At 42.5% G+C, this 144,179-nt stretch overlaps 1 protein-coding gene across 2 annotated transcripts; it reads left to right on the top strand.

Moving 5' to 3' along the window:
• The first annotated feature begins 48,489 nt into the window (after positions 1 to 48,489).
• On the top strand, positions 48,490 to 118,042 carry LOC109432222 (homeobox protein B-H2). 2 transcript variants are annotated; one of them, XM_019708546.3, is made up of 4 exons: positions 48,490 to 50,209; positions 108,639 to 108,817; positions 109,099 to 109,244; positions 116,013 to 116,152. In XM_019708546.3, exons 1-3 carry the CDS (start codon positions 49,432 to 49,434, stop codon positions 109,240 to 109,242), a joined length of 1,101 nt encoding a protein of 366 aa, XP_019564091.1. In that variant the 5' UTR covers positions 48,490 to 49,431; the 3' UTR covers positions 109,243 to 109,244; positions 116,013 to 116,152. The 2 variants fall into 2 exon arrangements, with proteins under 2 accessions (XP_019564091.1, XP_019564090.1); XM_019708545.3 differs by lacking the exon at positions 109,099 to 109,244 and having other exon boundaries at positions 116,013 to 118,042.
• The last annotated feature ends 26,137 nt before the right edge of the window (positions 118,043 to 144,179 follow it).

Genomic DNA, 144,179 nt, shown 5'->3' with positions numbered 1-144,179 from the left:
GATATATTTAGACGCCTGCCTTAATTGCTTCAAATGTTCTTGATATGATTCCTTCACGTGGTTTCTCAAGGGATTTCTGTAGGATTCCCCAAAGAGATTTGCTTTTCATGATTTATTCTGTCCAAGATTTTTCCAAGGCTTAATTCTGTCGTTCCTCTTAAAATTTCTACTAAGATTTCTCCAGTCACTCCTGCAAGGATCCTCCAAAAAGTTCCAATATTTCAACTATTCCTGTTTGAAGAGTCCCAAGTAACACATTTGTTGCAGAAGACTCACGGCTTCGCAGGTTTTGTTGCGCAGGAGCCATTGTGACTTACTTCTAACAAATGAATTCTTACTTGCTGGAAGTAAATCGCAGTGACTTCTGCGCCATGAAAACCTGCGCCGCTGTCACTCTTCTAAGACAAGTGTGTTACTTGGGGTATTCGCCAAGATTCACCCAGGTATTCTTGCTGCAACTCATCCAGCACAATGACGGAGTTTCCAAAAGATTTCTTCTTCAGATCCCGCTAGAAAAACTTCTGTGATTTTTCCAGAAGTTTCTCCAGTAATGCCTTGGAAATTTCCTTCTGAGATACAGAAGTAATTCTTGAAAAAAATAATGCAAGGATTTCTCCAAGAATAACAGATAGAATTCCACTAGAAATTTCTTCAAAGATTCCTCCAGATATTCCTTATTTGATTTTTCCAGGAATTCTTCCTGGAATGCAGCGCAGATTTTTTTTAAATAACTTCAGGAATCCAACCTGAGTTTTTTTTGTGATCCTTTTTAAAAATCCATCTAGGATTCCACCAGTGCACGAATTTCTCCAGAAGTTCCTGCTGAGATTAATACAGAAGTTCCTTATGTAATTAAGGACTGCCTCTGAATGTTACCAGGAATAACTGTGTTTATTGCGGTAGAAATTCCTCCGAGGATAAAGCACGATTTTTTTTAATCATTCCTCCAGGAGTTCCACCATTTATTCAGGAATGTCTTTAGAAATTCCTTCAAGAGTTCTTCTGAGGATTTCTTCGCGAATTTCTCCAGTGATTTCTCAAGAAGTTCCTCCAGAGATTTATCAGAGAATTTCTCTAGTGATTTTCTACAAAATTTACTCTAAGACAAAGCGGACCATTACTGGCGTTCTTACACCCAGTATCACACGAAATCGAGTTCACTACCAATGCTGTCTACTGTCATCTCGTTTGGAGTTTAAAGGCTATGTTCCAGTAGGGATGTAATGTCAATAATGAGTAGAAGATGTAATGCTTGTTCCGTGAAAAGCTATATAACATTTCTTATCAACAGTGACACCGAAAATTCTTATAAAACTTTGAAATTTGTCATATAACCCATAACTGGATAGCAGGCTTGGTTCCAGGAGGGGTGTAATATCATATAGAAAATTTTGTAAATCACTCTAATTATTTAAATAGTGAAAAGTTGGATCAGAAAAAAAGTTACGTTTTATCGAGGTAAAAGTTACGTTATATCGAGTTACGTTATATCGAGGTTACGTTATATCGAGGTATGACTGTACAATGAAAAATATATTTAAAAAAATGAATTAAGTAGTGTTTTGTTTTTTAAGTGTTGCTATTTCTAATGGTACGAAAATATGTTTTCAAATTTTGCCTGGACATGGTAAAGTCAATCGTTTCGCAATGTTTATTATAAGCAACCATCATGCGATTTATAGGCCCAAATTTGGCGTAGTTTGTTCGGTGGTGGTTACTTGCGAAAATATTCCGACTTCTTAATTGCCGAGTAGGTATATAAAAATTTAGTTTTGATAAGATTTCAGGCGAGTCTATACGATGCGAAACGATATCGTTTACGAATGAAATCATTGCGATTTCACGCCGCTCTTGCAGAGTTTGTATGTCAATAAGCATGCAGCGTGCTTTGTAAGACGGAAGTGGAAATGATGTCCAGCCTAATTTACGAAGAGCAAACAGTAGAAATTGTTTTTGCACTGATTCTAATCTTTCTTCGTGCGTGGTTGAAAAAGGAGACCATACAGTGCTGCAGTATTCTAAAATAGATCTAACATAGGCAATATAAAGTGTTTTAATTGTATATGGGTCATGAAAATTATAGCAGAAGCGCTTAATGAACCCTAGCATATTATTAGCCCTGTGAATGATTGTGTTGTAGTGGTCAACGAATGTAAGTTTAGAGTCTAATATTACTCCTAAATCCCTAACCCTTTCACATTTTTCCACATTCTTATTTCCTAATGCGATTGAGACATTCGGTGTTGTTCTTTTTCTGCTAAATGATATTAGATTGCATTTTTTAACATTCAGTTCTAATAGGCTTTTGTTGCACCATGTGTAGAATATGTCTATTTCATTGCGGAATACATTGATATCTTCATCATTTCTTACTTCCAAAAAGAGCTTCATGTCGTCGGCATAAATTAACACTTTTAATTTCTTGAGGATGAAGGAAATGTCGTTTACATAAATAATAAAAAGAAGAGGTCCCAAATGAGAACCTTGTGGTACACCGGAAGTGACTTGAATTGGTTTTGATTTGTATTCATCAAATTTTATTATTTGTTGGCGGTCAGTCAGGTATGATTCAACCCATTTCAGGTGACCTGGTTCAATTCCAATTTTCTGCAATTTGAAAAGCAGCATTGGTATGTCGATGCGATCAAATGTCTTACTAAAGTCCGTATAAAGAGCTTCCACGTGATTTCCATTATCCATTGCATTCAGTACATAGTCAACAAATTGAAGCAAATTTGTTGAAGTTGATCGGCCTTTAAAAAAGCCGTGCTGCATGTTAGTTATTCTGTTTTTGATTTGTAGAAATAACTTTTTGTTGACAATTGCCTCAAATAGTTTTGGAATGCAAGAGATAATGGCTATGCCGCGATAATTACGTACGTCTGATTTACGACCAGATTTAAAAATAGGCACTAAAAAGAGGTTTTCCATACTTTTGGGAAGTGTGCAGTATCGAGTGATATTTTAAAAAGCCAAAATAAAGGAGCAGTGAGCTCCTTAGCTAAATTTTTCAGAAATATTGGAGGAATTTTGTCAGGACCATGTCCTTTAGAGGCGTCCAAGTTTACACTACGTAGAATGGCAAAAACGATGATTAGGCAATTTTGAGATTATATGTGAAGTTAGCGAGAATTTAATCCACTGAAGTTAGACTTAAATAAGCTTGAAGTTTGTTTCTAGATTCGGAATTACAGCTCAGTGCACCCATAAAATCATGCAGCATAGTTGATTTGTAGTATTTTGCGATTATAAGTGAATTTCCTTATCCTAAATAGTACGGACTAAACACAAACATCTCATTTGGGGTACACGTTGAATTGAAAACAGGGATAGTAGACGAACAATAACTACAGTAAACCCTGTAACGAATACCGATTGAGGCGTGATACGATCCTCGAAATTGAAGTCACCAAAATTGTAAGTAGGACAGGAACTATAAATAAGAAGCACGAAATTTAACTTCAATATATTTGCAGCTTAAAGCTGACCACCAGTAAATCTGAGGTTTGCTAGTAGATTTGACAGACCCCACAACACAAGAATAAACTAATATTAACATTCATAATCGAAATGGGTTGAAAATCTATGCGAAAAGCTAGAATTAGACATGTTCATTTTGTCATACGACATTGATTTGACTCTTTCTTATGTTTATTGATCTTCGTTCTACCGCTCGTGTTGTGTGTAAGAGGTAACGGTAGCGCACGAATGTAACAAAGCAAGCTGACACACGAAATGAGGGTAGTGAAAAGTATCGAATGTTTACAAGACTGGCTGAAGGCCACGATTTCTCATATAAGTCTAAGATGAAAATATCAATAAAAATTGTCGTTATACCATGAATAGAACTATTCCTGATAAATCTTCTACAGGTCGGACTCGATTATCCGGGGATTCAATTAACCGGGGGCCCGATTATCCGGGGCTCGATTATCCGGCAAAAATGGCTCGATTATCCGGGGAAAAGTTTGTTTTTGCTTTGTTGACAAATTTTTAGATTACCATATGTCAAAAAACGTGATAAACATCAAATACAACACCTGTAAATAGGATTTAGCCTATTAGAAAATTGTTTTTATTTTTTCACATTTTCAGCTAAAATTTCATTTTCACAAAACATGGTTATAATAATACCAGACGTTGAGTTTAGGCACTACAACGTCATGTATGTTAGCTTCTATGTTTAACGAACAATTTTTGATTGAAGAATATCAAAAATAAAAGAAAAAAAAGCATGGCTCGATTATCCGGGTGATTCGATTATCCGGGGTGAAATAATTTTTGAGTCACCCGGATAATCGAGTCCGACCTGTATTTCATTCTATTTCACAATAAAACTAATATAACTAATGCGTTAACGGGTTTAATCGAAATAAGTAATTTGTTTTATTATCCAGCACACTTTTCAAAATGCTTTGTGTTCCACAATCTTGTACAATTTCATGTGATTAATGCCTCCGATAAGGCATTGTTCATCAGGGGACAATTTTAATATCGCAAAGTATCCTACAGTCAGTGGCACGTCGAATGTCAGAAAGCTAAATTAATTTACAGAAGATTTGTTCGCAACCATTATCAAATATTAACTCGCTCATGGATGCGCGTGACTCTATCGATAATTTCAATCTTGATGTGCCTACCCATCACGCAAGTCAGTCAGTGGCCGGACGGTCTACTCAACTCTACTCTAAATATAATGTAGCACAAATCGAACAGTGCATCGCGGAGCCACGAGCTACTGATGCTTTTATTCGATAATACAAATTGACAGCTGTCAAAATGGCCGCCGATTTTCTGCCCACAGGGTTGAACGACAAAAATTAATACGAATATAATTGCTCGTCCGGTTCAAATTATTCAAGCTGGTTTAATTGCCCCCCAACCCGGTAGTTGGGCTTTATTGCCGCCGCCGTGGATGTGCTGTAATATCCACTTTGTACCTTGTCGCAACGGCGCGAAAGCAGATTCTGTTTACCGAGCACAAATGGCATCTGTCAAAATAATGTGAGCTCGTAAAACCTCCTCGTAAACAAACACCTTCCAGGGAGAAGTGTTCCGAGTATCACCGGATAATTTTTACGACAGGCATTAAAGCACACAGACCTCGATCCGAATAGAAAGCCATGCTATCGTACCTATATGGGAGGTGAAATGATGTGGCACATTACTGTTGTTATGGGACTTGCAGAGGAACACCCCGATCCGGCAAAGGATGGTTCCCACTGTTTCAGGCGCGCACAAAACCATCAAAATAAACACATATGAATGTATACCGCCATGCCGGCCGACATGTACCGAAGTCGGCAATCAAAATAAATATGTTTATAAAGTTATTATAAAGTAATTTCCTTTCCCTTCCAATCGCTCGGTTCCGAGTATTTTTTGAATATGGGTTTTCCATGGATTGCTGCCTGCGGTTGATATCCATTCGTACATATATGTATATCTTTTTTTCCTTATTTTCGGTTGTGAGATTGTTAAATTGATTCTACCAGAATAAATAGTGTGTGATTGGGCATTACTCGTTTATTGTAATCTATGCCAAGCGAAAAACTACAAAACTTACAGTTAAAATATAAGCTTTATTGCCTTTCTGTCGTTACGCCCAAGCCCCACTTTCACAGTTATTAGTTTAGAGCTTTCCTTTCTAATTGCCTATTCTTAATTCGTAAATCGTTTGGCAGGTTCGATGTATGCTCAGAGAAGTCAAGAATAGTGCAATTATGAGAAGATCTTTGGCAGACCGAGAATTGAAACCGCCCTTCTACTAAATTGAATTGTTCTCCCATGTATACGTTCTCTGAGCCGGTCAACTGTTGATCGAAGTAGGTACTGCTTCTACCGTTCAATCATTTCGCGACCATCCGTTACGATATTCACCTCCATATCCCTAAGCATATTTTGATTTATGACTTCGAAGCCGTTGTGGGTTGCGTAGAGCCTTTGCCAAAACTGTTTTGTTTATTTGGCCATCAACGTAAAACAAAATATAGGTATTGCAACGCAATAAAATTGTGTTTTACTAAGGAAAATACTTTTTTTTCTAGTTTCTTTGTATTTGTGAATTTTAACTTAATGCTAATTCTTCACAAATGTAAAATACACCCTTTTCCATTAGGCTCCAGAAAATGTCCAAGTATCCGGGTCCGTTAGAGTTATTGGCTAAACAACTTTGCCGAAGACGCGAAATCTCTTGGGCGTAGAACTAAAAAGTTAGATAGTGGCGGTACCTGTAGTATCCAATGGTGTCAAATATTAAAAAGCGATATATGCACTTCAAAAATTCAAATTATTTGAATTGCTTTATCTTAGCGTATATGAGTACTTTTATATTACCGTGTTTGAATGGATTTATATTAACGTGTTCATAAATGAGGGCTAACTTGTCTTGAAATGTTTAAATACGTCAAGCATGTGTAAACACGTGCTTGATGTGAGATGAGAACTCAGTTTAGTGAACGTTGTTGTGACGGACGGACGTCCGTGTTGGTTTGTGATAAAAGTGATGGAAAAGAAATCAACTGATGGCGGATCAGCCGAAAAAGAGAGCTCGGATACCACAGTACCTATGCGGATAAGTTGCAACTACTAAATGCTTGGCAATTAATGTCCCTGATCATTACGTACTCCAGCTTCACTCTATCATACACCGCATGCACCATCAAGTAGAAGCAAGCGTCTTCGTGAGAACGATGGTGATGATGATGATTTAGTTCCACGGCGCCCAGCAAAAGCTATGTGCGGCGTTGGAACGAGTGCTGCTATCGCCGATCTGGTTGTCGCAGAAGCTGCTGAGCAAGATTCCGCCAAATTCTGGTTGTACCTGTCAGGTATTTTGCCTGAGGTGCCTGAGAGCAAAGTTGTCGAGCTTGTAGAATCCCAGTTGAAAACAAAAAATCTGCAGGTGACAAAACTAATCCCTCGTGGTAAAGACATTAGAACGTTAACATTTGTGTCGTTCAAAATTGGTGTGCCACTCGAACTCAAGTCTACTGCTCTAGCATCGGAAACCTGGCCACGCGGGATCCGTTTTCGAGAATTCGAAGATAGTAGGAGCAATAAGCAGTTTTTTTTGGAGACCTGCAACCGCGACACCCAACCTTGCGGTTTTGTCCGAGACACCGAAAGGACCATCAGTCCTCCATCGTTAGTTTCGGTGGAACTGGCTATTCCTGAGGAACCTGTTCACCTCGATAGTTCGCTCCCTTCAGAGATTGGAATCTCATCGCCCCACGTCGTCAACTCGCCTCCTCCATCGAATAGAGTGAACGTTCCATGTACCATCTACTACCAAAATGTTGGTGGGATGAGAACCAAAACCAATAAGTTTTTCCTGCAAACCGCTACTTGTGACTGGGACATTATCGTGCTGACCGAAACATGGCTGTGCAACGACGTGAATAACGCTGAGCTGTCATCTAACTACAATGTCTACCGCTGTGACCGAAACTGTGCGACAAGTCGTTTGCAAAGAGGAGGAGGTACGCTCGTTGCTGTTAAAAAGTCACTATCTAGCGCAGCTGTTGCCCTTGATAGGTCGGATTCTTTGGAGCAAGTCGTCGTAAAAGTATCGTTATCGTCTAATTCTCTCTTTGTATGCGGGATCTATTTAAGACCTAACAGCGAACCTGGTAAATATGCAGCTCATTCCGATTGCGTGGATCAAATTATCAACAAAGCGGCCAGCGGAGATTCCGTTGTAATTGTTGGTGATTACAATCTGCCCCGATTACTCTGGTCTTATGATGACGATATCGATGCTTACCTTCCAACTAACGCGTCTTCGGAGCAAGAGGTTGTATTCGTGGAAAGCATGGTAGCTAGTGGACTATATCAGATTTGCAACGTTCGCAATACTAACGATAGACTGCTTGACCTAGCATTTGTGAAGAATAGCAGAGAAGTTGAGCTAATTGAAGCGCCCTCCTGTATTTTACCCTCTGATCGTCACCACAAACCGTTTGTATTACGCTTGACCGCCCACAGTGCAAGTATGGACTACGACGCAGTTCCCATTAGCCAAGATTTTGACTTCAATCGATGTGATTATGAAGCACTTTGTGAGGATCTACGTTTGCTGAATTGGAACGATTTATTTGACGGAGCAAACGTCAACGAAGCTGTTGCCATTTTTTACGATCTGGTGTTCGCAGCTATTAGCAGACACACTCCTCTTCGCAGACCTAATTTGCACCACTCGTACAGCCAGCCTTGGTGGAATGCCGAGCTTCGACATCAACGAAACGTTCTTCGCAAGGCTCGCCGTCGATTTCTTCGCAGCCGTACTGACCAAAACAAGTATCATCTACGAAACCTCGAGGTTGAATATAACGAAAATGTGACGTCTGCTTTCCGTGAGTACATCAACCGAATTGAAGATGTGGTCAAGACCGATCCCTCGGCTTTTTGGCGTTTCTTCAAACGTAGAAAAGACACGCAGTTCATTCCTTCAGAACTGTCACTTGGCGATACAAAAAGCCATGACACAGAAGGATCAGTTGAGCTTCTCGCTGACTATTTCAAATCAGTTTACAATGTTGTTCCTCCGCCAAACTCTCCGGACCTGATAGAAACCTTGCCGTCGTTTAACATCCATCTGCCGTTGCCTACACTAACCGTAGAAGAAGTCACAAAAACACTGAAATGTATTGATTCGTCCAAGGGGCCCGGACCGGATAAACTTCCCCCTGCGTTAATTCAACGTTGCGCCGAATCATTTGGACCGCCTGTTTGCCGAATATTCAACATGTCACTCTCGGAAGCCGTTTTTCCGGAAGCATGGAAACTGTCCGCCGTCACGCCCATTCATAAAGCCGGCAACTCCCACGACGTTAGAAACTATAGACCAATCTCCATTCTTAGCTGTTTAGCCAAAACGCTCGAACTTTTGGTTCACAATCGTATGTACTCTGCGGCGAAGCCGATAATATCGCAAAATCAGCACGGTTTTGTGAAGAATAGGTCTACTACCACAAACCTGATGGTGTATGCTAGTGCACTAAACTCTGCTTTAGAAAAGCGTTCTCAAGTGGATAGTGTATACGTCGACTTTTCTAAAGCTTTCGATAAAGTTCCCCACGAGTTAGCGATGAAAAAGCTTGAGCGCTTAGGTTTCCCCGATTGGTTGATAATGTGGTTACGCTCATATCTTCGAGACAGATCCGCATTCCGCATACGTCAAACTGAGATCAGCAAAATCGGCGTCTTTTGAAACACCATCCGGCGTGCCGCAAGGAAGCCACCTCGGCCCACTAATTTTGTCAATGACTTGACTTACCGTTTGATGTCAAATCATCTTTTGTACGCAGATGATTTGAAGATATATCGAGTTGTCAGTTCAATGGTTGACTGTGCCGCCTTGCAGCAAGATGTCGACACTGTAGCAGAATGGTGTGTCGCAAATGGAATGGAGATGAACGTTCTGAAGTGCAAGGTAATAAGTTTCAACAAATCGCGGGGACGATTAAACTTTGAGTACACAGCCAACGGTGTCATATTGGAACGCGTTACAACGATTAAGGACTTGGGCGTGATAATGGATTGTAAGCTGAGCTTTAATGAACACATCACAACGACCACGGCAAAAGCTTTTGCTGTGTTAGGCTTTATTCGTCGAAATGCTTCCGAGTTCCGCGATGTGTATGCCCTAAAAGCTGTGTATTGCGCGCTTGTTCGCAGCTTGCTCGAATATGCTGTCCAGATCTGGGCGCCACATCATGAAGTGCATATCATGCATATCGAAAGAGTGCAACGTAGCTTCGTCCGTTTCGCTTTGCGGCGATTACCTTGGAATGATCCGCTAAGGCTGCCCCCGTATGAGCAGCGGCGCCAACTGATCAAACTTGAATCTCTCAAAGATCGACGAGTATTCCTGCAAAGAATGTTTGCTTACGATATTGTTACAAACCGGATCGACTGCCCTTCGCTACTGGAACAAGCTAACTTCTTAGTACCTGTACGCCGTACTCGTCAAAGGTTGTCGTTTTGGATCCCTGGACATCGGACGCTCTTTGGTCAGAACAATCCTTTAGAGAAATGTTTTAAATTGTTGAACACTGTTGAATCGTTTGATTTTGTAATAAGTAGAAATAGGTTTAAAGCTAGTATTAGGTAATAGGATAATTACTCAGTCTGTACAGCTACTGCTGAAGACATAGTCAAATAAATAAATAAATAAATAAAAACTTTGTCGAAGACACCATGTGTCGGAAATGCTTCGTTTCAGAGTAATTAATTTTGGCCCGCTGGATTGTGATCCTGGTCCATAGTGGATTGGCATCGGATCAAATTCTGCTATTTACGCTTTGTTCTACGAGGCAAACACGCTCCTCGTTACAATGATTTTTCGGTCAGCGCAGACTCTCACGCTGCGCTCTTGAAGTGGAAACCTTTTAATGAGAGGATTAATTAATAATAATAGCTGATTGTGGCCAAATTCAGTGGTGCAAATTTTCAACAGTTTGTCTTGAATGAGCAACCCAATTTCTCTCAATGCAAGAAATCAGAACTGAAACGCTGAAAAACTACGAAGATCCTACAAAATATCCGAAGTGGTCATCCAGGACCCTTATCTACGCAGACTGGCTCGAAACTTCTAAAAAAAGGAAGTGATCAAACCCTAACTGAAATAGACGGACAATTTGTCTACAGGGATGGACCAAAGGAGAAAAGTGCAATAGATTCCGGCAACGAACAAACTCTATAGGAACCTGGCAACATAATTCGTTATTTCCGAGCAAAGCAAGCGATAAAAGCCAGGCTGCTGAACGAAGATGGAACAGTTGTAAAGAAACCCCGAGTTGTGAAGAAGATACCAATTGCCATTATTTAATAAACAACTCTTTATTGATTCAACGATAAAGAAAATCACAAAGCATAGCTTATCCCTGGTAAGCTTAGAATGGGAGGTTTTCAGGCAGATTGACGACACCATTGCGGCGGGTTTCGGTATAACCATAAAACGACAGAACTTCAAGTCATTGCTGCATTCCGCATAAGAACTAATTCGAATCGTATTAGCTGAATAAATGAAGGGCACACTTATTAGTCTGAAAATCGACTCGGAATTAAAGCTCAAATAACCATGATCAATGAGCATTGGTGACCGTGGCTGCTCCTTGATTGACCTGAGCTAGCGAAATTGCATTGAGAACCAATAGGCTTGGGGCTTGGAATTTGCCACCATCCTCAATGTACACGTTTCGAGAGCTCAAACTTTATCGGGTCAATAACGGCGCTGGCCACGTCCTTACGGTCTACCGGGGAAGGAAAGAAGTGTTAGTTCTACAACCGTTGCTACTAGAGGTTGCATGTACCACTGAACCCTCCACGGTTGTCACGGGAAGGAGTTGTGTTAGTAGGAAGAGATTGATAGTTGCATCGATCAAGGATTCACTTTATACACACAAATGATTTTTTTTTTGAATGAAAAAGATTTTGCGTCACCTCGCAGTTGGGAGGACTGATGAACCAATATGCTATTGCCATGAAATTGATATATTGAAACAAAACTTTGTGCCGACACTAACAGTGACGGACCGCACACACATAGGCCAAATACTGACGCATAACTACGGATCAAATCAGTGTGGCCGGCACCGTAAGGATGCGGACTGTACAAAAATACAGAATTTAATTAAAATAAAACAAAATTAAAGAAAAATTTGGCCGACACTTGAAGTGACGAACTTTGCAGTTCCTGCTGAGTAAATATATGAAAGATGATTTTAAACTAATAGATACAATTACTCCCTTTTTGAAGGAAAATAAAACAAGATCACCGGGCATCAATCATTCACTAGAGCACCCGTCGACCTATTGCTAAAAACGATACAATCGAGCGACACTATTTTTCGACACTCGCATGCACAGTAAGGAACAACACGATACTAAAAAATAAACATCCACGCGTCTATTGGTTTTGTTTTCGTGCGAATAATAACGAACGTGATCGATTATGCTGAGATACTCACCCCTTACAGGAGCGATGCATGCAAGGCAAAGAAAAACACAATACTCTCCGGTCCTCTACATAAGTATAAGTGTAACTAAATGAGTATTATTATTCACCTATGGCAGATCCGCCTTTTCCGGGAGAAAAAGCGCCGCCTGGAAGAAGCGGAATGCAAGGAAATGAAACTGCTGTGCCGAAGAATGCACAATGCACAAGAAATACCGTAGTCTGGAGGGTAGTTGATCAGCGGGGTGAAGTTGATCTCTTTGGGATCCACGTCCCTGAACCGCTGAGGACGCAATTGAACAATTAAGTTTCAATGGAAGAACTTTTGACGTAAATCAATTGTTTGAATATATTTGAAAAATTTTAAGATTTTTATGCAAATTATGTCAGTTTTTAAATAAAAAACTTCTACATTTTGAATGTGTAACCCCAATGCGTGAACCCAAAAATAAACATTTCCCAACAACACTCCGACATCCGCATGAACTTGTGCAGGTGCAGAGCACTCAACGGCCTGTTGGCAACAAGCGAATGCAATCATCACTTTCCTCCCCTTTCCTACATTGACCTGCAACCTGACGCAGCAGGCGCCATTGTCACCTAAAAATACAAGACCACCAACGCTCACACACTGAAGATGCCTGTTCTGGACGAACATTTGAAAAGGGCCTATCTGCTTTGCGTAAACAAACATGTTTTTGTCTCTGTAGGGCCCATATGCATCCACCCACGCACATCAACACCCTTATCAGAAAGGGTGTTCTTCAAGCTATCTCTTAAGGGTGTTGATGTGCGTGGGTGGATGCAGTTGGGCCCTGCAGAGACAGAAACATGTTTGTTTACAAAAAGCAGATAGGCCCTTTTCAAATGTTCGTCTAGTGTTGATCCCAAGCAGCTATCTCATTGTTCCTTGAGTGAGTGTAGCTGATCTGGCGATACTGGAGTTGCAACTGCGGGCGGTCAATCAAATTTAAGTTTAAGTTATTGCTTACCTTTAGGCGTTAAATGTGGGACATTCTGTAACTTACTAAACTTTATTTGTTTTTAACATGCAAAATACTCTAGTTGTAAGGTTTTTGAACACTTATTCAGATTTATCAACATCAGATTTAGTTTGTTCAACAATTTTGCAATCTTAGAATACCATGTCATTGGTTGAACAACTTCACTCCGGATTGAAAGTTTTCAAATATGTCCATTTGAACATTTTTTACAAAATGTAGCAGTTTCTTGTAAGATTTTTGCTTACGGAATTTGATACAGGCCCACTGAGTACATGTTTTAATAGTAATTATACCTGATTTTATTGAAAAGAATCAAAGTGACCAGCTTCTCCCCAGATTACAGTACGAAAGTTCTACAAGAAGCTCAACGCATCTCGCAAAGGCTTCGTGCCGCAAGCCAAAATCTGCATGGATAAGGATGGGAGCCTCCTGACGGACAAACGTGAAGTGATCGAAAGATGGAGGCACTTCGACGAACACCTGAATGGCGAAGAAAATGTGGGCACGGCTGATCAAGGCAGCGGAGGAAATGACTATGTTGGTGCTGCAGAGTGTTACCGTCTTAGGTAACAATGAGCCCGACGCACGCGTATGGACTCAACTAATCGCAAATATAATGTGAGACTTTGCATGAAGTACGTTGAGCGTGTAATTACTAACGCTATTTTGGGCCCTTTGGGCCACGATCCCTCGGGCGAATTGTATTATGGCAATTCCATATCCGGGGCGAAAACAAGAAGGAGAGGGAAGGAATAGAGCGAAAAAGGAGATACTGGAGAAGGGACGAGCTGATTTGGGAGATGGGTCAGTTAGTAACAGAGCGTCGTTAAGGATAATCGCACACTGTAAACCCAACAAACGAAATCAACGTGGTCTTCGTTCCAACGCCGGGACGAACTTCTTTGCAAGCGCACCCGGCCCCGATTGGATCGTTGTCTCCTATCCGCCGTTCCCGGGAGCTTCCCGGACGAAACACCCACAAAACCACCGGGACGAACACCCTTGCCGGCGCACTCGGCCCCGATTGGATCGTGGTCGCCCATCCAGCTCTCCCCGGAAGCTTTCCGCGCGAGATCTCGAGAAACCGCCAGGACGAACTTCTCTGCTGGCGCACCCGGCCTCGATCAACGCATGCCCGGCCGAAACAACGAAATCTCGTCGGGACGAACCCTACACTAGCAGCCGCCTGGCTGGTTTGTATCCTAAAGCCCGATCATAGGAACAAGGTATGTCGTCAGGAGCCATGACTCCTTTTTGTATGTCCACCATGGGCCCCACCGTCAGCGATCGACCGTAACACATGTATTAACCCTAACCCACTAACCTTAATTTCATCGGAATGATCAAATAAAAAAAAGTATTAAAATGTACCGCATTGCTTATTTTCTCAATTCTGGACAAGTTTCTTCTACATGTGCGTCTTTCCACTACCAGTGTTCGTCTACTTCAGCTGCGTTTTCGTTCGTGTGGCCTTTGAGCAGGTAGGAAGCCGATCCTGAGAAATTGGAAATTGAGGTGAGCTAGTTAGGGACGTGCGGACGTCCACTGCCCAGACGTGTGGATGTCACTGGCAGTTCCAAGAGGACGGGAACGAGCCAACTCCCACGCTTAGGGAAATTAAGGATGCCATCCACCATCTCGAAAATAACAAAGCAGCTGGTAAGGACGGTATAGCAGTAGAACTCATCAAGATGTGCCCGGAAAAGTTGGCCACCTGTCTCCACCGGTTAGTAGTCAAAATCTGAAAACCGGAGGAGTGGAAGGAAGGGATAATCTGTCCCATCCATAAAAAAAGGCGACAAGTGAATCTTCGGGAACTTTCGAGCGATCACAACTTTGAATGCCGCCTATAAGGGGGCTATAAGTGTCAAAGCGAAAAAGTATGCAGTTTGACAAATATATACCCGACATGTTTCCGAACGAGAACAAAGGAAACAGCAGCGATATACGTCTTCTATAGTTTCTAACTCTATTATTTTTCCACAGCTGCAAGATCTTTTCGTAAAGGATATTTCCTTGACTTCATTGGGCATAAAATATCTTCTCGCCTGCCATGGCAAAATGGTCATTGGCAGTGGAAGCTCTCAGGTAATAGCTGTGGAAGTGCTCATTGAACATTGGGCTGAGGAGCAGGCTTTTCCCCAGTTTGGCCGAACGCCAAGAAGAAGTTTTAATAGTGATGCCGGCACTTAAGGTGATAGGGTAAATCGGGGTAATTTGGCCACCCTGAGCCAAAGTCTTTTGAAGATGCAGAAAACAACGTTGAATTTCTCACACATCGTATTGGTAGAATGATTCTGATAATTCGCCTTGACGGAGGCTCTCTGAGAGAATTGCGCTGTGCGTGAAAACATTTTTTTTAACATGGGAAAGGATAGGAGCTGCATTTTCAAATGCTTCTAATTCTTTATAGAATTTTTTTAAGCAAAACGTTCTTTATGTTATCGAATGAGATTTTGATGCGCATTGAGATTCAAAAACTTTTTGTCTAAAACCAGTTATAGTGTAGCTAATTGAAAGTATATTGCAAAATATTAACATTTTTTTTCAATCTGAAGTCCCTAAAATATTTTAGAAGCATGTGGAAATGCAGCTCCTATCCCATGTTAAAAAAAAATGTTTTCACGCACAGCGTAATAATTCTCTCAGAGAGCCTCCGTCAAGGCGAATACTGCACTGCCGCGTACAGCATAGTTGTCCCATGTTCTATGGGAGTCCCTAGTAAGATTGGACAACTATGCTGCACACGGCAATGCACTAGTTTCATAAAAATATCAGTCTAATCGTGTTTATATGCCAAAAAAGGATGATTGAAAAAAGTGTTGTTTTTGCGTCGATTTTGAACCATCCGGGTGAGCTCGTTTGCAAGAGTTATGCGAGAAGTGCTCGGTGTCGTGACCGGAGATGCCAGATATACAGATTTTTCTGCATTATACAGATTTTTGACCTTCTATACAGACAAGATACAGAGAGTACAGAAAAATACAGATTTTTAAAATGTGGTACAGATTTCTCCAGATAGCTTTACATTTGAAATTATTTTAATAAATTCAATGAAAATTTTATAAATTGCTGCTTAAACATTAACACTTATGTGGCCGGCAGGGTACCCGGGTACCTTTTTCAATTTCAAATCTCGATATTTTAATGGTTATTGAGACTAGGATGTTGGAACTCTGTTAGATCTTAGAACTCGTGAATATACATCTATTACTGGGGTTGACCAAATTTTAAAGTGAGGAGGGGCAGGAGGAGGGGCTCCTGCATTTTTTTATTACGTGGAAGGCCGGCAGGGTACCCGGGTACCCACGAAATTGAAATGATCATATCTCCGTCAATTTTTCATCGATTTTGGAAATTTTTAGCTCATTCAATTCAGAAACTCATCATCTATCGGGAAAATATTTGGTTAGACCGATCTAATCACCGTGGTTTTCGGAAAATCCATATTTTTGAGAGCATGTCCTTATACTATATTGAAACCCACATTGTTAAGGCTAGGATACCTTAAAGTGTTTATGGTCAACCATGGCCTCACGGGAAGCGTGTTCCGAAATCACAGTTTCAAAGTCAACACGTTTTATGATTCCCTGCCGGTCAGATACAATATGCCAAAGCAATTTTACGATGCCTGGTACCGAAATTGCTACTAACCTACCGAAAATCCCGTATATTCTATTGTATAAAAACACGGATCCGGAAATCCGGATTTTCCGGTACCTATGGTGATCGGACCGGTCTAACCAAATACGATCTCGATAGATAATGAGTTTCTGAGTTGAATGAGACAAAAACTTTTAAAATCGGTGGAAAAATCGCTGAGATATGATCATTTCCATTGCGTGGGTACCCGGGTACCCTGCCGGCCTTCTACGGGTGTTTTTTTTGCTGGCCACACTACGGTTAAAGAATTTATGAACATTTGTTCATTTTTACACATGTTATAGAAAAAATAAATACCAGTAAAAACTAAGAACAATATGTGTAAGTAGTACATTTTGCTTGGTTTCTAAAGAAATTTAGGACTCTTGGTATCTGCTCCACCTTCAAATACGATGATACAGAAATATCTGTATTGATACAGATTTTTGATAAAATAATCTGGCATCTCTGGTCGTGACCGCGAAAAGTCACGAGCCAAATCTCGACCAGACGACGCACGACAGGTGGTCACGACATTTGGCTCTTAATTTATGATCTTGAAATTAATCAATATGTACCAGAAAAAGTAGAATTTTATTGATAGAGCTCAAATCAATTCCCGTAACCATTTTCCAAAACTTCGTTGGCTTGCTTCACCATGTCCATGCAAAATTGCATTCCTTGTAAAAATGGCATTTGTCGCAGAATCTTATCCAATTCGATGTGAAACTCTTTTAATTTCAGGTTTGTTACATCATCTGATGAGGGACGCTCATCAGACTTCGCTTAACCAGCTTCGATAGCGATGTCGCCACTGAAGACAAAGCTTCGTCTAACTGCTCATAAATGTGACCGTTTATATGGGAGCGATTCCGACCTCGATTCCGACGGTTCGTAGGAGCCTCAGGAACTGTGAAGCTCTGAAATGTAATTCAAAAATCGATTAGATATGTGTATTCTACTTTACAGTTAATCTGTTCCATGTACCTTCCAAAAAAATCATAAATCACAAAGTTCGATTATCGCGAAGTGTAATGAGAACTTACTTCCTCAAATAAAATATCGTGCCATGCCGGGCCAATGAACCAGAGTTTCGATTTCCAGGAACGATAAACAGGACGATACTAACGTGCTTAGAATCGCGCAGTAGGATCAATCGGGATCATTATAATAACCTAGTTTTCTTCAGTTCTATCCCAGTAAATTCTTCTTCAGACTCTGCCGGTTTCTTCAAAACTGCCCTTGAAGAACGATCTACAATCGAAACCGTGTATGCATTTCGCGCACAAGAAGGCAAGAAAAAGCTCATCGCCTCTGCCAATGGCCATCGCTCCTGGTAGATGTCGAAATGTTTGGAACCGTCCGCCTGGTATAGATCAAACAAATCGGCGGGAGCTCCGGATTTGTCGCATATTTTATGGACCTTCGCTTTGTCCAGATAGAGTCTGAAATTAAATGAAGTAATATTTGATGAATATTGCTAATTTAGAGAGAAATTTCCACTTTACGGAAGATTGAAAAGCTACTGCAGCTGTCAGACTGATGATTTTCACCAATGTTTGAGTTTGTTTTGGTCCGTTTATCCTTACCTGGTCGATTCCCTCAGCGCATCCCAGTACTTCCTACACTCAGGGACGCTCACTGGCTTCTTAAGTACAGAGGAAATGGATGCACTAATTTAATGCCAAATTGCGTCCTTGGCAACTTTATTTGAGTACTCCGTGCTTGCAATTTGGTACAAGCAAGGATACTGACGAATCTCCTGGCAAAGCGTGAGTTTGACCTCAAGTTCAAGATCGCGCTTTGTTGTTTTGCCCTTGGTTTTGCCCATGCGCTTACGTTTTTTGACGTAAACTACGTCTATGGGGAAGGTACGGTACTGTACCACGGCACCGGGTGTACAATGAAAATCTAAATTTTGCGACCGTCACGAAATTATGAAAGATTTTGCACGCTAATAACTCAGCCATTTATTGACCGATTTTTCAAATTTTGCCATCAAACAATCGCAAAACTATGTCCCTTTCATGTCAAATAGAGAAAACTATTGATTTTCAACAGCAAACTATTGAAAATTGCGGAAAAGTGAACCTATGTTTTAATTTTATCCAGCCAATCACGAGCGAGCACATTTTTTGGGTTTTCTCGCTTGGTATATAAGTTATTGTCTTCTTCTCATCTTCCATCATTCTTCCGCGACACCTCGAGGGGAACGCATCGGAGGACTGCTAGCCAGTTTCTCCGCTTGCTTCTCCCTTCAGTATGCTTTGGCTAGCCGAGCGCGGTGGTCGTCGGCTGTTGCCACTTGCTTTACCAGTCGTCGTCGCGTCGCCGTGCGCGGTACCAGTGGGACCGCCAACCAGACCGGATCGGATTTGCGAAAACTTTCTTCATTCTGGCTTCATCGGGCATCCGGACAGCACAAGCCAACATCGGAATCAACAAAATTATGGAACGCGCTGGCAGAAATACTGCAAGTAAATCAAAACAGCCCTTGAAAGGGCTACGAAAATGTCCCACGGGTGTGAACCGAATAATTTCAGTATGTTTTGTCTAGCCGTGCGCGGTGGTCGTCGGCTGGCTGATGCTAGTCGTCATGGCAACACCGTGCGCGGTACCAGTGGGGCCACCAGCCAGTTCACACCGGATCGGATCTCTGCTAAAATTTTCTTCATCGGGCGTCCGGGCAGCACAAGCCAACATTGGAATTAACATAATCATTGAACGTGCTTGCAGTAATACTGCAGCCATTGTAAGGGGCTGTCCATAAACCACGTGGTCATGAGGGGGGGGGGGGGTTCTGCCGATGACCATTTTGTATGGACGAATAAAAATTTTTGTATGGACTAATGACCACGCGGGGGGGGGGGGGGGGGGTGGGGTTGATGAGTCCCAAAAAAATGACCACGTGGTTTATGGACAGCCCCTAAAGGCTACGAAAATGTCCCACGGGAGTGAACCAAATAATTTACTCAGGAGGAAAGCCCGGGACACATAAGTGTCAATCACTATGAGCGCTGTGTGAAAATTGAACTGCGCTTTGTCGCAACAATGAGATATTCAATTCAAAATTTAATGTGCGAAAACTGTGCTAGTTGTTTGGCAATTGGAAAACATTTTCTTCAACTCAGATGATGAAGAAATTTTCATTTTGATGAAATGTATTACTCAGTGTTGCCATATTTCAATGTATGTTGGTCTTCGCAAAATTCTTATGTTCTTTACAATTTTGCCGAAAAATTTGCATGATTTATAGAAATTATTTGTTAATCATTATAATTGTGCTGATCGATTTGCAAAAGTTCAATGAGATAATTATAATTCGAAAGAAATTGGTATGCATTGTTCAAAAATCTGTATGGCATCACTAATTTTCACCCCTCTTTCATCTAACCAATCACGTGCGAGAGGGGAATTTGAACTTCTTTGCCGTACAGCCGCCTAGTATATAAGTTATTGTCTTCTTCTCATCTTCCATCATTCTTTCGTGACACCTCGAGGGGAACGCATCGGAGGACAGCTAGCTAGTTTCTCCGATTGCTTTTCCCTTCAGTATGCTTTGGTAAGCCAAGCGCGGTGGTTGCGCTCTCGTGTGTTCAACTTCGCATCGTCGTCGTGCGCGGTGCTACTGGAGCCACCACCAACCGGTTCACAATCGTGCACGGCAAAACTGACACGACACGGCAGCAGCGAGGGCTTGCTGTCGCGTCACGCAAAGCAAACGCTGCCGTTCTGGATTTGATTGTCATAACTACCGGATATTACCTCATGTACGCAATAATTGAACATATTATTGTTCAGCATAAGCATATAGATTTAAACAGCCCTTCTAAGGGCTTCGAAAATGTTTTCCACAAGAGAGAGCCGAATTATTTTCCAAGAAAGACGGCGGGTCACACAAACTTCTTCTTATCTTTCATCATTCTTTCACACCTCGAGGGGAACGCATCGGAAGACTTCTCCGTTTGCTTCTCTCTTCAGCAGGGTTGCCATTATGCCAGATTTATCTGGCACTGCCAGATTTTCAGTTGGCAAAAAGACAAAAAGAGAAATCGATTTTGCCAGATTTTTTATTTCAAGCCAGATATTTATCAACAAAATTCCTCCTTGGTGTTTTGAAAATTTATCTTATCGATCTAACAATTTATACACAACACAACATGTTGCGTCTTTTATCTCAATCTGATTGCCGAAAACTCGTTTACTTTCTTGCATATTTAAATCGATTGTCGATACTCATTTTCCAGTTTAATAAAGTTTATTGGAGCCATTTTGCAATGTTTTGGTAATTAAGTTATCTTAGTACAAAATTACATTTGCGTTATCGTTAAGTACATTTAAAGAAAGATGTGTTACACAGCTAGTATATATTTTTTATTACTGTTTAGATATTTTGGTGTAAATTGTAGCTATAATCGTGAATAAATCTTTATCAACTTCATATTCTTGACTAAAATGAATGAGTCGGCAATGAGGAGAAACGACAATTTCTTTTTTGTTTTGAATATTCAATGCAGAAATAGTCCAGTTAGCATAGCTGTGAACATTTTGCACCTTGAACACAATACTAACATTGGAGATATTTTGATAAACTACTGATAATGATTTTTTTATCATTTTATATTTGAAGTTGCTTTAAAAGGAATTCTAATCTAATAAAACAAATATTATTGAAAAACAACAATGTTTTATTATTCAAATTATAAATTCAGTAAAAAATTGATCAAAGTTGAGGAATTTCAAAGCTACGTGTAGTGCCAGATTTTGCCAGATTTTTAATTACGGACTTGCCAGATAAGTTCAAAAATATAATGGCAACCCTGCTCTTCAGTATGCTTTGGCTAGTGATGTCGCAAAATTTTAAATAATCGATTAATCGGTAATCGATTATGTTTTGCCATGGCGATTACCGATGTCGATTAATCGGATATAATTAATCGATTATTCCTGGTAATCGATTATTTTTATTATACTAGCTGACCCGACGTGGCTAGCCCAGGGGACTGTTATGGTCTTCTTGTTTTCTTACCCCGCATTAAAATTATGCTGCTGTGTTGAAAGATAGGTTGTCAGCTTGAGCCCTACGCTTGAGCCGTTGTTATGCTGGCTACGAAAACATTGCATTGGTGGGATAGGGATGCCAATTCCTTGGGCTAGCCACGTTATCTAGAAAAAGATTGTTTTTAAAATTCCAGTTACACTTCTTCAATGAAACTGTTTTCTAGAACATTCCAGAATCTCTCTCCAGAATGCTTCTCTCTTGAACGTTTAGTAATCTCCAGAAAGTTCTCAAAATTTAATGAATTCTGACTTTCCAGAACTTTGCAAAAGGTCCATTTGACATTTTTTTTTCTTGAACGTTAACAAACTCCCCGAACATAATCGGCATTAAAAAAATTGTTCCAGAAAATTCCAGAAGGTTAGTTTTCTTGTTCTTTCTGAAACATTCAGTTACTTCTGGAAAGTATCTGGGAAGTTTAATGCTCTAGAATATTTAAGAGATTTTTTTTCTGTTTTCATTTGGAATGCTCAGTTGCTTCCAGAAATTTCTCAAACATTTTATGAATTTGGTTGTTCCAGAACCTTCTTAAAGGGTATTTTTCATTCTTTCTGGAACGTTCACAAACTCTCTAGACACTTTTCGTAAATTTAAAAAAGTTTGCAGAAGGTTTTTGTCTTGTTTTTGTCCAGTAACTTCTCGAAAGTTCTAAGAATTTTGATTATCTAAAACATTTTCGTGGATTATTATTCTTCCTTCTGAAACATTCAGAAAGGTCTCGAAATTTAATGAATTTTGGTGTTCCAGAACATTTTAGAAGGCCCTTTACTTCTTTCTTGGACTTTCATTAACTTCCAGAAAGTTCTTGAAATTAAGAATGAAAAGCGTACAGAACATTCCAGAAGGTTCTTCTCCTTTCTCTGATTGAAACGTTTAGTAACGCACAGAAAGTTTTCGGTATTTGAGGAAGTGCGATATTAATGTCGTTTTCGTTTTTGTGGCGGTGCTACACCGCTTCCAGAGAAAATAGGTAGAGAAGCGAAGAGTGAACAGCCGTCTGAACGGCAACACTTTTTCTGTTTTGATTTCGTAACTCGGATGTTGGCAACTACCGAAAAACAGATTAATCCACCTATCGAGGGTAGTGTCTTTCTCGTGTACTGCATTAGAAAATGATTTATGCTGTTGATTTATTAACAAGAAATCATCTAAAATGTATACCAAAAAGGATCAATTTTCGTCAATTTAAGGAATCAATGTTATTTACAGTAATATCCTTGATATTTATAAATATTGGTAAAAAATTTTTTCGAATGATCGCAATACTTATCATGAATTATGCGGCAATCGTCAAGGTTTGTTGATTTTGTTCGATAGGATACCAGTTTGACGGTTCGATAAGGTTTTTTTGGCTTCACACTCTTCGCTTCTCTACCTATTTTCTCTGACCGCTTCGTGCTACACTTTTCACTGCAAAAACGAACATTTTCGGTGCAGTTGCATTGGTGTGCGTGAATAAAAACCAAAATATTTACAACTTTGCAATCGTTGATTGGTGGACACGGTGTACACCCGCTACACTCTCGAATTTTTGAGTGCTGCACTATCTTGAGCGGTGCAGAAAAAGTGCTACACCGGTGCAGCACGAAAATCAAAAACGAACACTTTCGGTGCAAAGTGCTGCACTGGTGTAGATCCACCGCAAAAACGAAAACGACATAAGAATGTCTCAGGTGATTGTTTTACTTTTGTAACGTTCAGTATCTGTCAGGAGGTTTCTGGAAATTTTATGGATTTTTATTTTCCAGAACATTCTAGAAGGTTCTTTTTTGGTTCCTTGCTCGTTCCCTAACGTCCATAACCTTTTCCCAATATAATAAAGTTTCATGCTCTCTAGAACATTCTAGAAGGTTCTTTTCTAAAACGTTTATCAACTTAGAAGTGGTTATTAGATGCCGAAGTTCTCAGTTAATAACTGAGCTCATAGACACTGCTGAGAAGCAGGGTTTGTCCCAGTTGGGACGTTACGCCGAAAAAAAAAGATGTTCCATAATGCTGCCGAAGGTTCTTCTTCTTCTTCTTTCTGAAGCGTCCAGAAACTTCAAGGGGATTCTCGAAAATTTAAGAAGTTCCATATTTTGGAGCATTCCAGAACGTTACTTATTTTCTGGAACTTCCAGAAAGTTCTTAGAATTTTTAGAATATTGATGTTCCAGAACATTCCAGAAGGTTCTTCTTTATTTCTGGAAAGTCAAAAAACATTCAGAATGTTCTCGTACCTTTTAGAAATTTGATACAACTATTGGGAAACATTTCAACGAAACATTTCAAAGCGTTACGGACAGACAGACAGACAACGCTGGGATTTTATATGTATGATGTACCGTAAAACGGGGTATCTTTGATAATTCGGGTAACTTTGATAGTGCGGCAGGCATTGTGTAATTTATCTTATTACTATGATTCCTTCAACCAGTTAGGAAAAAGGTAAACGTAAATCAAAGTTCATCTTAGACGTATTTTCATTGAAATCTAGTTTATATACAACTTGTTGGGCAGGACCTGGGATCGAATCCCACTCCCGACAAACTCGCAAAATGTGAGTTCTTCCTTCGGAAGGGAAGTAAAGCGTGGGTCCCGAGATGAACTAGCCTAGGGCTAAAAATCTCGTTAATACAGATAAAAAAAAAAAAAAAAAAAAAAAAAGCTTGTTGGGCAAAAATAAAAATTGTTGATATTTTTGTCATTTATCAGCCCCTTCAAACAATCTGCTATACGACTTCGTTACAACTATTTTTTCAATGATTGGGTCTTGTTCTCGATAGATTCATCATATTAGATTCCAAATCTGGCCTTGAATCTCTTAACGAAGTGTGTTTCTACGAAATGGAAGCAATTTTGTAAATTGGGATATTAATCCCCATACATTGATAAACGCCTAAAAGTATGCAATGCCCTTGTAATTTCATATAGATAAATGTGTGTTGTTCAAAATTTGTTAATAAAACATTAAAAAACTACCCAAAAAAAGAAAACTAAACACGAATAGCATAGAATCATATGTTGATGTACCGTTAAGCATTTAGTATTACAAAGATAATGATTTTTGATAGCTAAATTTGTTGTGTTTTGCACTCAATACTCCACAAACTCATTTTTATATGTAGAATTTAGTAAAAAAACCTATGTTATGCTATAAAAATTCTATCTAATATATTCCACAAACCTTCTCTCATCATGTTCATACTCCTAAGATTTCAGTCTGTGATTATTATTTGAGATTTGATGTGTTTTTAGGGCATTATCAAAGTTACCCCAAAATGAAAATCTGATTTTCGGTTATATGAAAAACTTAAAGTTATCCAAAATATTTCAGATTATCGAATCTTTTAATTGCAATTGATTACTGATGCCCCAGTACTTGTTTTAAAAATATAAAATTCGGGGAAATACTGTTACATGTAAACATATTGAGAAAATTCGCTGAAAAACTATCAAAGTTACCCCATTTTACGGTAGTATTTTCTTAAACATTTGCACGGTGTATCGCTTGTAATGCAGGTAATTAATTGTGTTTCGTAACGCATTGAGATACATTCTGAAGCATTCATGTTCTGTCATAAAAAATCTAGATACATTTGAGGTTCGAAATCATTGTATTAACTAAACATGACATGTCAGAGTTAAATTTCATCAACAAAACTTTTATGAAAGTGCTCCTTTTCGACGAAAACGACGATTTATTAAGATTAGTCTTCCTAAGTAATTGCCTACCTTTAGGCGTAATTCTTGGTTTATAGGATTTTAATCCTAGAATAACTTAAAAAGTAGGTAAGCTGTAAGAATTTGGACAACATATTCGAAATCAGGGACCCCTCTCTCTCTCTCTCTTCTTGGCGTAACGTCCTCGCTGGGACAAAGCCTGCTTCTCAGCTTAGTGTTCTATGAGCACTTCCACAGTTATTAACTGAGAGCTTCCTGTGCCAATGACCATTTTGCATGTGTATATCGTGTGGCAGGCACGAAGATACTCTATGCCCAAGGAAGTCAAGGAAATTTCCTCTAAGAAAAGATCCTGGACCGACCGGGAATCGAACCCGTCACCCTCAGCATGGTCATGCTGAATACCCGCGCGTTTACCGCCTCGGCTATATGGGCCCCCGAATTTAGTTAATAAGGGTGTTTTCAACACAAACGAACATTCACGCTAACGCCGCTCAGCACAGAAGTGCATAATTTCCAGACTACACCAAAAATGTGTAACCCTTGCACATTCACAAAATCAGCTCCTGTGTCCGCAAAATCGTTAAATTCGCAAAAATTTTTGTACAGCAATCTAGCTAGGTTTACTAGTGACCTTGGAAAACAAAAAAAATCGACATTTCGCATCTAGACGAGTGTACGAGCTGTTTTTTTGAGAATGTGTAACTGTAACACATTTTTGTGTGGTCTGGAAATTATGCACTTATGAGTAGGGCTTACACATTTTAGTGCTGAGCGGTTTTACTGTGTTATTTACTGCCATGATCAATGTTACCCCATGTCATCAAAATCAAAAATTTTGAACATACCGTAAAACGGGGTATCATTGATCAGCGGGGTAACATTGATCGGCTTGACCGACCTCATGAAATGTTCAAACAAGCATTTTACATTGAATCAGTTTCTGCTATCGAATGGTATACCGCAATCTGCTATTATTTAGCTATTAAATGACATTGAATAAATCGATTTTTCCATAACTGTGTTTCGTAACGCAATGAGATACATTGTCAAACATTCATGCATGGCATGAATATTAGATATAATATGAGTTTCGAAATCACTGTATTACTTCAACATGATATCCTAGAGTTTGATTTAATGAACGAAATGTAAATGTGTAATTATGTAAATGCTCTTTTTCAATAAAATATACGATTTATTTAAAGTAAGCTATCAATTCCTTAAGCCGTTGCCTATCTTTAGGCGTTATTCGCGGTTTGGAGGATTTTAATCTTAAAATAACTCAAAAAGTACATAACTTGTAAGAATTTGGACAACATATTCGAAATCAGTGACCCCGAATTTAGTAAGGGTATTTTCAACACAAACGAACATTGATCACTGACATGATCAATGTTACCCCAAATCAACAAAATCAAAAATTAGATTAAAAAACCTATTTAAACATGTTTTAAAGTTTTACAATACTTTTTCGAGTAGCTTAACACATAATCAGAGGGCCAGTACTTGTTTTAAAATATAAAACATGCAACATTTGCTTTAACAAGAGAATTATTCAAGAAAGATTGAAAATTCTGATCAATGTTACCCCGGATTACGGTACTTTTTAAAGTAGTCTAACAAAAACAAAGAGTGCCAGTGCTTCTTTTAAAAGTATAAAACATGTAACGTTTGCTTCTACAAGAGAACTACTAAAGAAAGATCGTAAATTTTGATCAATGTTACCCCGAAAACGGTATTTATGAAAAAATATATATTTTTACGGTACATATGATACATATGATTATATACTACGCATAATAAGTTTCCTATATTTAAGTTGTTTTCGAAGTTTTTTATACAAATTTTGAACACAACAGTTCTATCTTTCTATTTGAAATTACATGCGCATTGCTTACTTTAAGGCATTTATCGGTGTATGGAGATTTCTGTCTCAATTTACAAAAATGATTCCAATTCATAAAAACACGCTTCATTAAGAGATTCAAGGCCAGATTTGGAATCTACTATGATCGATTTACCGAAAATAAGTGACCATTTATTGAAAAAATAGTCAGAACGTTGCTGTAGAGCAGATTGTTTACGGGAGATGTTTCTGCAATGGAATTACATACATTTAGGCGTTTATTGGTGTAGTCCTGTTCCAATTTACAGAATTGATTCCATTTGGTAAACCTACGCTTTGTTAAGAGGTTCAAAACCAGATTTAGATTCTATTTTGATTGATTTACCCAGAACAAGTGGCAATGCATTGGAAAAAAACATAATCAGAACTTTGGCTCTGCCTGATCCAGACAACATTGAGAATTGTAAGAAAACCCTACAAATGTTATTTTAGAAAGCTGAGAGCATTCGAAAGCGCCTAAATATATGCACGTTCTTATCAACATATCAATTGAACACCCCAAGTTTCCCATGCAAGCGTTGGTCATAAACTGTGAAGCCCCGTTTCAATATTTATCAAAAATTCCTTCACTATGGCACTTCTAGGGTTCCAAACCCCTGTTCTTTTTTATCCCATAACACAAACTAGTGTAGAAAAGATGATCGATGGGAAGCGAGCAGAGTATGACCATAGACTAATTTCAAGACCTCAATAAGGCAATCCATGACGACATATCGCGATGGGGGTGACAGCTGAAATTGTAAACACAGTGTACGTGCAACTTACCAAATTTTCGTCGAGTGTTCTCAGTGCTTAACAAATTCCTTTGTGATCAACTGTCACCCCGATCGACGAATGTCAAAAATACATGGTAAACAAAGAAAATCAGCTGATCGCATCTGTCTCATGGATTGCCTTATGTACCAAAGAAAACGATCAAATTTTCGGTGACCAGTCCGGTACCCAATAAATATTCATAACCGTGTATTTTTTTCCGTGTAAATAGCCTTTTGTGTAAATTTTATTTAGCGTGTTACACTGATCTGACAGCTCTGACAGTAAGGGACTAAACATAAATTACGTAAAGTGAGTACCGAGGATTGTTCACAATCTGCGAACTTGACTGCGGAAAAAATTGCGACCATGACGCCGCTGGTATGACGACTGTTTCTCTGTACCACGTTTTTTTTAATAATCGATGAAATAATCGAAACAAATAATCGATTATCGGAATAATCGAGTAAGGCGCTACTCGATTAAAATTTAATCGATTAGTTGAACGATTAATCGATTAGTTGCGATAATCGATTAATTTGCGACATCACTAGCTTTGGCTTGCCGGGCGCGGTGGTCGTTGGCTGTTGCTAGTCGTCTTCGCGTCGCTGTACGCTGTACCAGTGGGGCTGCTAACCAGTTCACACCGGATCAGATCTCTGGTGCGGCAGGAGCGGAAGCTTTCTTCATTCTGGCTTCATCGGGCGTCCGGCCGTCCCGTTCAGCTTTGCAGAAGCCAACAAAATTACACCGCTGAATCGCGCTTGTAGTAAAACAGCCCTTGTAAGGGCTACGAAAATGTCCCACAAGAGTGAAAGAATAATTTTCTTAGGACGAAATCCCGGGACACAAGTGTCAATCACTATGAGCGCTGTGTGAAAATTGAATAGCGCTCCGTCGCAACCATGAGATATTCAATACAAATTTGTTTAAACTGTGCTAGTTGATTGGCAATTTTGACAACATTTTCTTCTTTTCAGATGATGAAGAAAATTTCATTTTGATGAAATGTATTACTTAGTGTTGCCATATTTCAATGTGTGTAAGTTTTCGCAAAATTCGTAAATATTTACAATTTTGCCTAAACATTTGCATGATTTATCGAAATTATACAAATATTCTATGAGATAATTATTCGAAAGCATTTGGTGTTTTGTCGTATAGGAGCTCAATTTTCTGTAAATTGGGTCGAACAGTTCTTTAGAGGGCCAACAATTTTCTGAAAGTACGGTGAATTTTCCGAGAAAGTTGCTACCGCCAAGAATTTGAAACCAACTACATCAAAAGCACTCTGTGGAAATCAAACCGCATCTTGTCGCAGAAAAGGCAACATTTCTTTAGTGCGCCCTTTGCACTATTGCATTCCTTTTCATCATAACAAGTGTTTGAAAATTGAGACTATCAAACCAATTATTCTTACAAAGCCTATCAATGTCGCTGTTCTGACGTTTGCTGGCAGAACAACGAAATTATTGATGACACATGCAATATTTTTAATAAATTCTTGTTCAAACAGCCCTTTTGAGAGCAGTTTTAAGAAAGAGTAAACGGTAGATTTTCTGACAAAGTGACGCTGGTCACATAAGTGTCAAAACCGCCGAATTTTGAAACCTACTCCTAAACTAAATGCAATAGCTTGTCTTATCATCTGGCCGTGTCACCGAATCTGGTGTGCATGCTTCCTTCTTAAGTGTACAGTGTATAGTTAGAAAGGAATTTCTTCAGGCTTTGCTTATGCTTCAAACTTTGTTATTAATATTCCCAACACAAATCCTTAAAATCCCCCAGAATCTTGCAGAATATACCTTGTTAAAATGAAAGATTTTCAAAACTATTAGCCACTACAAATTCTATTATTGATTCAAATAAATTGCACAGTAGTCCTTTGTCGTTCATCAAACTGCTTTACGTAGTTTACGTCATGCGGTTGTGTCTTGTACATACCCCTCTGATTTTTGGCTGGTATTCCGGCTCAGTTTCCGGTTCCAGCAGTTCCTCCACAAGCTCATCTTCCACATTAAGATCCTCAAGCGATTGTATGTCTAAAAACAACGTTTGTGAATTTTCTGCCATTTTTGCACACTTGAATTTTGTAGCCTCGGTAGCGACTCGAACAAACTAAAATGCGCGCGGAAACAATTTGAAGTGAATTCTTTCCGCCTGGAAAAGGGTGTGTAGAGATTATTTTCCTTTCCGCGCCAAAATCCGCGGTCGGGTTTACACTTCGGGAAAATTGTCGCTCATGATTTCCGTCGCGGGATTTCAAATTCCGTGCTACATTTAAAATACACAGGCGTGAAAATTCCAAGGCGCATTTTCCGAACTGTAAACCAGCCTTAATCATTTTTTGCGCCGGAATCTAAATATTTCCGCAACGGGGAATAATGAAGTTCTCGTATTGCAAAAAAGTCTCGAATTTCACCTGAGTTGAGGTTTTTTTATGATCTCCACAAACCCAAGGTTTATATCCAGAGAACACAAGAAAAAAACTTAATTGGGCCAAGAATTTATTCTAGCCCGAACTACTTCCATCACGATCATTGCATAGGGCGGCCAGCTTTATACAATTTACATATCTTACTTTCCATCAATGATGTTAACATATAAACCGAAAGCAACGGTTCATTTTATCGAGTGATTGACAATTAATTGCAAGAGAGATGTTAAGTAACGACTTCGTATTTATTATGTCATCAAATAAACTCATCATCCATCATTAGACGAAACTTCCACCACAAGCGCAGCTGTAACCGTACCTACATCAATTGTGGCCTCCCAGTTAATGATGACGAGGAAAATGCGTGAATCTTTGGTCTGCTACCTTTTCGGTGACATTTTTTTCTCTCTCGGCTCCGGCTAGTTTCACCATGTGATAACGTGAGTTGAATATCGTCTTAATTACGGCCCTCGAGAGGGCTTTCTTTTGTGGTTATGATTGGTCACGCTCAGTTTTCATGCCCCTATCGGAACCAAAAGTGTCAACCCACTGTATGGAACTGCATGTCTAAATTTTTCTTTTGTGACGTGCTGTGGAACTATATGATCGATTTGTATGCTGCTTTATACAGTTTGTAGATCAATGTGACGCCATTTGGTCATGGTTTTCAATATGTGACATGGGATGCATGAGCAATACTCACTTTAAGTGATGGTGATCGGTACATAAGCGTTATTTGCTGAATTACACTTAAATTAGAATCGAAGCTGAACGAGAATTATTATTCTTCATTAGTTATTATTATTCGAAAATCGCCAAGCAGTCTATAATAGAGATATGAGATCCACTCAACGATTCAAATAAAGCAGATTGATAACAGGTTTTGTTATCATTTAGTTATCATTCAGGGCTGTTTTATCGACCAAAATAGTAAAAATCTACTTTACCGACACGGTTAGCAGCTGAAAAAGTTTCTTATAATTATAATCTTTGTTTTCAACTATTGCGCTCAGTGGGTCTCGAACCCTGATAGAGTGATAACCGGTCGCATCCAAAAGCCCCTATACCAACGGCACTCATTGAGAGAGAGAGTAGTTGAAGGCTACGCTTTCGTACTGCAGTCGCATTGAAGATGGAAAGCGGAATCTATTTTTAGATGCGAAGTCCACCATACCCTCAGTTTTGGGAAAACTTTGAAATGTGCGTTTGGAAAGTGTTAACATATTTTGTTATCATTTAGTATTTTTATGTTATCGCGACAGACCAAAATTATTGATAACTAAAATTGTTATCATCTGATGGAAAAGATGATAACAAAAATAACAAAATGATAATACCGATAACATAGTTTATTATCAAAGTGATATCACTTAGTTATCCGCCTTTGCTCGGGAAATGTAATATTGAATAAAATAGTGTATAACACAATTAGTTATCAACTTGATCTCAATGGTAACTCAACTGCTTATCGTTTTTGGTATTGGTGGAGTAAATTTGAGTTATCATTTCTGTTATGTTGGCTCTTAATTCAACCTAAATGATTACAAACTCAATTATCAAACGAATGATAACCAGGTAACAGAACTTGTTATCATTCTGATGTCCGCCTTTGCTCGGGAACTGCCTACCTCTTGGCCGTCCAAGTAACCATGCTGTTGAAGCTGTACGTATTGCATATTTAGAGCGCATATATTGACATGCATTGCCCAACATTAACATTAAAGTTGAATAAAAGTGGCAAGTGGCGCCACTATTGCTGGTTTATATAGAGTAATGCATGTCAATACTTACTTGATACAATTGATGGGCTACAACTCGTAACGGTGAGTCTACGCCGAATGATGTATCTGCCTCCACTGGCCTCGGTCCTGGGCCAATCGCTTCCAGTCACCCTGAACGTTTAGAGTCCTTAGGTCTTCCTCAACTGCAAAAAGCCAACGTGTGCGCGGCCTTCCACGAAGCCGACGACCCCTTCCTGGTTCTCTGCTGAATATAATTTTAGCTTGTCGTTCCTCCGGCATACGAGCTACGTGTACAGCCCACCGCAGCCTGCCGTGTTGTATTAGCTTCACTATATCCATTTTTTATATGCCTGGTACAACTCGTAGTTCATGCGACGCCGCCAGATGCCGTCCTCCAGTTTACTGCCGAGTATTGTTCGCAGCACTTTACGTTCGAAGACTCCAAAAGCTCTCCGATCAACTTCTTTCAGCGTCCACGTTTCATGACCGCATAAAGTGACCGGAAGAATCAGAGTGTTGTACAACGCGAGTTTTGTCTTCGTTTGCAGCCTGCGGAACTTCAGCTGGTTTCGCAGACCGAAAAAGGCCCGATTCGCAGCCGCAATCCGTCTTTTCAGCTCGCGGGTAACATCGTTATCGCACGTCACTGGAGTACCAAGGCAAACACATCCATCCACAGCTTCAAACTTTTCACCACCTAGCACCACTTCGTCACCACTACCACGTCCGGGCCGACGCGGACCACCAGCAATCATGAACTTAGTCTTTGTGATGTTAATCGTAAGTTCAATCCTCGCACTCTCCCTCTTAAAAGGTACGAACGCCTCTTCCACGGCCCGACGGTCGATTCCGATGATGTCGATATCGTCCGCGAAGCCCAGGAGCATATGCGACTTCGTGACAATGATTGCGCTCCTGTGCACACCAGCTTATCCTTATCGTTACGTTGAACAGAAAGTTCGAAAGAGCATCGCCCTGATTCAGTCCGTCAATGGTTACGAACGATGACGAAATTTCATCCGCAACCTGTACACTTGATTTCGATCCGTCAAGCGTCGCACAAATCAGTCTAATCAGCTTCGCCGGAAATCCATGTTCGAGCAACTGCAAAACATGCCCATCCGTTGCACCTTCTCTCAACACTTAATTTCCCTTTTCGTTACATGTGCCAGACGAGGGCGAGCTCGATGTGGCCCCTCTACAGTACTTCTGGAGTAAAGCAAAGGCACCCAAGAGCACCGTCTGGTAGATGGAATAATGGACAGAGCAATTTTGGAGGAGAAGGACGTAACACGATGAGAAATGCTGTAGCATTAAACCCGGCAAACGTGGAATGAAACAAATAGAAGCGAAAACTGCAAACTCGCCTCTTTCGGGAGAAAAACGCCGTCCGGAAGAAACGGAGTACGAGAAAAGGGAATTGCTGACCTGGTTGAAATTAAATGCTCAACGCATCCCGCAACGGCTTCGTGTGCGAGCTAAACTGGACATGGAAAAGAGTGGGATCCTTTGCACAGACGGACATGAGGTGACTGAAAGGTAGAAGCGGCACTTCGATGAGCACCTGAACGGCGTGGAGAGAGTAGGCACGGGATGAAGACAAAACAGGGAACAACTACGTCAGCGCATCACCCCTAAAACGAATGAGTTCGTAGAAAGCTTTCAAGCTGATTCAAGTACGAGACACCAAAAGTTAGATCAAAATACATATCTGTCATATTGCATCCAAAAGTGAGAAAATTCATGAAGGATGTTAACTCGATTTTATATCGCTAACACGCCAAGGTTTATCAACAGCCGGTGGATAACGGACTAGATCTCAACCGTAAGGCAAGTCCTTCAGAAATGCCGTGAATGTCAGTTCTCATCGCATCAACTTGTCAGATCCAATCCAGGTCGTTGCAGGAGTAAGGCAAGGATGTATACTATCATCGCTACTGTTTCTCATCGCAATCAACGAGATATTGGTAGGATCGTGAACCAAATCGTGGGTTGCTGTGACAGCCCATTACCATGGAGCACCTAAATTACTTCGAATTGGCTGATGACGTTGCTCTTCTAGCTCAACGGCGCTCTGATATACAGAGTAAGTTCGATGATCTTGCCAATCGCTCCTTGACGGTAGGTTTTACCATTAACGTCAACAAGACCTAATCATTTGATGTGAACACGGTCAACCCTTCCAGTTTTACGTTAACTGGGCAAGCAGTGGAAAAGGTTGAAAGCTTCCAATATCTTGCCCAGCTAATATGAAGTCTTATATAATGTTGAATACGATGCTAAAGTTGAGGCCATATGCGTACTTGCTTCCATTTAACCGCGTGTAATGTGTACGCATATCGCCTCCAATTTGGCATCCTATTCAACTTCTTATACGATCGTGTGTTGACTGGGTGGTAGCCAAATGGCGGCGAGTTGCGAGTTCAAGAAATGTTTGGAAAAAACCAGGTTAGCCGACGCTCCAAAATCCGAATTTTCAACTCGAACGTGAAATCTGTGCTGCTGAACGCCCGTGAAACTTGGTGTGTATCACTGGAGAACAATCAACAGCAAGCTCAACGGCTGCAGGTCCTCATCAATAGATGTCTGCGGTAAATAATTCGTATATGGTGACCTCACAATGAGATTTTCTACGTGGAGCTCCATCTTCAATGTCATCAAAAGCCGACAGTGACAGAAATTCTGAGATGAAAGTGGAGGTGGGTCGGCCACACTCTACGCAGGGGCGGAAACGAAATCTGCAAACAAGCGTTAGATTGGAACCCGACAGAACATCGCAGCAGAGGCAGACCCAGAGGCCCATGGCGGTGCAGCCTCAACAACGAAATCAAGCAAGTAGACAGAAATTTGACCTGGTCACAGGTCAATGCGATGCCTGGCAATCGCCCAGGATGGAGATCTTTCAATTCAGCCCTCTGCGCCACCATGGTAGCTGATAGTAAGTAAGTTTCACTGCGATTAAAGAAAAAATCGCGTGTAAATTGAGACTGATACAAATACAGTTAATACATGTATTTTACTCTACGACATTTTCCGACGGTTGACATAGAACAAAGTTCAGTGACTTCGATAGTCTGAATAATCAGAGCAAAAGTTTTTATCCGACGGCAAATTGATCACATGAAAAGCATGCATCTTATTATACTGAAGTAAGCTTTTGCTTTACTCAAAGATGACGCAATCTGTGCTCGTTCAGCATAAGGGCATTCAATCTGATCAGATCTGGATAGACGTAGCAATCCATTTGACTATTTGCTTCAAGTTGAATTAGAATCAAAATCCACCATTAGTGCCAGGATGTGTAGTCAAATTAGTACCCAAACGCGAATCAAACCGGTTGAAAATCCTACAGGCAACGACAAGACGGTGGCGGTCGCCGATTATTGCAATCGAACTAAATTACACGATAATTAATTAATGCCTTCTCACACGACGAAGAGTCGCCTTTCCGAGCGGATGGATTTTAAACTAATTTCAATACACTCAACTTGAGTGAAGTAGCAGCATGCGGCAAGAACGGGAGGTCGGTACGGTTCCAGACGAAGCGATGGATGGACCAAGAGGAGAAAAAAAATCCAACCCTATCCAACCAACGACGATGACGGCTCGTTCAACCATTGCTAATTCGTGTTCGTGTTTTAAAAGTGAGTGACACCCACATTGATTTATATTAATGGTACCACGCCGCCGCCACCACACCACCGTCAGGGTAGGTGGGTAGGTAGGTGCTCTGCTTCACGAGAGAAGCGCTAAAAACGTTAAAAGAGCATAGTCATACTCACAGGACAACGACGCACACAACGATGATGGTAGCACGATCTTGGGGCAGTGTTGCCACGTTTTGGTATTATAGAAATACATTTGCATGGTTCGGTTTTATTCGATCTAGACTTTCATTTTTGTGCGTCTGGTATAGCGTAACCACTGCACTAAGGGGATTCAGGTGGCCAAAAATCAAAAATCGTCTTTATTCAATTTGAGATTTAGGTTCGGTAGTTGAAAGTAGACCACTTGGACCAGTAAACCCCAGAATATTAGTTTGCTAATCCCTAAACTTATCGAGATATTGGCAGCTGAATGAGACCATTGGCATTTTTTGACAAAATGAATGAAAAGTTCAACTTCGCATATCTTCGGCTGTAATGAAAAAGGTGAACTTTTAAAGCAGATTCTTGAAGGTTGTTTAAAACCTGTCGAATGATATATCAGACGTTGAAATGTTGATTGTAAAAGTATTAAATGGTGCTACATTAAAAAAAATCAAATTTTCCCCATACATACACCGTTCCATTCAAAAAAAAGTTTCGCAAAGTTTCGCTTCGGGACTACTTCTATGTCTTTTTTTTGGATCCCTGGGAGATGTTGAAATCAAATTTGGCTGCTACTAGCTGCTATTCTGCAATTCCAATCAAGTTGTCGGCGATAATTGAGATATTTGCTATATAAAATCTCCAAATTGGCCATCAAAAACCTCTGAGCAAACATTTGGTTGTCATGGCCACTTTTCTCGGTAGATCAATCATAATGCAGTCTAATTCTAGTCTTGGATCTCTTAGCGAAGCATGTTTTAACGAATTGGAATGCATTTTGTAAATAGTAACAGAAATCCTTAAACGCCTAATAGTATGCAATGCCCTTATAAGTTTATGCTGTTTGAAACTGTCGTGTTCAACACATTATGAAATTGACGCAAACATATTTTTGGCCACCTGTTTGTATTGAGCCGCCCCATAGTGCACTGTAGTTGTAATACGCACCCTCGGGTCAAAATGTCCTCATGCTATTTCATTATTTATATGAAGCTTTCTTCAGATACGATCAAACTGAATATAAAACTGAGCTTGATAAACCAATGACTTGAAGGATGCGGTTCCGGATCATTTGTCCGAACGCCATTTGGCCGAACGCCATTTGGCCGAACGCCATTTGGCCGAACGCCATTTGGCCGAACGCCATTTGGCCGAACACCATTTGGCCGAACGCCATTCGGCCGAACGCCATTTGGCCGAACGCCATTTGGCCGAACGCCATTTGGCCGAACGCCATTTGGCCGAACGCCATTTGGCCGAACGCCATTTGGCCGAACGCCATTTGGCCGAACGCCATTTGGCCGAACGCCATTTGGCCGAACGCCATTTGGCCGAACGCCATTTGGCCGAACGCCATTTGGCCGAACGCCATTTGGCCGAACGCCATTTGGCCGAACGCCATTTAGCCGAATGCCGTTCGGCCGAAAAATAAATGATGAACATATTGGGCCATGTCAATGTTTTCCGTATCAGTGTAACTCGAAGGAACAACCTATGGTTCAAAGAAGGAAAACTCTTTGATAAACTATTGGCTGTTTCAATGACAGCTAATGCCTGAATGGCAAAACTAGAAAGAATAGCCTATGATTAAAAGAAGGAAATGTTTCTAAGAATCATATTGGCAGTTAGGAAGTCAAAAACTGCCCCTCAATTATTTTGATCACAATTCGACCAAACAACCCATTCGGCCAGATGGCAATCGGCCGAATGGCATTCGCCCATACGGCAATCGGCCAAATGACCGGACACCGAAAGATGAGTTTTACGAATGTCTCTTGACAAAACCTATGGAGAATGTCCAAAACACGACGTTGAGATTATCTTCGGTCGCAGGTCGCAGGTCACAAGAGAGGACCTTTCCCGTCCAATCTTCATTACGGAGAGCTTTCACTTCGTCACTAGCGACAACGGCCTGAGATTAGTCATTCTCTGGACGAGCGAATAAGTGAGATCAACAAGAGTCATAATCTCAACGCGATAAGGAGCGGAGCGATAAGTACGGCAGCACGGGCGGTGATAGGCATTGTTGAAAGCCAACCTAAAAACGAGTAGGAATCGAGAAGAATGTTACCAGAAGCCGGATGCTGGTGTCGGGGACCCAGCAGGGCAGGGAGCGATATAGGGAAGCAAGAGTAGCCGAAAAACGAATTCACCCAAGAAAAAAAATGACCATGAGGAAAATGTGATTACTCAGGCGCAGGAGGGTATGGAACAGAATGATATGTGGAGGTTTTACGGAACTGTCAGTGACGTGCGAAGAAAAACGGCGCCTTCTCCTGTCATGTGCAACGACCGCGACTGAAACTCGCGGACAGATTAAACAATGGTGGTTTCCAGGTGGAGAGAGCGACAGCCAGAATTGGAATCGGCGATGACGGGCAAGCTGTGAAAGTGGAACCATCATCGCTAGACGAGCTGATGACAGCCATAAGGGAACTGAAGAACGACAAGGCTGTTGAGAAGAACGAACTTCCTACCGAAGTTACCGAAGTAATTTGTGAAAATCAGAAGAATTCACTTCTTGATTCATCGTACAAGATTCCGTGATTCTGTTCAACAGGCTGAGAACTGTGAAGTCCTGCTGATCGGGGAGCCCTGCTTCATTCGGCATAGACTTACCGCTACAAGTTGAGCCCATCAAGTATCATAAATTAGGATGTCGCTTACCTGCTGAGCTGGTGCGTGGTGAGCGATGTTCCTGCCTCGGATCTTCTGAACGGGGTGGTAGCTCCCGAATTTAGGATCGTGTAGTGACTTTCTTCCAAGTATTGTTGTAGGAAGATGCCGTTACGATTTCGTGGTGGGTTTCCCCAGGCTTCATGTTTGGCGTGGAGGTCGCCAGCTACGATGAGTTCTGCCGCCGAGTCAGCTTGGCGATTTCGATTGTTTGAGCCGTCGATGAACCTGTTTGGGGCAGTAGGCCGTGATGACGCTTTTTGAGCCAGGTGTTTTCACATCGATGACTTTTAACCGAAAACTCGGCAGCAGGCGGTAGCTAGGGGTTTATGTTGAGGTGTAAGGCAATGGCGATTCCTCCTGGTCTAGAGCCGGTGCGATCGAGCCTCAAAACTTGGAATCCGGATCCTGTTGCCTAGTTTGAGATGCGTCTCCATAATTACGGCGATAGCAAAGTCCTAGTCCTATGCTGGTAGGTGGGACTGAGCAAAACAGGACAAGCCTTGGCAGCAATGTTACGATAGACGGGGATACTTTCGAGGTATTCATGTTTGTAAAGTAATGGTCGTCCAATAGTGAAAAGACGACTAGAAGATTAGTCCGCAGAAGATGGTCGAAGGCCAGTAAAATCGACCGAAACGTCCAGACAATCTGGCAAAACAACAGTTTTATTATTTTTTCGCCGAAAACAATCGATGAACCACCAACACATCAATTCGCGGCGATTGAACCATCAATATCATTATTTCGAGGTGTTAGAAGAATTCGTCTACCTCGGTTCCTTGCTAACGGCTGACAATAACGTGAGCCGTGAAATACGAAGGCGCATCATCAGTGGAAGTCGTGCCTACTATGGGCTCCAGAAGAAACTGCGGTCAAAAAAGATTCACCCCCGCACCAAATGTACCATGTACAAGACGTTAATAAGACCGGTGGTTCTCTACGGACACGAGACATGGACGATGCTCGAGGAGGACCTGCAAGCACTCGGAGTTTTCGAGCGACGGGTGCTAAGGACGATCTTCGGCGGTGTGCAGGAGAACGGTGTGTGGCGGAGAAGGATGAACCACGAGCTCGCTGCACTTTACGGCGAACACAGTATCCAGAAAGTGGCCAAAGCTGGAAGGATACGGTGGGCAGGGCATGTTGCAAGAATGCCGGACAACAACCCTGCAAAGTTGGTGTTTGCTAACCATCCGGTTGGTACAAGAAGGCGTGGAGCACAGAGAACACGATGGGCGGACCAGGTGGAGCGTGATCTGGCGAGTGTTGGGTGTGACCGAGGATGGAGAGCTGCAGCTGCAAATCGAGTATTATGGCGGCAAATTGTTGATTCAGTATTATCATGAATTTGATGTGAACTAAATAAATGAAATGAAATCAAAGTCCTTTGTGCCAAGAAAATGGGCAAGCTCGAGGGATTTGTTCAGAATTAATTGAAGGCTCCAATGATCGATGATGGTGTCTTCACGGCCTATGTTTGGTCAGGAAGGACATGACTCTACGGCAGCGGCATTGATCTGTACCTTTTTGAACGGCATGTATTCAGTCGCTCTTACAGGTCTCGCTTGAATTCGGTGACGATCAACGGGGAGTACATGAAACCCTAATTGGAGGACATCAGGGTTAGTACTTTGTAGGCAGAATGCAAAACGGTGATCACTCTGAGGTAGTCATATTCTAATTCATTGTCTTTCTTATGAATGACGAATATAACCATCCCCCTCCCTTCCACTCATCCGGTAGCTTCACAGAGATCTGAGTAAAGAGTATTTACTCAGCTTTATTCATACGGCCTATTGTGTCTGAAAAGTTTCGTCGGAGAACCAAGTTACGGTATGCACTATTAGTGAAACAGAAAACAATCTGCCTATTGACCTCCTAGAAACAATTTAGCCTGATTTACAAACTAAACAAGTATTATCCGTTACTAATTGATACCGCTTATCAGTAGCGGAGCCAGGATCCTGATAATGGGGGGGCAGCGATTATTTGGCGTATCCAGTGTTATAGTAATTTGGCGGCAAGGGACATATTAAAAGAGCTTAAATCATGGGAAAGTTAGTTAGTTAGGTAATTTATTTTCGACATTTTACACATTAGTGTGCAAAGGAATTCGGTTCATAATTTGGCGGTGGCACTATGTTGGTCATAGTCATTAGTTGGTACAAATTGTGCTTTTTAAATACTATCGCATCATGGCGGCGCTTACTTAAGACGTTTAACATTCCGACTTGTTTTTTTTTTTACATATCCAAAAATTAATCTCTGTGTGCTATAATGTTGATCAAAAGTTTTATAGACTATTTTGCGCAAACAGTAAACTTTTTGCAATATCATATTTTTGCGTTTTGAACGTAATTTTATTGAGTTCCAATACCTTTGTTTTGATGGTTATATTAACAAAACAATTTTAATTTCTGTGGATAGAATGACAGTTCAATCAATAAAATGATAGTTCAGCCCGAACAAAATATTCTCCATGCAAACGTTAAATGCATTTTAAAAATACTTCCCAGACTCCGAAAATTAAAATTTTGGATTTCAACTATTTTTGGGCGGAGATTCCAATTCTAAAATAATCCGGATACCCCTGAGGTACACAATTTAGTATATAAGAAACAAACATGGTTTGCATTACCAGTGGTGTTATAGAGTTTACACCAAGCTAATCACTGAGTAACCAGCTCTTAAGAAAAATAAAGAAAAATAGCCAAGAATGAAAATATGCTTCTTGTAAAAAGTTAACCAATCCTGTCGTCCAAACATAATTTAACTCAAGATTTATTTAGTTTGTTCTCTTATAAACATAAAAAGCCTTTGTGGAGCAACTTCTCCATTTATTATTATCAATATTATCACTATACCTTACCTACTTCCTATTTAATGTTAGAAAGCCGCCTATACTTTTTTTAAAGAATGTTTCTTCCCTTCTTGTTGCTGCAAGAAAATCGCCTATTTGATTGATAATTCTGTGTCCACATGAGAAAAATTTCCTTTTTGATATTTTTTTTTTGCGCCCCCATTGGGGAAAGAAAAAAATCCTTTGTGATTTTGGAAGAGCTGTGAATTTTCTCGAAATTTTGAGCGCCCTCATAAATTTAGGAAAAGTTACACGGTCATTTTTCAAAATATTTTGCTTTATTTTGCCCATATTGAAAGAAAAATCTTTTTTCCAGTATGAAGAAACATTTTATTGCGCCTTCTTGAATTTAATAAAATGATTTTTCGAACTATTCTGCGCCCTCACACACTTTGAGTAATTATTGATGTGAATAAATATTACAACTTTTGTGCCTCCATACGTTAAAGTATATTCTTTATGATATTGGAAATTGCTTCTCCTGAATATAAGAAAATCGCCTATTTGATAATTGATAATTTTTGCGCCCTCATATTTGCAAAACAAAAATCTCTGTGATATTGGGACTACTCCCTGGGTTTATTTCAAAAATTCGTCCTCCGATGTCTTCAGAAATTCTTCTAGTAATTTCTTCAGAAATTCCCTCACGAATTCCTTTGAAAATGCTTTCAGGGATTCCTTCAATAATGGTTCCATGAAATCTATTAAGCAATCATTCGGGAATTTCTTTGGAAATTCAAATAGAAACTACAAAAGTTTCTTAACGGTTTATTTTAGAAAAAAATCCTCCATAAACTTCATCAGAATTCCTTCAGAAATTTTTCGAGAGCTTTCTCCAGAAATTTCTCGAAGGATTCATTTAGAAAACCATTCATGAATTTCTTCAAAAATTTCTTCTTTGATTCCTTCTGAAAATTTTACATGGTTTTCTTCAGAAATTCCTCCAGTGATTCCTTTAGAAAGTATTCCATGAAATCATAGGAAATTATGCCAGGGATTCCTTCTGAGATTTCTCTGAGAATTTCTTTAAGAATTATTTCAGGAATTCCTTTAGTAAATGCATAAATTCATTCAGAAATTTCTCTGAAATTCCCAAAAGATTCATCCTAAAATTAAGAACTAAAAAAAACAAAGAATTCTGCCATAAATTCTACCATGGATTCCATTCGAAATTTTTCCATGGATTGCTCTAGAAAATCCTCTAATGATTTCTTTCAAAAAATCTTGCACGGATTCCTTCAGAAGGTTCTCCGGGGATTCTTTTAAAAAATCATCCATGAACTGCTACAGAAATTCCTCCAGAGCTCCATAAGCTTCCAAAAAAAATGCTCCATGGATTCTTTCAAAAATCTCTCCTGAGATTTCTTCGGACAATCATCCACGGATTACTTCAAACATAGTTCAAGTAATTTCTTTCAGAATTTCCAAAGTTCAGAATTCCTCCAGAAATTTCACGAAGAATTTCTTCAGAACATCCTTCTGAGTTCCCTTTATTTTTTTCTCGAGATTCATAATACATTTCCACCAAAGTTTCTTTTAGATTTTTTTCCAGGGATTCTTTCAGAAATCTCTCCAGAGATTTTTTTAGAACACCTTCTATGGATTCCTTACAAAATTGCACTATGGATATCTTCAGAAATTACTCCAGGATTAATTCATAAAAAATCAAAGGACCCTTTCAAAAATTGTTCTAGCTGAATGGAATCATTAAGAAATTTCTCCAGATATGCCCTTCAGATATGCCCTTAAAAATTTCTTCATAAATTTATCCAAGAATTTGTTTAGGAAATTTCCCATGGATTCCTTCTGAAACTTCGCCTGGGATTACTTCAGATAGAAGACTTTAGAAAATCCTTTAGAAAATCCCTCTGAAGCAATCAGAAGTTTGTCCAGCAAATCCAGAAGTTTTTTTTTTATTATTGAGATATCCAGCCCTATGCTGGATCATCTTCGCATTCTGAAGTTCTTTTAAAGATCAGAAAATATTCCGGTGATTCCTACAGGAACTCATACAGGATTTCTTCACGAACTCCTCCAGAGATTTCCTCGGGAATTTCCCTAAGGATTCCATTGGAAACATCCGCAGTAAAGTCTCCAGAAATTACTTCAGGGGTTCATCCAGAAAAACGAACAAGAATTCCCGCAGAGATTCTTGCATTATTAACTCCGGTGATTCTAGCGGGAATTGATCCAGGGATTCCTGCAGAAATTCATACAGAGATTCTTGCGTTCCAGTATTCCTCTGTATATTTCTTCTGAAATTCTTCCAGCGATACCTTTAGAAAATTTTCCACGGATTCAGAAAATTTCCAGAAATATTTACTTACAGTGACCCCACAATTTATGAATCGGAAAAAAATGACCACAGTTTATGGATCACTCATTTGATTAGCATGGTGATTCATGAATAGTGTACAAAATTAAGGTGATTCATCGGTGTGGGGTCACTGTACTTGCCATTTCAACAGAAATTCAATTGGAAATTTTTCATGAGATTTTTCGGCTTTCTCCAGGAATATTAAAAAAATCCTCCTGGTACTCTATTGAAGGATTTCTTCACGAACTCTTCTAGAGTTTCTCAATAAATTCTTCTTGGAGTTCCACCAAGCGTTTTCCAGGAAGTTTCCTTGTTATTCCTTCAGAAATTTCCCTCAGATATTCCTCCAGAGATTCATTCAGGACTTTTCCTGGAATTCCTTCAAATATACCTTCAGGAGTTTTTACTGGAATTAGACTGGACGTTTTTTCAAAAATTAGTTCATGCATTCTCTTAGTAATTCCTCCATGGATTCCTTTTGAAATTTTTTCAGGGATTTTTTTCGGAAATATCTCCAGAGACTCTTTCAGTTTTTTAAGGATTTCTTTAGGAATATCAGTAAAAGTTGTTCCTTGGATTTTTCTTCGTAAAATTCTCCTAGAAATACCTCCTAGAAATACCTTTAAAAATCCTGCGGAAATTCCTCCAAGAGTTCCTTTAGCATATCCTTGAGAAATTCCTTCAGGGATTCTTGTAGAAACCCCTACAATGGTTCTTTCTAAAACTGTTCCTGCGATTCCATCAGAAATATCTCCTGTGACTGAATATCTGTGAATATCTGTGTGACTCACAAAAAAATACTGGAGGAATTCTAGAATTTCTTAAGGAATCCCGCTTAAGGATTTTCTGAATCCATGAAAGAACTCCAGAAGATACCTGTGGAGATTCCTAGAAGAAGTTTTAGAAAAAAATATGAAAGGACAAAAATTCCTGAAGTAATCATCGGGGGACCTGAAGAAATTCCCTGAGATATCTTTAAAGGAATTCCTAAAAAAAGTCATGATAAACTTCTGGATGGATTCTGGAAATAATTCCAAGGAAACACTCTTGGTGGAGTTTATGAAGAAATTTCTGAAGATATTTCTTAAGGAATTTCTGGAGGAGTTTCCTCCAAAATGACATTTTTTTATGGATTTCTGAAGAAATCCCTGGAGAAATTTCTGAAGTAAATCCTGAAAGAACTTGTGGAAATACCTCAGGAGAAATGCTTTGAAGAATTTTTTGTACAATTTCTCTAGATATGTGTGAAAATCTTGCTGAAATTTTTGAACACAAAAGCTCTAGTGAAATTCTTCAAGGAATCGCTATGAACATTTCTGAAGGTAAAGAATATTTTAAAGGAAACTCTAAAAAATGCCTGGAAGAACTGAAGAACCCTCTGCAGCTACTCCTAGAAATATTCCTTGAACAAATGCCAAGAAATAAAGTCCTGTAAAAAATCCTGAAGATTTCCTGAAGAAAGGTCTGAATGAATTCTAAAATGAATTTTTGAAGCAGTCTTTGTATGAATACCTAAAGAAACTTTGGAGAAATCCCTCGAGGAACTGCTAGAAAAATAACTCGTGGAGGAATTTTGGAAGAAATGCCTGAGGGAATCTCTGGAGCAATTCTTGATGGTATCAATCCATTTTTGAGAAATCTCTGGAGGAATAACTGAAGGAATTCCTTGAGAAACCCCTTGAGGAATTCCAACACGAATTAATCGAAATAATCCTGGAGAAAAATTGCTGAAGGAAACTTTAATAGAATCCCTGAAAGAATTCCTTCAGAAATTTCTGAAGTAATACATGTACTAATTTCTGAAGCAATCTTTGAAAGAATTTCTTAAAAATTCCAGGAGGAATTCTTGGAGGAATAGGGTAAAAAATATAATTTTGACAATGGACATGTATGTAATTTGGACAGGCACTGTGCTTTATGTCTTGTTCCGAAGAACTAAAAAGAACACATTCTTCTAAAAATCGATAATTGGATCAATCAGATCCTTTCTATTGATTTAAGTTGAAGACACGATTAAAAATTAAGAATTTACTTCAAAATCTTCCCAACCTTTTTGAGGTGGCGACCCTTTAAGAATTGTCAAAACATCTGCGGCCCAATCAAATTTTTTTGAAGTAAAACAATATGATTTAAATGAACGAAACCGAGTTTTTTTCGTACAGTGACGTAGCCAGAAATTAAGGGATTGAGGGATTTTCGACGATCAATGATACTCACATTTCGTAAAAATTATGTCATGAATATTCAATTTGAGTTGAAGCTGAAAAATAGCGGCGCAGCCGAAAATTTTTTCTTCTGAAGGCGTTTTATACTGAATATTTGTTGTTCAAGTTGTGGCTTTTGAGGATGGCGGTATACAAAATTAAAAATTGGTATAATTTACACAAAATAGAATAAAAATTTAATAGTTTTTTGGTAACATCGCGGCCCCCCTAGACTAGCTTCACGACCCCCCCCCCAGGGGGCCGCGGACCACCGGTTGGGAACCCGTGGACTAGATGATCAACTTACAGTACAAATTTGTGATTTTTTGATGCACTTAATGAAAAGTTACAAATAGTTGACCATTTTTTTTTAATGAGAAAATGTTGTCTGTCCAGATAATTTCATTTTTCGCTGTATACTTATGTACGTTTGCGAAGTACTCATTAAAACTCGGGGAATTTAGCTATCAACCATTATCTGAGAAACAATATAATGTTTACAGTTCATAAACATTTGATCATGCTACGCATAGTAAGTTCTGATTGATTGGATTTTGTAACATATTTCGAACACAACAGTTTAAACTAGATGAAAATCCAAGGGCATTGCATACTTTTAGGCATTTATCGGTGTATGGGGGTTTCTGTTCCAAATCACAAAATTGCTTTCAATTCGAAAAACACGCTTCGCTAAGAGATTCAGGGACGTATTTGGATTTTACTATGATTGATCTACCGAGAATAAGCGGCCATTCTTTGAAAAAATACTCAAAAAGCAGTTTTAGAGCAGATTGTTTAAAGGCGTTGATAAATGACAAAAATATCTACAATTTTGTTGTCTAAAAAGTTTCATATAAACTTGATTTGCATCAAAATACCTCTGAGACGGCTCGCCATATGTATTATTTTGAGCTACGTATGCTTTTTGCTTAACTGATAGACATAATCTATGTTATAAGATTCGAAATACAATACCTCCCGCACAATCAACGTTTTCCGCATTATCAAAGATATCCTGTTTTACGGTAGCCAAATGTTAGATGCAAGTTACGTGATTTTGGACATCGATTTGTTTTTAATGTTGCCCCAGGCTTGATAATCCTCCTCGAAATCAAAAGAGTTTTGCAACATGCTCTAGAGCAGTTTTTTGCTTTTGCCTCGTCGCGTGGGAGCGAACGAACCCCTAACTTAGAGGCAATAAAAACTGAGCGAGGAAGAGGGGAACGAAAAAAGAGTCGATGTTTATTTCGGGTTTTTGAGTGCGATTTTCGCTTCGAGAGTCTTTCTTTGTATGGGAGTGGAACTCGCGAGAGTTTTTTGAGTGTGAGTTGACGTGAGAAACACAACAAGCGATTATGAGTGTTGGACGAACTCCTCGCTGCGTGGCAAGCACGCGCTCGGTGCTGTTGAGGATTTGCGTTGTGATTTCTGAGTTTTATTTTCACTACTCAGAAAATCGCCGAAATCGCTTCCTCATTTTCTCGCGAGGGAGTTTCTGTCAAGCCTGTGTTGCCCTATCGGCGAAGTAATTGTTAACCAATTAAAAGAAATTTCCTAATTCACAACTGGAATTTTTCTTCTCTTATTATTCAAGTGAAATGGTATTAACAATGCATTGAATAGTGAAAGAAATACAGTAGCATGATCGGTTTTATGATTTTGAGCAAAAAATCATTTTTATTTTTTGCACAATGCTGGTGAATGCTTCATCTGAAATGCAGCATGGCCTAGAGTGCAGCAAAAACCTGATAAGAAAACGCCAAATAGTAGGCAAAGTTCAACTCAAAAGAAATCATACTTAAAACGTCTGTTATAGTGTTCTCAATCAAATGCCAACGCGAAAGAGTGAAACTGCTATTACCCTATGCAAAAGCGATCATGCTATCGCTAGAGAAACATACCTTACCAGAATAAGCTCAAAGAACGTCTGAGTCCCTATATATAAATATCTTCAGTTCAGTTCAGTGAAGTGAAGTGAGTTTTTCTGAAACATTTTTTGGCGTATCTAGTGAAATTTAAACGGAAATTTAGAGTTAGGGGGGTCAAGTGCCCCCCCTTGCCCCCCTTTGCCTCCGCCAATGCCGCTTATCAACTACGTTGTAGTTGCTTCTGTTCCCATTTCTAATTTTACACAAGTATAACTTGAGTACGGAGCCTTTTAAAAAATTTGCACCAATCCAGCGATAAATGATGTGGCATCACTGATCACGCGCTAAAAACACAAACAGCGAACATCGTGTTTGGCCACGGACAAGCGGTTGAGTTGGTGGACGGCGTCGATGCCGACGACGACGGTGAAATGTGTTAATGGAGAAACAAGAAACGACGGCTCCTCAAGCAATAAATAATACATTTAACTCTAAATACTTTTACACTTAGCCTAACTATATGCGCTCAAAAGTCAATTAACTAACCTAACAAATTAGCCTTCTCGGCGAAGCAAGCGAATCTTGATTTATTTCCCTGTGTTGGTGCTCGCTATCTTGACAGCGCCGACATTTTTGCTTTCATGATGCCGCCACCACAGTAACCGAGCCGTCATTGGCTCGAACGCCGCCTAGGCTCCTCCCCTTTGGACAATTGCTTTTGCGCCCATCTTCCTGCAAGCGGACTGCTAAACGGGCACGCTTGCTGCACTGCTCACTCTCGCACACCACACCGCGGTTGAGACTGCTCGGATTTCTTTTCACACCGTTCGCATCCAAAGCAAAAGCAGCGCAAACAGGCAAGAGAGCAGGAGAGTTTCGAGCCCGCTGTCAGTTTGTCAGTGCCCGCCGTCTTCGTGTGCCGTGTGCGTGTTTTTCAAGCAGAGCCCGCTCGAAGCGTTGTTGAACCCGGTTTTTAACCTGCCAGCCTACCGATAGTTGAGAAAGGTGTTTCTCGTTTGTAGCAGGCAGATCGACACTAGCGTGTGTAGTGAGTGCGCGGGTGAAGAGACGACGGCTGACTTGCCATTAGCGGCTTGATTGATTGATTGATTTGAGCATACAGACCGCCGCCACTACTGCCGCCGTCGAATGCTTTTGTTTGCTATGGAGTGGAGCAGTAAAGAGTGAAGTCGATCGACCCCGTCAGTTTCGAAATTTGCGTTTGTCGGTGCGTTTCGCGTTGCGTTTTCTGTTCGTTATTGTTTGCTGCTCGACAAGTGTTAAGATACTTCGATTTTTTTGTTTTGAAAATGATGGAACAAACTCGGTTTCGACGAAGGATTATTAGCAGTGTTTTGGTGTGTTGATAAATGACACGTGAAGAAAACGGTTGAGAAGTTTGTTTCCACCTTGACAAGTTGGATTGTGGAATCGGTGCGTACTTGACGAAACAGTGAAAAACAAAAAAGCGTGAATCAACGCGCAAAATCTGTGATTTAGTAGCAAGTATAAGGTGTAGTGATAAAATGTTGTGCAGAAGTCCACCTCCAGCGAGTCCGGCCGGGTCGGAAATCTCCGTCGGATCACCCAGCCCGCCTCCTGTAGACCACCATCACCACCACCTGCAGAACCATCACAGTCGAAGTGACGAATATTTCAGCCCACTGAAGCGGTTACGGATGGTTGAGCACCATAGTACGAGCCCGAAGGAGCCTAGTCCAAAACCAGAACCTCCGAGCCCTCCACCGACTGTTGCTGCATCCGCGTCGACCGTAAAATCGTTTTCGATAGCGGACATTCTCGGCCGGGACACAGAATCCAGCAATCGTGATAGTGCACTAGCCCTACATCACCACCACAGTACGCTGCAGGCAGCGGCAACAAAAATCGTACGACCATGGGACCACCTTCGAGGTCCGATCCCTGTCCGGCCGTTTCTGCCCCCTGCATTGCTTCACTACGAACACAGGTTGGCGTTAGACTACCACCAGCAGCTGCAGGAACATTTCCGAGCACAAGCCCAATTACTGCGGCACATGAGCATGGACATAATTCCCTCGGAAAGTGGCTCGGAGCGATCCAGCTCGGCGGCCAGTGGAGATTGTTGTTCGCCGGAAATCGGGCGAAGTTCTGAACACCAGTCCTCGCAATCGTCATCCTCGGGCTCGAACAACAATAATGGTGGTGCCAACGGAGGCGGCAGTGGGAAGGTCTCCGGCCAGAAAACTACCCCCAATGGAACCCCCCTGGATGCGCTGTTCCAGATGACGAACAAGAACTTCGACGAGGGCAATGAAGATGGGGGTAAGTTTGGATGAATTAATACTATTTATTTACAAGTGGATTATGGCTGCAATATTTACCTATTATGAAAATATAATTGCAACAAATGCACGCTATGTAGCGGTTGATATGTTCAATTAAATCAGCAAGACCAAGTTAAAAGTAATTGGGTTCCAATCCCAGGTTGACTGAGGATTGGTTTTTGTGCAGGATAATATTGATTCCTGAACATGTAACCAGACTGCATCGGCCAGTGTTTGGAAACAACGCTCATGTGACAAATTCTCAGAAGAGCACCATACTAAATTTTTTTTCAGAGAAGTTTTATTTATGGCGAAGCTACTGAAGAGAAACCTATACATACAACAAGGCTTTGCAATAATTGTCCAGCTGCATATTAGCGCTGAAACTCAAAATTGTAATTGCAATAATTGAAATGATGCAAGGAAATCTAAATTCGACAGTAAAATTGCAGAGATTAGTGCCTATACATATACAGTCATTTCACTGCCAATTGCTGCATAACACGGCAAACTTCCAAGTAATATCAGTGACGCACTTGCAACAATTAACGCATTTCCAATAATTACTGCAGCAGTGTGTAACTGTGAGTGATTATTGCAAGAGATCGTCGGTACCAGACAATAATGACAAGAGCAGCATTGACGCATGTTCCTTTTCGTTGAAAAATAAAATGAATTGCTTAATTAGGAGTTTCCCTGTGATCGTTCTCATTCAACTCCAAATTGTAACTTTTTTCATGGAACACAATTGCGATAAGTATCCTATCACAAATCTATGCTGTTTGGCAAAACGCCATTTGGCTTAAAGATATTTGCGATTACTCTTACAACATCCAAGTTGTAAAAATGCCAAACGAGGCACAGCTTTCTACATCATGCAATGACAACCATGGAAGCCCATAACACATAATAAAATCATGTGCGGCTTTATAGGTCGTTCGAATCCCACTGAAGTTCAAGAGATATAAGATTAACATCAAATTCAGGTCCTTCTTTCGCTATGATGAATTACGTTACATGATCATTATTATCCTTAGTAGCCCATGGAAGATCGATGGACACGTTTTATATTTCTGTTATTAAAGTTCAATTTTAATTTCAATTTACTTTCTCTATATTCCAAGTCTCTATATTTCAAGATTTCAAGATAATCAAGATAATATTGTTCTGAAATGTAAAAGAAATTACCTATTACGATGAGAAATTGCAAAAAAGTTTGTTGCTTGGGCCAGTGCAATTGACAAATGACAAAATGACATGCGCATGACATTTTGCATCCCTGATTTTAGATCTCTGCTTTCAAAACCTAGCTAATATGGAGCAGAAATCGTGAATTGTATTACAAACTTTCCCAACAATTCAATAAACATTTCCGATGAATTCAGTTAAAAACTTAAAAAAATCTTGGATGCCAAATGAAATTGAGAGACATTTTATTGGGCCTTGTTCTTCCTGAAACCTAATAATGAGCTCTCATGGACTTCTGTTGGATTTACTCTGTTTTGAAATATGTCAGAAATGCGGACCAAATCTCGTGATGTTTCCAGATATTCAACTAAGATGGCGTCAAGTTTAATTAAATATCCTTTAAACACCTCATACATACACAGATAAAATTAATGAGATTTACACGTCATGTAAACTGTATATTAGTCATGTAAATTTAGTATTATGATGGTTTACATGATATATCATGTAAATTTGTGTTATAAAGGGTGTCCCGCATCAAATTGCTCCAAGGAAAATAGTGTATACACAGATAAAAATAATGAGATTTACACGTCAGGTAAACTTCATTTTAGTCATGTAAACTTAATGGTATGATGGTTTACATGATATGTCATGTAAATTTGTGTTATATGTCATGTAAAAACTCAGAGTCATGCTGAATAACATGACATATAACGGAAGTTTACATGATATTTTATGACTTTTACATGATATGTCATGTAAACTTCTGTGATATCCCATTCTCCAATCATGTGCATCATATGTAACAGAATTTTACACTCTTTTTTGATCTGTGTAACTTTTGATTGCATGCATCAAAATGGCTGATTTTTCAACCATCAACAGTTTATTATGTGTAGATGATGTCATCAAAATTTCATCCGAATCGGTTTAATATTAATAGAGATATTTCTGACGCGAGGAATTTAGGTTTTAAGAATCTTGTACAAACAAAGAAAAAAAATAACAAATATTCTACATAGGAACACAGATAAAAATAATGACATTTACACGTCATGTAAACTTAATTTTAGTAATGTAAACTTAGTATTATGGTGGTTTACATGATATATCATATAAATTTACGTTATATGTCATATAAAAACTCAGTCATGCTGAATGACATGACATAAAATGGAAGTTTACATGATATTTCATGAATTTTACATTATATGTCATGTAAACTTCTGTGATTCATTTATGTGCATCATATATCACAGAACTTTACACTCCTTTTTCGATCTGTGTAATACCAGTTATTCCTGCACTAATCTAGTTTAAGGAGTTCCATGTTTGTTGGCACATTATTCGTCGGTTTTCTTTTTCATTTATAATGTTTTTACATTGAGGGAGCAAATGTCTATTACAAACAAGTTTATGCAATTGAATTTACCATTATTCTTGTATCTCATTCATAGAAACAATTTTGAATCATTCTACCGTTGGAAAAATGCTATAGTTTAATATTTGTTAAAATAGTTCTTGAATTAGATTTAAAAGGAGCTCTTGTTAAGACAACAAATTAGTTCACACTTTGGGGCATCCTAATATTGAATTCACCTCCACCATAAGGTTCATAGTTTCTCTAGGTATGAAAACCACACTATCAAACATATCATTCTTGTAAATATAGCTCTAAATCCACAAACAAAAAAGAATGGATCAAATACGATTCAAGGAGGGTGAGTCGCTAGGAGAGTGAAAACTGACGTCATTCTGGGTTCCATGGGAGTTTTAAGATGGGTTCAGAGACGTTCCAAAGTCTCTCGAGTGAGTTTCAGGGGGCTTCAGATGCGTTTCAATGCGTTAGAAGCCGTTTCCGAAGGATTCAAGCGCCTTTAGAACACCCATCCCCCTCCCTCCAATTTTCAGAAACACACCTGAGTGCCTGCGAAGCCAATAGGCTTCGCAGGCACTCAGGTGTGTTTCTGAAAATTGGAGGGAGGGGGATGGGTGTTCTAAAGGCGCTTCGAGGCGTGTTCCACGGCATTCCAGGGAGATTCAGCAGGTTTTAGAGGTATTTTAGAGGACTACGCAAACTTTTAGCCGAGCTACAGGTGGTTAGAGGTTCCAAATGACGTTTAACGACGTTTCGAAGCATTTCAGTACGAGTCAAGACGCTTCAGTAGGTTTCATAGACATAGGTACATAGACTCGCAAATGATCTTCAGAGGAGTTTCAGGGGAGTTCCATAGACGTTTCAAGGCGTTCAGAAGCGTTTTAGAGGAGTAATTAAGAGCATTTCAGGAGTTTCCAGATGCGTTTTAAGGAGCTTCACAGTTTCTCATGTGGGTTTCAGGGGGTTTCAGAGGTGTTTCAAAGCGTTTCAGTATGTTCCAGAGCTAAGGAGGCTTCACAGACTGTCAGGACGATTCCGATGCACTTCAAATTATTTCAAAGCATCAAAAAGGCGTTTCAGGCAGTTTGAGGAGGGATTTAAGACGATTTAGACTGATTACGCGTATCGATCCAATGAACTATACTCACGGGAGTTCTTGGAGATTCTCAAACAGACATTGAACTCATCACTTGATTGCATATGCCTGATGCAAGCTGTGTCAACATGTATTTCATGTATAATGCTCCAGTAGACACTGATTACGCTTGTAGATTCGATGGCTTATACTCCAGGGTGATCTGACTTTGGCATACTCAAGAAAGTTTTTGGGGTCCTTTAAAATAGTCATAACCATCCCCCAATCATCCCTCGCCCTTCAAAGCACCCCAAACTCCCCTTAACAATAGGGATCATACAGCCGAGGTGGTAAACGCATATATGTACCGCAGACCATGCCAAGGGAAACGGGTTCAACTCCCGATCAGCTAAGAACCGAATGGTAGGCTTCGTCTCAGTGATAACGTTACAGCACAGCGCAGTGATAAAGTTACGAGGGCAGAGAAGAATACAAAATAATGATTAAACTCGAAAACAATATGCGGTAAACAGCACGAATTTGACGTTTGGGGACATCTTCAGCATAACTTAAACGGGCATAAATCCTGGCAGTCACTTCAAACTAAAATTCAGATAAAATTTCTCTGCCGTGCATTACGAAATTCTGCAAAAAATCAACTGGGCATCGAAATTGTTACTACCACACATGCACTGCAGAAAATTTATCTAGTCGGGGTCACGCAACATAAGCTGACACTACACAAGTAATAATACATATTCCATCAATTCTTTTTGTAGGGATATTTGTCAAACCTTCACCTGAATCAAACAATGTTTGAAGAATCTTATGAGTCATACAAAAATAATTTGGGTTTTCCATACAAATAAAATCTCACAAGGGGAAATAGAGCATATGTCAAAAAGTCGAAAAAATGGCCTTACGTATTAAATAAACAATAGCGTACGGCTTATTTTTCCAAAAGTTCTTGAAAAATGGAATTCATATGATCTTCTCGATTCAAATCACATCAAAAGAGAAACATCTGAGTTATATTGTGATTTAGGGGTGGCGCAAACGACGACTCAACGTTAAATTTCCGAGTAATAAAAGATACCTTCATTATAACTTTGAATTTATAACCGATTTTCAATCTTTGTGCATGAATTTCTTTGAAATTGATTATCGAATAATCTTGTGGAGGATGAGATTTTTCTAACATCTCGCAACATATTAATTTTCCAAGATTTACTTTATTTTTGCTTTTTACTAAACTTCTTGGCCAATTTTGAATCATTTACCTTGTTTTTGCAGATATTTTTGTTGCCTAAAAGTGTTGTGAATAAACTGTACGTTTAGAAATTTGTTTCAACATGAATAGGGGGATTAGGGGCATAATGGACACCCTAAGCAAAAGAGTACGTTAGGCCTGTATAATAGAGAAAAACTTAACATATTATCAGTTGGCTTACTCCTTTAATTTGTTGCCTACGTATTTCAATCGTTTACAGCAGGTAGAATGGCTTTAATGTGAAGAAATGATGAATTGTAGTCCGTGTGAATTTAGGGCTGGCAGGAAAGGTAGGGGGCGAAATGGACACCCCTGCATATTTTATGCTGTATCTCACGGGTTCCCAACACATTTTGTAACTCGAAAATCTAAAAATCTATTGAAAAGTATTTAATCGATTTGATATTGATATTTGATATTTGATTTTAGAATACTTTAGAGGTATTGGTTAGAATACTCTATTTTTGGTAAAATTCATCATCCTAAAACAGAAAAAAATCATGAATTCTGTTGTAGTTCGTCAAACTGTCTTTGTGGATATTTCATAATATTTCATTCTCCCACAAAACAAAGAGAAATTACAAAAATCTCCCAAAATTCTCCATTACCACTCCCACAAACACCAGTATTCAGTGTCTAGACGCCATGTTAGTGTTCGGCGCAGTGGTTAATCCAAGTTTAGAAAAGCAAACCCTCACCATATACCCACACATAGCCAACGCAAGGTAAAAACACGCTGTTAAGTATTAAGAACTCCCACACATCAACCGATGATCACCTTCCAGACTAAATCTACCAAATCCGACAACGCTACGCCAAGCAACCGGCGACAAAAAAAAGCGGTACTTAGTAAGATTTTTTCTAAAATTTGTGAACCCAAAGAAAAATGTGAATTTAGGTAATAAAACGCTCTTATTTTAGACCTCCCTAAAGAAGGCCCAAACCAAGGACCGAAACGTCGGATGTAATGGAATCACCCCGCTCATAATTTTCCGTACCGAAGAGTCAATTGTAGAGGAATAAATTCTGCCTATCAGTCGGTCGTCTCCACAATTAGCTTAATTTCAATGATATTTAGGTTATTTTGAAGGAATACAAATGATACTTTTGAAAAATAGAACAATGACTTGTTCCTTCACACGTATGCATTAAAAGTTTAACATAAAAGTCAGCCGTTTCGGCAAAAACAGGGGTGTCCATTTCGCTCCGAGTGTCCATTATGCCCCGATCTCTCCTATGGGGCTGTCCATTTATTACGTAACGGATTTTTTACGATTTTTCAACACCCTCTTCCCCCCTTGTAAGATTTTTTGTATGAGAACCTAAATGTTTTTGAAAGGTACGTAAGATTTTGCAAACCCCCTCCCCCATAAACCCTTACGTATATAATGGGCAGGCCCTATGTACTATATTTTCTGTAATTAAGGCTACTTCAAAATCAGAATTCAAGTTTCGAGGAGTAAATCCCGAGATGACTCACGCGGCCAACCGTGACTCGCGTATGTACCTACCTATCTACATTCGCGCTTCGAACGGTTTGCGTCAAGCGTTACCGCGAGCGCCGTGCCGTTACCGTCGCGTCGTCATCGTGTTGGTACCTACTCAGCAGCCATCAGAAGACGCCTAAAGATTATTAGTCAGAAATTATGATGATTTATTACACCCAACCGTGGCGAGCCAATTAGGGCCACTACTGCGAGAGGCGAGCGCATTGCCGCTGTTCTCAGCCGGGTGCTTTGATTCACTGTTGCACAGTACCTACCAGGGCAGCCCCGATCACATTTCGCAATGCGATGAATTTTCAACAGCAGCAGCCAGCGGCAGCAGAAGCCTCACAGCAACATCTCTAACCAATCAACGCGCGCTTTTATTACCACGCCAAGTGACAGTTCGGAGTCACACAGCCAGTCAGTGTGGTCATTGTGTGGCCCAACCATTTATGACAGGTGATAATCATTTCGACCTTGTCCGGACGGACGTGCGGTGGACGCGCACAAAGTTCAACCAACTGGTCAAAGCCGAGGGGTCCACCAATTGGAGTCGGATGGGCCGGGTGGAAATGCGGGAACTTTTCTGCTGACATCACTGAAATAAAATGCGAACTTTTAAGAGCGTTTAGATCGGTGTCAAAGTTTTGGGCGTTTGCTTGGTGGGGTAACAGACAACCAGATTAGATTGGTGATTCTTCCATGGAACGTGCTTTGTAACTTTTGGTGAGCTCGTTCCATGTCTCAGGTGTAATGAGTAAGCTGTTTCAAGCGGAGACAAAAAAGAATTCAAAAGTAAGTTCAAAACACCTCAATTTGAGGTTTCTTTGTTATCCAGTTTGTGGCTCAACCACGCATTTCGCTTAGCGCAGCCGATATTGCTGGCATTACAAATATCAAGGATATTAACACAGGAGAGTCACATCCGATTGTCTGTGGTACAAGATGCGCAAAACTTGGAGATTTCTACTCACGACGAGCAAATCAATAAAGCTCATCTCCGGAGCGCGCTTGATGAACCCCGTTTTTTTCCTTCCTATCGTAAAGAAAGAAGGGTAAAACCCGCTCCGATAGCTTCACGCCTGTCATTTTATCGCTTGTTGTGTGCCGGTGTGGTGCGCTTGTTTCGGAAAAGGCGGTGACGACGGCGCAGCCGCGGCGGTGTCGATTCGCACACAAAAAGCGCAAAAGATCAAAAGGATTCGAGTTGCCGGTTGCCGAAATGCATATTGAGGACGAGAAACGGAGTGAGAGACCCCGGCAAGAAGGAGAACCCACGAACGGTTTTGGTGTTAATATTCATGTAAGGCTGGGTTCCCGGTGGAGATGGGTGTGGGGGGCACGGGAACGATCGCCCGGTAATTACCTTATTAATGCAGTCATATTTATGCACGCCACACAAACTCTTTAGGGAACTGATGGTTAAAAGGAACCGCCGCCGCTACGCGAGAATGAGCAGCAGAAAAAAAAAAAAAAACGCTTGAGATCAAAACGCTTCTCTTATCCCGAATCTTGGATTAGTGTTCGCGCAAATGCCGGTTTCGATTTGTGCTGCTTTGTTCTCGTTTAGTAATTATGACGTTTGTCGGATTTCAGGGACAGACATAATGATTATGAACCCCTCAATATTGTATGCCTACGCACGTCCGTGGTGCTCTCAAGTGCTACTCGAAGGGGCAAGCGCAATTACAAGCCTTGTTCGTATATGCAAAACAACAGCAAATGAAGAGAGCGATTTTATCGCATTTTGCCAGTTCTTTGACGGAACGCAAACATGCAGAAATGTCATTCTTTGTTTATGATGTGCAGTCGAAGCGTGTTAATTAAGACAGTTCAGCCAAGCAGCAGCTGGATTTCCTCACTCACTGCCGTAAGCCCCTAGGGTGGTCCGATTAGCAGACAGCGCGAACAGTAGACAGCCAGTTAATTAAATTCAATACGAGTGAGAATAATTCCACATTTTCTCTGGCTAGACGCCAGCTCATCAGCGCAACAGAAACAGGCTTGCGAAATTCTGATCCAAGATAATGAGCAAAATCTCGCTTAACTAGAATCTAGTTAAACCTCCGCTAATGCTCGGGTTGCTAATGAAAATCTTCATCTATACAAATTTTACACGTAGCACACACACTGAACAGCAAAATGATTTCAGATTTTCACACCTCTTGCTCCGCTGCACTACCACCAACCGAGTGAGATTTAACCGAGATATTAAAGCCAGCGAATCGGACAACGAAGCAGCCACAAATAAGTTTACATTTTTAATTACAAACCGACGAAGTCTGCTCCGTTTGTACACCAACCAGAGCGATCGAATCAGATTCCTTCGTGTCTATGTTTCATTAGGCTTTTCCGCATGGTTTTCCATTTTAAATAAGCTCGGGCCTCGAGCGAGTAACGAACGCGAAGCTTCCATCTTGCCTGCTCTTTCATATGGAACTAAGTCGGGGCGCAAAGTACCGCTCCGTTGCCGTTGATAATCATATCTCATTTGTAAATCACTAATCTAATTTGAATTCACGCGTCCGAATGCGCGTGAGCACTTAGCGGCTGTTCAAGGTACCTACTGCTGATTCGCAAAAACAGATGGAGGAGAGACGGCAGCACCGAAGGAGGAGTGTTGCATGAGTGAAGTCAATAAATTGTACTCAAGGAGGAGGTAGTAGCACTGTCGTTCGATTGGAGGAGATTGAGGCTCACATTACTAACGGCAGAGGGTCTCAAACTCTTGTACCGGTGGCTTATTCGATGGTGTGAGGCTTCCAATCTTAGACATTCCTTATAGCTTCAACATCGTAGAACCTAAGCGGATTGCGACCAGCTCCCTCGAACGTCTGGACTCTGGTAGAATATCCAAGTCATCGACTACAGCGAATAGCTGGAATGTATAAAATCTCCGCGCACTGTTCTAACCCATACTTTTATAAGCTCTCTCACACTCTGAATGTTGCCAATTCTTTTGATTTGTTGGCACTGCTTCCTGCTTCACGTCTTTTAGTCACGCTTTCTTGTTTAGGTCTGGAATGTTTCATTAAGCCATTGGTTTCATTATCTTTGCAGACCAATATTAGCATTCCACGCCGTTAAGGTAACAGCTTTGTTGGGCGGTAGGGTTTGGTTGATTTTGTGAAGAATTTATTAATTACAAAATACCTGATGGAAAAAGTTACATTAGAATGTGTTTATAACTGGATTATTTTGGTCCTTACTGTAGTCTTACTACCGCTCAACAGAAGTTGTTAACACTTGGTGTTGATAACACCCGATTACGGTCCACTATTCGCAGTTTTTACTGTATGATCTATTAATGAGTGCGGTAAAGCTAAATCTGATGTGGCTGAACATGAAAATAGGACCTCTTACCCTAAACTGCCTTAATCGGATTCAGACGGAACTCAATAGCCTACTACTGATGATATATATCATGGAATTCATGCTGTAGGTTTATGAACGATCAATTATTTAATGGAAAGTATTTCATTCATAGTCTTACCATTCAGGTTCAAATTAACAGATAAAGGTCTAATTCAACGGCATATGCCTTCTAATTGTCGTGTCCAGCTAATCCAAGGGACACTTTTTTCAACTATGCTGTAACATATGGCGTATGATTAGCACAATATTTACACATTATTGCATTCATTTTCCCATTACCTGGACTACAATAACAACACTAGATAAGTGCAAAAATATTCAAGCTATCGTAGTCCAAATTCATTTAAGATCTTCAACTTAAATTCATAGGTTTTTATCACAAGCTGACACAGTCATTACCGAGCGAACGTAATTTCTTCGATCTATTGTCATTTAGACACATTGTAGGTACGGTGTGTACTTCTCTGCTTGCGATCGATCCTCTCCGTAGGTACTGGGTGTGGCAAATCATCCGTAGGTGGAGTGGGGCATATGGTGTCTGACGGGCGCTGGTGTAGCGTACCCAACAAGCTTCTTGAATAGATCTCATTGCAATTCAATTCCACTTCTTCGATCGATTCACCGCAGATCTCCAGCGTAATGTTTCCCACCGGGAGCTTTAACCTCAACACCTCGTAGTACGTGGCATTCCATAACTCCGATCCCAGGATGGAACCTTGCGGGACTCCTGAGGTTATGTGAAAGCACTTCCGACCCACTTATGTGCCGTAAAATAGTACTAGGTTCTGGAAGTAATTTCCGAGAATCATGTACAGGTACCCGGGAATCCCCAGACGCAGGAACGCATCGGAAGTAGCAGTCCACCTGACGCTATTGAACGCGTTCTTTACATCTAGAGTCACAGTACAGTAGCGAACCCCCCTCCTCTTACGCTGTAGCGATATCTCGGCGGTCTTTGTGACCGACAATGTAGCATCTACGGTCGACTTCCTCTTCCGGAAACCGAGCTGGTTGCTCGAGAGACCATTTACACCCTCGGTCACCTTTTCGAGAGCCTTCCCACCATGTCAATCAAGCATATTGATCTATATGCCGACGGGTCTCCAGGTGGTTTTCTCGCCTTTGGCAATAGAACCAGGCTCTGCAGCTTCCAAATCTCTGGAAAAACTTCTCTGTCCAGGCATTTCTGCAAAGCAGACATGCGCATCTCGGGAGCCTCTGCAATAGCTGCTTTTAAGGCTAGGTTCGGAACTCCGTCCGGACCTGGGGCCTTGCCTACACTAAGGGACTTTTCTATCCCCGCAAGTTCCTCATCCGTGACCTTCCCTTACCGCCAGCCCCAGTACCCAGTTGTCCTACGATAGGAGGCCAGGGACTAGGATCATGACGCGGAAAAAGCCCCTCGATGATCCCCTCCTACATCTCTAGAGACTGCTCTAAAGGAGCCATTACACCCCACGGATACGCATTAGTACTCTGTCAGAGACCCTCAAAGTAGGATTTTTTGTTTGTCCTTCAGTGCGACTTTTGCGGCGATGAACACCACTCGCCGTTCGTTTCGCTCTTCCGCAGGTTGTGCTCGCTGCATCCGACGCCTAGCTTGTGGGCAGGCGCGGCGCAGGTCCGCAATCGCGTCGGTCCGCCGGTAAGCCGGTGGTTTTCCATTTCTAGAGTGGACTCTCCTAGGCATAGTCGTATCGCACGCACGCGATAGTACCGCTACCAGCTCGTCACCGCTTAAACCGAGTAGGTCTTGCTCGCGGTGGAACACCTCCGTAAATACCTCGTCGTTGAAGAAGGATGTCTTCCACCTACGATGGCTTGGCTTTGCCGCCTCTTCCGCTACCCGCTGTCTGTTGTTGTTGTAGTTGATATTGTAGCGATCCGCCAAGTGATAGCTGTGAGTGTAGCCATCGTCTAGCATCCAGTTCAAACTATGTTCTAGGCCAGGACTACACAAAGTAACGTCGATAATCGACTCAGCTTCGTTCCAACTAAAGGTACTCTTGGTACCGTCATTAACCAGATCGACATGACTAGCATGACTCAAGCAGGATCTGATCCTGCTGGTTCGTATAATGGCTTCCCCATTCCACGATCCAGGCATTGAAGTCACCCGCTATTACCACCGGCCTCCGACCTGTCAGCACGGTCGTCATACAGTCCAACATCTGCGTAAACTGCTCGTGGTCGATTGCGGAGGTGCATAACAGCTACAGAAGAAGATCCCGTTCACGTGTTAAGTATTAGTGATAGTCGAAGTGTATAAGAGTTGGTGTGGCTTGGACAACGCGAAATGGAAGTAATGAAGTTCTTTCTGTGGAAAGAAATCCCTCGCTTGAGGCACTGCGATGTCCAAAACATTGTGTTCATTCGAGCCGAATACCATTATACGACGAGTGAAACCGGCTTACATTCTCCGGTCACCATCAAAGGCATTCTGCTGGTCTAGGAGAGATCAGTGGAAGTGAGACTATCTCCTCTGGAGGATTAACGCCGACCAACGAGGCGATCGGTCAAAGTGCGTTATTCCCCTGGTCAACAAGGCGATCAGCCGAGGGTCACTACTGAAAGAGATCGATCAATCGTCGCATCAGTCGTCGAAGTTCCACATTGACTGTAGTCCGTGTGACAAAAGCAGATAGCGTCTTTGAACAACACACTGAAGTTAGAGAATAAGACGAACAAGAAGGAAGAAGAGAAAGAAGAATGACTTGCCGACCCTCATTCATCAGAGTGGCCAAATCAAGCGGATGGTCACCGTGATCAATAACAGCTTTCAGGAAAGCAAAGGATGATGTGACGCCATCTCTGCTAGAAGCTGAAATTGCACTACCAAAAGTACGCCGCAGCACACCGAGAAGTTCTGGAAGCAACACCGCCAACCGCCACGGATTGATTGGATGGATCGGCTCTCACAAAGTTGGCTATCGCTGGATTTGCAATTTGGATCGGCAGCCCTCAGAGATTCAGAGATCCAGCAATAACCGTTGCGGGTTCCAATTCCCAACTTCGATGGGAAGGTTGAAAACTGACCGAAGTTTCGGGCGGTGTTTGAGGGACATCGTCGTCCGCAGCAACGAATCCGACGCCATGAAGCATCACCATCTCGATAAGATCCCTATCGGTGCCGAATTCCGGTTAACAGATCCTGCTTGGATCATCCACAAGAACAATTTCCAACAGAACCCTCGTGTGATCGTCGACACCCATCTCGCAGGTCTACTGGAGCTCAAACGAGTGGCAAAATGGAATCACAAGGACCACAAGAAGAAGGTGAAGATGGTCAACCGACATGTCGGTGGTCTGGAGTATCAAAACCCGACTGAATGGCCAGACACTTTTGTTTTTGGGAAAGGCCTCAGCCACACGGAAAGCTTGTCTGTTTTCGACCAAACACTGAAGTTCCTTCAGAGCGAATGCCAGATGCCATCGTGAAGTCAGTTAGCCAAATGATGCATGGTGCAACCCCAACAAATTTTATTCTGTGCACTTCCTGTCCTACATTCCTGGGTTACTACTGCTTGAGACCCGAACACAGATCCAGCTAATGCTCATAGCTTGTTCAGAATGCCAGCAGAAACACCAGACGTTTTTGTATGAGGAAGCAAAGACAGTGCAGGAGAAGCCTGCTCAACCGATGCAGGAGGCAAACATAACTCCAGAGAACCGGCAGGCTTCACCAGAACAAGAACCTTCTCGGCTATCATCGAACATGGCTGTTCCGAGCGGAAGAATCTGATTAACCTGTGGGAAGGTATCCTACCGTGTGCTTCTGGATTCAAGCTCCGGGTATGTTTCATTTCGAAGCATGTGGCAGACCGTATTGAGATGCAAAGGGCTCCATCGCTTGTGCCAGCTACGGGAGAAGGTACACTGCCTTCTCAACGATGGCCAAACGCCTCGTGATCTCCAAGGTAAACGAAATAATCTCCACTACCTAGTTGGCTATTTCGAAGTGGCCGATTCCGATATCCTTACGATTGCTCAAATTGAGAAGAATCTAGCTGCGAGGGGGATTTGTCTGATCTACATGAGACGCAGTTTGACTAGATGGTCGCTGGTGACTTCGAAGAGTAAAAGGGCTACCAGCAGTATCATCTCCACTGCAGGTATGCTTTCCGAGACCTTTTAGGAAGTTGAGGAAGTTAACAATGCTGATCAACCGTAGCACCAGGAACAATGTTAACGTTTCTGGCTACCCACCGTCGAGATGGCTTCGGCAGATACGTCGAGTCGCTGCCTTTCCGTGAGTATCCTCCCCAGCTCTGAAACTCCAGTACAGCAAGTTCATCGAAGCCTACGAAAATGCTGATGTTTCAATCCAAATCCGATACTACACATGCCCCACAATGCAATACTGCGTCCGTCCAGCGTAAAACTCAGCGTGGTGTTCGATGCAGACCGATTCCTTCCCGATCGCGGCAATCATCATCTGAGAACAGTGCTGTGTCGACGACATCTCTTCGTAGCTAGTATAGTAGCTGAAGCCATCGTGTGCTAGACCCAGCACATGAATGCTATTGTTCGTGCAGTTGAAAATCGGAAATTTTGACACGCGAAAATCGATTTTTCTCCTAAACCGTGTGTCGGACGTACGTCGGGCACAGTGCGCTGGATAGAGGGCCAGGTCCGCTGTCCAGCGCACTACGTCCGACGTTAGGTTTCACGTATGGATTTTGAGAAAATTCGATTGTCGGGTGTGCGGAAACTTCGGGTTTCAACCGCGACGACAATAAAACCTGCTGGGATCCCTGTCCATAAGTGGAGGTTTAACTCTCCGAGTAGCAACTTGTGTGTCGCATGGCTGAAGCTGGTCGTGAAGAGCTGGAGAGTTTCAGTGACGGTTGCGAGGGTGTCATGAAAACTCTAGGTATGATCTGGATTCTGCAGCAAGATGAGCCTGGGGATAAGTTTTGCATTCGTTAATTGAGGCACAGCGAGGTCCCAAACATCAATCTTGATGGTATTCCCGTATACTATAATAATATGGTAACGCTGTATTCGTATTCTTCACAACCTCCGCCAGTGCAGCATTTTTGCTTGCGTGTGTGTACAGTATGGTACTCAGGTGCTAATGTAAATTAATCTTCCACCTTCAAATTATCCCACTTCCGCTCGTCAAAAAGTTCCTGTCCTTATTCCTGTACGTTTCTGACCACGCACGAAGCCGTTGCGGAATGCGTTGAGATGTTCTGTCGGGTTCCATGCTGCGCATCGCTCCTGCACTTCTCGTTGAACCATTCGTTGCGTCGTTCGTTCCACGAACCCGAGGGTGCTCTCGGTTGCATCGTTGATGTCTTCTTCCACTGTCCTTCAGCAGCAGTCCTCTAGAAGGGGCGCATGCAGCTCAACGTCGTCTGGTAAGGCTGCTATAAAATTTGTATGCTGAAGCGATATCCGTCGTTCTTGGTTGTACCGTGGCGATCGCGGAATGTTTCTGTTATTCTTATTTGCTGTTTTGTTTTGATTTTGCGTTCCATTTCACCCCGTTCCATGGAATGACGTCTGAACGAACAGATTTTAATATGAGGGATATACAGATTCGGCAAGTGGACAAATTAGAAAGCGTTATTATTCGGGTAGTTGGGAACCACAGAGCTATCGATTCGACGATGTAGCAGGAACGAACGATGTAACAGTTAGACTCGATCAATGATGTAAAAATGCCAGCGAATGCCCATTACCGTCGATAAAAAGATACATGCTAGGCAATTTACTCGTCCACCATTTTTTTCTGTTTCACTATCAAACCCAGCGCAACAAAAGCGCACAAAAAGACAGAGAAAACAAATTGATTTGGTAAACGACAACAGTGTAGTGTAAATGGCTGACATGACATAGCTGGCATGACGGTAGTCAAATCGGAAGGTGGTTCGCTACTTTGTAAAAACAATTATCGAACCAGTGACTTCGTGCAGTGACAATTTAAGAGGTAGGTAATCGTGTGACGTAACCAGCTGGCAACAATAATGGCTGGAAGTGAAAAGCGTCGTCAAACCATGAATGATTGACAGGTGCCGTGTGAATTTCGTGGGACCGACAACATTGTTGCAACAGATGGAAGGAAAATTGGCGAAAGTTGACAAGCAGTTGAAGAAATGGGGTTTAGTGTGAAAGTAGACATTCGAAGACATAACGATGAATGGAAGTGATGTTTCAACCTTTAAGATGCCTTAATGAAGAACGGACATCTTCTTGAGAACGCTATATCATCAAATGAAGTACTTTACATAGACCGCTTCAAATCAAACAAATGAACGAACTTCTAAACAGCAGGTTCCAGAGAGCCCTAAAAAGCCCAACGATACATTTTCACGCACACCGGAAATTCACCATAGCCTTATTCACACACCGTTTTCTGAACAACGAACGCCACAAATCGGCCCCTAAAAGTGCTCACACCTTTCATCGGCCCAAGTATCAAAAGTAACCGCCAACCAGCGAGCGGCCCAATTCAACGCTCTTTTAGCGCTACAATTAACAAATTTACATTCACATTACCTAATTTAGCCTCAGTGGAGAGAATCATAGTACAAAAGATTTCCAAACTTCCCGAAAATGCTCTTTATTCACACACACCGGTCGACCGCCGTCGCCAGCTGGGAAGCCAAGGGCCGAAGAAGCCGAGGTAAACCTGTTAATAGCTATTAGTCCATTGATAATTCCATTGAAATCTAAATCATCGCCTTTTTATTCTCGGTGATCTAGCCGGTCTGGCAGCCGCTCGTTGAGAGCGGGAGAATGGAGATTCGCTTCAATAGTTTAGCGGCGGACACTGACAACGCTCACTCACTCATACAGTGACGCGCGATCAGAAGACTTGACCGCGGTCGTCGTCCATCGTCTGTCGACCGTCGCCGTCGCCTACAATAACTCATTCAGCTATTAGACACCGACAATGAACGTCATAATAGCACCACAAAAAGATCCCGCGGGACCCGGGAGCTCTACGGTTCCTCTATTCTGGAGCTTCGGGCCCGTTTGGGAGCGAGCGCGGAAAAAAGGATTTCGGCTCGGTTTGAAGATTATTGCCGCCTGGATGTTGGGGGGTACTGAGCGTGCGGTGAAGGGTCCAGGAAGAGAAGGAGAGATGACGGCAAAAAGCAGCGTGAAAGAATGAGTATTATGATTGAAGGCACAAAGCGGAGGTGCAAAAGCGTCTCGAATGGAGCTTTGAAATGAGCAGCCTCCGAGTGTGGTCCATCGCAACGTCGGTCCAGACTCTCCTGGATCTGCGTGCGTGCGCGCGAGAGCCCCATGGGTTTGTGTTTGTACGCGCGCTCGCACGAGGAAGAGAGCGAGACCAGGGAGCTTGCGCACTGATCAAAGGCCATTGCCGCCAAAGCCTAAGGTGTCGGCTGAGCTAATTGGAAGGAGATCAAAGAAGGCCGCCACACCATATAACGCAAAACGAGCCTCATTGGGTTGCTCTTCGTCTTCCAGTCCCGAGGCTTCGCTGTGTGAGAGTGTGTAAGTGGCGACCTGCGAGGTAAAGCCCGATGCTTTTTGCCTTCTCATCATCATCTTTCGCGCCGGGCGCGCGGGTTGAAGATCAATGCAGGAGTAATAACTCTATCGCACCGCACGGCCACAGCATTCGCGCCGTTGCAGCCTGGGAGGCCTTCAGACATACTTAGGTACAGTCAAGCCCAACGCGGGTCGTACTTGGCGATGACCTGGCAGAAATTTTGGGTCACCTGGACCGGTTTCAATTAATTTCCTATTTTAAGCGGGTGCAAGTAATGCCGGTTACAAGTAGCTTCCGGCGAGCACTTGGATGGGTCCGGCCGGCTTCGGGGTGGTCCCACTGTGCAAGCAAATTATAAGCCCATTTTTGTTCGTTGATGGCCACTCTTTCACATCCATCGGCCGCGGCGAGAAAAGAGGAGGCAAATGGGAGGAAGCCTTCGCTTTCAAATCTAATTTGTTGCTAGCGTTAATTAGTTTTCTGAGAAGCCGCGGCGGCGCGGCAGTTGCTGCCGAGCCGCCGATGCAACCAGGCGGCCGCCACTACCCATTGATCCGCGGTGGGTTGTTGTCCAAGAGAGCAGGTGATTAATCGCCAAAGCCGGAGGTAGGATTTATGGGGTTTTGCTTGGTGCTGGCCGGCGTGGCGGTAACCAGCAGCCAGTCCGACACCGAGTTCGATTCCCCGGAAGTGTGAGGGAGGATGGTCTGTGTGGGTTCGTTTGCGTACGTTGGCACGGAAGATTTATGGGTTCACGTGAAACCAGAAGCCAATCGGGGGAGTTCCATGAGAGGGATTTTAGTGGAAGACCCCGGTATTGCGCGAAGGTCGGAGTGGTTGGAAGGGTAACAAAATGGAAACTTATTCAGACAATAAATGCTGTACCCTTGGAAGTTAGATGAACTAGCTCTGATTCTGTATTATAGCTCTATGTTGGCTCATTGTTATAAGTCCTTACTGTGTTAATCCATTGGTCGCACTTCATAGACTACATAGATTGTTACTTTAACAAATTCTATGAGGCTTTTATTTGTCCTTTTGGACATGGCATTTGATGACATTCTTTCACGGAGACCTGCAAGAAGAACTGAAAACATAACCATCCCCGATAGTGTGACAGCATCCCTAATACAGTATATTGCTTGTTCAAGTCGCTGTACGGACTCAAACAATCCACGAGATGCTAGAACCATTAGATCATCAATCGATTACAAAGCCTGGGATTCAACCGAGCAATACGCAATTGCTGCCTCTAAGAGCGAATAGTACCAGGAGATGAGGTGTACATTATCCTCTATGTGGACGACTTGCTTTAACCTTTCTTTAGAAGCAAGCATCGACAAGCTACTGGTACACTCATTGCACAATTATGGGTCACTCAAGGAACAACCATTTCATAATATGAATCGTTTTTCATACAAAAATAACACTTTCATTATTTTTATTTTATATTCTCTTCATTGAAACCCCTTTTTATCGTTTTAAATAAAAATCTGCGTGTAAAATTCACTTTAGGCGGTGAAAATTACTAAAATGTTGGTGAATAATGAAAACCACAATAATGGGTCAAAATTGGCTGTGTAACAATTATGGGTCAATTTGTTGCCTATTATGGGTCACCCAAGAGAAATCGGCTCAAAAATAATGTTTTGTCTATTTTTTCAATGAATGATCACTTATTCTCGATAGATCAACTATAGTAGAATCCAAAACTGGTCTCAAACTTCTTAACGAAGCGTGTTTTCACGATTTGAAGTCAATTTTTCAAAATAGGGACAAATTCTTCAACACAACCACCGATAAACGCCTAAAAGTATGCAATGCCCATGTACGCAGAACTGTCAATATTATGCTGCACAAAAGGTGACCCATAATTGTGTGATTTTCGGTGTTCCTTGGCACAATAATGAGTCACTTAAATTTTGCCTGAAATAAGCTTTAATTAGCTGCAGTCACATGAATTTCTACATTTAGAACGTAAATTATACCTTTGTTCTGGTGACGATACTATTTCGCACTTGAAAATCACTAAATCTCGCTTTTACAGAGCTTACGAAAGAATCGCACGCACTGTCCGATATTCACAATCGAAGCGTTACTTTGACAGCTAGTTTTGCGCCGAACAAAACAATATTGAAAATATGTATGTTTTGATGTATAAGCCCGTGTGCGATACGTATAGTGACACAAAACAAATCAACTTATGTGCGAAAAATAATAATAGCTATCAAAAGCTTGCAATTAATTAGTATTTATCTATTAAAGGGGAAAGTGACTAATAATTGTGTGTGACCCATAATTGTGCAATGAGTGTACGCTTTACAATGACGGATTGCAACCCTTCCAATACACCTATGACGAAGCGCCTTGCTGTTTTCCGCAATTGTGTAGCAACCCAGAAGTATGTCGCGAGCTTCTAGGTACAATCCTGTAAGTTATGCGTCTGTTCTCCATGTTAGGAGCGGCTTATCGACGTCCAAGCGTCAGGAAAAGACGCTAAATACAACTGTGCACTATGGTCCTCCTGAAAGTAGGAAGGAGGTGCCGTAGAATCTCGAGGTAGCGTTGCTAGACGAACGTGAGCTCGATGTGGCTCCTTTGGAGGACTACTGGAGTACAGTAAAAGCAACCATTACCGACGCAGCCGAAAGCTCCTTCGGATATGTGGAACGGAGTTGACGGAACGAGTTGTTCGACGAGAAGTGCAGATCGATTTTTAAGGAAAAGAACGCAGCGCGTTCGGTAATGCTGCAGCAACGAACCCGGCAGAACATGAAACGATACAAACAGAAGCGAGAACTGTCTCTCGCGTCTTATGATGTAGTTTCGATGCAATGGTGAAATTTCGGACGGTTCACCCTTTGCTATGAAAAACTCTTTGAATTGTCTCGAAGGCATAAAATCACAGCAGAGGAGCTAACTTATAGCCGATTTCATCATCTTTGTTTCTCCGAGCATGTTCTCGTAAAAAATCTCAAAAAGACACTTCTTCTAACTTTTCCGATCTTTCCGAAATGCGGTAGCTCATCAATCGGAGCGGTTCGTTTGATTGAATCCAATTAAGGCCAATTTTCACTTACGCACACCGCTTTATGGAGATTATTGCTGATCCAAATGGCGCCTCTAATTCCGTAACCTGGGAACAAGCCAGGGCCGAAGTTATAAACTTATTATTTAATAGGTATCGCGCCGCGCTGCCGCCAAAGAGAAGCCGAGCAAACCTAAGCCGCTCTAGCTTTCAGCTTCTTCGGATTACACCAGCGGATACGGCCTGGCACGGTGAATGAATCATAAATAATACATGGAAATATTTTGGGGCAGCCGAGAGCCCAACAACCATCGCCAGAGCGGATAGGCAAAAAATTATTAAAATATATCATCGTAATTAACCCGATCCCGGTTTCGGTGCGGATCGCAGACCGGGGGCTTTTTTACAACCCTATCAAAGCTTATTAGCAGCGCGAGTATGGTGGAGGAGAGACCCCCGAAAAGCGGCGAGAAAACCACGGCAGCACGGTGCAACAATAAGAAACGACCGTGGAACGAACGGACGACGCGCGGGAGCCACCGAGAAGAGCGGCAACATCAAAGAGCAAGCCGACAGATCATCAATTTTTCATTGATTGACTTAATCACTTTAGTACCGGTTGATTATATTCCTCCGAGCCGGTTTCTTTGGCATCTCTTTACGGAGTCGCCTCGTTTTTCTCTGATTTTTTTTCTTCTTCTGCGTGGTGCGAATGAGAGACGCGAAACCACTCTGGAGAACGCTATGAGAGAGGGAGAATATGACACCGAGCTGTGTATAGGTGTGAAGAACTTAGCTTTATTCTATTTTCGTTCGGCAAGTGAACATGCAGAAATGCCTCGCAGTTTATTCATCATAGAACAGATCACTGACAATCCCTCCGTGGAACCTCCCTCTGGAACAATTGAATCAATCTCCACGCCATGCCAGATTCAGCGGGATTGAAACCTGACGGTTGGACACTAAAATGTCAGTGATGTGCTCATTAGACCATGCGGCTTGAAAGATTCCCGCTGCATCCACTGACATCCGTTACATGCTAATTTGAAGGAACCCGAAAAAGCAAACCGACTGACGTGAGCACTGACAGCAGCAGTGTTCCCAAACCGCGCGGTCGGTGCACAATTCGTTTCGGCAAGGTGTAATTTTCGGTGGGGACCTGTTGCATTTTGTGTGGCGAATCCGTGTGTGCGGCATACGGCAACTGCATTCGTCACAAGGTCTTCGTCAAGGATCTCACCTGATTAGCCGTGCCTGCCGATGATCGCTCGGATACTCGCACACGTTGTCCGCGCGGAGAATGGAATTTGTATTTAACACGGTGGAAAATAACAAAAAAGATGCCGAATGAAGCCGACAATAACATAATTGTTGGATCAATCTAAATCGGGTGTATCAAATTGGATACAACATGTTATTTTCCTGTTCGCTTTGGGTTCTCTTCCTTGCCGCAGTCCATCCGCACTGACTGGGTTCAAGTCAAGTCAGCAGCCAGGAATTCGGCGTTAGATTTACAATCGGCCAATAACTTACTGACTTATGGCCGTCGACGTTTCAGCCGTTGGTTGTTCGCACCGAGCTGAGCGGCATCGACAATCGCAAATTTATGCGTTTCTGATTGCGTTTCTCACGCGCGGTGTCGGCTCGGTCGGCGATAACCGCATCGGAGACGCCACCAATTTGCAATCATGCGGTTGGTGATTTATTCACTAATCAAAACTTTGGCAACCAGTGCTCGCTCGGCGCGGCCTTGCCAACCGATAAGCTGCTTGCCGTTTTCAATCCCTGAAAAATCATATTTTTGGTAATTGGATTTTGATTTATTACCTCCTGCTGATGCTGCCACCGCCACCGATTTTCCCAGAAAGGGGTGCCAAATGCAAATTTCCCTTGGCTTCTGGAAGTGGAAACTTAATCTCGATTAAAAGACCGGTGCGCCGACCGATGGGAACCTCCAACTCCGAAGAACGCTGGCCGCCGCCACAGCCACCGCATCGACAATAATGATCCCTGGTTGTACGTGATTTCGCTTCTGGTTTTGTTGCCCGGACCCGGAGTGTTGCCTTGGCGATCGATCCCCGGCAAGGTAGCCGGCCAACCAGCAGTCAGTCAGTCAGTAGGGTGAAACACCAAACCAAACGATGCGGAGAGAAAGGATTCAGGTTTCCGACGAGCCGACGTCGCTGCCGCCGCCGCCGCCGCCGTAAGTGGACGAGGTTCTCATTATCGGTGAACGAGATTGAAGGCCGTCGAGGAAAATTGGATCGCTTGTTTACGTTTTCAATTACTCCGATAAATGGTGGTCTGGGGATGGGTGTGAAAGCCGTCGGCCGTTCGTTCCCAAGTTGTGGGATTGTGGCGTGGTGGGTTTCTCTGGGTAGGGACGATACGTTGCTTTCGGCGTGGATGCTTGGTTGATTACAAAATACCAGCTGCTTTTTGTATCAAGAAGCTAGAATTATAAGGAGTAGACAATTACAATTACAAATAGGCATTTTGATTGCCACCGTACAGCCACCATTTCAGACACAAAAGGACTAATTCTGCCTCAGTCTCTGATTGCAACCATGTTTATCGTTTTGATAAAGCTTATTAGTAGACCAGTTAACGGACGCTGCAGTGAAAAACCGTTTATTTCTACCAGTCTACCTTCCAGGTCATGTTGACGCGATACATGCTGTACGGAAGACCAAAGCTTCTCATCTAAAAGTAGTGGTAGTAGACGTCGACCACCTTGAGAGTCATGACCTCGTTCCTCAATTTCTCAGGTGAGCCCATTACGCCACCACTCATGACCTCCCAGTAGATGGTGAACCCGTCTCTCTGGTGGCGAGTTTCTGAACTACGGTGTATAGTGTAGCTTGTAGAACTCGTCCAATCTGCGTCGCTGTATCCAGAATGCACTGGATCCTCGGCTATGATTGGCAGTTGTTCAGTATGGCAGACCTAATTCATTACTAAATGAACTGAACACACACACAGCATGAATGACGACTGGCCTCGTGAACTGCGAAATAAACTGAAGTCCTTCAATCAGGTTGCGAAATGGAACTTGATTTATCATCTCTCTTTTCAACCCATTTCGAGGGCTCATTGTTCGCTGGTTTGCGTCCAACGGGCTTGATGCCGGATCGCAGTCCACCATTTGCAATTTCAGGACTTACTTCAACCTACATACCTTCATGGATGCCGCACCATTTCGGAATCTCTCCTGCAGTTCCAAATCATCGTCCAGAGCCCCTGAGAGAAGCTCCGCCACATAACCCATCTGGTACGCGGGGAGATCTAACTGCGCGATCAGCGCATGTCAATGTCGTATAGTGGCGTAACGGGCAACATGAACATATGTTTTGCTGTAGTCTTGTGAGAATCCTTTTATCACAAGCCTATCCTTGTAGAACTTGGTAGTGCCATCCGGATCGGTTTCGATCCTGAAAATCTATCTGATCTTCAGAGTTTTACGTACATGCGGAAGATAATCAGACGCCACATCTCGTTGACACACAGCGCATCGAATTCCGACAGCTTCGCCAGAGCCCAATGGTCACCATCGTTTCGGCTTAGCGTTGCCTGCTATCAGGACCATTGAGTGTGACGAGATCTCAGTGCTATACACGATCCCGTGCTGCTGAAAGCGTTGTACTGGTGTTCGTTGATTCTGTGGAGTTGTAAACTTTTGAGGCAAAACACTGAACGTAACTTTGAAATCTTCATGCTTGCCTAGGAATCTGCGCCCCCTCGTAGGAATCAAAGTGAATTGCGAGAGCAGCGCAAGCGGTTGCTGTAGATCTAAGTAGCTCGTCTAGCGCACTTCCCGATGCTGTCCTCGCCTCGTACTGTAACTCTCCCTCTCTGCACCGCTAGAATCTGCTTCGAAGTCAGCAATGTCCTGTTGCTCGCCGCCCACGGTGACATCTTGACCTCCGTCTTCGATTTCTTGCTGATCATCTCTTGTGAAAATCATTGAATCGACGGCTGAATTGGTCTCTTCCTCTACCAAAACCTTTGCTATCTTAATGTTATCGTCTCTCTTCTTTCTGAAAGTTTGACCATTCTTCGGGTTTAACATGCACTAGGTTTTGAACCTCCAAATAACCGATTAGGATCCCTTTTTTCGCTTTTCACCTTCGATACACAGGTAACTGCTCTTGCTCCGAAGACTCGTAAACTGAACATATGCGTTTTTCTTCTCGTAAATTTCTCGAAAGTGGTGTTAGGAATGTTCTTCGGCGGCGACCGGTTGATTTGGTAGACCGCTGTCCACATCGCTTCGTTCGTCCTGATTGCCGTCAAACATCAAACTTCTTGCTCGCTCCTGAATCGTCTACGTCTGGTTCATTCACACATCCAACCCGTTTTGCTCCGGATTGTGAAGTACCGTTCGAATTCCGTTTGATTAAAAAAAACATCAAAATGCTTATCGACATTCTCACCGCTGTTGTCAGTACACAGACACTTCATCTTCTTTCCGGTCTGTGTTTCTAAGTAAACCTTGAACGTCTAGAATGCCTTGAATGTATTATTCGTGGGCTTCAGGAAGCCAGAGGCGCGTTATCCTCCGTTTGAGACATTTGCAATCCACGCTAAGACATCCCAGTCGCCAATGTCAAAACTCCAAACTGGGGGCTGAACGCGCCACGCACACACTCGAATAACCAAGCTTGTTCAGTTGTTAATGGCCGTGCTTCTCACGGTCCGTGGCGATGACTTCTTCCGTCGTATCGTTGTTGACCACACAAGATTCCAGCGTGGAATTCACACAATAGCCTTTCTTGAATATACGACTTACAAACAGAAGATTTACGGCAAGATATATAACGCACAAAGTATTAGAGATATTAAGACTACATCACTGATTGATTATCTACATCAGTGTCCAGTTCAACATTGCCAATGGCAACAACTAGAGTATCTCGTATGCGTTTTTCACGAAAATGAGCTGTGACACCTGTTTTTCGTCAACCAGTATACTCTTAAGTTTGATCTGCTTCCTACAAAAAGGCACTACTTTTCCATGCTTCTTTTCTCCATTGTTTGTGGTCTTCTATGTATTTACCGACGCATATTGCTTAAACATTTTACACTTGAAGCACTTCATTGCCGACATATTGATTTTTTTTCTGATTCATAGCCGCGAACAATCAGTGAGTGCCCCGCTTGACCCACCAACCCTGGTACCGAGCTCGATTGTTATGTCCTATAGAATCTTGGATTTGACACAGTCTTTTGGCTGCTCTTCGTCCATGTACTTCTCGAAGGAGGTATAGTCTTAATTCTAGGTTGCAATTGTACCTTTTGATGCTCAAAAAAATCATCGCTTGGGCACGACCCGACAAGACCTCACTGATCTGCTCGTCGTTCGCGAAAGTAGTAGCTCGCAAGGCTTCTTCTTTGATCATTATCATTCTTTATCCGAACGCCCACGCCATGCAGTCCTCACGGCCTTTCAGCTTCTCCATGGCTTGATCCCCGCTGCCGAATGGAACTCGCTAGTCGAACACTCTTGCGCCGAGATCCATAGCTTGAGTTGGATCGTTCCCGAGCGGAAGTAGATCTTGAACTCCTGCTGACTGGGACATCCCTTCTACAGATCTTCTGACGGACATACTTCCAAACTTGCTTGTTATCGGACGGTTGCTAGGCTACACCAGTTTCACAGTGCTATCTTGGGCCTATAACTTGATAGAATGAAAAGCGTCTGAACAGGTATAGATACTAGCGAAGAATCTCGTTTACCTGAAGACTACAAATATTGCACTAACTATCGAGCTCTTCCCAGTACCGAGTTTCTTCGCAACCGAGCTACTTTCACTACCAAGCTCCTCCCAAGTCTGAGCTCCTTCCGCTACCAAACACCTTCTGTCATCCAGCTCCTAACGACTGTTGATCAGCCAGTAATCATCTAGTTTCATCCATTCCAGCCAATCCATCTGTACCAGTACCCATTGGCGGAGCCAGCATTTTCTTTTTTCTTGCTCACTCTCCTAAACATGCACGAGAGGGAGAGCGATGGAAGAGGAGGCAGCCTACCCCCTCTTTCATCCCGCTCTTTCTCTCGCATGTTTAGGGGAGTGAGTAAGAAAAAAGAAAAAGTTGGCTCCGCGAATGCCAGTACCCCATGCTGGGATTCCGCGACTATTGCGACCGATTCTTCTCCAAGTCGATACGTACTATGGAACACACTCCTGGACCCTTAATTGTTGGAAGTAGTTCGCCACGATCGCGCAGTCCATAGCGCGGTTAGCCCTAACAGTCCTCTGTACTCCACTTGATCCACCCATCGTGATCCCTGCGCTTCCTGTGTCAACTGGATCAGTAGCGAACACCAACTTTAGAGGGTTGTTTTATGTAATTCTCGCAACATGCCCTGCTCACTGTATCCGTCCAGTTTTAGCCAGGCAGGCCTTAGCGAGGCGAGCACTAACAGCCTGTTAGTGTTACCTGTTAGTCTCTGTGCTGTTAGTAACAGGTCATGGGCCCAGGAAAGCGTTTCACAGCACGTATTGACAACGAGAAAGATCGGCCACTGCCTCACTCTTTATTCACTCCAAGTATCTACAATCAACAACAATCTACTCTCATAACAATATACACCTGTCAGCAATTCTACTTCGCTACTACTGACGCTTCTCGTACCTGGATGTTTGACGCTACATGAGCGTTCGACGTTACCTATACTTCAACAGTATTCCCAGCAATCCCGGAGAAGCTTGTTTGATAACTTTCCACAGACCCAATCGCTTTGGTTTCGGTCGAATTTTACTTGCAGCATAGCTTAAACTGTTTCAACGGCTGACAGTGAAAATCCTCCCCGTCACTCCATCATCAAAGTAATGAAAGATCAGTCCTACTAGCACCGGGTGATTCCTCCGGGAGCACTCACGGAAACAGCTTTTACTGTCTCTCGCAACGCCAACAGCAATAACAACCAACAAAATGTCAACGATGAGTGAGCGAATGAATGAAGAATAATCACCATGAGTATAAATCAACGTTGCGTGCCGCTGTGGGTGCTCCCTGCTTCCTCCACCTCCCTCATTTACTCAATGTTCTTGCTTTTCTTGTTGTCGCTCTTCGCTCGCTAGAACAGGAGAAACGGTTCGATCGTAACAACAAAACGAACTACACACGTTATTCGACCGAAGCCAAGAAAAATGACTACAACACGACAACTTCGGTCGAAATTGTTCTTCCACCAACGACCGACCAGTACAACCAAAGCACCTATGTTTTATGTTTACATTGGGGATTTATTAAATGGAAACAAATATAACAATAAAGGAGCGCACACACACACAAACGCTTTGGCAAGCGCCGGATTCGGTCAAACTGAGCCGCTTTTTCGCTTGACTGGCTACCAATTGAGCAAGTGTTTCGGTGGGAGAAGGAGGTGGCGAAGCAGTCAGCAGAAGCCAGGCAGAAGTGGCAAGAAGATTGATTTATGACTCCCTTTTTGGGTTCTACACCATCGAATAGGAAGGAACTCGGTACAGCCGTGCCGAGCCGGGTTGACTGACTGGCCTGACTGTTTGGAAACACGCGCTTTATCCAACGAGGAGGGGATCGATTACAACCAGGCAATCGTTTAAGCTGGACCGGGAATGCTGAAAATTAATTAGCCAATAATCGAACGGCATTAATTTATTGACTCGGGAGCGCGGGAAATCCATCGAGGGGTGATAAATGAAAATTAATCGCATTTTACATGACAGCTTGTCAGCGTGGGAGGTGATTTGCTTGCTGACAACCGCAGCAGCTACAGGTGACAGTGGAGGAGCGTCATCTTCCCAACGCGGGGACGGTGAACCGATTCGGAAGATTGATCGTCGTGGAAGGCAGGAAATTAAATTCTTTCAACCGAGACGCTGGGAACAATGGAGGACGATGACATTTTTTTTATTTGAAGGGAAAGCGTCTAACCTAAACTAGCAGGTGACGATGCGATGGTGTGTTCGTCCGGCCGCGGTAGCCATCGCCGAAGAAGTGTGCAACGAAAGCAGAGGATCGAATTTTGTCGTGGGTAAGAGAGGGAGAAAAACAAACAAATGCCATTAATAAAATTAATGAGAAGCAACGAGATACCGCGGATGCGATAAGGAAACCGCCGTGCTGCCCCGTGTAGTAACCGCCGCGTCGCCGCTTCAAAATGGCGTCCGCGCCCGATGGGCATTGGTTCTTCGGTGCGTGACGGCTCAACGTTTCGGCGATAAATCAGCCAATGAATTGGAAAATGTTTCCATTTTCAGGTCGCTGCGGACCACACACACACGGGTCCAGACCACGGGCCAAGCCCTGTTGTGAGCTGGACATCAAAATGAGCGAGAAATTAGCCTTGGTTGAACGCGAAGCTGAGCCGTTAGGTTCGTTTAGTGGCTTGATTGAAATTTTCAGCTCGATAATTAATTACTGCATGCGGGGTGTGAAGCGTTAATTGAGTTAGTAGCCAAAGGATTAGCGGACGGAGCGTTTGGAATGGGAAATCGCCGCGGTTGGTTTTCAGCGGCGATCCGAAATCTGGGCCAATCAACGGCGAAATAATATGTAGTTTCTGGGTGGGCATTTTCTCCAAAAAAAAACCGCACTGTGCCGAAGTTTTACCTGAAGTCTAACGGTTCACCTTGAGCGAATCCCATCTGCTGCTTACGGTCTGTCCGTGGAACTCGCGGTTGCTTTTGTTTTCAATTTGACAACCTTAGCGAAACAGAAGAACGTATTCACCGTTGGGTTTATTGTGGTTTTCTTTAGAGGTATTCTCTTTATTTCAACCTTTAATTTATTTAGTACAGCATCCAGTTCATGATAACTCCGAGTCGGTTGGCAGCTGCAGCTCTCCAACGGTAATCACGGCCAACCCTCGCCAGATCACGCTGTAGCTGGTCCACTCATCGTGCTCTATGTGCTTCATGCCTTCTTGTGTCAACTGGATCAGTAATGAACACAGGGTTGTTTTCATGCATTCTCGCAACATGCCCTGCCTATGCCCTCCGTATCCGTCCTTCTTCAGCCACTTTCAAAAGTTTGGGGTTCGCCAAAGTGCAGCGAGCTTGTGACCCATCTTTCGCCGCCACACACCGTTCTTCTGCAGGCCACCAAAGATCGTCCTTAGAACTCGTCGCTCCAAAATCTTGTAAGTCCTTCTCGAGTCATATGCGTAAGGACGGTCCTTAAATAGTTCAATTGGTGCAAGGTTGAAGCTTTTTTGACCTCAGACGTGCGTCTAGACCACATCGGACATCAAACTCTGAAACCTTCAAATCGCTGTACTGTCCAGCTGCGCGTTATCATTGTGATCTAGGGCCGAACTCGATACCTATCTGAAGATCTGAAAAACAATGGTAAAATTTGCTCGAAACCGTTCAGTCCCGTCCGGTTATCCAACTGCTGGTGTTGTTGCATCCGCTTTGCATTTTTCAATGCATCAGAAATGCCGACCACCACACTGCAGTCGCCGTCTGGTTTCGGCTCGATTTGTTCAGCTCACTGTCATCGCCAAGCACGCATTGGGAGACCGAGTATTCAAGGCATTGACTGAGTTCGGCCTTTCACAGTGACCTTCCAGTCCTTTTCTTGTTCCCTTTGGTGTATCGTCCCAACTGGAACAAAGCCTACTTCTCAGCTTTGTATTCCATGGACACATCCACATTTATTAAATGAGAGCTTCCTCTGCCCAAGGAAATCAAGGAAACTTCCATTAGGAAATGCTCCTGGACCTACCTGGAATCGAAGCCGTCACACGGCCTTACTAAATACTTGCCCATTTAACGGTTCGTCTGTATAGGCTTTAACTTAACGGCTTTATTCCGTTGAAAAACTATTGTCTACAACTAGCCCGTGAGCAGATCAAGCAGCAAGGGAGGGGCTATGCGTCATTTCGACGGGTAATGGGAGGGGTTTGACCCCCAAAAGCCCTTCCTTGAGCACGGACTTGACCTACAATGGAATCAGCCTTTATATCACGTGACTTCCCATTTGAGAACTACTATCGATAACCAAAACCTATAATGCAAGGAATCACATCAGCACTAGCTGCTCATCGATTATTTAATCCTCTTCAATCATCAAACTTTCCAATCCCCGCTTAAGCTCGTTTGTCAATCCATCCGCCGACAGTCAACAGTCACAACACTCCAATGCCCTGCTACTCGCTCTCTTTCTCGCTCTACCTGCCCCTCTCCAAGCCTTGCCATCACATCAAATAGCTGGCATCTAACTGTCACCGGAACGGCCACCCGTCATTCCAAAACGCCATCAAGCAACGATTCTCGCGCAGTGCCGCCAGCAGAGTGGGCTTCACACTTTAACAAGATTACGACGATACACTACTCACCTGTCACCGCGTAGCGTGCTATGTTGCACCAGAGTTGTTGTCAGTCGTTTTTCTGTCACCTGTCCCGGTTTCCTGTCGTCGTGACCGGGCGGGCTATCCAGCTCTCCGATTACCGGTTTTCTGGTAATGCGTGAAGTGTTTTTTGTTTCACACCACCTCCACCTCCGTGGCACGCTCATCAACTTCTCATTAGCGAAGAGCACACATAGACCGCGCGGATGTGAGGCTGAGGTGGCTTAAAGACCAGGGTCCTCCGTGACACACACACACCTCACCCAATTCGCCTTCACCAACACCTATCGAGTTAATCTTATCGGCAGATAAAAGCGTTATCCGATCCTCTTCAGAAGGTTTTCTTTCCCATCTCATACGTCATCGTCATCATCAACAGGCACCGTCATAGGCTGACCAGATAGTAACAAGATAAAAACGGGACATATGGGCATAAAATACGGGACATGCAAACTGTTTAAGGCTGAAATTAATAAATTGTTTCATATACACATTAGGGAACGATTATGTTCCAAAAGTTCTCAGATATACAAATTCGTGTACTCTAATAAAAGAAAAATACATAAGAAAACCCGCGAGTGTAAACAAAGTTTTGAGACCACCAAAGTTATCTTTGAAATTATGGTAAAAGATAACGCAACCAACATTATTGCTGTACTACGGATGAATAAGCCGCTCTTAAACTTGATTTTAAAAACTTTGGTTGAATAAGCTGTTATTCAGCTGTTATTGTTACTTGAGAAGGAATCAATTGAACAATTAAAAAGTTAAAGCGTTCAAAAGTTAAAAAATTATAAAACAAAGATATTAGATATTTTTCCGCAGCATTAAAAAGTCATTTTCAACAAACTTCTCAGAAATTTAATTTTGAAGACAATTGAAGATAGTATGATTCATAACTGGTTAGAAAATAAGAGTTGTTTTAGTTCAAGTCCAAATCACATTTTATTCATTTTTATTCATCATTTTGTTCGTCTCTTTATTTTATTATTTTTGGCTAAAAGTTGGAGAAGCCATTTTCGTGTGATTTAGAATCATAAGAGTATACAAATCTGAAAAACTTTCGAAATTTAAGTCGCACCAAAACAATCATAAGAGTATGTCTCGAAGTTATAATATTTTATTGTTTTATTATTTTTTTTTGCAATTGAAGAATGACAAAAAATGCTAAAAACTCAGTACATATGTTTATTTTTGAATGTAATTATTCTAGATTAGTTGTAGTTAGGTATATTTTTATTTTTTCTTCATATTTATGGGCAACTATTTTAGGGGACATGTATGAGATTCTTTCAACAAATATTTTCATTTTTCGTATTTAAAGTCAGAAATCTCTAATCATGTAAAAAGTGTTGATGTCATCAAAGCTTCCGATAAATCACATTATTGGAATAATTATGTTGTTTATCTTCAACTCCTTTCTGCATGACTTAATAATTTCAATTAAAAATGATTTGTTGATTTAACATTTTATTCTAGTATATTTCTGTAGAATTTCTGAATAATCTAAAGGGTATATTCTAATGTAATTTGTAGCTTGACACTTCACAATCTACATTTTAAACTTGCTGAGAATTTGAATAAAAGCACGAAAAACCTGTGAATTTCAGTAAACTCTTAGGAAACATTTCTGTTTCTTTAAAAAGAATAATTATAGGAAAATATTTCGAAACATTAACTTCATAATTCAAACTTAACTTTTTTCTGTTAACAGTAAGATGCTCGTTTTCCGAAAAATACGGGACATTTTGACCTTTTTCCTTTTTACGACGGGACAATCCTAAAAGGTCATAAAAACGGTACTGTACCGTTGAATATGGGACGTATGGTCAGCCTACACCGTCATCGAGATCGTGCTCAGTCCAGTCGCGCTTGGATGTGATTTTCCCTTAGCTGATTGAATATCAATTATTGATTTGTTAATTGATTTCTTTCTTCGCAGTTGGTCGAGCAGCCTTTGTGGGTCCGCGAGAGGGTTCTTCTGATCGGATCGGATCAATTCCGCTCGAAGTGCGCGAGGCAATCAATGTTATGAATTGTTTCTGCGGGTAGCAGCAGCAGCCAGACAGACAGCTAGAGGAAACTCTTAACCCGAAGTATCATTATTATCACACTCCTCAAGTGCGAAGCTAGGTTTTTTGTCCATCCATTGCGGGAGACACAGATAGCCGGGAGAAAGAGTACCCGCGTGCGCGGCTTCCTTTGATCTGCCGAAGATTGGCCACCGCGCCGCAGTCGGTCAGCGAGAGTTCTGATTGCGTGAGAGCGAAGTTCAGCTCCTCCGATGTGTGAGAGATCGTCGGTAAACATGTATGGTATAATGATATGCGTTCATGGTTACTTTTGTCGATATCGACGAGGCCGAGGTTTGGCCGAGCCTCACCTGGAAATATGAGCGATTCGGAGAGAAAGAGAGAATTCATTCGTGGTCCGTGGTGGTGCTCGCTCACCGCGGACACCACACGCTCGGCTTGCTTTGGTTTTTTTCGGGTGTTCGGAAGATTGTTATAAATCCATTTAATGCGATAGCGGCAAACCGGGGGTCTGTAATTATAAGCCCTGCCCCGGGCTATACTCTAACACCCTGAAAGATTAATTTGGTTCTGGGGTCGTTATGCGGTGAATGTGGTCTGAATTTTTAAAATTGATTCTAACGATGATGCTAAGTACGCGTCTCTGGTGAGAGTAGCAATGGAAAGGCTCTTTCTCTTGAGATGAAAATTAGGCTGCTGAGTTCAACCCTGATCCCGGAGTCTGGTTAGGTGCCGCGGAAACGCCGAAAGAGGAAGATACCACAACAACAAGAGGCCCACTCGAAGCCATAAGCTGCTCGTGTTGACGTTTATAACGATAATTGAAGCCCACGTTTTGCCGACGCGGATGTTTTTCTTTCTGCTCGATGAACGCAACTGCTCCACCCAGAGCGGCAGTTAAATTAGAGCAATTTGCACTGCTCGCAAAAATTTGCATTCGGTTTTCGTTTGCAGTTCGGTATTGGAAACTCACAATTGAACGCTTTGGGCTTTTCCTCGGAGTTGCTTTTCGCGTTTATTCCTATTCGAATGGGCCTCGCCGAAGAATGGAATTAGAGAAGGATACCGAACCATAATTATGTTTATTTATGAACACTTATCATTAACATTGTTATGTAAATATGCTTCGTAAACCCACAATGAGAAACTTTACATTGATGGGTCACTCGTGCAGGAGTGTTTGAACAGGTAAACAAAACCAGATTTGGGAAACAGTTGTTTGAAGGAATCGTAAAGTTTCGACCAGTGATTCTCAAACTATTTTGTGTATTATTATAGATCGATTTCACTATAGCAATAATTGCTATACATATATTGATTTGCTTCTTTTCACAATCTACATCTCCTTCGGATGTGATTAGATTAACATCTTTTAGGGGATTGCGAGAGTGCTTTAGAGTTTCACAAGGGTATCAAGGTGTTGAATGATGCTTTAGGTGATTTCAGGAGGCTAGTTACGCTTATGTTTGTGAGGTGTTTGAAACGTATGCAGTGGATTTCAGGGACTTTTAGGAGGTTTCCGTAGAATTTAACTCTGGTCGTGCATTGGGTTATTGTGGCCCAGGTATACACGCTGAGCGTATACTACGTCAACGGGATGAGCCTTAGCTAATGCACGAAGAAGGTTAAGAGATGTTTACGGAAGTCTCTGGGGGTTTTAAGAAGGATTATTCTTAATGGCTCGAGGTTCGCATTGGAACTTGGCCTGCCTCTCTTCAAGTGTTCTTAGAGCACTTCCACAGTTATTAATTGAAGGGCTTCCTTTGCCTGCCATTGCATGAATTTCGAGAAAATTTTCCAGACCGAAATGGGAATCGAACCCGCCGTCTCCAGATTGGGGATCCATACCCTAAACCACTAGGCTACCTGGAAACCCCGTTTAAATGCGTTTCCAGGCGTTTCGGAATGTTCCTGAAGATTTCAGGGAGCTCTATAGGCTTCCATGAGAGCTCCAGGAATTTCAAGATATTAAGTGGATTATAGAGCCTAATGAAATTCCACGGAGGTCAAAGAGGGTTTCCTGGAGGATGCAAGGTGTTTGGAGCGTTTAGGGGGTTTTAGGGAGATTTAGGAGTCTTCATCAGTATAGTTTAAGGGAAAACTACGGGGCTCTGAGATGGGGTTTCTAAGGGGTTTCAATGCATTTCAAGGCGTTTTAGCGAATTTCAGAAGGTTTCAGGGGTTTCGGTAGAGTTTGAGAGAAGTCTACATGGGTATTAGGAAGTTTTCAGAAGGACTTCATTTCATTGGATTTTAGGGGTTAGTGGATACTCAGTTTATTTGTAATATGGCAAAAGATCATTATTAAGGCTTGTAGATTCGATGACCTTATACTAAAGAGAGTTCTTTTATACTTTTAACAGTTACCGAACTCAAGGTTTGACCGAACATAGTTGCATGGGGCTGTATGAGGATGAACTCTGCTTCAAAAGATCACTAGTTTTGCCTGTATTTCCAATGGCCCTTAGTATCCCTCCTGCTCCAAGGATTCACATGAAAAGCATAATTTTATTCAAAAATTGCTCCAGTAATACAAATTTCCATCGCAAAATCGATTTTCGATTGAAACTATAATCTTTCAATTGCCACAGAAGTGAACTTGTACCGACAATCGAAAACACACCGAACGTGACTGGCAGATTTAACGAGCCTCGCGGTACCCAAGGGGGTTTCCAATAACGTCACCCACTCAATCCTCCTACTAGTCAGTCCTAGAGCCCAGCAACTGTGGTGTTGTAGTTCATTGTACGGGCGGGCGCCCTTTTGTGTGAGTGTTTATTTTTGATGTTGTTCCCGCAGACGGTAGCCGTTTTCCTAAAGGTGGATAATTTGCCGCAAATTTTCAATAATAACAGAAAAATGAATGAGCAGAAAAAAGAAAGAAAAAGCGAAGTTTGCTTTAGGGAAGAAAAGCCTTGTTTCCTCGTGGACGAACGGGGGTTGACGGTCGGTGGGGGTGAGTAAAACTAGTTAAATGGTTTTCATGCGAGACGCCGCCGCTGCCGCCCAAGCCGGCGCGACGACGACGATGACGCGCGGCGAGGTGTTCGTTTGGCGTGAGGACTGCCGCCTGGTTGGTGGCGTGTCGTTCGAACAACGGTCGCTGTCGGTGTATTGGAACGTGACAGCAATAGTTGTAGTACACGCTCCAATAGGTGTGCTATTTGGTTATCATAAAATAAAGCTGCCACGGAGGATGGAAAATGAGCTCGGAATTATGCTAACTACATATGGATTGTCGCGCACGAACAAACCAGAAGTTTAATGAATGAATGGATGCAACGCCACAGTGAAGACTCGGTTTTGCTAACCTAACCAACCATTGCCTGTCAGGAGGTAGGGGGAGTCATCAGTGCGAAACAGTTCAATCAGAAAGCATGTTTGAAAGACATTATACAAGAGTCAAGGAGGTGCTGATAAGTGTGATAAAATTGATGCCGAACTGTAAGAAGTCGTAAATTCGTGCACGCAACGCAAAAGTCATTAAATTAACATGCAAAACAGGCATCGACGGGTTTTATAGAAGGCCTTGCAATGCATGCGCACATACAGTGGTGGACAAACAACTTTGGACATAATGAAGGGGGTCATATAGTTACAAGTTACAAACATTTCAATTTCTTGTTATTTCCAGAACCTTCAAAAAATAAGGAGGGTACTTTCGATGTCAAAAAAAAGTTCAGGTTTATAGAGCAGAAGTGCGCCAAAAGCACCACTACTTACTTACTTTCAGTCCTGAGCACCCATGGTGGTGCAGAGGACCGAATTGAAAGATCTCCATCCTGGGAGATTGCCCGCCATATCGCCTTGATCGGTGGCCAGGTCAAATTTCTTTCGACTTCCTTTATTTCCTTGATGAGGCTTCACCGCCATGAGCCTCTGTGACTGCCTCTGCTGTGATGTCCTGCTGGGTTCCAATCTAACGCTTGTTTGCAGATATCGTTCCCGCCCCTGCGTAAAATGTGGCTGACCCAAATCCACTTTCGCTCCTAAATTTCTGTCGCTATTGGCTTTTGATGACATCGATGATGAAGCTCCACGTTTGAGATACAATTGTGAGGCCACCATGCATGAATTATATACCGCAGGCAGCTGCTGCCGTTGAGTGTTCTCCGCTGATACAAACCAAGTTTCACTGGCGTACAGCAGCACAGACTTCACGTTTTAGATGAAAATACGGATTTTGGTGCGTCGACTAATCTGGTTGTTTTCCATACATTTCTTAAACTCGCAAAGGCAGCCATCGCCTTCTTGGTTCGTGCACCTATGCAGGTCTTGGTGCCACCATCAGCCACCATTTGGCTACCAACATATTGGAAGCTTCTAATATTCTCTACTGCTCGTCCAGTTACCGTGAAACTGGAAGGGTTGAACAAATCCAGCGATTTGGTCTTGTTGATGTAAATGGTGAGACCTGCCACCGAGAAGCGATCGCCAAGATCATCGAGCTTGCTCTGCATATCAGAGCGCTGTCAAAGAATAAGAATACCCACTCCGCTGATGTTCGGGGGACACTACCGCAGCGCTATCTGCGGATAAAAGTTCAACCTTCATGTGGTAGTGTGCGTTACTGATTGTATGCGGATACCATAACATACGCACACCACCTTCTCTTATGAGAAATCATAAACACTGTTACAGAGAACTTCCACCTTGATACACTTATGTCGTTTTCGTTTATTCCTAGAGCGAACCTAGTTTCGCCCTAGATCCGCCCTAACTGCTGTCAAAACGTTCGGCTATTCAATCGAGTCGGATTTGGATCCGCCCCAGATCCGACCCAAACAGAGCGAGGTTCGCTCTACCGATTTTTTACGATCCAACCCGAGCGGGGTCCATCTGTCAAAATGGATGTAAACAAACCAACAAAACAAAACGTGAAAATCAAAATTTCTGCATTTACGAGCAAATAGAAAGTTAATTGCTATCATTGTCTTAAATTGTATAAACTAATTGGTGCACTAACTAACATGTTAACATATAATTATGCGCTAAATAGAAGAATTTCATTAAAATGTGCAACTGACAGTTCGATTAATTTTCATAAGGTTTACATGTTTGGGGTCGGATCCGGATCCGTTTTCGTTCGGTTATTGCGAGTCAGGGTCAGCTCTGACTCAGGTTTAAAACCGAAAACGACATTAGAGAGCGCCAATTATCTTGTCGCTTGACGTTTACATAGAAAAAGGCAAGGGATGGCATTCTTTATATATTTATTCTTTGGCGCTGTTGAGCTAAGAGAGCAACGCCATCAGCCAATTTGAAGTCATTTAGGTGCTCCATAGTAATGGACTGCCACAGCAACCCACAATTTGGTTCACGATCAATTGCACCAACCTCGTCGATTACGATGAGGAACAGTAGTGGTGAAAGGGTACATCCTTGCCGGCACTTGAAAACGCTTTTCATTCATTTTGCATTCATCTTAGTCTTACTAAGGCGACGTAGAGGCGACAGATATCGCCGGTATTTGCGGCTTTCTTGCCTTCGTCGGCTACGGAGTCCGCCCACGCTGTTTCATTCCACCTATATGCATGCTTCACTTCCTTCTTGAGAGTCGAATAGAGCTGACGAACTACGGTTTTCGTTCGCTCTATCGCGGCTTTGGCGTTCCATCCATACAGGTATCATCTGTGATCCACTGCTTTCTCCGGGTGCGTAGCTCAGCCAAATTGTTCTCGCTGGTGGCGATGAAGGAATTCTTGATGGCACTCCATAATCTTTTACGTTTCACCTTCCAGAATATCCTCAACACGGTTCTCCAGCTCCTCGACGAAGGACCTTTCCGCAGCAGCGTCTTCCAGCCGGCTCCCGATTTTCTCCCCCCAATCACCATACCTGGGGATCCCCCAATCACCATACCTTTGTTGCCACAAAATTTTGCAAACAGCTCTCCGTTCTCGCTTATTTCTCCGAGACCATGGCGTCCTATCCCGTGCTCATAGTCCGAGCTGTCAGAACCAATCATCGCGTTGAAGTCGTCCATGACTGCATTCAGTTGGCTGTAAAAGTTATCTTTGTCTTGCGTTTTGGCTGCATCAGATGGCACGTAACATTAAATCATGGTTTCGAACCCGTGTTCTGAATCTGGCTACAATTATCCACTCATTAATAAATAGGTTCCCACTTCATGAGCGCAGCGTGGGCGTGAGCGCTAAGCAGGAAACCAACTCCACGGTGGTGAGGAGCGTGTTCAACTCGCAGACCAGAGTATACCAGAACTTGGCCCGACGCCAATATGTGTTCTCCAAAGTTCGGCCAACGGACTTCGCTCAGTCCTAGGATCTCAAGCTTCGTACGGCATGCCTCATTGGCTAGTTGTGCTAGTTTACCCAGCTGGACTAGGTTTAATACATTCCAAGTTCCAATTCTTGTCCGTTGTTTCGCGCTAAAAGTCATTGCTGTTGAATCAGTTCGTAATCTTTCATTTTCGGTTTTATCGGTTTCGGAAACAGTAGGCTGTAGACCAAAGGTCCTTTATCCACCGTGGTGGGGCTGCCACCTTAGGTATAGCTTCCGGATGGTTGAGCATTTCATACTCAGCCGGTGGATGATAGTACAGACGCTGGCACTGTTTGATCCGCACCTCGGTGAACAGGCGCTCGGGACGTACCTTCTCAATCTAGCTCAAGTCAGAAGGACAACAGTGCCCAGGCTGCACTACCAACTAAGCATGTAGGTATCAGTAGGTCGGCTCCAGAGGCTAAGCACACAACTCTTAGCTGGCGGCCTTTCTCATCGATTGACCCGTGGAACTTGTGAGGACCAGTTCTGTGTTGGACACTCCCCTTATCGACTCACCGTTTTGCAGCCCGCCCAAAATAGGTTCCCTGCCCAAATGGTCCCAGACCCAAATGTCCCAAATGGAGGATAACGTGCCTCTGGAGCCGGCTTTCTGACCAGACCCTATTATAGGAATCAATGAAAAGATGCCAAGTTTGTCAAAGAATATCACAACTTGATTATCCGGTGAAACTTATTAGGCTGGATGGACTTAAGACTAAAATCCAGAAATTTAGTATTACTCTAGCACTAAATTCCATAAATTCAGCTCACTCAGAGACAATAAGCCAGCCACGAATGGTTTCAAGGCTGTTGGCACATATCATGTGAAAATGATGTTCCGGGTGGTCCTGCTGTGCTTGCCCGCCACTGTATCAAGCTGCGCCACAGCACAAAGGAAAATCTCGTTAACCGTAATTATGAAGTGTAAATAAATAACTCCTGCAATGGAGGGAGGCGGCCTCTCTCTCCATGCACCGCTGCATTCCGTGTACCGGAGTGATTTAAAACGGTCACTGTTCGCACGGGTGGTCATCAGCCCTTCGGACCACCCCACGGACGGGCGGATGGCCGAGGATTTGCCCTTTTCTCTTCTCCTATTTCAAGTCAAAATATTTTCAAACAACACTGAACTGTAATTGAATTCCTTCATGCTTTCTCCCAAGCCCAAGCCAAGGCCCAGTTTCCGCCTGTTCAGATACATGTTGTTCTACACTAGGAATCCGATCGGCACAAGTGTCGTAGCAGCAGCAGCAGCACATGGCATCAATTGTCTAGGACGCGGAGTGGGAACCCAAGGAGAGGACGGATGAAAGCACCATGTGGAAAGCAATTACCATAATTTGAGGAAAAATGAGAGCAATAAATTATCAACTGACATGGAACGAGAGCAGTTTGTTTTAGGCTTCAGGTTTTGTCTCTGACTTTGACTTTGATGGCATGAGCGGCACTTTTTGTGTTGTTTGTTTTCCTTTCCGCCTTGGAGATAGTGGATCAATCTCTGCCTGCGGTATGAAGCAATTGTACTTGATGATGATAGTAATTGCTGCTCCGAACCCTTATCTGAAGTGAGGAGTGGCAGATGGCGTCTGCCTGGGCGGACTGTGGATTGATAATTGATATAAGATGGTTTTTGGAAACTATATTTTGTCGCCAGCCGTTTAAAATTTACGTAGATTGAGCGGAATCGCAGAATGCTACTATCTCGCCGGAGGTTGCCTCACCACGCCTATGAATATACTATGGAGTGATATTTATTGGAAAAGTTTACGAAAAATTAGTTCGCCATGAGGTTCAACGCATCCGACTTCAGTTCGGAAATCCTACTTACGGTTTTTCCCAGTGTGCAAGAGCGCTATTGTTTAGCTGTCAGTGTCAGCAGGTGGTGCGTCGTTTTCGCAACGCGGGAAGAAAAGCTTCAAACTGTGTGTTCCACAACCATAACAATGTGGCCCGATTTCGCACAAGTATATCAGCTCAAACCAACCTGCCAGTCCCGCCATTATTCCCAGTTGACGGCGGCAAACATCAAAGGGTCCGATCATCCTTAAAATTGAAAGTTAATATATCCCACCATCAGAGAAGAGGCGCATAAGAGCATCACTGCTCAGTTCAGGCCGTGTTTCGTCATTATCATCGTATAATCATCATAATAACAATAATGAACGAGCAGCTCATCTATAAAAGCTTGATCATCATCATCATTTTCGGTAATAGGGTAGGAAGCAAGAAGCAGTCAGAGTCGCGGCTGCCACAGCAAAAAGTACCGCCAGGCCAAAACTCTCCGAACTCCGCGGAGTGGATGAGTCTTTCCGCTTGTTTGTAGCACCAGCAGAGCTGAGAGCATGTGTGGTGCTGCGGCTTATGTGTGTATGCGAACAGCACGTGAGAGAGACCGAGAGCAGGCGCAAAAAGGAGCAACACTTTTGTTAAAAGTAAATGATTTTTAAATTAATAAAACTCTTTTTCCCCCTTTTTAGGGAAACCCGAGCAAGCAACAGCCGTAATGACCGACAAAAATGATTGTTATTTGGCCGAAAGAGATCTCGTCGGTGCGTCTGTATGTAGTATGTTCCTTCGCCACTTGTGTAATCGAGCGAGGAAGGAAAAATAATCACATTTTCCTGACTGGCGCTGGCTGGCCTGTTCCGAACGACGATGACGTTCAGGGGCTCACGGAACGCAAAATTTTCAAGCCACCTGGAAAGACTCAGGCAGGCGCTCCTGCTCGCGAGGAAGGTCGCTGCTCGAGAACCGCCACTTGAGCGTTTCGACTATCGAGGCGTTTGGTTGTTCTTCTCTTCTCGGTATTGGAACCGATGCCGACGCGCGATGTGTGTGCAGAAGTGAGCGAACAGAAACAAACTAAGTCAATGTTTATGTTTTGAAAATATCATAATTACGGCCGCTTATCGGTGGTGTATCTTAAATAGGGATATTACTCTTGAGTGGTTCAAGGCATTTAACCGTGCCGCGAAGTCATGTCCGCAAACAACCTAATTTGGATTGCTAAGGAATTGGGGCAATCAAGTATGACGTACAGCCGAGATAACCAAATGACATAAGCAAGGCAAATTGAATGAGAATAGTCGCTGTTTAGTATAAGCATCTCATGGTTGTTCTCACAGACGCGAGCTGATTAGCCAGCTGGTTGAAGATTCTCTCGAATTTTTTTCAAGTTTTTTTCGACAACCTTAAGCTTTATGACAGTCAGGGATGGGAACACTCACTTGCAAAGAATTACACTCACTTGCTATTTTCTCAACTCCTGAGGCACGTTCTCCTACATTTGGGAAATTTGTGCCATATTAGAAGCATACTATCTAAAACAGTGTGTGGAGGACGTTTTCTTCGTAATTTTATCTACAAGTTTGCCGAATAGAGTAAAAGTCGCACACGCATACCAAAGCCGTAACAGAGCTGTGAAAGCTACCTTTACGAGGTGGATGTTATTTTCATTCACCTCGTGGAGAGTCACCTTTAAAGCTTTTTCACGACTTTGGTATGCGTGTGCGACCCTTACTTTATTCGGCAAAGTTTTGGATAAAACTACAAAGTAAAAGTCCTCCATACACTCCTTTTTTGTAGCACGCTTCTGAGCTGAGAAAATAGCAAGTGATCAAGTCAATATTGTAAAAGTTTTGGAATACAAGGATACGTCAAACTGGGAAGATTGTGATTAGAAGACACATAGTGTTGATTGATTAACAAATTGAGAGATAACTTTTTGAAAAAAAAAAACGCTTTCTGTAGAAACTCGAGCCCATGACTTTTTTTTCATAATTTCATTTCGGCTCCAATCCTCGATTTTGTTGCAAACATTTCATTAGAATGCATGCCAGAAAATGGTTTAAGGTGAATCATCAAGAAATCCCATTGCATTTTGGCATACAAACTTTTAGAGGCATAAATCTGATGAAAGAAGCATCATACCAAGCCGAACTTGTGTATCCTGGCTTTGCTCACTTGCAAAAAGAGGCAGCCTTTCCAAATCGAGCGCATTTGCTTACAAATTTTCAAAATTGGTGATCTTGAAAACGTGAGTAGGAGGGTAGAAGTCCAAGCCGGCCATTGTGGCAGCCATAGTTGTATCCTCTGATGTTTTTCCTTAATAACTTATTCCGGCGATTTCTAAAAAAATCTCATGCTTTCTGTAAAAGCTTTCACAACAAAAAAATCTATCTGAAATTCACTGCATATTGTTGCAAAGGTAATTATTGTGAAAATTCTATTAGCGAATCCTGTGGGAATTTCTTGGAGAGTTCCTGCGACACTTCTTCCTGTAAATAATTCCATTAGGAATATTTCCGCCATTTTTGGTTTTAATTCCTTCAGAACTATCTTGGGGATTCCTTCGGAATTTACTTCAAGGATTTACCTAGCAATTTCTTTGAAATTTTGTTTCGGTGATTCCTACGGGAATTTCAGTAATCTCCTTGGAAGCTTGTTTGGAAAAAGCTTTGGCAATTCTTTCGGGAAATTCTTCGCTGATTTAAGCAATTCGTTTGGATACTGATTTGGTAATTCGTATAGAAAGTTCTTCGACAATTCCATTGAAACTCCTTCTGTAATTTCTTGTGGAACTTATTCGCAAATTCTTGTGATATTTTTTTTTTTTACAAACCGATTGGGAATTTCTTCGGCAATTCATTCCAAATTTATTGGAAAATTTCTTTGAAGTGTTCTTTGGCATTTGCAAGATGAGACGATTTCTTTGAAAGCTCTATTTTCAGTTTTCAGAAATAGCCTATTCTTTTGACAACTATTTCGATAATTCATTTGGAAACTTCCCAGGCAATAACTTTGAAAAGTTCTTCGGTAATTCTTTTGAGAATGCTTAATGTAAAACCTTTGAGATTTCATTCGCCACAACTTTGAGGGATTTCTCAGGAAATTATTAAGAAAATTTCTTAGGTAGTTTCTGAAAGTTGCATCTATAATTCTTTTGCATACGGATTCGACTGTTCCTGTTCAATTGATACGCTTTGGAAATATTTTTTTTAGACTTTCTTTAGAAAACTTTCTCATGTTTTTTTTTCGTAAATAGTTTTGGAAAATTTCTCAAGTATTATCTTTTCAACTTCCTGCGCCAGTTTCTTTGGAAATTCCTCCTACAATTTCTTTGGAAACTTTTAAACGAATTTCAACAGATATTTCTGTGAGAAATTATGTTTATTTCAATATTTTCGGATTTTTTTAATTCGTGATTTTTAACTCAGGGCACATTTTTGGAGTTTACGCTGCCACACACTTTACGTCCACTGTAATATCCTAGCTGTCTTGCAACCGATTAAGTTGATTTTTTGACTGTGATTAGAGTATATTACAAGCTTGTCACATTCCAAAAATGAACTGAATTGGTCGGAAGACAACCTGGAATTTTTTTCTGAAATTTTCTTCATCTTTTACTTTGTGAAGACCATTTCATTGGAAACTCATTCTGTAATTCCTTTGGGCGTTTTATCATCTATTTCTTCGATGTTTCGCCTGGAAATTTCTCAGGTGATTGCTTTGACAATTCCTTTTATAATTCTTCATGCAAGTATTCTTTAGGAAATTTGTTTAGCAATTCCTGGGTTAATTCTTTCGACAATTCCTTCAAGAATTTCTCAGGCTCTTTAGGTAATTAGTTTGGACATTTCTTTGGAAACTTCTTTGACAATTTTGCCATGATCTTCTTCGGTAATTTCATAAAAAGCTTTTTCCGGTATTTGATTGTAAATCACATCGGTAATTTCTTCGGAAATTTGTTAGGTTGCTTTGAGAATTTGTTTGGAAATTGCTATGACATTCTTTTTTAGCTATTCTTTTATTTAGGGCTCTTTTGGCAGTTTGTATGAAAATTTATTTGGCAACATCGTTTGGAATTTCGGCCCTGTTTGGTGAGACCTTTGGAAATTCTTCCAACGCGATAGGAAAGTGGCAATACTCATTTATCTTTTTTTTTTTGTAAATTCATTACATATCATTAGAACGGTTTTAGGCAATAACTTTAAGAATTTTATGCAATCTCTTTGGAAACTTTTCTGTAGATTCTTCTAGAATTTTTCAGAAATTTCTGGAAGCTCCTTCGGCAATTCCTTTGCAAACCTTCTCATGCAATTCCTTTTCTAAATTACTTCAGCATTTCCTTCTCGAAAGATTAGTGGCAATTCTTTCAGAAATTATTTTAGGGAAATTTCTTACGCAATCTATTTGATTATTACATCGGACACTTCTTTGTCAACTTCTTCAAAAAATTGCGATGAAAATCAGAAATTTTTTAGATAATATTCTAGAGTAATTCCCATAAACAAATCTATAGGAATTGCGGAATGAATTCCCGAAAAAATCTCGGGGGAAGTTCCAAAATGAGTTCCTTCAAGACATCATCCAGGAGTATCTTTGAAAACTTCTCCAGTAGTTCTCGCGAGAATTCCTCCAAGAGTTTCATTGGGGATTGTTTCAGGAGTTTTAATGAAATAAAGTTACATTGGGAATTTCTTCAGGAATTTTATTGGAAAAATCTGTTTCTTTTAGAATTATCTTTGGAGTTCCCACCAGGATATCTCCATGAGTTCCATCGAAAAAAATCCCTAGAGCTGTTTCGATTTTTTGTGTTCCGAAGTTCCTTTAAGAGTTTTTCCAGGAACGATTTCGGAAATTTGGGATTTTTTTCAGGAAATCCTTCAAGGATTCCTCAAAGAATCCCTTTAAAAATAATAATAGCGTATTATGGGGAATTCTTCCCAATCTCTCATAGACTTCCTTACGGAACTCCTCTAGGAGTTCCTTTAGGGAAATCCTCCAGGAGTTCCTTTAGGGAATTCTCTCTGAAGTTGCTTTGGAAATTCTTCCAGGAGTTCAGTTGAAAATTGTTTCAGGAGTTCCTCTAGTTGTTCAGTCCAAACAATCCTGTAGACAATGTTTATGATACCTTACAGACAATACTGAGGAAATGCTGAAGGAGTTTCTTCGGGTGTTGTTCTAGCAGTATCTTAACGAATTCCTCCGGGAATTTCTTCAACTTCAAAGAATTGAACCAAGAATTCCTGTACAAACTCCTGAAGGAATGAAATATGGAGTACATTAAAGAATTCAGCTTATTTTAGGAAACTGCTCCCTGAATTCTTTGTGAATGGTTTTCATATTCACATTTTTCTTTCGCTTAGAATTCCTCCGTGATTGTCCTTGACTATTCCTCAAGGAGTTTCTTCCGAAATGCTTCCAAGAATTTCCAAGGGAATTTCTCCAAAAATGTTGAAAAACATTGGTCCGAGAGTTTATTCATTAGTTCTTCTAGGAGTTCCGTAATTTTTTTTAACATCTTTGGCGATTTTTTCAGGAGTCTCTTTAGGACTGCCTTCGATTTTTTTTTTCTGAAAGTTTCCCAAGGATTCCTTCGATTTTTTTTTCCGGAAATTCCTCCTGGAGTTCTATGAGGAATACTGAAATCTCGTCGAGAATTTATTTGAAAATTTCTGTGATAATTCCTATCTGACTGGCACGGTAAAAAAGTTTACCCAAAACTGGATCCAAGCAAGACAGGGACAAGGAATGTTGGATTTTTTTTCAACTTTCTTCATCCTTGTGGCCAGAATCTTTCAGCTTGGGTGGTTGCCGTAGTGAGCTAGTAAATTATTCTGTATTTCCTTCTCTCTTGGCACACATTGACAGTTGAACCGTGTAAGCAAATGAATTAAGTCTCCTGGGAAATATACGAATCGAGTGTCAAAGTAGCATGGCAAAGAGGGCAAATGGGATGCGGCCAAGAGACTGGGCTGGTGCTGGTGTCCGATGACAGAAAAAGTGGGTGTTAAACGATTTTTACTGCGTGTGCTTCGTCGGGACATGTGAGAGTAATTGAGCGTGGAACATGAAAATGCATATAATATGGATGCGCTTGATAGAGCTGCCTGCCGTTGTTGCGTTGATGGAAGTGGGTTCTTCTCAGGGACAAGTGCTGGCTCTTTGAGAATGTTCGAAATCGACGGAATGGAAGGAGATTGCAAGTTATGGTGCTCCGTGGTTTTGTAATTGTGATAACAATTTATGGCTTTTGAGGTCGATTAGACATTTTTGAACGGAACTTGTCGCCCAAATGGGCCATTGAACATAAATAACCTAAGCAGCAATTGAGGCGAATCGTGTTTTGACAAATGACCATATAAAACAGACCTAACACTTGGGCCAAAAACAATAAACATTTAATTTATGGCTCAGTTCTCTGCGGAAGCAAACAGCGAGGAGTCAAAATCGTTCACTTATCCCTCCCATTTTTCGGAATGCGTTTCGCTTCGTTTACGACCTCGTTTCCACACGACGTACTACAGTGCAGTGCTGCAGTTGTGTGAAAATAAGGTTGAAGAAGTCGTCATTGATATAATCGTTTTCATTGAAATTTCGAAAGCAGTTTTCTCGTTCAAAACATAAATGTTTGCAATGAAAATGTATTCACTGTGTTTCATTCTTTATCCTGAATACAGTGAACATATTTTCATAACAAACAATTGTGTTTTGAAGGAAAAAACTGCTTTTAAAGTTTCAATGATGACGATGATACCAATGACGACTTCTTCAGCCTTCAGATCTGTTGATCTGCGGAATCAATCTTTTTTTTTTATCTGTATTAACGAGATTTTTAGCCCTAGGCTAGTTCATCTCGGGACCCACGCTTTACTTCCCTTCCGAAGGAAGAATTCACATTTTGTGAGTTTGTCGGGAGTGGGATTCGATCCCAGGTCCTCGGCGTGATAGTCATGTGTTCTAACCATTACACCAGGTCCGCTCCGGAATCAATCCTCCTACAACAGTAGCAAGTGTTTCTTATCATTTAAGATTCTGAATTTATGAATGACATTGTTAATACTGCTGCAAGATAATATCGAGTTCACTCAGAGTGTTTCATAAACTATTAGTTCAGTTGCAAATTCTAGCTTTTATTGTGATAAAACTACAAAGTTCATGACTTCATAGCTGTTGTATTCAGTAATTGTACTTTTTGAATAACAGATTTGCATAGTTGACCAATTGGTCAGTTGAATTGAGTGAAACCCGAAGGAAAATCCAGATTCACTGCAGAAGGCGCGCATCACTCATCAATACTAATAAATACGAGCTTCTTGGGTAGTTTTACGATCACTCCAACTGCCCGTTCATCAATAATTTTCGAATGTTTGTTTTTATTGGCTTGCTTTGTGCGCACCGTGAAGTGTGGATGTTGCGAGTCGGCGCGGCGGCGCGTGTGCCCCCATGAGAGCCAAACGAACATTCAAACGAACAGAATAAGCGTACTTCCTTTCCTTCGCTTTTGAGCAACGCAAGTTGACCACTTCAAAAAGTGCCGAACCCAGTATCTGCACGGGGCGGTACGGCGTGGAGGTCCGCACATGTTCCGGTTAGAATCTGGAACTGAAGGAGTCTGGTAACCTTCTGAACTATAGCAAACGATAGACGCGGAGTAGATAGGGCACGCACAGCAGCAACTAAACTGGTGGTATGCCGGCAAAACAAACAACTCAAGGAATTAGTCGCGGATAATATAATTAGTTATAAGTGCGAATATTTGCTTCAGAAGCCGTGAGCTATGCGTGAACGGCTGGTGATATTTTTTTGTCTAGAGGAGAACTTACTAAATAATTCGGATAATTGCCAACTGAGAAGCAATTTCAAATGACAAGGTTTACTTCAATAGACATCTTAATTGATGCTTTAAACTTCCCTGACAGAGACATTGCCACTAAGTGGTTTGACAGTTTGTTTGTCAAATAGCTAAGAGCAAACAAAGAGCAGCGGAGGTCTCAGCAGGTCATAGAAGTTGCTTGTCAATCTTGTAAATATGACACCGCATCTTGAGGAACGTTTATTTACGATTACGCTTGACTGAGACTGCTTTATTGAACAACAAGCAGTTATTACAGTTTTAGTACGCATAGGACACTCCTGCTTTGAGAACACTCTGCTGACGGAAGTTACATACTTTCAAAAGCAATTAAAAATAACGTTACAGCTACAGTGCTACTCCAACGAGAGCACTTTCTCGAAATTGTATCTATTGATTTCGTTTCGATTTTTACCGGGAACTATGAACCAATTATAGTTTAAACTAAAAAAACAACAGATACCACCATATTTAAATGTTCTGATTGTAGAGGTAGCCATAAGTTGAATATTTGTACATCGCCATAAAAAAGTTGTTGAATTACGTGCCTGGCAGATGAATAGATACGTAACTCTGAAAGTTGGATCTCCAACGTAAATTGTTCCGTCAATGCAATGATTGGTTTTTAATACTCATAATCATCCTCAGGAAACAACCCCATTTACAAGAACTGGGGCCGTTCATAAACCACGTGAACATTTTGGGGGAAGGGGCTGGTGTAGCCAAAGTTTACGCTCCATACAAATTTTCATTTTTTTTGCATAGACAAAAGTCTGCAAGGGGGAAAGAGGGGTTTTGCTGACCAAAACTTGTTCTCCGATGTTTATAAACGGTCCTACATTTTCTCCAGCAATAGAGTTACAGGTGAGGCTACTAGGATTTCTGGGAAGTTATGGTAACGCCTTTCTTTGATAAAACTAACAAACTGTTCATACCTTAAATACAACCCGTGTAGTTCAGATGCCTATCAATCAATTTAGAAACACTGTCTATGATACACCATTATCTTCTTCAAGGTTGGTCTTGCGATTCGTGTTGGTTGTTGATTTTTTTTTCACTGGCACTGGCACCCAAACACGGTACTAGTTTAGGGTCTGGTCTCAGTGGTTGAGCAAACCTACTCCGGTCACAGCTCGGCTACGCCTACTAGCCATCATGCTGTTTCTGCTGCAGCTATCAGTGACGATTATTGTTAGCTTCGCCCGCTACAATTTAACCACGCTACGCCCTCAAGTGTCTTTTCTTTTATGGACAGCGGCCTGCAAGGCGACCTGTCCATAAGATACGTAGACTCTTAGAAAGGAGGGGGGGGGGGGGGGGTTTCTGGCCAAAGTCTACGCTTCATACAAATTTAAAAAAATGTATGGACAAAAGTTTACGAGGGAAATGACCAAAAATGAGTATGCGACCCACCAAACAACCTTCTCATGGTCGCCAAACCCTTGGTCTCTCCGAAACCACCAACAAGGCATTTCTAATAATACACATCGCACCCTCAAGGTTAGCTGCGTAGCCTGCAGCAACGAACATCGTCGACTCGTTTTGGGAAATCCTTCAAGGTGGCATGCTAGGTCATCATCCCGCCTGTCCGCTTCCAACTGCACAGCAAATATCAAGAACTTATACCGCGCGTACAACGATTCGACCTTCCCGCAAGTAAGACCCTATCAGGCAGGGTTAGCTGGAGACCGTTTCCCATGCGCTGCTTTGTCGTTGCTGACCAGCGTTGTTCCTACCTTCATAATGTGATATTGTAGCTTGACTGCGCTCAATCAAATCTCGATAATACTGAACGTTTCCGCCGTCAGTATCTCCACTTCTTCCAGGGTATGAAAAGTTATCTTTAGGACGACGACGCCATCCTTGAAACCAACGATCTTGACGCCTTTGGAAAGTTTATCTCTCAATATTAATAATCCGCAACGTTCAACCGAATAATAGATCGCTGTGGCACTTCCGTCGTGATTGTAATCTAGTTCGGATCAGTCTCGTAGACTCAGACTTGGTTTGGTTCTAGCAGCAACACCAGGTGTTGTAGAAATGCCGCGAATACAACGTACCCACACATCACTTGTTCATCGATTCTAAATCGACGTATGATACAATCGATCGAGACCAGCTATGGCAGATTATGCACGAGTACGGATTCCCGGATAAACTGATACGATTGATCAAGGCGACGATGGATCGAGTAATGTGCGAAGTTCGAATATCAGAGACACTCTGAGGCGGGAATAAACACGAGTGAAACGATTTTCGAGAACTCCGTTTAACTGCTTGGTTTCGCTGATGATATTGATATTATAGCTCGTAAATTTGAGACGAAGGCGGAAACGTACATCCGATTAAAGAGTGAGGCCAGGCGAATCGGATTAGTCATGATTGTGTCGAAGACAAAGTACGTGAATGCAATAAGTTTGAAGGAAGAATCACCGCGCCCGCCACTCCTAATGTCTATCGATGGTGATGAATTTGAGGTGTCTGAATTCGTATACTTGGGCTCACTGGTGACCACCGATAACGACACCAGCAGAGAAATTCAGAGACGCATTGTGGCAGGAAATCTAGCTAACTTTGACTCCAAAGAACATTACGATCGAACAAAGTTCGCTGTCACACGAAGTTAACTATATATGTACAAAACGTTGATTAGATCGGTAGTCCTCCAAGGGCACGAAGCAAAGATTCTACGTGCAGAAGACCAACGCGTCCTTGGAGTTTTCGAACGGAAAGTGTACCATCTGCGTTGAAGTGCAGAAGCAAGATGGGACTTGAAGAAGACGAATGAACCACGAGCTGCTTCAGCTGCTGAGAGAACCAACCATTGTATACACCGATGGGCGGGTCACGTCATCAGGATGTCAGATAGCAACCCGACTAAAATGGTTCTCGAGAGTTATCCGACCGGTACAATAAAACGTGGTGGGCAGCGAGCTAGTCTGGGTCGATCAAGTGGAGGACGATCTGCGGACTCTTCATAGAGTGCGGAACTGGAGACACCCAGTCACGGACCGAGTAGGATGGAGACGACTACAATGTATGTACATTGTACAGCAGAGGTAATTCGGGCCTTAGTCTGAATCTTAGATATGTCTGGGAAGTAGCCTAACCCGAGCAGGAGAAAATAGCTGAAGAATGACAAACTCAGGTATGGAAACCTGAATACCTACAGCCTGAATGAGGTATTAAGAAGCCCTGCATAAGAGGTAAAATACCTAAAATAATAACTGGTGTGTATTCTGAACATAACACGTGAATAATGACATCAGGTATGGTAAGAAAGAAAGCTATTTTCAATACCTGGGTAACCGACCAATACCTCGTCTTGGTATGATACCTGACTTTGGTATGCTGCAGTTATGTTTCAGTTATTCGTTCTTGCTCGGGTACCCCGGACATTATTGCCTTCAACCTGATAGGAAACGCCAGGATTGCAGTCATCAATGCCACATTATGGCAACCATCCAGATCGAGATCTTTCTTTGTTTTGAATCCTTTGCCACTACAGCTTCAGCTCGATAACTGACTACTGCTGCCGTTCGCTCATTGCAACACGTCTAATTGCAGCGAGCGAATGTTTTTTTTTTTTTTTTTGCTGATAGGTAACTGAACTGTGCTGCCATCGCCCGAAGGCTTTTGTCATTTTGTGGTTTGTTTATTGATTTGCCTGCATACACGCTCGCGTCAGAATACCCATTTTTTCATCGCTATCTCTGTCGCTCTTCAAGAGGCTCCATTTAAAAATACCCATTTATGAGTTGGGCCGCCCAACTTGAAAATGGGTATTTTTAAATGGGGCCTCTTGAAGAGCGACAGAGATAGCAATGAAAAAATGGGTATTCTGACGCGAGCGTGTAGGCCTTTTCAGTTGACATGTCCGTGTATGCCACTGTTTACAACTGCCGAACAAAGGCGCAAACGCTGAACTGTCATTTTCATAGGCCGGCATTTTACGGGTGTTTTTTTTGCTGGCCACACTACGGTTAAAAATGTTCAAATGTCACAGAAATTCAAGCTACTTTCAATAACAAATTTAAATACCAAAACAAAAACAAAAATAGTGTTGCCAAATTTCTATAGCCAATAATGCAGTGCAGGGCGAGCCGTTTGTCGAATTAAAATCATGTTGACAGCAGTTAGGTTGCCACTAAAGCAAACCTAGACTGTTGCCGAACAAAAACGAGTTCGACATAAGAAACCATCCGCGACCATTCCGAAAACAAACACTTTTCATGTGTTGGTTTCTCCATGACTAACCGGGCGATGTCACAGCAGCGATGGATGTGGTTCAGTGAGTCGAAGACGAGTCCCGCAAGTTTGTGTAGGTCCGTCCGAGCCGGGGCCACCATCAGCGCGCAAAGTAAACATTGCGTGTGGACAGTGTGGAACAGCGTGAATAAGGCATTTTATGAGACGTTTCAAATCAGCTGTTTTTTTAATGTTTACCAGCTTTGAAGTCCAACCGGTGGGCCCATTTATTTACATTTTCGTTAGCATAACATGTGATACGGGCCCATCCAATAAACGGGGTTCATTTATCTGCAAAAATGCGTCAAACCGCTCACTATAATTAATATCCGTAGACCGTGGGGATGTTTTTTCATCTACTAGTGACATCATACAGCTCGGGGGATTCATACATGCCGCATTAGAAACCGAAACATCTCTGCCAGCAAAAATCTGATTAGCGCTCACCACATGTTATGCTACTTTTCGCGAAAACAAAAATATCAAATGTAAACACTAACAATGAGCGGCCCACCGGTAGAACGTCTCGTAAAATAGCTTATTGACCAATCCAAATTCCTGTGTGGTAGTGGTTTGTGTTCAGATTTCCCGTGTTAATCTATCTGTAAGAACTTTGTAAACATCTTTTGTTCTCACGTATATGGATAGGCTTGCATTAGGTTTCGTGAGATATTTTTTGGACAACTCAATTGAAAAATATAACAACTGGACTCCATGCTCTGTCTACCCTACCGAACCGACCCTACCAACAACCGTTGGAAAGAGAGAGGGGCACGGTTCTTCGGGCACGGTCGCGCGGCTGTCTTTGATCTGCGGAGCTGTCTTGATGCGATGTTCCGTTTGTGTTGGCTTTTTCTCCCTTTCCGGGCTAGGCGGCGGCGGCGGTGTTAGCGCGTGCAGAACAAGCATACCTACAGCGGGTGAGCGTGTGAGTGCACGCGCGAGAGAGCAGTGGATCCCACTCATGCGCATGGGGTGTAAGCATTGCCACGCCCCACGCGAGATGGCGCTCTCGATATTTTCTTCCCGCACCTCTTTCCGCTTGGTTCCCCCTTCCAGGGACGGTTCACGCCGTCGTCGTCGGTAGAAGAAAGGGTTTGAAAACGAACTGCACACCGCCACCAACAACGCATCATAATTGACAAACTTGTGTAGGTTTTGCGCGGCGGCGCTGATTGTGTGTTGGTTAACTTGAAAGCCGCCGGTCGACGTGGAGTGTGTAATGTCATATTTTATGCTCGTGTCTCGGATTCCGCAGCTGAGCTTGCTTTAATCGATTCCGCCGCAGGATGTGTAATTAGACCCCTGGAGCGTGAGCATCGTAATTACGCCAGCGTGACAAAGCCAACCCACGCGTTCCACCAGGTACGTTACAGTGCGCGTCCCAACAGTCGACATTCACTTAGCATTGTTCTACTAGGTTGTCGGGATGAAATGTCGACTCTAGAATCGTGTACCGACTGTTTCGAGGTGTGTCGCTCAGTACGGAACGGAACCCCACCTAGCCCTAATCAATCACCATTAATATCTACTCTAATTAATCAATTATGAACAAACGCAACGGTAGCACGACTCGCCGGCGAAACTGAAATGATAAATGACACCGTCCGGAATGGCGTAATGGCGGCGGTGGCACACCCAATCACTAAAACCGATTGTTTGTTGGGAATACTCATTAGTGTTGCGAGCGCGTACGGTTAGGTGTCTACAGTCTGTGAAAGCAGACTCTCCATTACCGGCACTTCGATCGATTACTAACGAGTGCAACTAGCAGGCCAGCTCGGCAATCCTTAACCACTAACGAAACAAAGGGTGCTCGGAGGGTGCGGTACTCCTCAGCTCAGCCCTGACAGTGACAACTCGGTGACTTTGATGTGACAGTTGGGAGGCTACCAAGACCAACAGCGCACGATGTGGTCGATAATGGAGCGGAATCGGAGCCACGAGCATGAAACACTCTGACAGACTATTTCGGTTGATGTTGATATAGTTGTGTGTACTTACGTTCAATTACTCGCTTGTGTTAACTACTGTGTTTGTGAATTGCTTTTTCCGTCTGGAATCATATTTCTTTGCATAGGCTAGTTTTCGAGTAGCTTCCACGGGGTAGCATTTCATATTCACTGCTTAAGCCAAGCCACCATTGCGTTGGTTAATACCAGGGCTATGAGCCCGGTTATTTGTATCAAAAAAGCTTCTTTAAAAAAGTGTGGATAGGAGTAGTGAAGTCTAGAACAATTTTTGTCGCGTTTGTCAGGACTTTGATTAGCTATTCTGAGGTACAATAGTCGTTCTAACGCTTAATTTTGTCGAATATTACCCTTAAGATAACAAGCGGGAATAGAAGATTATCATGTTGCTGCAAAATAATTTAATCCTAATTAACACTATCCTAATGATCATCCATGTCTCTTAATAATCCCAAGACTTCCTGGACTAAGTCAAGTCGCAAGTTCCAGAAACTAATTAGCGCAGTCATAAAACGTCTCCACTGTTTGCGCAATGCTTTCGCGATGTTCGCGGAAGCGAACCCATCCGAATCAAATCCACTAATTCCAAACATCAGAAGCGTTGTTACCACTACTGCCTGACCAACTGGTTGACGGTTCTGGAAGCCAATTAGAGGCCATCATCAAACATCAACCACGCTGGCAACCGGCCACAAAGCCATTCCTTATCCCCCCCATACCAGCGGCATATCTATGCAAATACTGACTAGCAACCCTGCCGGGCCGCGCGCTGTCATCAAAGCGTCATTGACAGATCAAAGCAGTCTTCTTCAAATGGTGGCGGCAGTTATTCGCATCATTTAGCCGCCGCTGCTGCCGCGCACAGGGCCCCATCAGGGAGCCATTTCTCAGAAGTGACGATTTCGACTGCTGGGCTAATTCGCCTTGACGGAACTCTTTGAGAGAATTGCGCTGTGCGTGAAAACAATTTTTTTTAACATGGGAAAGGATAGGAGCTGCATTTTCAAATGCTTCTAAAATATTTTAGGGACTTCAGAATGAAGAAAAAGTTAATGTTTTGCAATATACTTTCAATTAGCTACACTTTAACTGGTTTTAGACAAAAAGTTTTTAAATCACAATGTTATGTCTATAATATAGCGTATCAAAATCTCATTCGATAACATTAAGAACGTTTTGCTTAAAAAAATTTCTATAAAGAATTAGAAGCATTTGAAAATGCAGCTCCTATCCTTTCCCATGTTAAAAAAAATTGTTTTCACGCACAGCGCAATTCTCTCAGAGAGCCTCCGTCAAGGCGAATTAGTCGCCTCTCACTTTGCGGCCAATTTGCGCTGGGAGAGATTAAAAAATCGCGCGGCCTCTCTGAATCCTTTCGGTTGTTGTTGTTGTGGCGTATTTGCATAAAAGTAAGAGCGGCAGCTCGCCGCTCGGTGGAATACGTCTGCTGTGAGCTGTCAATTGGCTTTGTTGTGTTTTCTGAGGGGAAGCCGGGAAGAAGAAATCATTTTTATAATTTTCATAATTTTATTGCTCTTTTATAAGGAAGAAAGGGAGACCGCCAAAGACCTTTTTGTGGCGGTTAACGGATAAGAACACAGAAGATGTCTAATATGTTATCGTTTAATTTAATACATCCTTTGCCGGTTCCTGCATCATTCGTGGCCGCTGTTGGCTACGAGAGAAAAAATAAGGATCATTTTGTCAAATTTTGCAATTATGCGGCTTTCGTAAAAGACGAACTCATATTGATTGGAGCCTGCTAACGGCAATCGATTAGCAGTAAGTTAACGAGCCTGTCAGTTTGGCAGGTGAGAATGAGTGATAAAGAGAGATACATGATAAAAACGTAGCTACTGCGCTGTTCTATCTCCGACGAAATACTAGCACAGAGAACAGACGTTCATCTTTGTTTTCTACCTTGTGTAAAATTTTGTAACGGTCATATCAGAATATGTCGTTATACTCCCGTTGCGTGGTGCTAGTGTGTATTTCAGCGATGAACACCGCCATCGTGTGGTCAAATCGGATTTGTATGTCGGGCAGTCTCCGTTGGTGACGCCGAGGTAGGGAATCACGCCACTTGGGCGGTGGCTTCTATATTCGTCTGTTTTCCACTATAACTCAGTCAAAATCAATTGACACAGCTTTTGGAATGTGATGAGATAGGTATAGTATCTACCCGTGTACAACATTTCAAGCCAATTGGTTCAAAATTGACTGAGTTATAGTGGAAAACAGACGAATATAGAAGCCACCGCCCAAGTGGCGCGATACCCTACACTAAAATCCTTTACACACGTTTTCAAAGTATTTTTGTTCGAGCTAAAATGTCTGTTCTCTGTGGTAATTGCACGACGTAAGGATTGTGGGGGCCCGGGGCCCGAGCGGATGTGGAGGCCCCTCGGAGAGATGACCAAAACTGTTTTTCCTTATTTTCGAGCAGTACTTGAGCAATATGAAAAATAAATCTAATGCTAGCAACCAAAAAAGATTCTTGTGGGGACCCCTAAAATGTGAGGGCCCGGGGCCCGGACCCCTCTGGCCCCCCCTTAGATTCGGCCCTGCGTGTGTTAGTTAATTACTCAGAAAAAAATACATTAGTGCTTATTTACATAAATCATGGTTGAAGTCCATGATGGAGTACGCGATGTTATGCTGATGACTTCTACAAATTGATGTCACGTTTTGTAGTGAAAGCAACGAATAATACTTGGATCCTTCGCTAAAACTGCAAACGTATAGGCAGAGTATAGGCAGAGTGAGGCGCTTGTTTGTCTGTGAAATATTTATAAATCAACATACTTGATTATGTTCATGAATGAAAGCGTCATTATACTTCAAGCTCTGCTGATGATGCTCCACTTTGTTACATCGCGATGGATGAAAAAAAAATATATGTATAATAACATTCAATGATTTAAAATTCAAATGTAGTTTTCCTCTGTTCAAAGTTCTCAGTCCTCTGCGTAGTGTTGCCTTCTTGAATAAAATCTGAAACTACCCAAAACGAGTGAAGCTCTGTGGTACAAATGTAAGATTTTTTAATTAAACTAAATAAGCTTAATTTACGACATGATCGTAAATTGGTTAAGTTTATGAAAATTTATCATCGGCCTTACCAAGCCAAGCGAAAATATTGGCATTTCAAACCAGACAGTTTTTCAGCAGTACGATGTTTAGTTCCCACTTAATACTAAACATCCCAAAAAAGGTTACGCTCATCAGTGGAAGATATGAATTAGTGTTAATTTATCCATTTTACGCCTTGTGATGCCGGTAACCGTCTTCCGGCGTCTGACATTTTATGACCTTTTGTCTTCAACCCTCACCTCTACCAAAATCTGCCGAAACGAAGGTAAAATTATATCATCGGACCTGCCGATCTCTGTCTCCTATGCATTCCATGTTCTTATTTTTCGAAGCCAAATAAAATAACATAAAGAAAGTTAAATCACAATAAAATTTATGAATTTACAGCAGCACCAGAAGCAGCCGCCGCTAACCTAAAGCGTTGGGCGGCTTCTTTGTTCTCTCATTTTAGCAAGCCAATTAACAAGTTGTTCATCTCGTACCCTCACTCGCAAGCACCCGAGCACACATCCTCATCTCCCATGTTTGTTTGTTTGTATAATTACAGAACAATCGCATTTGAACCTATTTGCCAACCGACCCCAACCAAAGAAGAAAAGGAAATCCCGGACGGCCTTCACCAACCACCAGATCTTCGAACTGGAGAAGCGATTCCTCTACCAAAAATACCTGTCGCCATCGGATCGGGACGAGATCGCGGCGGCCCTCGGTTTATCCAATGCTCAGGTACGTTGGCCCTTCTTCTCAAACAGTTTGAAGTTTTCGAAAAACTCGAGCCCGATTTCCTCTTGAAAGGTTTTGTGGGATCTCCGGTGGAACAACTCGCAGCTTAGAGGCGCACATTTGAACTCCTTCGTGAACCCACATACACCCACACACACGCTCATACAGACACGCTCACACAGACACGCAAACCCACAAACACACCGCTCTAGTTGATTGATATTCCTCGGTCGCTCATCCGTTTTTCCCCTTTTTCCCCCTTTTCCTTTCTCTTGCCAATATAGGTGATAACCTGGTTCCAGAATCGGCGTGCCAAACAGAAGCGCGATCTGGAAGAACTGAAGAAGGATGTGAACGCCGTCGAGGTGCTCTCGGCCCACAAAACCTTTCTCGAGAACATTGGCTTCCGGGAGGCGGGTTCGCCGTGAAAGTAGGTTTCTTTTTGATTTTTAGTTTTTCGTTTTGCTACGGGTCTATTGGATTGGATTGAAGAATGGGTGGAAGGTGGCGGGATGAGCTTGATCTTTCGTAGCTACTATAAAAAGTAACACCACAAATGTACACAGAACAATGCAATCCAGACTAATTCTAAGATCTCGACGTTCATAGGGCATCCAATAATATTCATTACCGGGTAATTTTTCCATCCTTCGCCTAGATCTAATTGAGCGTATTCCGATCTGTCAATAAAATGTATAATCATTGATTTGGACTGTGTATCAGGGTTCGTTCAAAGAACAAGTAGAAACAAAGAACTTTTTCGCATTGCGTGCTGATACAGAGCTATTAAAAAGCTGATATGTTCTACATTGGCCGTACAGTAGCCATATTACCGCATTACCCCGCTAATTCGGCACCGACTGTTCTCGAATAACCAGGGTAAACTTTTAACCCTTTGGATTCAGAGGGGCTATATATGACCCCAACATACAAACGGCTGTATAAATTCACCCATTCGATAAAACAGAATACTGTCTTCGGCAAAGTTGTTGCAAATTGAGTCCTCTTTTAGGGAAAAATGGGTATATTTGTATTTGAGGCTTGATTGACAACCTAGAACATCCTGAACACCATGAAATTTGGAAAAACTAAATAATTGACATACCAGATGATCTAAAAGCTGAACTTGGAAGTGGGTTACATTTATATGTATTCTTTTAACCTTTGTCAAGAATGACAAAAGGTGTTTTATATTATGGGATGTTTAAGGTGTTCCAAACAGTCCTATAGTGAAGTCCTTCAAATGTACAAGAATAATTTCATGTATTTTGGCCACAAATAATAGCATTGCATAACATACTGTGATCCGTGAAGCTCTTGACATCTACAATGTCATTTATAGAATCTATAGGGATATTCCTGGGCAGCCAAACTACCTTGGAGTTCAGAACTTCAGGTCTACACTCGTAACAAGAGCCATATCTGTTATACTGAGTAACGTTGCATAATCAACCGCAGTTACTAGAGTAATCTGAAGTCTACTTATTACAAACCTTTGCGTCCAAGTTTGCGACATTCAGGATTGTCCAAACTGTTCTATAATGAAGTAATTCAAAGATTCAAGAAAAAAATATGTGTTTTCTCCATAAATAATAGCATAGCATAATCTGCTGAGATCTGTGAAGCTCTTGAAATCCCAAATATCATTTAGAGACACTATGGGAATGTTCCAGGTCAGCCAAACTATCTTGGAGTTCAGAATCTCAGGTCTACCCTCGTAACATCAGCTATATCTGCGTAACTCTGTATCCGAGTAACGATGCAAAATCAATCGTGGTGACTGGACTACTATAAATTACTATGATCTTTTGGGACATTGAGAGTCGTCCAAACTATCTTGAAGTTTAGCTCTTGAAAGAAACAGTAGTTATTCTGACAATAAACTTTAAACTGTAATCTGTAATCGCCCTGGCATATCATAAGTTATTTCAAGACAGTTTTGGTCTCAGGTTTTGAGATATTCCAGATCAACAACACTACTCCGGAGACCATAGCTTCAGGTCTACACTTGTGATAATAGTTTTTGCCACTACGTTATGTAGTGTTACATAATCCACTGTACTTACAAAAGTAGTTGGAGAAACAATAAGCTGTGTTATATATTTTTGTGATATTATGGACCTCCTTACTATTATTAAGCTTAGTTGATAAAAACAACCACTGTGACATGAGGCGATTGCGTTTCAGATAGTAACAATATTTTTTTTGATAATTTTGCTATGTTGCAGTCTCTGGTTGTATTCTGTGAGCTCCAGCAAGTATAATAGATTATGCATCCTAACTCTATATAGCCAAAACTGAACTTTTGTGGCATGTCCCTTTTTTATATTCGTATCTAGCTATAGCTAATTACCATGTGTCAAGTAATCAGCTTCTGCCGCGACGCGCCGTCTCCCAGTCAAGTACAATAGAATTTATAAACCCCACGACCTTCCCAGGTTCTGCAGTTTTTAAATCGTAGCTTTGTCTAATGAAAAAAAGTTACCGTTATATCAGTAGACTTTTGGACCTAAACTCAAGAACAGTTTGGATGAACTAGGATATCCCGACTGATTTGATACTGTCTATCGAACTTTCAGAAGACTAACTGGATACGATAGATTACAAATCGTAGCTTTGCATAATGAAAGAAGTTACCGTTACACTCGTAAACTTTGGGATCTATACTCAAGAACAGTTTACATGTCCTAGGATATCCCGACTGATCTTATACTGTCTATTGAGCTTTCAGAAGACTTACTGGACATGGATAGATAACAAATCGTAGCTGTGTATAATGACCATTACACCCGTAGAATTTGGGATCTATACTCAAGAACAGTTTAGATGACCTAGGATATCCCGACTGATCCGATACTGTCTATTTAACTTTCAGAAGATTTACTGGATATGATAGATTACAAATCGTAGCTTTGTATAATGAAAGAAGTTACCGCTACACCCGTATACTTTAGGATCTAAACTCAAGCACAGTTTGGATGACCTACGATATCAAGAAAAACTGTTTTGCATGATATTCTACCCTTTTTATGCTATTGAGCACCAAAACAACAGAAACATGTAGAAAAAGTTCCACAATAACGCTTGGAAAAAATCCGGCTTAAGGTGATTATAGAACGGAGCCACACCTCGAATTTTCAAAAGCACAAATCTGAGGAACCATATGACAGATCGCCATGAAAATTTGATCGATTGGTCACCACCAGCCGGCAACCAATCGATCAACTTTTCCACGCGATAGGATATTTGGTTCTTCAGATTTGTGCTTTTGAAAATTCAAGGTGTGGCTTTGTTCTATATTCACCTTAAAAGGGTTAATTCGACAAACTGGTCACCCTACACCACGTTGCTCATTGAAATTTGGCTACTCTGTTTATGTTTTTGTTTTGATTTCCGGATTTGTTATAAACCAAGTTATAAACCGTAACTTCAACAGATATTGCGGCGGTGGTGCGAATGAAAAGCTCGTTCTTTCTACGATTGTTGCCTTACTCAGTTCATTCCGGTTGGTCTCCAGGTGATTTGGGTATCGAATAGCACCAACTCAGAACTTCCGGAAAAAGCGGCTGCAAGAACAGCTGCTGCGGGTGCAAGTATAAGCACAATATCCATCTGTTTTTCATTTACAGTGTACATCGCTGTGACATTTGAACACTTTAATTCGCCATGTCGGTTTGTCTGTGATGCTACTATAAAAATTTACTCACACCATCATACATAGTTCCACCTTGATCCGCGGGCAGCGCTGCAAACAGTGACTCCCGATTACCAGCAGTGCTGCAAATAGGGGCATCCATTTAGTACGTCACGCAAAATTTAGGAATTTTCGACCCCCCTGCCATCAACATACGGGTTTTTGTATACCTAATGCATTGCTTGTCACACTTTCCAAATCCCTTCCTCCCGAAAGTGTGACGTACTTAAAAGATGCCCCCACAGTGGTCTTCGGCTTAACCGTTATGTGTCCGACAAACTTTTTTGCTTTTTTCTACACCGTGCTTTTTAAATGGGCGCTGGGTACCCGGGTACCCTGTCGGCCACATAAGGGTTAAGCATCACGCGAGTACAACGGGGAGTTAGTTGTGAGCAGATCAGGAACACTACAGTGCTACAGTGACAGTGCGTTGTGAGGGTTCAAATTGGCGAACTGCAATCCAGTCCAGTCAGTGGAGAAGAGCATCAAACTTAAGCAGTTGTATTAATAAAAACTGCATGCTTTGAGTAGCAAGCCCCAAAGGTTGCCACTGGTGGTGTAAAAGGATTCTGATGAAAAATTTACGGAAATCGTAGTTTCTAACGATGGAATGTTGGGAAATATGAAAAACGAACGTTATCGCTATAATCCTGACTATTCTGATGGATATTAATAAACTCAAGCTCTGGAGAAAACCTGTGACCTAAATAACTCTTGCAAAGGTAAGCATTTGCTTGCTCCCTAGATTGATAACGCAACTCTATCTTAAAAATCTTTCACAGTTTTTTTTTTGTAGAACTCTTCCGATTAGCTCTTCCAGATTTTTTTCTTAAATTTATCTTGGAATTCTGGAGTACCTTCAGGGATTTCCTAGAGTTATTTGTGGGATCTCAACCAGAGCTCCTCTCAGAGTTTCTACAAAAAATTTCACTGTGTATTTCTTACAAAATATTCCCGGTATGCACCAAAACCATACCCAGGAATTCCTTCCAGATAAATTTATCTGATGGAACAGAGATTTCTCTCAGTGGATTTCCGGAAGGGCTTTTCAACTCTTTCGGGTTATTTACGAGATTTCCGTAGAAGTTCTTCCAGGAGTTTCGTCCTGAGCATTTTCAGGATTTCAGGAGCGATGCTCCTATGTTCCTCCCGCGATTGAACCTACAGTTCTTTTAGGCTTTTTTAGGTTATCTTAGGAGGTATTCCAAGAATGAAGCCTAAGAAAAATAGAGAAGCCTGGAAGAACCTCTGAAATAAATCTCAGGAAGAACTTCATGAGATTCGGGGTAATGGTTTCCAATCTGTTGCAATAAAATATCTGATTTTTATGCTTTCATCTGACGCTTCGATGTTAATTTTGCCATAGTTAATTTCCAAGAAAACATAACACTGTCACATCTTTAAGAATTTTTTGAAAAATATCAGCAACCCCTGAACACATCTTGAGAAAAAGCCTAGAATATGTACATTCTAAAAAGTCTAGAGTTTTCCGGGAGCAACACTGAAGTGAATATTATAAAAGAAGAAACTGCGAGAGAAGTCTCAAATGAAACTTCAAGAGAAATGTTGTGATAACCTTTAAGAAATTTTCCAGGAGAATCTCCCGTCATAATCTCTAGCTAGAAAAACGCTCATGAACGCTCATGAAGGATAAACTCTGGTAGGCATCCCAGGAATATCTCATGTTTAAAAAGTGGCAATTAACCCCGAACAAATCTCTAGGAGGAATCCCCGGAAGAACTCTTGGGAAAATCCATAGAAGCAGGGGCACCAATTGGCTGTTAACTTGGTCAAATTAAGGGGGAAGGGGGGGGGGGGGGGGTTTAGCAAAGCATGTTTTTCCTGATTTTTTGTATGGGAAAATTTAAGAATCGGCAAATATGGGGGGGGGGGGAGGGCAAACCATGCTTGCCCCCCCTAAATTGGCGCCTATACCTGGAAGAGCACCAAAAGGAATCACGAAAAATCATTCCTCATTCTCCTCATTCTCATGAGGAATTCCGAGAGAAAGTCTAACACAAATTCCGCGACCTCATACTGAGTGAAACTCATGAAAAGATGTTGGAATTAATCCAGGGTAAACTCACAAATACCAGGAAAACCTCTGGAAGTTCTGCAGGATGCAATTCACCAAACCGTCAGAAAGGAACAGTAGGAACGATGCAGAGTCCATCATTGACGTGACTGACCTTCTGGAGCCCGGGTCTAAATCCTAGCTCGTACACGCACAGTGACCATCTAACGACTCGATACAGGGCGGAACACGGAGGAAGACGGCCACAGCCGAAGGTCATTGACCGTCATCGAGGATGGCTGACCTCACGCTTCGATAAGCCGGCATTTGTGGAGCCATTGCTTATTCACATTTACATTTACATTTAAAATTCATCTGCTACTTGGAGGGTAACACTGACGTCGCAAGTAATCGCCGAACTCCGCGCATCATGCCTAATATCTAGAAGGAGGATGCAAAGAGTTCGCACCGAAGGGTAGAATGGAGCGAAGTGAGGCCTACAGGGCGGCTAATCTGGCACTGGACAAAGAGACAGGACCGGATCTTAGCCAGGATCTAAGGAGGCCGGAGAAGCCAGGGCCCCGGGCCCCCACATTTTAGGGGCCACCACAAAAACCTTTTTTGGTTGCTACCATTAGATTTATTTTTCATATTGCTCAAGTACTGTTCGAAAATAAGGAAAAACATTTGTGCAAATCTCTCAGAAGGGCCTCCACATCCGCTCGGGCCCCGGACGCCCACAATCCTTAATCCGGGCCTGCAAAGAGATCAAGGCGCGTAAGTGGGCGGGCTTAAAAAATCTCTGCCAGGCAGCCAACACGACCCCTTGGACTGGATAAGGTCGAGGCAGAGGGAGAGCTAGATGTGGCAGCTCTTAAGGAATGCTGGAGTGGAGTAAAAGCAGCCTTTAGCGACGCGGGCAGGGGCGCCATATTGGTAACTTGGAACGGGATCGAAGGAACGAATGGACCGACGAGGAGTGCAGAGCGATTTCGGAGTAGAAGGTCGCAGCGCGAGCGCCAATGCTGCAGAATGAAAGCCTACTTTCCCACATCAAATTAGCAGTGCTGTAATGATTCATTACAGCACTGATTTGCGTTGCGTAATGAACCATTACAGCACTGTTTTCAGGTTTGATCAACTTCTTGATGCTTTCTGGACGCAGTCTTGAAAAATTGTGACAACTGCATAACCTGCTATGATCAGATTATCTTAAACATGGCTATGAACATCAGTGTGCAGTTTGAGGTAAAATTTTGTAAAAATCTTCATTCCGCACCTTGTTGCGTAAACCACTATTATCGATCAATTAAGGAGTTTTTTCTATGTTTTGATTGTTTAAACCAAATATTTTAGCAACTTTTTTTTTAATTTTCTGGGTCCCAGTCTAGTGAAAAGGTTTATTTCTAATCTCATTTATAATTTATCCAAAAAAAACTATTGCCGTACTCTAATCCAATGCTATTTCTCTTCACCCTCTCCCCCCGCAGGTGATAACCTGGTTCCAGAACCGCCGGGCCAAGCTCAAGCGGGACATGGAAGAGCTGAAGAAGGACGTCGAAACGGTTAAGGTCCTGTCCGCGCACAAGTCGTTCCTGGAGAACGTCAACGACATGAACATCCTCAAGAAGAAGATTATGCACAACGACGGCGGTGGCAGTCCGCACAAATAATATCCGGAGCCACCACCACCGTTCTTCGGTGGCGCTGGTGGCAGTGGTGGTGGTGGTGCCCGAGGGCCGCCGCCAGCTTCGTTGAGCGCCGTCATTGGATCGTGCCCTGCTACGCCGGCCGAGCAGCAGGCCGCCACCAAAACCCTCATCAATCTCACCACCTACGGCAGACTGCTGCAATCGATTGCCTCCGATAAGACTTGAAACCCTCCTCCCAGTGAAATGCGTGCATCAGCGTAGGGTGCACACTACTGGCACCGCTGCTAGATTCAGTACTATACTTACGTGTAAAGTTAACTAGAACTGTTGTAATTCCTAATCATGTGAAAGGCGAACGTGTAATGAGAGTAGCCGAGTGAGTGATGCCCAGTGTTGATAGTTTTATCCTATTGTTTAAATGTTATTTTGATGAAAGAGAATTTTTGTCTTTTTTATATTTACCAGCTAGATAATTTATTCGATTCGAGGATGTTCCTCCGGTCTCAGTAGCCTGTGTAATTTAGTAGCTTAAGTCGCATAATCCAGGTCGAATCGTGTAGATGTGTTTGTTTCTTCTCACTCGCAGTAAGATTCTTGTAATTTATGTGTACATTATAGCAAATAAATATGAAACCGCAAACGAAACGAGAGACTAATAATATTGATCATCGATTAGCTAGGCCTGTTTGATTCGATCAACCATGTTTCTGTAAATAAGTATCTATCATCAAACAAAGCTTGTTCCTTCTTTAATTCTTCGATTTGACTGCAATGAATATAATGTAATCTACTCGCTTAGGCTGGGATGAAATGATCTAAATTTTCGCACATGATTTTGAGGAAAATTGAAAGTTTTTAGCGCACTGAGGTCGTATTTTTATAAGATCAATAATCACAATAGTAATCTGTTGTGAGTGGCAGTATATGACTTAGTTGTTCGTTTGTCTCCTTTGAAGATGAATTGTTACGCAAGAATTTGTTAACTGAATTGAGCAACATTCGTGCCCTCAGAACAAGGTATTCAATCTAGTATTCTAAATCTACCTACCTAGTGATATTCAACGATATAGATTCGATCTGGCATAGCTTCATAAAAAAAACTCCTACGAAATTAATTTTCTTTTCCAAACAAAGCATCCCATCAGATAAAGCCAATATCATTTCAATCATTCGGTAGCTCGTTTTGAGGTTGAACACGGATGTCTCGGACGCTCTGGAGAAGAAACCGGACGCCACCGTTGCTCGCAGTTGACCATGCTTCTGTCGCTGCTTCTGTAACAAAAAAAGTAAAAAATGAGTATTAATTGAAAAATGAAATGTTAAGTAATATTTCCTATATAGCGTAATTAAAAGAGCGCGTAAAAGTGGGTAGTTTAATTAACTGTGATTACGGGTGTTGGCAACGGCGGCGGCGTGGTGAAAAGGCGAAAGTCGCACCGAAGTGTGAGAAGTAAAATGAAATATCATCCAGTATTCCACACCGAAGCGAAGCACCCACCAGTGAGTGCTGTGGTTGTTGTTGCAGTGGCATGAGAATAAAGGGAACGAGCAAACAAGCAGACTCATGAAACATGAAAAATTGTACATATTTTATCATTATTGGAAGAACGTTTTTCCTCTTCTCGGAAATTTTTTTTTCGCTTGAATTATAGACGAATTAGCCCTATTGGGGGCAAGTACTAAATGAAATGCGTAACCCGGATCAATCAAGCAGTAGAAGTACTCCTGAGAAAACCCAATTGAACAAATTATACAAATATATGATTGCTTTATGATATGATCTAAGCTGAATTGTAATTCATAGCAAGTACACACAGATCGAAAACAAGTGAGAAATCACAATAAGATGAAAAAATATAAACCACTGAATCATAGCCCAGTGAGTCATTCATACGTAGAAAAATTGAGAAATTACAATATGCAAAGGTCTTAAACAACATCCATGTAATACATAGATAAGACAGAGTCATCAATTCTACGCTACAAATTTGGGATCGCTGCTGCTTCTCTCCAACCTTGGCAAGTCTCTCGCCAAACCAATCTCGACATGATCTACCCACCTTATCCACTGTATTCCAACTTGTTTTGTACCATCCGGACATGTTTTTCAGAGTTGCTATCCGGCATTCTTGCAATCATTCTCTGTGCTTTGGCATTGCTCGCTGCCACACACTGCCAAAAGCGTGCTTGGCACTCGTCGCTTTAATAATCCAACCCCGAGCATGGTTGATGTCTCATGACCCTAGAGTCTTGTATACTGAACAGAGCTTAAAATTTTCATTTTCAATGAATGAAAATTAACATGAATTTTGAAAATTCTCAACTGAGGGATCAAAATAAAATTCATTTTGGTGAATGAATTTTTTCACCTATTCATTCATTTTTCTGTCACTGACAATTTTCACTGAGAAATAAAACTGGACCGTAACTCCCGATTATACTTCCAATCACCTCAAAACTTGTGCACAGTAGTTAATTAGAATATTGATTATGTTCCCTATTTGTCCATTAAGTCGGATTGTGCGTCTGTTAACAGAAATTGGATCTCATATTTTTGAGATTAGTGCAACGTAATAGCTATATCACAATCACACGACACGACGCGGAAACAGGACATAACACTTTTTGTTCTTACCCGAAACCGGTCGTTAAAAAAGGTTAATTTATATCCTTTTTTCGTTATTTGTAAGAACAAAAAGTGTTATGTCCTGTTTCCGCGACGTGTTGTGTGATTGAGAAATTGGATATTTTACGACGAGCGAAAAAATATTCGTGACAGAGAATTGAATGAAAAAAGAGAGGCATTCAGCTGACAATGAATGTGGCCAAACACGATTGAAAAAATGAGAATGTCAATCTTCACTTTCAATCTTCTAAATTTTTACTCTCTGATACTGAATGACATTAATGCTTACTTAGATCAAGGTAGGCATAGACTTTGACAGAGAGTAGGGCTTGACGTTTAACTTAGAATAAAATTCTGTAAAACCATCTCAAACCGAACAGTAGTATCTTATTGTCTCCACAAATCTCACGTCTCACAAACAGTCTTTTGATGGGATTCTTTCAGGGATTCCTCCAGAAATTTCTACCGAAATACTTCCTGAGATTTCTCCAGGATTTGTGCATTTAAAATTGTGTGTTTTAAAATTCATCAGAGAATCCCTACAAGAATCCCTACGGGAATTCTAACGGGAATGCCTTCTAACGAAAAACAAAAGCCTTTTCCAATACAATAAGATGAAACATAACTCCTCAAAATATTTCTTTGCACACGTTGAGTCCCATAAATTTCCTAATATTTTCCTGTCAGTGTCTCTTCTTCTTCTCCATGCCTTTCTAAATCGTGCGGAGAAGCGCGCGACTACTTTCGTTGGTCGGTCGGTTTTCTCGGTTAGGGTCGATGGGGACGCGAGTGTTGAAAGCGGAATCAGAAGCGCGCTACTAGGGGAACAAAGCCCAAAATGCCAAGATGGGGTAAAATGGCCAAACTCATAAAATCATTCGTGAATGTGATTTGATCATTACTATTATAGGTGAATGGTGTCATGATATGTTGTCATATAACATTCTTCTAGAAGCTTGGCCGCCAAACCCACCGAAAATCTTTTGATTTCCCAATGAAAATTGTCAACTTCCGGTTTTTCGTGCTTGCAATTAAGGTTTTTTTTGGTGATTTTATTACCTGCCAAGGAGATTGACACACATAGAGGCGCATGAATCATATCACCTAGCAAAGGTGGCTCCAAGATTCACACCTTACCCTACCCTACTAACGAATACCTACTCCTTCCAGAGACAACTGTGGGGATGCTGTGGATTCCACGGTTTCTAGTAACAACGGTTGTCGAACTAACATTCCTTCTCTTTCCCGATGATTATGAGGACGTGGCCGGCGCCGTTATTGACTTTCAAATATTGAACTCTCGAATTATGCGTATTGAGAGTGCGTAGTTAGTCCCAAGCATTCCTCAAGGAACTCTTTTGGAGATTCCTCCAAGAATTTCTGCAAGAATACCTTCGGGGATTCCGCCAAGAATTCCTTCAGGGATTTCTCCATGAATTCCTTCAGGGATTCCTCCAGGGATTCCTTCAGGGATTCCTTCAGGGATTCCTCCTGAGATTCCTCCAGCGATTCCTCCAGGGATTCCTTCAGGGATTCCTTCAGGGATTCCTTCAGGGATTCCTTCAGGGATTCCTCCAGGGATTCCTCCAGGGATTCCTCCAGGGATTCCTCCAGGGATTCCTCCAGGGATTCCTCCAGGGATTCCTCCAGGGATTCCTCCAGGGATTCCTCCAGGGATTCCTCCAGGGATTCCTCCAGGGATTCCTCCAGGGATTCCTCCAGGGATTCCTCCAGGGATTCCTCCAGGGATTCCTCCAGGGATTCCTCCAGGGATTCCTCCAGGGATTCCTCCAGGGATTCCTCCAGGGATTCCTCCATGGATTCCTACAGGGATTCCTCCAGGGATTCCTCCAGGGATTCCTCCAGGGATTCCTCCAGGGATTCCTCCAGGGATTCCTCCAGGGATTCCTCCAGGGATTCCTCCAGGGATTCCTCCAGGGATTCCTCCAGGGATTCCTCCAGGGATTCCTCCAGGGATTCCTCCAGGGATTCCTCCAGGGATTCCTCCAGGGATTCCTCCAGGGATTCCTCCAGGGATTCCTCCAGGGATTCCTCCAAAGATTCCTCCAGGGATTCCTCCAGGGATTCCTCCAGGGATTCCTCCAGGGATTCCTCCAGGGATTCCTCCAGGGATTCCTCCAGGGATTCCTCCAGGGATTCCTCCAGGGATTCCTCCATGGATTCCTACAGGGATTCCTCCAGGGATTCCTCCAGGGATTCCTCCAGGGATTCCTCCAAGGATTCCTCCAGGGATTCCTCCAGGGATTCCTCCAGGGATTCCTCCAGGGATTCCTCCAGGGATTCCTCCAGGGATTCCTCCAGGGATTCCTCCAGGGATTCCTCCAGGGATTCCTCCATGGATTCCTCCAGGGATTCCTCCAGGGATTCCTCCATGGATTCCTCCAGGGATTCCTCCAGGGATTCCTCCAGGGATTCCTCCAGGGATTCCTCCAGGGATTCCTCCAGGGATTCCTCCAGGGATTCCTCCAGGGATTCCTCCAGGGATTCCTCCAGGGATTCCTCCAGGGATTCCTCCAGGGATTCCTCCAGGGATTCCTCCAGGGATTCCTCCAGGGATTCCTCCAGGGATTCCTCCAGGGATTCCTCCAGGGATTCCTCCAGGGATTCCTCCAGGGATTCCTCCAGGGATTCCTCCAGGGATTCCTCCAGGGATTCCTCCAGGGATGCCTCCAGGGATTCCTCCAGGGATTCCTTCAGGGATTCCTCCAGGGATTCCTCCAGGGATTCCTCCAGGGATTCCTCCAGGGATTCCTCCAGGGATTCCTCCAGGGATTCCTCCAGGGATTCCTCCAGGGCTTCCTCCAGGAATTTCTCCAAGGCTTCCTCCAGGGATTCCTCCAGGGATTCCTCCAGGGATTCCTCTAGGGATTCCTCCAGGGATTCCTCCAGGGATTCCTCCAGGGATTCCTCCAGGGATTCCTCCAGGGATTCCTCCAGGGATTCCTCCAAGGATTCCTCCAGGGATTCCTCCAGGGATTCCTCCAGGGATTCCTCCAGGGATTCCTCCAGGGATTCCTCCAGGGATTCCTCCAGGGATTCCTCCAGGGATTCCTCCAGGGATTCCTCCATGGATTCCTACAGGGATTCCTCCAGGGATTCCTCCAGGGATTCCTCCATGGATTCCTCCAGGGATTCCTCCAGGGATTCCTCCAGGGATTCCTCCAGGGATTCCTCCAGGGATTCCTCCAGGGATTCCTCCATGGATTCCTACAGGGATTCCTCCAGGGATTCCTCCAGGGATTCCTCCATGGATTCCTCCAGGGATTCCTCCAGGGATTCCTCCAGGGATTCCTCCAGGGATTCCTCCAGGGATTCCTCCAGGGATTCCTCCATGGATTCCTACAGGGATTCCTCCAGGGATTCCTCCAGGGATTCCTCCATGGATTCCTCCAGGGATTCCTCCAGGGATTCCTCCAGGGATTCCTCCAGGGATTCCTCCAGGGATTCCTCCAGGGATTCCTCCAGGGATTCCTCCAGGGATTCCTCCAGGGATTCCTCCAGGGATTCCTCCAGGGATTCCTCCAGGGATTCCTCCAGGGATTCCTCCAGGGATTCCTCCAGGGATTCCTCCAGGGATTCCTCCAGGGATTCCTCCAGGGATTCCTCCAGGGATTCCTCCAGGGATTCCTCCAGGGATTCCTCCAGGGATTCCTCCAGGGATTCCTCCAGGGATTCCTCCAGGGATTCCTCCAGGGATTCCTCCAGGGATTCCTCCAGGGATTCCTCCAGGGATTCCTCCAAGGATTCCTCCAGGGATTCCTCCAGGGATTCCTCCAGGGATTCCTCCAGGGATTCCTCCAGGGATTCCTCCAGGGATTCCTCCAGGGATTCCTCCAGGGATTCCTCCAGGGATTCCTCCAGGGATTCCTCCAGGGATTCCTCCAGGGATTCCTCCAGGGATTCCTCCAGGGATTCCTCCAGGGATTCCTCCAGGGATTCCTCCAGGGATTCCTCCAGGGATTCCTCCAGGGATTCCTCCAGGGATTCCTCCAGGGATTCCTCCAGGGATTCCTCCAGGGATTCCTCCAGGGATTCCTCCAGGGATTCCTCCAGGGATTCCTCCAGGGATTCCTCCAGGGATTCCTCCAGGGATTCCTCCAGGGATTCCTCCAGGGATTCCTCCAGGGATTCCTCCAGGGATTCCTCCAGGGATTCCTCCAGGGATTCCTCCAGGGATTCCTCCAGGGATTCCTCCAGGGATTCCTCCAGGGATTCCTCCAGGGATTCCTCCAGGGATTCCTCCAGGGATGCCTCCAGGGATTCCTCCAGGGATTCCTTCAGGGATTCCTCCAGGGATTCCTCCAGGGATTCCTCCAGGGATTCCTCCAGGGATTCCTCCAGGGATTCCTCCAGGGATTCCTCCAGGGATTCCTCCAGGGATTCCTCCAAGGATTCCTCCAGGGATTCCTCCAGGGATTCCTCCAGGGATTCCTCCAGGGATTCCTCCAGGGATTCCTCCAGGGATTCCTCCAGGGATTCCTCCAGGGATTCCTCCAGGGATTCCTCCATGGATTCCTACAGGGATTCCTCCAGGGATTCCTCCAGGGATTCCTCCAGGGATTCCTTCAGGGATTCCTCCAGGGATTCCTTCAGGGATTCCTCCAGGGATTCCTCCAGGGATTCCTCCATGGATTCCTACAGGGATTCCTCCAGGGATTCCTCCAGGGATTCCTCCAGGGATTCCTCCAGGGATTCCTCCAGGGATTCCTCCAGGGATGCCTCCAGGGATTCCTCCAGGGATTCCTTCAGGGATTCCTCCAGGGATTCCTCCAGGGATTCCTCCAGGGATTCCTCCAGGGATTCCTCCAGGGATTCCTCCAGGGATTCCTCCAGGGATTCCTCCAGGGATTCCTCCAAGGATTCCTCCAGGGATTCCTCCAGGGATTCCTCCAGGGATTCCTCCAGGGATTCCTCCAGGGATTCCTCCAGGGATTCCTCCAGGGATTCCTCCAGGGATTCCTCCAGGGATTCCTCCAGGGATTCCTCCATGGATTCCTACAGGGATTCCTCCAGGGATTCCTCCAGGGATTCCTCCATGGATTCCTACAGGGATTCCTCCAGGGATTCCTCCAGGGATTCCTCCAGGGATTCCTCCAGGGATTCCTCCAGGGATTCCTCCAGGGATTCCTCCAGGGATTCCTCCAGGGATTCCTCCAGGGATTCCTCCATGGATTCCTCCAGGGATTCCTCCAAGGATTCCTCCAGGGATTCCTCCAGGGATTCCTCCAGGGATTCCTCCAGGGATTCCTTCAGGGATTCCTCCAGGGATTCCTTCAGGGATTCCTCCAGGGATTCCTTCAGGGATTCCTCCAGGGATTCCTTCAGGGATTCCTCCAGGGATTCCTTCAGGGATTCCTCCAGGGATTCCTTCAGGGATTCCTTCAGGGATTCCTTCAGGGATTCCTCCAGGGATTCCTTCAGGGATTCCTCCAGGGATTCCTTCAGGGATTCCTCCAGTGATTCCTTCAGGGATTCCTCCAGGGATTCCTTCAGGGATTCCTCCAGGGATTCCTCCAGGGATTCCTTCAGGGATTCCTCCAGGGATTCCTTCAGGGATTCCTCCAGGGATTCCTTCAGGGATTCCTCCAAGGATTCCTTCAGGGATTCCTCCAGGGATTCCTTCAGGGATTCCTCTAGGGATTCCTTCAGGGATTCTTCCAGGGATTCCTTCAGGGATTCCTCCAGGGATTCCTTCAGGAATTCCTTCAGGGATTCCTTCAGGAATTCCTTCAGGGATTCCTTCAAGGATTTTTTCAGGGATTCTTCAAGGAATTCCTTCAGAAACTCTTTCAGGGATTTCTTAAGGAATTCGCCAGGAATTTCTCCAGGGATTCCTTCAGAGATTCCTCAAGAGATTATTCCAGAAACGCCTTCATGAATCAGTGATTCCTGCTGGAATTCCTCGAGGGAATTCTAAAAGTATTTCATCATCAGGGGTTGCACCATGAACTCATCGTAGATTACTTCAATGATTTCTTTAGAAATTCCTCCATGGATTCCTTCATAAACTTGTTTAGCGATTCCTTTAGGAATTTCCTACGTCGATGCCCACGGAAATTTCTTTATGAATTCCAAAGGCAACTGTTCTAGGGGTTCCTCCGGGAAATTCACCAACAAGCATTCCGGGAATACCTCCAAGAATTGTTCCGGAAATTTCTCCTTGAACTACGAGAACTGCTACTGAAAATCCTACGGGAATTCATCCGGGAATTCAAGGGGAAATTTCTCCAGGAGTCCTTCCAGGAACTATTCCGGGCATTCGAATTATTCCAGGACTCTCTCCAAGAATTTCTCTAGTGTTTCTTTTAGAAATTCCTACAGGAATTTCTCCAGGAATTCCTCCCGGGTTCATCAAACAGTTCCTTCAGGAATTCCTCCAGTAGTAAGTTTAGAAATTACTCAAGGATGTTCTCCAGGCATTTCTCAACAAATTTCTTTCAAAATTTTATCTGGAATACATCCAGGAATTTCCTTGGAATTTCCCCAGGGATTTTTTAAGAAATTTATCTGGATTTCTTACGAGAATTCCTCAAGAGATTCTTCCAGGAGTTTTTCCAGTGATTTCTCCAGAAATTCTTCTAGGAATTCCTCCAGGCATTCGTCCAGGAATTCCTCCACAAATTCTTTCAGCATGATTCATCCAGGAATTCCTCCAGAAATTCCTTCAGCAGGGTTCCTGCAGGATTCCCTTCAAGGCTTCCGCCAGGAATTCCTTGGGGTCTCTTCTGAAACAATTCTTTCAATGATTGCACCTTCAATTCTTTCAAAGACTTCTCTGGGAATTCGTCCAAAGATCCCCCTTGGAATTCCTGGGATTCCTCTAGGAATCCCTTCACATAATTCTTTAGATATGTGAAATTCTTTATGATTTCTTCTTGCTATCCGTCTGGGAACTCCATGAGGGATTTCTCTAAGGGCCTGTTCATAAACTACGTGGACTCTCCGGGCGTCTGACCAAAGTGTCTACGGGGGGGGGGGGGGGGAGGGGGCCCAAGTAACACATTTGTCACAGAAGGGTCACGGCGGCACAGGTTTTTGTTGCGCAGAAGCAGGCTTGATAATCCTCCTCGAAATCAAAAGAGTTTTGCCACATGCTGTAGAGCGGTGTTTTGTTTTTGCCTCGTCGCGAGGGAGCGAAGGAACCCCAAACTTACTTCCAACAAATAAATACTTGCTAGAAGTAAGTCATAGTGACTTCTGCGCAAAAAAAAACCAGCGCCGCCGTGACTCTTCTGTGACAAGTGTGTTACTTGGGGTTGGTCTGAGATGACCCGAAATGAGTTTACCCCTTAGGACAGCGCCTTAGGATCTTTGCAAATATTTTTAGAGGCCACCGAAAATCAACTACGAGAAGAAAAAAAAACAGTTTTCTGTTATCTGTCTAAAGAACGAAATAACATGGGCTTCAATTTTATCTGGTGTACACACTCAATTTTGATTTCTCTGTTCGGTAATATTTTTCGCGGTGCTCGAACCGTAAAACGTCGAAATCACCGAGCTTTCAGCATTTCTGTTGAAAAATAACTGATGTTCAGTTATGTTTCAAAGGAATTACAAAATTCGGTAATCAGCAATACTGAACGTACGGTAATATTTACAATTTGCCGTACAAAGTCAGTAGCACTAAAAAGTCAGTAAAATCTATATCCGAATTCTCAGTAAAAAATAGGTTATTACTGAGCTCTCGGTAAAGCTCAATCAAAACATTACCTGACGCGCGTGCATTACTGTCAGGCGGAAAAATCCGGTGGAGGCGACATCAGGAAAATCTCCTATTGCTTCCTAAACGAAATTGAGAAGATTGCTACCCACGATAAAGGCCGCTGCTTGAGGTAAGCACTATATCTAATCCGCAACAACTTGCAAATGATGACGCGTGATCCGGGGAAAAACTTTCCCCCTCACATTTGCGAAGAAACTCTTCATAAAATCATCTGATGATTTACGGACAGCGGGTTAATTATCTACATCAATAAGCTTTCATTTAACTTCAAAGTTGTACCACAGACACATAGTTGTCTGTGGTTAAACTACGATGAGCAGTTGGCCAAAGTGTAATGGTAAGAAACGGACAAACGTTTCCGGAAGGAAATTGCAATTTGCAAATGATTATTATTATCGCAGGAGGAGGATTTCTGGGTACATATCATAAACTGAAAAACCCAGTAAAACATTGTAAACAATAGTTTTGCTGAAAAAGTCAGCATGTTTGGAGTTGCACTCTTTACTGACTAAGTCGGTAATGATTTGACAGCTCAGAAACCTTGCACAATACTGACTGTTCGGTAATAATACTTTTTACTGAGTTAACTCTGCTGTTCAAAAACCCAGTAAAAATTTACCGAGTTCGGTAATCAAATCTGAGTGTGTAGTTTTTTTATAGTTCTGTTCTCAAGATAAAAATTATGTCCTGAGATCTTCCATCAGATTCAAGCTTCGAGCCTAAAACCTGCAGCATGGATTTACTAGAAACTGTAATTTTTCATATAGAGCTAAGAAGCTGGAACTCTCCAACAGAGACGCTATGTCAAAAAATAGAGGAAGACGTATGAAATATTGAACAACCCATACTTATTTCACTCTAAAGGGTAATGATGTAGTAATTAAAAGGTTATTTTACTCTGATAATGGATACTCGTTCGTTCCTATACACGCCAACGACTCCTACTTCGCTCCCCTGTTATGGTACGATGGTGGTACACCTTTTGTGGCTGTAAAGTCAACAATCTTTCCTCATCATCACAAACAAGACCAAAGAGTGGTTCCGTGATAACAACGTTTAACCTAACCCTCGTGACACCGACCCGTAATGAACCGGCCTGGTAGGTTTCGGGACAGTCTTGGAGAATGGGCTAAAACAGCAATTACCAGCTCCTTACGTCAAAGGTAAACTAGAAATCCATCATTTGCCCTATAAAATATATCTGGCTTGCACGTGACCTGCACAATGGCGAGGAGAGGGTGTAATCGAGTTGTGCCGGCATGTATAAGCAAACAATCATTAAACTTTTTCCGAGCTGCTTGGAGGAAGGTTCGTGTCTCGTAAGAAACATAAGAACCGAGGCGAAAAACTGGGCTCAAGAAGTGAACTCGGCTTCGTTAAATATGTAAAATATTGAGTGAATACATGGGGTATCGGTATTAATTTGATGATTATTCATAGGATACCAGCCTCAGTGAAGTGGGTGGGTGAGCGAGCACTGAGCGAGCAATGTATGGAAAAGGGTACCTCAAACAATATCCACATGATATCGGAGAACGTGTGCCCCAGCCCAACCCTCGCGTAATGGGTAATGACGGGAATTCTCCTCTCAACGTTGTTGTTTTGCAGGTTCCTCACCCCCTTCCGGTTGGTTGCTCATAACTCGTGCTGGAAGGAAACGTTGTAGCTTGGTTAGAATATTCAGTTCCAATTAGTAAATCGATATTTTTTTCTTTCCACATTGCTTACCGATAATAGATGGGGCATGAAAATAGGTTTTGGAAGTATGACGTTTGAGCAATGAGAATGGAAACCATTAACAAGAAACCGATTTTTTTTTCTTTCTGATTCAAACTACGTAAAAATTCAATTCTTGTCTATCGAAGATGACCCAGCTTAGGGCCTAAAATCTCAATTAAGGATAACAAAAATCTTGTCTTGCATTGTATGCAGGGTGCTAATAAGTATGTTTTTCTGCTATAAAAAGCTACATCCAAGATTTTACATCAAAGCGAATAGCCAGGCACTCAAGCACTGCAGAATGTCTCCTTGCTGAACAAGGATAAGCCTAAAAAGATTCATCGACAAATGTATTTTTTTTTCTTCTAAACCATAGGGGGGAAAATCTGCTCAACAAACACCTTAACAGGAAGGTTAGGGAAGTGTGGGGTTAAGGCCGTCTACTACAACAGTAGTAAAATCCAGGACTACTCTCTTCTCGACCCACTAAAACACATTCATATGATCGCCAAACCCTTCTTTTCTCCGGAACCACCAAGAAGGCATTGCGTCAGAGAGAGGCTAGTGCACATCGCATCCTCTAGTTTAGCTGCATAACCTGCAGCAACGAACATCGATGACTCGCTTTGGAGAGTCCATCACGGTAGAATGCTGGCGCTTAGCCAGTTTCCCGAGTGGTCCTCACCACTTGCTTTGTCCTCGGAAGGCGGGCAGGGTCAACCCCGCCCGCGCCCAACTGCTTTGCAGACATCAAGAACTGATGTCCACGTGCAACCCGATCAGACCTGCTGAAGGCAAGGGTATCACTACCCTCCAGGCCCTATCAGCTGCACCAGAAGGTTGGTGACAGCAGGGTGTCCACCTGCCCCGACCCTTGCCGGGGACCCCTTTCCAACCGCGGGCTTGGATCCAACCCAGTAGACCGACGTCGCGACGGCACCACTAACGGGACTTTCTCTCCGCGGCCACTTAATCGCTGTAAGGGTCGGTCTCGACCGCAGGGCACCGGTATGACCTACGAAGCCGACTCCGAACCCCTGGACCACCTCTTGTACTGCATCTGAACTAGCATACACGCCTCCACAACCTTGATCGAGTGGTCGGTAGTCAACCTCACCCCCTCGATTGTTTCGCCGTAAACTTCGAGCGTAATGTCGTCGGCAAATCCGACAATCTCCACTCCCACTGGGTACTCTAAGCTCAACATCTCGTCGTACATGACATTCCATAACACCGGACCCAGGATGGAACTTTGCGGGACTCCTGAGGTTATGTGAAAGCACTTCCGAGCCACCTCCGTGTCATAAACTAGTACTCGATTTTGAAAGTAACTTTCAAGAATCTTGTACAGGTACCCCGGTATCCCAGACGCAAGAGCGCATCGGCAGTAGCAGACCAGCTGGCGCTATTAAACGCATTCCTAACATCCAGAGTCACTGCCGCACACTTCTCCTCCTCTTAGGCTCGAGTGCTTTCTAGGCGGTTTTTGTAACCGACAAGATAGCTGTCGTAACCGGATGGGACAGCGAATGTTCCATCTTCCGGTTGGTGTTCTTCTAACTCCTCAGCTGTGTCACGCTGATTGGCCGAAAGGACGTAAGCTCCCGCCAAACCGTCTTCTGATACATTTTCGAGATTGCGCTCCATAAGGCGTCCGTTGTCGTTCACTATCCTCGTTAAACTGACTGTACTGAAACCGCCAACCTTGTTGGGTGCCTGCTCAAGTGCTGAGCGAGAGAATCTCTCCTTTTTCCATGGTGAACACCCAACTCTTGTTTCCTGGCTGTTTGCTCTGGTTTCACTCTCTTTCTCTTCTGCCCTCCATTTTGCTGTTTCAAAATGTCTACACAATTAGGGCCTGTCCATAAACTACGTAGACTCTTTGGGGGGGACGGGGGGGTCTGGCCAAAGTCTACGCTCCTTACAAATTTCGAAAATTTTGTATGAACAAAAGTCTACGAGGGGGGAGGGGGGGTCTGAAATGGCCGAAAAAAAGTCTACGTAGTTTATGGACAGCGCCTTAGCTGAACGTAAAAGTGCACGTTCTTGAACATTTCAAGCGTAACATTTAAAAAGACACAAGATATGAAGCGTAACCAATAATTTATTTTTCGATAACCAATTAGTTCTATACTGACAAGCGCATATTCCACAATCACTGTCTTCTCTACTCTTTAAAACTATGTATATTACTGACAATGATATATTGAAAATGCCATGTTTCGAAAAACTTCTATGTTCAATTACCAAAATAAAAAGTAACAAAAATACTCAAAAATGTTATGCTGACTATTCCTTCAAAATTTACTACAATTTCTTTAACGAGAACTTTTTAAATTCAACATTTTTGCTTAGTTCTCTGGACAATAATGAAAACATTCGAGATGGAAACAGGCGGCGAAAAAAAAAACTCCAGATGCATAATCAATTGGGTTTTTACCTTTTGAAAAATGTATCGATTTTTTTTACTACATTACATATTGCTATATACAAAAGAGCACATATTTCTGAGCCACTATGTTTTTTTTTCCAGATTTTTAAAACTTTCTTTTAATACCGTAAATTAATTCCAAAGAGATTTTTTTTAAATCATCTTTTCACAGCTGGGCAACTGCTTGACAGCTCCGCCCAGTACAAAATCCGACAAAGGGTGATTTATCAAATCGCTCTTAACCAAATGATTTTGATATGGTTCACGGGCACCAAAATTCATGAAAATCTGGATTTCGGTGCAGATTTAGAATATGAAATTATTTATTATGCCTCTCAAGGAAAATCAGAATATGGCTATTATCTGCCTCTGGCTTCCAATATAAGCGCGATAGTTACTAATCATAACAGCGTCATTAGATTCTAATAGTATAGAGTTATCCAAAAAAGTCTCACGACACCTACTGCAAGCCTATCCATATACGTGAAAACAAAAGATGTTTACAAAGTTCTTACAGATAGATTAACACGGGAAATCTGAACACAAACCACTACCACATAGGAATTTGGATTGATCAATTGTATTCCCTTATGTGGGGTTTGACAGCAAGCACACTCATTTCACTGAGCCACTCTTGCCGTTCATCACAATTACATTTAAAAATTTCTGTCACTTTGCGAAATCCACGTGTTTTTTATTTTATTTATTTTTTTTCGTTTTGCCTTGAGATTGTCACTGTGGCTGTATTCCTTGCGAGCGTACGATCGCCACCGGACCCTATTATTTTCTTAATTAATTTTCTTAATAATAAAAGATAAGCGCGACAATATCTCTACCCCGTTAAAGCCAAATCAAGACTCAATTTTGACTGCATGAGTTTTTCCGTGTGTGCATCACTCCCTCTTGAACATCACCCACCTTGAACATCATGGACCAAACGATGAATGAAGCAACACTCGCGTCTAAAACGTCAGTCAATTTCTTCCCGATCCCGAACCTTCAAAACAAAACAAAATCACCGCGGTGGCAAATTTTCTGCAGTAATCGTGATTTCTAGTTGCGATTCTTTGAAATATTCCCTATAAACTTGAGGACAATCTACCCGAAGATTAAGAACCGAGAATTGAGAGCTTCTCATGTTACTGGATGGTCTGCTGCACGGATGAAACAAGGATTTCGAGCGATGTTTCGCCATGAATGTTGGGGTACGAAGAACGAAGGACTATGTTGCGGTCGTTGTGGTAGATGCGATGCTACCTTCCCGGCCAGGATATTTCGCTGAAGGTCTGATACCTGAACGACAATGTGTAAAAGGATGCTCGGACATCGTGTTGGAATGAAAGAAGTCGCTCGATAATAGGGACAAGCAGAAATGGAAGAAACGAAGGGAGAAATGCTCCCACCATACAAAACAAGCCAACGTCCAACCGTGATGTGCCTATCACCTATCGAACAATCAATAACACTCGTAAGTTCAGCATATTGTGTATTTAGCTTTTTTTGTCTACATTGAAAGTATTTTATGTATGTTCTGAAAGAATTTCGTACAGTAGTGTTCGCTTCTATTCATACACTTGATACAAAACCATGTCTTTGTATTTGGTGGGCTTCGTGATGTTTCGTTTAGGCCTCGCTCGTAACGATTGGTCCCCCACCTGCTGTACGTTTTCATTTATCGTGTCATCCGCTTCACCTATAAAAATAGCTTCAGTTAAGATGTTAAAATATAAGACTCATCACCTATGTGACCTGTTAGAGTTTCGTCGGCATTGAAAACATCTGACTTCTGTTTGTCTGTCGGACCCGGGGTGGTCTCGTCGGGTGAGTCCTGAACAGCCCTCTTAGCATCTTCTACATTGCGCGAGTACACTACTCCTCGGTCGCTCCGAACGACCAGTTTCGCGCCGTCTCTAGCCAAAATCGTGTACTTCTCTATTCCGAAAGTTGGATCGGACTTTAGCCGCTTCTGCTGGGCAAGAACTACTCTGTCTCCTACGGCTAGATTCGACTCCTTGGCTCCTCGTTTTGAATCCGTATATCTCTTGCTCTCTTGTTTTGAAAATGCATCTTTCTCTCTTATTTCCTCACGATCTAGTGTCAGCACTAGCTTCCCATAGACAAGGAAACGTGCCACGATACTTCCACCCGACTAGTAATTCAAATGGCGTGACTCCTAGCCTCGAAAGGGGTCGCACCTTGTTATGATTATGCACATATCTTTCAAGTGCGATTCGCCAGTTGCAGTTGTCCAATTTGGAAGCAGCCAGAGCTTTTTTTATACCCTGGTTTTGCCTTTCAATTGCCCCATTAGACTGAGGGCTCATTGGAATGGACTTTTGAATTGCAATACCTCTGTTTTTCCACGTTTTGATGAATAGATCGCTTTGGAAAGGTGGTCCGTTATCGCTTTGTATGATCAACGGATACCCCCATACCAGGAAGATTTTGTTCAAGGCATCGATCGTTGATTCGGCATTGATCGCTTTCATTTCCATTACATGTAAGTATCTGGAGTACACATCCACCACCACGAGAAATTCTCCGAATCCAAATTCTTTATCCGTGTAGAAATTTCTTATGGCCCTCTAGGGAGTTCTCTATTTGTAAGCGGGATCGGTGGTTTTTTTTCTGGAAAGCAAGAGACACGTTTCGCAGGCCTTTACGTATGCTTCAACGTCGCTACTCATGCCAGGCCACCAGAAGTATTCACGCATTATTCTTTTAGTTGATGATACTCCCATGTGGCCTTGGTGGGCTGAGCGTATGGCTGTATTCCGCAATGCTTGGGGAAGAATCACTTGATCGTTTTTGAATATCGTAAATCCAAGAGAACGAAGATTTCTGGATTGTGACTCGTACCGTCGAAGTCCACTTTCCCACTGACCGGTTTCAATGGCCGCCTTGACGCTGCAAAGCTCCTTATCCTGTTCTGAAGATGATGCGATTTCGTCCCATGTTAGTTCCATCGCACCCGTATCCAGGAAATACAGCAAGTGTTTATCATCTGTTTCGTCGTCGAAAGACTTATCCGGAGGATTCTGCACCACCAGTCTTGAGAGAGCATCCGCAATGTTCATGTTTCCTGGAATTCTTCTTACGGTAAAACTGTACGGTTGCAACTTTAATGCCCAGGCCTCAGCTCTGGTTACAGCGCGCCTGCCGATTCGGTGCAGTCCACTAAAAATAAATTCGTTAGCCTCAGCATCGGTCCTTATGGTGAAAGATATGCTCATAAGGTACATTGAGAATTTCTCAACCCCCCAGACCATCGCCAACGCTTCTTTCTGCGTCTGGGGGTACTTTTGTTCCACGGGAGTTAACGTCTTCGATGCACAGGCTATTACTCGCGGTTGATGGTCTTTGTCGAATTGAACTAAAACTGCGCCTAAGCCAAAGGGGGACGCATCGACGTATAGTTCTGTTTCGTCAAATCTGCTATAGTATCCAAGTGAGGTAACGGTTTTCCACGCATCGTTTTTCAAAAATTCGAATTCTTTCTCCAACTCGTTGTCCCAATAGAAATGGTCACCCTTTGCCAGTTCTCGCAATCTCCATGTCCGTTGAGCCCGATGAGGAATGAATCTCTCAATGAAATTAATCAGACCAAAAAACTTTTTACTTCTGCGATGGTTGCGGGGCTTCTGAAGTTCTTGAGTGCCGCAATCTTGTCATCTGCCAATTTCCACCCATCGGAGGATACAAGAAATCCTAAGAAATCCACAGATTTTTGCCCGAATTTACACTTTTCTTCGTTGATCATCACGTTGTGGTTTTTCAAACATTCCATTACCTTAGCAAGGTTCCGGTCGTGTTCCTCCTTGGTTTTGCCGAAGATCATCATGTCATCTAAGTAGTTAACTACTCCTTCACACCCGGCGAGCACGACTGTCTGTAATACCTCCTGAAATATATCAGGGGCATTGCAGAGGCCAAATGGCAGCCTCTTGTACCTGTATATTCCATCGCCAGCAAAAAAATTGGTAAGATGGCGCGAATTTTCGTGTAGTTCTATATGAAAAAACGCGTTCTTCAGGTCAATGGTTGAAAACCATTCCGCGCCGTGGAGCTCCATTAGAATTGTCTCGAACGTTGGCATCTTGAAGGGGGTCCAATGAATACTTCGGTTAGGGCCCCTGAGGTCTATTACAAGGCGTATATCATCCCTGCCTTTGGGCACTACAAGTAAGGACGAGCAAAACGAGCGATCCATATCGGGGGTGACTTCCTCTATTATACCCGATATCAACAAATCGCTAAGCTTCTGCTTGGTTAGTTCCTTAAATGCTATAGGGATATTGGTATAGACATTTCGAGAGGGTGGCATATCCGTGTTGTATTTCAGCGTGATTGGTGGCACATTGAATTTAGGAAACTCTGCAGGTCGAGATGCAGATTCAACTAGACCAATGTTAGAATTGCCTCGGTTGAATGATAAGCGTTGGTATCGCACAGGCACGGTCAGTCCGATGTCAAGCACACTATATCTTACGGCTGTGTTGAAACCCAGCAGTGCTCTCAGTTCATCCACAACGTAAAACTTTTCAACCATTACGGGTCGGTATTCAGAGACAAACAACTCTGCTGAAAACACAGCAACGACTTTAATAGGGTCCTTAGAGCCGTATCCTTTCAATGGTTGATCAGTATTGGAGCTAAAAGCCAGTATTTTAGATGACGCTAACTCATCAGCTACGATTTTGCTGAACGATAACTTCGTTACCGTGTTCACCTGGGCAGCTGAGTCAATCATGAACTCGATGTCTATGCCAGCCACCTTGGCTTTAATGAGACAGCTTGACTCTGAAATTACTGGAGGGTTGTTTGTGTGTACGTTGTCTACCTTGAGGCTATGTGGATCGATATTCAATGCCGGAATTAATTCCTGAAAATAATAGTTTTTTTTATTTTCCAGATTCTACCTGGGTGAATAATCTTGTAACCACATGACTAAGAAGGATGATCTTAAACAGCTGACAAGTACCCACCGAAGAACGAAGATGGCACAAAAATAGCCTTCATATGAGCACAGACAAATAGACGTTTCACTACGAATATATTGCACTAAAAATCATTCTGCAAAAAACATAGTGTCAGAATCTGAATGCTACTCACACTATGTTTCGAAAAGCACTCTGTATGTTGCAATGGAAAGTAAGAAACGCACTACAATGTCACGAGTAACTGATTGACGAACTACGGAATATTCGAATCCAGCTTTGACACACTGACCTATAGATAACAACAAACAACTATTTATACGTAATACAAGTAATGTACCGTAAATCCTCGAGGCTGCACGATAGCATTGAAAAGTTTTGTTTTTTATTTGAATTTCACTACGAATTAATTATTTTTATATATATTTTTTTTTAACTTCTCAGTTAAACAAAGTTAATATTCAATAATATGTACAAACAAATGTCAGATTATTTTTAATATCTCGTATAAGATAAAGGGTTCGATATTTTTAATAAAAATATGTAGCTTAAATCTTTCACTTGTGCTATCATTTTATTAGTCATGTGGTTTCAAGGTAATACATAGTCGTTATTCTCAGGTGCAGTTTTAGAATCAATTTCAGCATCAATAAAAACATAAAAAAAAAACAACTGACTATTGGAATTCAGTTTAGTCAGTCATCGTCAAAATTAACTCTGAGAATACGAGTCTACTCTGGATCTTCTTCGGCTTTTCGTACCTCGTTAGCAACCTCATCATCCATCCTTGGGTTTTCGATGGCCGCAATTTTCCTCGGTACGCTCCGATCTTCCGAATCAGCCGGTCGTTTCCATGGTCGGTTCCGAAATTCCGACATTCGCTCTGACGTACACATTCGAGCGATGTGACCCGTTCGACCACACGTGTGGCATGCTTTGCTGGCGTTTGGACACGTTGATGGTTGATGAAAAATACTACCGCACCTCCAACAGCCGCTGCCGTGCTGGCTGCTACCGCGCTCGTTTCGTGACAGTCCTTGGTTAAAACCTCTTCCTCCACGTCTCGAGCCGCGACTACCTCGTGCCGCTCCCCTAACACGCCAATTACCACGCCAATTTGATCGAAAAAGTCCTTGCGCTTGAAGCTCTTGAGGATTTTGGGCAATCATTGCGACAGTTGCCGGAACACCGCGACTGCGGGTCCTTTGGAATTCCTCCTCAATTACCTGTTCCTGCTCATGTTCTCGTACTTGATCAATTAGATCCTTCATGCTGCCCTGTTTCACCCAGTTCTACGTGCCAAGATGCGGATGCGGCTGTCACTTGCACCCGTGGTAACTACTCTCACAACCGCTTCCATTTCTTCATCATTTCCGTAGTTGCACAATTTGGCGGCCGAGGCAACGCGACGAACAAATTCGACACTGGATTCTGACGGCAGTTGGCACAAATTCATCAATTTTCCTCTTTGTGACAGGATATAGTTTCGCGATCCGAAATAGTCATCAAGCCGGGCCAAAGCGTTTGAGAAAGGAGCTGTGTGTTCGTCGGGCATCGCTGTGGTGGAATCGGTTGTACTGAAGATTTCACGTAATTTGGCACCTGCTTTGATTTTGAACACACCGAACTTCGCTTTCTCGTCTGCTGAATTGACCAGCTGCAGAGAAGCGACAAGCGTTTCTTTCCAGAACTCATACGCCCGTTTATCGATCTCAGATTCTCCTTCCGCTGGTGTGCACTCTGGTATGTTCAAAGTTCCCAGTGTCCAGTTGCTCATCGTTGAAATGAGCATCGATTCGCTTCTAGAATCGGGAATTTCTTCCGGCGTTGTGCTTGATCGAACATGCCGAAGAGTGTCAGCCAAACTCTGCTCGGCGGAGAGTCGTGTTACCTGCTCCCGTAGATAATTATTCTTTTCAACAGCTTTCTTTAATTCTTTCAGCAGCTTTTTCTTCGAAATTTTCCTGGAAGGAAAAAAAAACGCTTTTTCATTTTTCTTGCTTTTTTTCACAAATTTAAACATTTTCATTCTTTCGTTCCACTCTCTTTTATTAAAATGCAAAATTAATTTCCCGTATGTTCTAATTATTGTTTCAACATTTTTTTTAAGCATTCTCTGTTCAAAACTTTAAATTTTTTTTCAGCTTCGTCTTTTCTATCGATTTAGTTAGGTCATTTTTCGGACAGAACTCCGTCTATTTCCACCGGAGTTTGATTTTTCTTTCGATCTCCGTCTATTTCCACCGGAGTCGGTTTATTTTTACAGACTTCCGTCTTTTTCCACCGGAGTCTTTTCCACGAGCTCCGTCCATCTCCACCGGAGTCGTTTCAAGTATAGTTTCTTTAGTTACACTTTTCTCCTATACTTACTTTTTCGACGAACCGGCGGAACTACCGGCTGCGCCACTGTCGTAACCGGATGGGACAGCGAATGTTCCATCTTCCGGTTGGTGTTCTTCTAACTCCTTAGCTGTGTCACGCTGATTGGCCGAAAGGACGTAAGCTCCCGCCAAACCGTCTTCTGATACATTTTCGAGATTGCGCTCCATAAGGCGTCCGCAGTGGACCAGTGGCAGAGGCGTCTACGGTGGACCTCTTCCTCCGGAAGCCGTACTGGTTAATCGAAAGAACATTTTCGCCCTCGGTGAACCTCAACATTCTATTGAGGATGATCTTTTCGAGCACCTTCCCCGCCGTGTCAATCAAGCATATTGGTCTATATTCCGACGGGTCTCCGGGTGGTTTCCCCGCCTTTGGCAATAATACCAGGCTCTGCCTCTTCCAAGCTTCTGGGATAACTCCCTCGTCCAGGCATTTCTGCATAGCAGACCTGAACATCTCGGGAGCCTCTGCAATAGCTACTTTTAAGGCCAGGTTCGGAACTCCGTCCGGACCTGGGGCCTTACCTACGCTAAGGGACTTTGCTATCCCGCAAGTTCCACATCGGTGACCTTTTCCTCATCGCCAGCCCCAGTCTCCGGCTGTCCTACGAAAGGAGGCCAAGGACTAGGATCATGACGCGGAAAAAGCCCCTCGATGATCCCCTCCAACATCTCTGGAGATTGCTCTGTAGGAGCTATTACACCTCTTGTCTTGGCCATAACGATCCTGTAGGCATCACCCCACGGGTTCGTATTGGCACTGTGACAGTTACCCTCAAAGCAGGCCTTTTTGCTTGCTCTTATCTCGGTCTTAAGCGCGGCTTTTGCAGCGGCGAACACCACCCGCCGTTCGTTTTGCTCTTCCTCAGATCGTGCTCGCTGCATCCATCGCCTAGCCCGTAGGCAGGCACGGCACAGGTCCGCAATCGCGTCGGTCCACCAGTAAGCCGGTGGCCTCCCATTTCTAGGGTGGACTTGCCTAGGCATGGTCGCAACACACGCGAGAGCACCGCTACCAGCTTGTCGCTGTCTAAACCAAGTAAGTTTCGCTCACGGTGGAACGAATCCCTAAATACCCCTTCTTCAAAGTATGATGTCTTCTACCTGCGAGAACTTGGCCTTGGCCCAGCCACCTCTTCCTCTATCCGCTGCCTGCTGTTGTTGTAGTCGATACTGTAGCGAACCGCCAGGTGATCGATATGAGTGTATCCATCGTCTACCCTCCAGTTCGAACTACTTGTTAGGCCAAGACTACAAAAAGTAACGTCGATGATTGACTCCGCACCATTCCGACTGTAAGTACTATTGGTACCGACGTTAGCCAGATCGACATCTAGCATGGCCAGCGTCTCTAGCAGGATCTGACCCCGCTGGTTCGGGAAACGGCTTCCCCATTCCACGGCCCAGGCATTGAAATCACCGCTATTACCACCGGCCTTCGCCCTGTCAGCACGGTCGTCATACAGTCAAGCATCTGCGTGAACTGCTCGATCGACCAACGCGGAGGCGCATAACAGCTACAGAAGAAGACCCCGTTTACTTTGGCGACCACGAAGCCCTCATATACAGTAGACACCAACTCCTGGACGGGGTATTTACCCGTCGTTCATATCGCCGCCATTTTACCGGACCCATCCGCGACCCAATTGTCGTTGCCGACGGGGACACGGTAAGGGTCTGCTATGATGGCGATATCTGACTTCCACTCAGAAACTGCCTGATAAAGCAGTTGCTGAGCCGCATTACAGTGGTTCAGGTTCAGCTGCGTTACCTGCACTGTGTGAGTTGTTCCCTGCGGCTTTCTTGAAGGCCGGGCACCTTGGACCACCCGTTGGGTGTCTGTTGCTCGACAAATGTCTGCGGTACACAATCCATGTATATGTATGTGTAGAGTGGGTCAACGTTGTATGGAGAAACTTTAAATTTGATTGTATCAACCCGGAATAAAGCTTTTTCATTCTATATCAGCGCCCAAAACAACTGTGCAAAATTTGGGAGCGGTTGGTTGCATCCCCGTATTCCGCATTGCGATTGAAGTTTGTATGGAAGTTAGTATGGGAAAACGTACTTTTTTACATTTTTCTCATAAGATGAATTTTTTTGTCTAATACCATGTAAATAATGACGTTAACGTATAGCCTAGGATATGCCGAAAAACTTTGCCGAAAACCGCAAATTGATCCGATACTTGTGAAAATGTTATTCGCCTGGTAACTTAGGCCAAAAATGAGATTTTATTATTGATGTTATTCCTTTACATGTTAAACGTTAAGCACCACCGGACAATCTATACGTTATAACTTTTTTCACGAGTGTCGAATCACTTTGCAGTCTTCGGCAAAGTTTTTCGGCATATCCTAGGCTATACTTCAGCATCATTAGTTGTATTGTTTTAGAGGGAAAATTTCAATTTATGAGAAAAATGCAAAAAAGTACGTTTTCCCATACTAAATTCCATACAAATTTCAATCGCAATGCGGAATACGGGGAAGCAACCATTCGCTCCCAAATTTTGCACAGTTATTTTGGACGCTAAAAAGAAACGAAAAAGCTTTGTTCCGAAAAATCGACTTAGTTGACCCAGTCTAAGTATAGTGAACCTCACACTTGATCTCTAACGCGAAGCTCAATCGTCGATGTAACCAAAAACCGATAGCGACATAAATTCGGGAACGCAATCATGCCTTAGACTGGAATTCAGCAGGACATCGCAGCGGAGATAGCCTTAGAGGCTGTAGCTTCGTCAGAAAAATTAAGGGAGTCGCAAAGAAATTGTCCTAGTCACAGGTCAGAGCGATGACAGACAATCGCTCAGGATGAAAACCAATCTGGGGAAGAGGAAGGAAGTGATGATTGCAATCGTTTGTATCGTCATCAGACCGAATATAACTCTGCATCTGCACAAACTCAGTGTTGGTGTGATATGGTTGGCAGAGCGTTCACACATTGGTGCGTGGATGCCAGGCGTAAGGTGATAGATTAGTCCGATTAATACTATGAAGCTAAAGCGGCACAGTTCGCTTGATTGCATAACTTGAGGCGTTATGTTATAGATTGACGCTGTCATGTGAAAGTTGGAAGCAAGGGAAACGGTTTTTCAACCGTTTCTGGTTCAAAGCTATGAACATATGAATATACATGAGTTGTATATATATAGAGAGAAGAGTATAGAGAAAGTGGATAGAAAGATATAAAGTAGAAGGAAAGGGACGGGCCAGGGATTGAACCCAGGATCTTCTGCATATGAATCAGAAGCGGTAGTCACTTAAATTTAGTATTTATAATGAATTCTACCTAAACTAAAACTAATATATAACAGAAAGTTATCACAGTTGTTTATATAAACCTGATTGAAATCTAACATAAAATTATACTACAGTCATACCACGAAAAGGCAAAGGACAGCACAATTTGCCTGTATGTTCGAAACCGATGATTGTAAGAAACATAGTAAATTTGTAGAATCCAGGTGAAATGTAATAAAAATCATTTACAGCTTTTAGTTGCTTCGCACCTAAACCTCGGAGATTGCAATCTGCTCAACAGACATCGGAGAATATCTCCATCTTTGTTCCCGTAACACCCACTTTATCCTATTTGTGGTCCACTTTAGCGACTAAGAAACATTTCAAAATGATTGTAAAAGGTAATATGGAACCTTTCTAATTCCGGCATCAAAAACCGACGGCAACCAATCACCCGCTGATGTGAGTACTGCGGCAGATGTCATTCGATAAAACCGTACGCACGACATGCAGGCGTCAGTATTAATATCGTTTTAATCGCTTTTCTCCTTTTCGAACCGCAAACACGAAGATTAACTGGTAATTTTAGGAACACATTTTTTTTGTTCGTTCTGTAGGATTCGATTTCACATAAAAGGGGTCGAACCCATTCGACAGCAGACCATACTGGAAGGAACACATTTTCTGCGGGTTGTTTGTTTAGCAGGCGGAAACACAATTTATGTTGGTCCATCCCTTCAGCGTAGCCTAATTGCCGATAAATGGTAACCGAAACCCTATCATCATCGGCGTCATAATCGTTTGAAGGAGCGGATATTCAGGGTAGATGTGATGGTTACGGTTTATAAGTGAAGGGGACGGGGCTTGGCGAAAGGCTCTCACCGCAAGGACTCATATGGATTGAGACGCCAGCAGTATGTTTGCTTTGTGAAACTGTCGAAGCAAACCGAAAACGTGTCAAGATGGTGCATGTAAGCCACAAAACGCCGCTTTGTTTGGTCTGCCATGATATCTCTATATTTGGGATGGGATAATCGTCAGCAGTTGATTTCTGTAGAATATGCATTGTTTCCCGTATTTCCTGATTTCGTTGGTTCAAGACGCACATGATGTGGCATAATGACTCTATTGTCGATCATTGACAAAGAATTGTCGGAAAGATGATGCCTCTAAATAGCGGATGCTTGTGGTTGGTCGTTTGGTCGTTGAATATATACAGAAAAAAAAACGAAATTTTTCACCTAGTGATGATGTCTAGTGCCTTTCTCGTCAAATAAAGATGTACCCATTGTGTTTCAAAGCGAAGTTTGCCATCCAAATTGTCCAATTGTAAACCAATTGTAAAACCTGATGTTTATGGCACATATTGTGGATTTAGCATTACACCACAGTTAAGGAACATACCGACTCAATACGAACAAAATATTCTAGTGCATATACTTACCTTACAGGTCAGACTAAGTCCGAGTTGCCTCTGCTGTACATAGTAGCCGTCTCCATTCTACTCGGTCCATGGCTTTGTGTCTCCAGTTCCGCACTCTGCGTAGGGTCCGCAGATCGTCCTCCACCTGATCAACCCATCTAGCTCGCTACACACTCAATTTTGATTTCTCTGTTCGGTAATATTTTTCGCGGTGCTCGAACCGTAAAACGTCGAAATCACCGAGCTTTCAGCATTTCTGTTGAAAAATAACTGATGTTCAGTTATGTTTCAAAGGAATTACAAAATTCGGTAATCAAGAGACGAACCAGCCAAGGGCTGAAAGTCTCTCTAATAAAGACAAATCAATCAATCAATTCGGTAATCAGCAATACTGAACGTACGGTAATATTTACAATTTGCCGTACAAAGTCAGTAGCACTAAAAAGTCAGTAAAATCTATATCCGAATTCTCAGTAAAAAATAGGTTATTACTGAGCTCTCGGTAAAGCTCAATCAAAACATTACCTGACGCGCGTGCATTACTGTCAGGCGGAAAAATCCGGTGGAGGCGACATCAGGAAAATCTCCTATTGCTTCCTAAACGAAATTGAGAAGATTGCTACCCACGATAAAGGCCGCTGCTTGAGGTAAGCACTATATCTAATCCGCAACAACTTGCAAATGATGACGCGTGATCCGGGGAAAAACTTTCCCCCTCACATTTGCGAAGAAACTCTTCATAAAATCATCTGATGATTTACGGACAGCGGGTTAATTATCTACATCAATAAGCTTTCATTTAACTTCAAAGTTGTACCACAGACACATAGTTGTCTGTGGTTAAACTACGATGAGCAGTTGGCCAAAGTGTAATGGTAAGAAACGGACAAACGTTTCCGGAAGGAAATTGCAATTTGCAAATGATTATTATTATCGCAGGAGGAGGATTTCTGGGTACATATCATAAACTGAAAAACCCAGTAAAACATTGTAAACAATAGTTTTGCTGAAAAAGTCAGCATGTTTGGAGTTGCACTCTTTACTGACTAAGTCGGTAATGATTTGACAGCTCAGAAACCTTGCACAATACTGACTGTTCGGTAATAATACTTTTTACTGAGTTAACTCTGCTGTTCAAAAACCCAGTAAAAATTTACCGAGTTCGGTAATCAAATCTGAGTGTGTACGTACCACGTCTTCTTGTACCAGTCGGATGACTATCGAGAACCATTTTAGTCGGGTTGCTATCCGTCATTTTTACGGAACTTCTCCGTAATTAACCCATTCGGCAGGGAATCCGCACAACTCAGCGCACAACAACACCACCGTCGTCGTACACATCAATTTTTAGACTGAACTCTTGCGTGCTCGCGCGCGAGCACAAGCCTGATTTTACACACTTATCCTTGACTAACAATAATCTGCCAACTCGTAACCCACATGAATAAATAAAAAATTAATATTTTATTCCATGACATCTTATTCCTACAATTCTGATG

This window comes from Aedes albopictus, chromosome 1 (assembly GCF_035046485.1).
Source record: "Aedes albopictus strain Foshan chromosome 1, AalbF5, whole genome shotgun sequence".
NCBI classification, from domain to species: Eukaryota; Metazoa; Arthropoda; class Insecta; order Diptera; family Culicidae; genus Aedes; species Aedes albopictus.
The sequence above is the reverse complement of the archived record's forward strand: the minus strand, read 5'-3'. Positions and strand labels throughout refer to the sequence as shown.

Coding starts and splice junctions, on each gene's coding strand:
- LOC109432222 (XM_019708545.3), top strand. CDS start 49,432: ATGTTGTGCAGAAGTCCACCTCCAGCGAGTCCGGCCGGGTCGGAAATC. Junction 50,210..108,638: donor CGAGGGCAATGAAGATGGGG/GTAAGTTTGGAT, acceptor GTATAATTACAG/AACAATCGCATTTGAACCTA. Junction 108,818..116,012: donor TCGGTTTATCCAATGCTCAG/GTACGTTGGCCC, acceptor CTCCCCCCGCAG/GTGATAACCTGGTTCCAGAA.